Here is a 117,248-nt window from a genome sequence, read left to right as displayed (position 1 = left end):
TCAGGAATACGTAACTTAAAAGGTAAAAAACTTCTCCTGCCTTTTTAAGATGCTGTGCAAAAAAAGGTCAGCTGATCTTACATAGGAAGATCCTGCTTTAGTTAGTGGTGTTTAAAGTGCTTCATTGAAACAGACTGAAAAGTTCCTGCAGCACAGTCAGCAGCTGCAACAATCCTGATTTACACGGTGTAGGTACAAAACCTGCGACAGCTTCTCCTCCTCCAACACCGAGCTGCCCTGGTTATCCCTCATAGGTCAGTAACATCAGTTCAAATGTGTGTGAACATAAAGATCATATGGGCATGCAAACTAATGCAGATGGGCTGTATTTGATTAAGGCGAGCTTTGATTCCAGGCAGTGTTTATATAGAAATAAACAACTCCAGAGCACTGAGGAGCAACTGGCTGACTTGATTTGTTCAGCCAACTCAAAGGCAAACTGGGGGCGTTTGTAATTTTTGCTGTAGAAATCATTCTTCTTGGTCTTTTTTGTTTTACTTCTTACGGTGCAATACAGGTGATAACGTATTTAGAGCGCGGGCTGTAAAGAAGTACTGCATTTTATGAACTTCCACAATATTTCCCACCAATAAAACTGCAAACCAGAGACTGAAAGATGAGATGAAAGTGTGGAAAAAAATAAATCACTCAACACAATAAAGATCTCTGTAGGCTACAAATGTCATTTTTATTATTACTTTAAATAATGTCTAAATAAAGGGACTAAAGACATGCTCATGTGACTTCTTCCATTATCAAAAATATGGTGTGGGGTGATGTTTGCAGCAGAAATCTATCCAGGGAGGAAAGCGTGCATCACAATGTGAGACTGTGGTGGAGTCCACTGCACTTTAAAATGAGTCCCACCATCACCACGGACGGTGTCGGCTGTCAGAAATTGGGGGCAGTGATTTTATTGAAAACAAATGTGACACTCAGAAAAGAAAAGATGTTTTTGTTTCAAATAAACGGAAAGACCTGGATACATTTCTACTCCCCTCCCCCACCACCCATGTTTAACTACAGAAATTAAAAAGCAAAAGACATAAAGGAACACACAAAGGGGGCAAAAACAGCTATTTTAGAATCGACTCCCTTTGGTAAAAACGGTAATAAATGGTCTTGCATTTATCTTTTTCATATACATACTAACTTTAGCCATTTATCACTAAAGTCCACAGTAAGCTTGGAAAGTATTACTAGCACAACAACACAGATCTGTCATAAAAAAGTCTGAGACTATATACACAGTGTATTTACAACATGAGGGCATGAGCAAGATGTGCATGTGTGTTTGTGTGTTCGTATTTGAGTGTGTTAAAGCTGGTGTATTGGCGGAGGGCATCTTAAAAAGGTTGACTTCCAGGGCGGCGAGGATTGTGTGTGTTAATAGAACTATATATAATATATATACACAACACATACACTGGAATACATGTCAGTATCTGACATTCACGAGCTATACAATTTTACAGTCTGAGACCAAACAGTGTTGTGAGGCCCCCTTTTTTTTCCTTTTCTTTTTTTTTTTTTTTTTTAAAACATTAGATGTAACAGTGCTTTTTTCTACGTTAACCCGACAACGCGGTTTGGAGCTCAGGCACCGTTTCTAATAGTGCTGCCATGTGTTTTGGAAAAGAAACTGTAACCCTCTTTCCGTCTGCTTGATGAGACATGATTGTGATTTGGCCGTAACACAGGAATGTCTGAACCAGATCTCTCAGACTTTACTGAGCTCCCCCCAAACCTTCAATCTGGGAAACAAAATTTCTGAACCGTTTCCCCCCTTTTTTTCTAGATAAGTGCACTTGTCCATCATATTGTTCTCAGTGAATACTACAGAATAACACTTTCATAAATAAATCCCTGTGTATTTGATTTTGATGGAACTCGATTACTTGGATGGCTTCAGACTGAATTGAAGCTCAGCCGTGATAAAGTAAAAAAAAGCACCACACTCTCTTTTCTTATGTCGCTAAGCTCTGTCGTAAAGGCTCGAGGAAGTTTGTGACGTGGCTCCGAGTGCTGGTAAGAGCTCAGGTCTGCGACTGGAACATGACCATTCCTAAGTTTTGGCACCGAAGGCCCTGGGGAAAAATAAATTTAAATTAAAAAAAAAAAAAAAAAAAAAAAAAAAGAAAAAAAAAAGGGCCCAGCTAAAAACGCTGGTTTAAAAAGAAAAAAAAGAAAAGAAAAAAAAAAAAAAAAGATTTCAGATTTCCTGCCCACCCCGGTTTCAACACACACGGCAGCTAGCTTAATTGTGCTCCCATGTCCGCTTTAAAAACACATTGACGACCCTTCGTCTCTACCTCTATTCCTGTTTGATATCAGACCTAAACCCCCCAAAAGTCAGTCTGCTTCCGTTTGTCCTCGTGGGTCTGGCTGGCTACGGTGCCTTGCTAGGTGTGCTGTATTTCACACGATACTTGTTGATGTTCATGAAGTGAAGGACCTCTGGGTTACGGGTGGTGCTGCAGGGCAGTAGGCCTTCACGTCCCTCTCCCATCAGCCACTTGTTGGTCTCGGCGCTCATGTCGCGGGTGACGTGCTCTTTGACCCACGCCTCCACCCAGGCCTGGAAGCGCTTGTGTAGTCGCGTGCTCACCCTCTCGTGTGACTGAGGAAAAACAAGACTGATGTCACGAAACAGATTTTCTACTCACTGAACACAGAAACCTCAAACTAAGCCTAAGCCTTCCGCCCTCACTGACATCTTACAGAGCCGAGAGTTGAAACAGAATGAATGGGAGGTCAAAGGTCACTCACTTTCCTCCCTTATGATAAATACAGGAACGCTGTAACCAAGAAATATTTCTGGCATAACAGCTAAATAACAACACTAGCTGGTAAATACCTGGTGAGCTCGCAGCAGGGCAGTGCGTCGGTACATGTAATCCTCAGACTTAAAGACGTAGACCATCTTGTATGAGTTTAGTTTGAACATGCACTCCATTTTCTCCTTATCCAGCGATTTCTTGCCACCCTCGCAGGCCTCCTTGTCCAGCTGCTCTCGGCCCTTCTGGTACTTCCTGATCCGTCTCAGATTCCTGGTTTAGACAAACGTGATGAGAGTGACTCATGAAATCGAGCAGGAATATGTCAGGACAAGTCAATTAGGGTTGCTGTAATCAAAAGCCTCCTGTTTGAATTTTACAGGGCGTGGCCCATCAGAGAGCGATGAAATGTGGAAAACGCACCTGGGAAGAAAAACTGGCTTCTGAGCGAGGTGCTCCCTCAGCTCAGGAGTTGTGGAATCTGGGTTTAAGTAGCGTCCCACATAATCAGACCAACGCTGCAAACAGAAAACAAGCACAAAACCCAAGTTTAACACACACATGAGTGTGAAAACACGAGCACTGCGCCAGTATTACCACAAGTTTGGCAACAGGTTCTTACTAGTATTTCCACACACTGGTTATCTTGATTACAGGCCTTTAAATGACTAGTTTAAGTGAACTGAACTGTGTGTAATAAAATGCCACATTTCAGCAGTGTGGGAATAAAAGAAGAGCTGCTACTGCCATACAAATACTGTTATCAGTGTGAGTATTTAAACAACATTTGTGCAGCGTTGTTGCCATTTTACAGTTGATTAGACATCACAGAGCCTGTTTATTTAAAGGGGACCTATTAAACATATACACATCATTTATATAATAGCCATGTTTTGTTTTTTTAATCCTTAATGTGAACAAAAAAAACCCAAAAACCCAAAAGAGTAGATTGATTACTGGCTTAAAAATAGTTCCTGATGCTAATGGACCTTGACACTGGAGATTTACCGTTGTGTTTCTTACCTCGGCCTCCATGGGCTCGTCTGAGTTCTCTTCCTCTGTGTCGAGCAGCTCCACCGTGAGCTGCACTTGTCCTCGGTTTCTCAAAAACATCACCTGAGAAAGCAACAGGACGGACAGTTTAAGACACTTTTCAAACAAAAAATAAGGACTCAACACAGAGGGAACACCAATGATCCTCTTTAAACCAGCACTCTGTGACAGTGGAGAGAAACAAGAAGGCTAAGCAGCAAAGAGAAAGTAAGGACAGAAAAGAACATCGTCAGAAAGAGATGGGCTGATCCGATATTTGGATTTCGGCTAAAAACTGGCAAGTAGTTGGACTCAGAGTAGTGACAACAGACCATAAGTCTATGATATTCTCTATCCAAGAGTAAGAAATAATTTAATGTGTCAGATTAAAAAAAATACCCTGAGGGCTCAGATTACAGGAAATACTGCAACATTTTACTCTTTTATTCCAGTTTTTAGATTTACTGAGCTTCAGATTTTTGAACACATTATAAAAAGAGTGGAAATGGATGTGTTCAGTGGAAGTTTCCATCTCTCTTTCGTAACAAGTCAGTTTGCAGTCAAAGTAAACAGGATGAATGGGTTTTAGGTATTCAACTATAAAACCAGTTGGGTAATTTCTGTTTTTAACAAAATGGGATAAATATTTAATGTAAAGTGAAGCTTTAATGAAAGCGAAGCTGAAAGTAGGGCAAAAAGCAAATCTGCTCGCTGGTGACAGGTGGCTTTAGCAGCTTTAGTCAATGGAAGCAATAAGTGAGTGCAAATGGTGATCCTCGCTCCCCATTACTGCAACCATTTTAGAGGGTAGGAACTGGTTGGTGATTCACACCCTCTTATGTACTCTCAATGGAAAAACCCTACTACAGAGAAGTCATGCTGATTGCACGTGTCTGTCACAAACCTGGCTGCTGTGTAAATCTCACAGTCTTTGCCAAGGGAAAGACTGAACGATACTGCTTGTGTTTTAAAATGTGGAGATCGTTTATTGACAGTGAACGCACCCAAAACACATAAAAAAGGGAACTCTCCAGTTAGTAAAAGTAGGACGTTCTTCACAGCAACAAATTAAGTTTGACATCTGGACTGTGCAGGAACCAGTCCTGCAGCCTTGTGGAAAATTACTTTTAAGTACCTCTTCTAAACTTTAAATGAGCTAATTTCCATATTTCCAAAGCTTTAGCAAAAGGTTTAATCTGCCGTCATGCCATGGCTAGGTTTGAGAGCGAGCGACAACTTTATTTACCTTAAAGCAGTTCTCGTCAGACATGAGCTGCTCGGCTTTCCGCTGATAGATCGTCTCTGCGGAGCTCCTGGAGGACTGTGTGGACAAGCTTCCTCCAGTGGCTCCGCTGGCGCTCTCTGCCAGGTAGAGGTCTGTTACCTGGACGCAGATCTCATCACTCACAATGTGCTGGAGCTGAAGGAAAGAGAGTTAGTGACTGGCTGGTAAACAACTACAGCAGCTCTTTCCTTGAGAAAACAAGCCAATACCTGCCGGACGATGCTTTGGATGAGCTTGTCCATCGTGAACGCGATGTAAGCGTGAATGGTGAACATTTCCCTCAGAGAGTCCTCGTACTGAGATGCTTCCATGTTGCCATCCAGCAAATTCCGAACCATCTCCAAGAAAGCAGAGTAGTAATCTTCCACCTCAATGTCCACTGGAGAGAAGAAATATTTAATAAAAGCAGATCACTAAGTGGAACAGCATGAGGGGAAAAAACATTTCCACTTTTTGTTACAAAAACTACTGGTGAGTTTTTCCTCAATGTATCTACATGTTACTGGCTTTTTACTGTTCCTACAGTCACAGCACATTCGTTTAACAACTGATTTTAACATTTTACATGTTATATTTAAAGCTCTTCATGGCCTAGAGATATACTGGAAATGCAGTCCCTGCAACCAGAGCACAGCCTGCAGACTGTTTCCACCTCAAGCTAAAAGAAGTTGACCGAGAGATGCAGTCGTGGTCCGACTTGCCTGATAAATGGCAACTTGTGTCATCACTATCTTCTCTCAAATCACTTTTAAAGACTTCACGTCAAACTCTTGATACGACACTTAGGTCTTGTCATGCGTCTTCCATTTTAAAACATTATGCCAAGTGTTCTAAGACTTTACTTTGTGTTTGAACTATTATGTTTTTGTTGAATCTGGTTTTATCGTGTGCGCTGCGTTTAAGCACTTTACGAAGATAGCATTGATAGGACCTTTACAAACAGACATGGTACAAAAGTCAGAAAAGGAAAAGCAAACAAATGTAACACAAAATCTGGGTATATGGGGTTTATTGTTACTCACTGGGCTCCTTCAGTCTTAGCTGGATGGCTGGATTGTCATTTTTCTCCTTCTTGAGCCCCAGGACTTCCCTCTCCCAGTCCCGCTCTCTGACCTCTTCTTCGATCTGCCGCTCCGCCTGCTCGTACAGCCGCAGCAGACGTGAGCAGAGTGTCTGGTGAAGCCGCAGGAAGACATACCAGTTGTTGTTGACGAGGAAGAGGTTGTAGGCATCGTCGCAGCCGCGCAGCTTCTGCGCTGCCGTGTTGCTGAACAGCAGCTTGGACTTTGAGGGACTCCCGCTGCCCGGGACACCGTTGTGCTTTTTAGAAGCTCCTTCCTCCAGTTCCATCTCCTCTTCCTCCTCCTCCTCCTCCTCCACATCTGAAAGCTCGCCCCGCTGAGAAAACAGCATGTCAGGGATGAAGTGATAGATGATCTGTTTGATTTTGTATTTGTCCTCCTTCTGAATGCTGGTCTGCCGCTTCACATGGTGGATGATGAGGGCTGCTGCGTCCTCAAGGATTTGGCTGTCCTCGTAGGACAGTGTCAGGTGGGGGCCTGTGACTGGTGTGGTGGTCTCCTCAGAGCCCTGCTCCTGACGCTGCAGAGCAAAAAAACAAAACTTCAGTAAAAAAAATTTTCTAAAGCAGTGTATAGTCAACCTTTATGCTTGCCAAGTGCTGAAAATGATCACAGAAAGAAAGAAAATGACCTCATCATAGATGCTTTCGATTTCATTGAGCAAGGACTTCGATCGAAGCACTTTGGTGTCATTTTGCTTGAAGTTAATGCCTTGATGGTCGAGAGACTTAAGGTAATACTTCTCGTTCTGCTCCCTCCAGATCTTGTTGAAGCCTCGCTGGGCTTCCCGCCACTCTTCCTCTTTTGTCTTTAACCTGTTTGAAAAGAAAAGTAATGTAAGAACTCCAAATCTGAATGACAATTTAAACAACAATCTGCATCTTTCAGCGCGTGACACAGAGGGAGGTGCCAGATCATTCTGTTTCTCTTAATCCATTTTTGGATTAACCACTCCAACATGATATTTGTGCTCCCTTCCTTGTGTGGATTACTGCGTTTATAAATTGTGGGCCAACTCACAGAATGGATTCATGTTATTTTAATCTTCTAACCTCCACAGAGACCAAGCAACTGTGAGTTAAAGACATACAGTAAATGATTCGGCCCTTGATTCAAGCTGTACCTTTTCAAAACGATGGGGACAGAAACAGCAGGGTTTTTCTTCAAGCCGTCAATGATGTCGGGCGCTTTGTCTCCGTATATCCTCTGGATGGCCTTGCGGTGAATGACCTCTGAGGAGCCACCCAGCATGTTGTCCAAGCGGAACTTGGCCTGTTCCTCCGCGGACATGCGGGACAACTTCCGCTGCACCGTCTCCAGGACTCTGATGGTAGCCAGATTGGTCTCTAATACAACATCCAGCTGTTTGAGGACAAGAGAGATTTTTTCAGTATAGCCAGTCAGTCATTATTCCAATTTAACTTCAAAATTGGAAAATTTCTGGAAAGGCAAAATAGCATCTACCACAATGTTTTTCCCCCTTCAAGGATATCATCTTTTTGTTGTCATCATTAACACAAGTTACACGTATTAGCTCACCTCAAAACGTTCATCTTCACACCTGTAGATGTGCTCCTCATACTGAGTCTTCTTGGAGCTGACAAAAGTGGAGTCTTCAGACCAAGAGGGGAAGGAGACCCAAGTGTCGTTTAAGACCTGGACACAGCAGGAAAAAAAACAAAAATTAATACAGACGTCAACTCAAACTACATTCATGAGGATGGGGTTGACTGTTAGCATTAAGCAAAAACGGATCCAACAAACTACAAAAATATGAAATTAACTTTTTTTTTGCAAATCCAATTTTTTATATACAATCTTCCAATATCACTCTATAAAGTATTAAAAAGATTTTTTTCTTATTTTCTGACAGCGTTGCATATTATATTCATATACGTTATATCAACCAAGGAAAGAATTTTCAGCTCATGTACATAACTTGTACATGAGCTGAAAATTCTTTCCTTTAGGCTCACAGGGAAGTTACTTCCCGGTGAGCCTAAAGGCTAAAGTCAATGAGAGCAGAGAAGCTAAATAAGGGCTTTAATGCACACAGCTCAGGCTGTGAGTACAGAAGCCCCTCCCCTTCCTACTGTGCAAATCCTGTTTGCAAGTGCGAACCAATCAACCAGGAAGAAATGACAAGCGAGTTTCAACAGCTACTTTCAGAAATGATAAACAAGATAAATCTAAATCAAAGCAGAAAAAAGGACAACTGCTGTTAAAGAACAACACAGTAGCTTTATGAGCGCCTGGATGTCCACTCCTCTCTCACCTCTTTACAAAGTGGAGTTCTGCCTGTACACTTGGGCTGCTGGTAGCTTTTAGGCAGGGCTCTGTAACTGGAGCCTAGTCTCTTACAGGAAGCATAATCAATCTCCATGGCGATGCCCTCGGTAGCCCGCTCCTTGGGGTATGTTTCAATGTGGGACATTTCACGATACCCCAGGAAGTTTTTGAACCAGTTGAATAGCTCAGGGAATTTTCTGTTTAACAGAAAGATATATATAAAAAAAAAAAACAACCAAAAAATAAAATAAATAAATCTATCAAATTTACTGCAAAAGTTTTATTTTACGTGATCCGAGTTACTCACCCTAAAAACGGCAGTACCAGCTGCACCAGTTCAGCTCTGGAAATCACCTCCTGGTTAAAGATGACCAGACATCGCAAGAAGTTGTCGTAGGCCTCTGCACTTCGCAAGGCTTTGCGCACCTAAAATATAAAAATCTGCTGAAGTCTTGTGGCATAAGTCAAGTTTTTGAGAACAACAAGAACCACCAACACAAAGCCTGTGTTCTTCGGATAAACTAGCAAATAAAGTTAAGTTGCTCTGTGATTATGTTAAACATTGTTTGGACAGAGGAGTGCAGAGGGGGGATAGTGTATATATTGGAACAAAGGCTGGAGAATATGGAGCTAACATGCAGGAGGAAAAGAGGAAGAATATAGAGAAGAATCATGGATGTAGTGAAGGAGGACATGCAGTGGGTTCGTGTGACAAAAGAGGAAGCTAGGGACAGGGTGGGATGGAGGAAGACGATCCACTTTTTAATTCCCCTTTCCTCTTATTCAAACTAAAAAACAAAATACAAACTCACCTTCTCAAAGAACAGAGATTCTGTGCCGACTCCATGCTTGCTGGCCTCTGCCACTGAGGAATCCTTCAAGTTCAGTAACTTCGGCTTCTTCTGCAGCATTCCCAAAACGACATTCAAGACACAGGTTCAATAATTTAAAAACCAAAACTTTCAAACACTTCACATAAAGCAGGAACTCCAGCAACACTTGAGGGAAGATGAACAACTTTAATAATTGACCAATGCGTTTCGGCTTGTGCCCTTTATCAGGGTCATCAGGGTTGACCCTGATAAAGGGCACAAGCCAAAATGCGTTGTTCATCTTCCCTCAAGTGTTGCTGGAGTTCCTGCTTTGTGAATTCTTTCATCCTCTCCGTGCACCTTGGAAGCAGGTGAAGTTGTGCCAGAAAATTTTTGCTGCGAAACACTTCACATAAAACATGGAAATAAAACCAAATTGGGCTTAGCAGTATGAGACTGCATGTACCTTGATAGGGGGCGTGGCCCCTGGCGTGGGATGGCGACGGATCTGGCAGCCGTTCTGATTGGGCCTCTGCTTGTTGTTGAGCTGAAGCTTTTTGGCAGTGCCACCGTGGTCGTTTCGTACAGACTCGGCCTTCTCAGCAGTGGTCTTATTTAATAGCTACGACGAATACAAAACACAGATTAAGACACGAGCGCATCAACATGACAGTTCACAGACTACGGGGGGAACATTATTCTGAGAGGCTGATTTTAATGAATAAACTTTACCTTTGTGTTTAAGGTGTCTCTAATAAATCTGAACTCATGAGTAGAATACGGTACATTAAATACATGGATTTTCTCACCACTGAACTGTTGGCATCAGGGAGAAACTGCCCAAACTCAGAGAGTAGATCCTCCTGATTCTTGAAGAGCCTGGCCACCTGAGCATAAACCTCCTGTTCAGTCAGAGCTGGTGTGTAGTTTCCTCCAGCCTCCTTGGCATTACGCTGCTCCTTCTGTGGGTGGAGGAACAAACAAATTGAGTGATTAAAAGTCACTCTACTGGGCTTTTTTAATATTTTTCCTGTCATATATCTCATTACATGAATTGTGGCCGCTTCTGTGTAGTCCATAGTAGAAGCCAGGCTAAATGACCAAGAGCAGCACTAACAAAAAACAGTAGCTTTTCCATACATTTTGACACTGCATGCAGGAACAGTACAGGGCTACAGCAAAAACAGCTGGAAATCAGCATAAAAGGTCCTCTTTAAAAGCTAATTTTAATGTAAATTCAAAATTTAAGCTCAGAAACGCTTTAGAACTTCACTCTGGCTTTCATTTTGAGACACTGGCCTGGTAAGTATGGAGGATCTCCAGGAAGGCTTTGTAAATGTCGGGCTGGCCCTGGAAGCGGTTTTTGATCTTGTTGACGTAGTTGATGGCATGGTTGAATTCCACTGGCTGGTTGTTCTGCATGGGTGGGCCGGTGGGGGTCCCGCTGAGTGGTGGGTGGAGCTGCATAGGTGGCGAGCGGGGAGAGGTGTAGGCAGGGATGGACGGATTGCTCTGGCTGCTTGGTGTTAACGCCTGGGGCTGAGGAGGCTGAAACAGGAAAGATTTTAAGTGTACTGAAACACATGCTTCACAGTAAAAAAAAAAAAAAAATTAAAACCCCACACAATATTCAGTTTCTACTCCACCACATTTTATTCTCACCTTGCTGGTCTTGGCAGGCGTGGGCTGTGTTAGAAGGGGCGGAGCCGTGGTGGTTGCAGATGAGGGAAGCGGAGGCTGAGGTTGGGGAGCAGCTCCCGATATGGGGATGTTCTGGACTGAAATGCCATGTGGGGTGATGTGGTGGATTTGACCCGGTGTCGTCACATTGACTAAGTCGTTGGTCTGGACCTCGATCTTGTAGCCGGGAGGCAAGAAAGTGTTGAAGCCCATGATGAGGTCAGGGTGACCTTTGAAGAGTTGTGACACTCTGCTGATCACTCCGGGAGTGTCAATACTGGAAACGCAAAAGCAGAAAGAATTTGAAAATTCAGTTATACCTGGGGAGACATCTCGAGTACATTTAAAACCTGGCAACATCTCAGGCATCAAGAGCAGTGTGTACTCTTAGGACTTTAAATTAAACCATATAAATGCATCTCTGTAGGTGCTAACTGTACAAGACTTGTTGCTTGTGAAAAAAATGCCAGCTCGTTTTATGGAGATGGGAGAAAAAGTAAAATAAACGACTGGTCAAAAACGTTTAATGTCTAGGTCCACGTTAGTACCACGAATCATTTCGTCTACACAACATTTCATTGTTGTTGTTGTTGTTTACTTCGCTACGCGGCGGCCGCAGCAGCTAGCGAAAGTGCCAACCTAGCATGAAACAAGCTAACTCGAACAAAACTAAGCTAAGCTACGCTAAGCAGCAGACTCGGAGGTGCTTCACCCCTGAAATACCATTACCTTCTGTTTGTATGTTTGCAAAAGTGTTTGTTGCTTTTCTTCTACTTAACTGCAAACCGTGTCCAAACTCAAGTGACATGACTGAAAAGATCCGCTGACGCTTACTCGCTCAGGAACTTTCCCTCTCAATTTGTTCGCTCAGAGACGCAGTTTAGAAGCGAGAATGTCGCTGCTGTGGTTTAACACGTGTCGCGAAGCTTTTTATTGCAATTGTGCTAATATAAGGCGCCGTCCTCAGCTCGTTAAAACGTATTATCATAACTTCACTCCAGTGCGACCGTCCGCGAGGTTATTGGATTCAGTATGGAGCCGCTACCATTCACGATGAACCGAAAAAAACTAATGTAAATCAATTAGATAAATAACCCCAATACTTTTCCCCCACTGTATTTAACTGCTCACTTTAATTGTACGCTAATACGATTCAAGAAAAAAAAACCTGCATTATAACTTTCCTGCCATTGAATATTTATTTATTCGTCTGCTCCTGTAGGTAACACGATCAAATTTAAAATTTGCTCTAGAAAGTCAGTCAACTTTTAAGGGATCAATCTTTAATCAAAACCGTGGCCTCACCTTTGGGATTTGAACTCTTTCATTATGTCTAAAAAGTCGTTGTAGACCTGTGGCTGGTTGCCAAACTGCAGCTTCACTTGATCCAAGTAAGACAAAGCGTCTTCCACCTTAGGGAGAGCAAGAGAGAGAGAGGAAAGCCAGCTTTATGTGCCATGATTTTTTTCCCCCAAAACACTGGTACCTGCATCAGCTATAAACTGAACTGAATTTCACAACTGATGTGTGATCTGCCTAAAAAGGGCAGATTTTCTCTACTACCACACATTTTAAATGTTTCAGTCTAAGGCATAATGAACCATCACTATGAATGGATCTTATTTGTTTTTACAATCATGGTGCAAATTTAAATAAAAGCTGTGTCTAAGCTACCAAAAAACAACAAACTAAAAAGCAAATGACTTAAAAATAAACTCATTTCCAGAGAAGTTCTAATAATGTAGCTTTGTTAATTTCCCCAAACCTCTTTAGCATTTTCAACTGTAAAAGTAAAATTAGATTTACAGACCTTGAGTCTCTGGAACTGCTGCTGGCCCTGTGCAGAGGCCTGAGGAGCAACTGTATGGGTGTGCCCTGACATCACCGAGGGCCCGTGGGACTGCACTGCCGGGCTGTGGTGGTGGGAGCCCCCATGGACAGCTGGGCTTGGAGTGTGCCCATGCCCGCCACTGTTCTGGGCCACTGTGGGAACCTGGGAAATCAGAGAGGTTTTATTAAAAGTACAGCAAATAGTACCATGTGAAAGTGCCACATAGTCCCTTAATATTAGACTGAGTTTTATTTAGGTAGTGCCAAATCACAACAACAGTCCCCTCAAGGTGATATAAACTGAGACACATAGACAGAATGTGCACAGCTGACAGGTGGGGAAGCCTGGAGCATGAGTTGTGAGTGCTTAGTAAAGAAAAGTTGCTATGTCCTCACTAAATGATAACTCTTCAAACAAAACGATCAAATAAATCTTGAGCGGGCCAACGCTGTGTACCTGATATCCTTGTGGGACGGAGTACTGGACGCCTGCTGTGGGCTGCATGTTGTCAGACACGGCCTCGTACACAGCCGGAGCTGGAGCAGGGGCCAGGACACGATGCTGGAAAGCCTCCGCGTTGCCACCGAGGCGCCGCTGCGGGGACGCAAAAACCGTTTCCGGATCCTCCCCACGCCGCTTCATTATGTACGCATACTCGGGAGAGCTGCGAGATCTGTAAATACACAGCAACATATGGAGCCCATTTTCTCAGACCTCTGAGAAGTTATCTGAATCTATTACATCACACTAACAATTTCATTCAAGAATTTGTGGGAATATATATTTTTCCTTGTACTGTGAATTTATAGACACACAAACACACACACAGTGAACCACTTTTCTTGTTTGGCTGTGCCAGAAAATGATTGCATAACCATCTTCACAGTACGCAGATTTACTGAAACGTCTGATGCTTTCAGCACCAAAAAGAAGCCTCTACGTTTATCAAGGTCAATAAAATGTGACCATATTGATTCATTAACATGTGATTTGACTACTTTGACAGCATTTTTTTCTCATTAGAAACTATATCCAACTTTTATGCATGAATATGGAGCTTCCTGAACAGCTGTTCGGCCATGTGCACGTTTGGAGAATTCAAGAAAAGCTGGCAGGCAAAGGTGAACTACACACAGGATACAGCACCTGGGAGTCTTGAGTCCCCACTTCTTCTTTCTTTCTTTCTTTTTTTTTTTGGGGGGGGGTGTCTTTTTGTTGTTTTGCATTGTGCACTTCTGCACCAGTGTTATCTGTACCCTCCCTCTTGCCTGCTGCAGCAAGAATGCCACAAAGTTACGTTTACTGCAAAAGTTCCCATGTGAGGACGGGGCACATATTTTGTATTTAGTGAATTTTCTATTTTGATTTTATTATGTGTGGGGGAAGCCTGGTTGCTGTGTATGAATTTCCTTCTGATTAATAAGTTTTTTTTTCTTAAGTTAGTTTTACAAATATTCCTGTCCATATTTAGATTAAAAACATAAAACATTTTAGCCAGTATTTTTCAAAGGGAAGAAGACAACTGTACAGGAGTATGGTAAAAATGAAAAAATGGTGTTTACCACTCCAGCAGTGCACATAAAAAACTGGCTAAAACAAGGACTTGAATCACAAATAATGTAGCTGATGAAGCTACAAAATGTGTGTACCATAATAATTTAATCATGGGTAATTCACTACTTTCCAATACTGCTCCGTGTACTTGCACTTTATTTAAGTACTTGCATGTTTTTCTGCTTTCAGCTTCTACTTTAGTGTATTTTGGATGGAAATAATAAACTTTAATTTTCGTCAGAGTTCTAGTTTCTTATTATTTTGCAGTTTTCAAATGTATACATAATATACACAGGTAGTATTAGCTATAATAATACGGCAGTATACAGGCAATTAAATCAACTGCTACATTAAAGTAATAGCCACGTTAATGAATCGATGAATATGATTTAATTATACCCCCCCCCCCTCAGCTACACGCAGGCGTTACCGATACACGTTTGGTTGAGCCAAAGTGTATTGTGTATTTTTCTGTTATTTCTGGCTACGCCGCTGACAAAAATACCGGTTAAAATATTTCTACGACAACTTGTGGCTTGTCGCGGATCCCCTGTGCCTTGTCTTATCTGTCCCGTGTCTCTACGTGCTACATGGATGACAACGTTAGCATGAACTGAATGTACGACTCGCGCTCCGAGCAGCCAATGAGACAGACAGCCTACGTCACCGACAAACAGGTGCTGTGGGAACGTGGAAGTCGGTCTGCCATTCACAACTTCCTCAAGACGACGGCAACTCTCGGGCACTCGAAGGAATGGCGTACTTAAAAAAAAGATAAAAGCGCTAAAGTCAGGCAGCTAATAAAATTCTACACGCGTGTGTCGAGCAAAAGTAACACAATGATAAACTCGAGTGCTCGTGCGCTGCTGCTTCTGACGCTTCCTCTCTGCTCCCACCAGCAGCTGAGTTCCACCGTGCCAGCAAACGAGTCGTTCCGCACGGCCAAAGAAAGCCAGCCTGTGGTATTTACAGACAGAAGCGCAGTGTAGTAACGTTACAGTCCTCCAATATGAAAACGCGGTTGTGTCTATTACACGGTAACAGCCCCACAACCGCGGTTCTCCCGTCCCGTTTACAGGCCTTTACAAGCAGCGACCTCGAGTTACGCTTTCCCCACGCCCGCCATTTAGAGCGTGGCGCAGGAGTTCAGCGCGTTTACACTCCATTTTCCAGCAGGTAAGAGCCAAGAGCAACTCGTACGCAAGGCACCCTGCTGAACGGTCAGGCTAAAATAAATGTATACTGTTTATTTTAATTAACTTTGCTGGGAACTTGTTCTGTCGACGGGAGTTGTTTGCTGTCTGCTAGCAGCTAGCTAATGTAAACAACATGAGTAGCCTGACACCGATCGCTGTCCGGGGCTAGGAGAGGGAAGCACATGCAGCTAAGCCATTAGCGATCTGGTGGGCTCTCGCTGAAAAGGCGAATATTTGCTATTGATTTGCCACACTGATGGATTTAGATCAACTTATGAGTGAACGGCATACAAAGAAGCATCGATCATCTACGTGATCTTGTTAAAACGTCTTCTGACCGGAGGGAGTTAGCTTGCCAACACTAGCTTGCTGAATGAACTCACCCCTCTCTCCCAAATAGCAAGCAGAAGTTCGGTGATGATGGTACGATAATCCGTTCGCTCGTGGTGAAAGGCTACACCACTGACCGGAGAAGACAGGAACTCAGTGTATCTGCAAAAAGCAATTAATCGATGGCGTATTACTTGAAATAAACAATTCAAGCTACAAAGTGAGAATCTCCCCTACAAACGAAAACAATCTCCGTTCGGTTAGCTGGGGTGGGCGGGGTTTTCACCCTGGAGTGAAAAGCGGTCCTCCTTTTAGGAGCTATTGGTCAGTCTGTTCGAAGAACCCGGACAAGGGCGGGGCGACGTGTTCGGTTGTGAAATTGAACTGTCAATCAAAGATTTCTCGAGCAGTTACCAAGCACACCCTTTTGACTTGAAGCGCGATAATGCCAGCACAGAGCGGAGAGGCTCAGCTGCAGTATAAATGGGGAAAGCATAATAGCACCATGTTTAGAGACGAACGTAGAAAGCACAGCCCGTCCATTATTAAGGTATAACACGGTCACGGAGGTGTTAGATAAGGCGCCACATGAGTTTTATCAAGAAGAATAAGCATGTTACTGACCAGGGAAAAGTTTAAAGAGCATTTGAGTTTTTTCTCTTGCTTTGAAGATGAATTTGAACATTAATATACAGACGGCAGTTACTGGGTTTTAAATAGCATCCACTGGTGATGTCAAACATAAGCCGTGGAGGCCAGAATTGGCCCAGCCAAGACTCCAATCCTGCCCACTGGCCAGCTTTGAGTAGGAATGCATAGATTTTAAACTTTTAACTGTATTTTCATAAGTTTTACAGGTTTTCCAACTATGTTCCCCAGTTCCATTACTACTAAGCTAAAGTAATTAAATAATAGATAAACAGTTATATTACAGAAAAGTTCCAGTTTCTCCACTATGTACTATAACAATTCCGTGTTTTGTTTTGTTTTTTGGATTCTGTTACATTGAGTCCATGGGGGTACAAGTACATTTTCTGTGAATTCATGAAAACATATTTTATAATTACAGGTCAGTCTGGTCAATGAATTGGCAGAACCTTTTCTGTAGAATCTTTTCTGTATTTTATATAAAAAATGTTTTTACTCATCCCACCCACTTATGATCAAAGTATACAGTATGTTGTCTTCAGTGTAAAATGTGATTGACACCACTGGTTTAAATTGTAAGTCTTGGTCTTTTAACCTCAACAATCAACAACAGCAACACATCCACATATATTCCATGTCGTTTACTGCACAACTGATGGATGTTCAATAAATAATAACTACTTAATAAATAAAGCACAAGTGTGATTATTGATATTTCTTTGTTTTTTGACTCAATGGATATAGTAACAGAATGATTGGGGCTCTATGGTATGGCTCTTCTAAAATGAAGTTTAGTTCACAGCACACACTGGGCATCAGCATCACATCATACCACATTGCAGCTTTTCTACATGCAAGATAGTCTGCAGAATTTTAATGTAAAATATAATGCTTAGATGCAGAGTTCCTTTGGCGGTATTGTATAAGAGTAGATTTACAGTTCAACTTCCCACAAAAAATGTTTCAAGGAGTTGTTTTACAAAAAAAAAAAAGTTAGGACTTTTCTGCTGCAGTGGCTGCCATTGTCCAGGACCTATGCATTTAAAATGCTGTGATGGTTGGAGCTATAATATAAACATAAATAAATAAATATTTGGAATTTTCGGTCTTTCTGGTTTCTATTTTAAATTAGTTTTTGCATCTATGTATTAATTCTTTTTGTCTGCCCTGCTGTTTGCAATACTGCATTTTCCCTATTAACGTTCATTAAGTAATCTATCCATCCACCCAACCAATAGATCTCGAAAAACAATTAACTACTTCCTGGAGTTTTGCAGCACGTGACTTTTGTGGGCGGGCTGTGCCATTAAGGCTTGTGTCCCTCCCACAGTAAGGGGGCGGGGAAGTGGGAGGCACTGCAGCCAATCGCTGCACGGATCCCGCATTACAAATCCCCTAAAAAGGTGGAACTTCCGAAATAAACCCTCGCCCACGACAGGCGGAGCTGCAACAGCAGCCCGGGATTCCTCCCTCCAGCCCAGGCAGAGGATTCAGCTGCGACCGTCGGCTGCAGCACACACATACACACGCACAGCTTCACTATCCCGAGTTGGTTCCCCCCCGTTATAATTACACCCATCTCCACGAACGCTCCAAACCGAACAAAAAGCGTAACATTAAAGTGCTCCCCTTTAAGTTCCCATCTGGATGAAACGCGGAGACAGCCCCAGCACCGAGGCGCACAGCTAGCAGGACCAGCCAGCCCCTCTGCACCGCGCACTCGCTCGGTCGACGCTGGCTGCGGAGTCCACAAACAAAAGGGTTCGCGGCACTAAAACACTCACTCACCGCTCACTCGCGGTTTGTTTTACGCGAGTACCGGTGGACTGGGAGATTCAGTGGGGCCTCGGCGGCCAGCACGGCGGCTTTTACGGACAGAAAGAGCCGATCCGGTCGTCCTTACTAAACAATGCCAAAGTCAAACGAAACGAGAACTACGGCGGAGCTGTGTGGCAATACCGGAGCCACGCCATTCTCCGCTTCCCCCCCTCTCCCTCTCTCGGGTCCCGCAGACAGGACCACCGCGCGTATCGCAGCTCTTTGTTTACTTCACTAGTCTGGAGTAAAAATGTCTAACCTGTCTCACCACAACAACTACACCCCCTCCCCTCCTTCCCCCTGCCGATCCATTACACGCTCACACAACGCTGCAGACAAAAATGCTTCGACTCGCAGACAGAGGGGATGCCTCAGATGGTGTCCACACAGCCCCGGGAGGCTGTTTACTGGCCGACATAATGCCATCCCGCACATTTAAGCAGCCAACACCTTATGAAGCTGGCTATTCTGCTGCCGTTTACTCGCGAAACAAGAGCCTCGCAATTCATTTACGCGCACAAAATAATAAGAATGTTAAAAAAAAGCCACCACTGACACCAGACCGCCCTCAGATCCTTCGCAACAATCACACGCATCGTAACGCAGCGACACTCTTGATATTATTTAGTTTAAGCAGCCGTTACATACCCAGTAAAAAGACTCCTTACTCCGGATTCGTGTTTGTAACAAAATAGTTGGACACGCCCCCTCTCCACTGGCATTGGCGCAAACTGGAAGACACGTCACTCTGCGTTTGAATATGACCCGCTAAAAACCGAGGCAGCATCGCAGGGAAACAGCCTCCTCTCCAGCACGCGCAAAACCTGCAGTTCCGATACTGGTGGAGGATTACCGAGGGCGGCGGTGGGGGTGTCAAGCTCATTTTACACCGCGGGCCACACGAAGCTCTACCAGTGAAAGTCGGCTTTCTGTCAGTGTGAAGAACTGGACTTAATCACGGAGATATTTGAAGGAAGGAGGAAGAAATGCAGTGTCAACAATTCTCCTCTGGATTTCTGTAGGATAAAGAAATGATGCTTAAACTGTAAGAAATAAATGTGTGAAATTACTGAAAAGTTCTGTAATTGAGCTCATTGCGCAGACTGTTCTGTAATTAAAAAGGAAAAAAATTTTTTTTTGTTTTAATACTGTCTACAATCACAATGCCTTAGTAGACAGTGAAAACAGCAATCTTCCTCTTATTTAATAGTCTATAGCTATATAGTTATTTCTGCACTTTGTAAGCCCCGTATCAATGCTATATAAAGGAAGAGATCATATTGTCTCTACGATTGTATTTGTGGCGAGAAGCTACTTTTTTTTTTTAAAGCTATGTTTGCTATTAGTTATTACCAATAAATACGCAGGGAGAAAATCTGGGTCACTCTGAGGGATCGTTGCTATTTTTGGATAAAAAAAATAACTGTTCAATTGGGTAAAGATTTGGTCACTGCTTAATTCACATGATTTTTCATATAGACTTAATAGCCATTTTTTTTTTAGATACACTTGTTCAGAATCTGGTAAATCTCTATCAGCGAGTCATAGGGGCAGCTCAATGCGTTTAGACGTGGTCAAGTTCAAACTGACATAATGGGGAAGAGAAGTGATTTAAGTGACTTTGGACGTGTCATGGATGGGCTGGTCCCAGTATTTTAGAAACTGTGGATCTTCTGGGATTTTCTCCATACACATACTAGCAAAGTGTAACTTTATGAGCTTCTTCAATAATGTATTCAGATACTTGACTTGCTTTAAAAAAATAATTAAGAGTGCTTTTTGAAGCTTCTGATAAATTACAACCGAACTTAAATATCAGTTTGCTCAAGCTTGTGCGATTTGTTGCTTACAATGTAGAGGTCTCAAAAACTCGTGTCAAATGATACATTTGGTATCAGAGGATTATACCATTGATTTATTACAGCAAAATGCAGCTGGTGGTTCGAGGCTCATCACTCTCTACAAATATGAAACCAGAGAAGTTGGGTAGTGATGAAAAAAAAAAAAAAAAAAAAAAAATCCCCAGCGCTTACAGGTGGATGCAGGCATGGTGAAGAGGTTGAAACAACTTAAGCAGACCAAGAGATTGGAAGGGTTTTGGTGTGAATTGAGGAGAGTGAGGCATGCTGCTGTGCATGATGCAATGCAGGTTGAGTTTTCTGCTTAAACTAGCCTGCAGGTTTTGCTCCAGTTAATGTACAGCAATAACGTTTTTCCTCAAGAAGCTGAGCGCAGTGAACGGTAACCAAGTCAATAAAGTTGCTTTATGGGTTTGACAACAGCAGCATACCATTAAATCTGCTCTGCTGTGCAGCTTTCAAATCGTTATTTAAAATCAGAAAAACTGATTCATGCGCACGATGTAAGAGACATCTTTTATTCCTGGCTTTACTTTTATAATTGTCATGTTTTCATTTATGTCATTGCATTAAGTACAAGACTGAAGCTGCGTTTGTCGACACAATGATACCATATTCAGTGAAGAACAGTAAAAGTGCCGCTTTGAAAGCCAAGAAACACACCGCCTGTACAAAGACACAGGTTGGCATAGGTTTTATTTTATTTAATACAGTATAACTTTAATCACTAGTCATACGAATGATAAACAGGTTATAACAGAACAAATATAAAATTAATGTAGATAATTGTATAATCCTAGCTAATCGTATGAAAACAGCTGTTGAATAATAGAAAAATAAAATAGCGCACATTTGTGTTCATCATTGAAAGGAAAAGTCTACAAAAAAAAAAAAAAAAAAAAAAAAAAAAAAAAAAAAAAAATACACACAAGGATGGCAGACAGAAAAAAAACAAAACAAACTTCACTACAAGCAAATTCAATATGAATTCTGTAGCAAAGAACACCCCCCCCCCCCTTCCCTGGCCCCAACGCATAAACATAAGTTTTTGTACATGTACTCAATAATAATAATAATAATAATAATAATAATAATGGCAAGATACTGGGACCAAATGAAAGCACAGATTACATCCAGTCTGGAGAACTGAAAGCAACAATAATAATGAAAATTATATTTAAGTTTCTGATGCTCACATGGCCCAGAAGGACTTCATAAGGTGTAGGCACAGATTTGTGCTTGGTTCAACTATTCTACCCTCGCTGTCTGGTTTTCCCAGTAAAAATCAGCTCGGTTTGTCCCAGTAAAGCACTATGCAGATTTGTATTCATTTTACAGTAAATGGTTTATATTTAAGCGTCACTAAATTTACAATAACAATCAAGTTATCCCAGCATCACGTGTAGAGCAAAATAATTAAGTTTTTCCTCCTCCAATCCCATTGCCATAACGACCAATCTCAGAGCATGTTGGGAATAGTTATTTCAAAGTGCTAAGACATGTTTTTGTTTTTTTTAAAGAAAAAAGTATTGCACTACTCATGAGGTCTTAACTGATGTACAGATGCATGCTTAAATGGCATAGTAACTGCAGCATGGGCTGCTCTAAGCAAGTGTGTGAGGATGCATGTGGGGGGCTTAGGAATACATTCCCACAATAACGAAAGCTCAATGGCCCATCTCACTATAAGCGAAGCTGCCATGACTCCATATTTAGCAGAAAGGGTCCTTCTGCTAAATATCAAGGGGGGAAAAACAAGGGAAAAAAAAAAAAAAAAAAAAAAAAAAGGCACGATCATGGACTGAAATGAATGATGCCATTTGGGATTTGAGAGGATTCATTTTGGATGTGCTTTACTTATTCGGGCTGGAGGAGAATACATTGATGGAATGAAACTGACTGTGGTTTCACTTTGTGTTTGGTATGACACTCCTGAGACTATGCAAAAGTAGCTCGTACCATCCATTGCCGTTTTCACCTACGACGTCTGCAGCCAAATCGGTCATTAGTCGGTCTTCAGCCTGCCGGCTCCCAATTAGAAAGTCAGTGAAAAAGCATAATCAGTTTTCCCGCTGCATCTACCTAAAGCACGCTCTGCATGCCTAAACCGCAGTTCCAGTGGTATAAGCACCCCCCCCTCAGGTCTACACGTGAGAAAGGACAGTGGTGGAAAAATATCCCAATCTGACTCTCCCAAAGCTCAAACATTTATCACGACACACTGTTACTCAACATAGACACGCTTCCAAAGTGAACAGCCATGGTAATGGTTCAAGCAATTTTACCCCAATTTTTCCCAACCGCACTGAGAACAATTTGTCCAAGAACACATGAAACAAGATGGCAGCCACAGTTCCGTCTCATCCGAGGTGGCATTTATTATGGCAAAGAAACACTTATGAAACACTACAGCAGCAGTTAAGGAAAATGAAAGAGCAGTTTTTTGGACTGTGTGTCCATGTTAAAAGGTTCAATGGGATAAACTACTTTTGGGGAAAAAAAAGATTATCTTGGACCCGATCTCACGCACGTAACACCACTGTGCTGCGCTGAGCAGTTTCTCCACAATGACGTGCATTTTTGGAGACATGTTCAGCAAATAAACAAAAACGTCACATTGCCAGAAACGTCATCATTAAAAACACTATGTCAAGAATCAAGCCTTTTATCATCACAGTCTTGGTCTGCCAAAAAGCTATGGCCTAGTTTTTATTTTTATCTTTTGTAAAGACAGCATCTGTGAGGAAGTTACAGTTCCTGGGCTAACTGATCACAAAACATGGCTTGGAGCTAACAGACTTGACTGCAGGAATCACAGGGCTCATGGACTGGTTTGGAAGGTCATGGCTGAGGCTCACTGATTGGCTGGGATGAGGCCCTGTCTTTGGGCGTGTTCCAAAATGGCATTGTAGCAGAAGTAGTACTGGTCTGGGGTTTGAATGCTGAAGGCCCTCTGTGTTCTCATGCGGTGCACTGTCTGGCACACGTTAAGTGAGCCTACGTCCTGTAGCTGGGACAGACAGATGTCCAGGGCACAGAAGGTACCTGCCGACAACAGCGGGTTAGTGGCAACACTTTAAGATTACAGACAATGAAACGCTATCATGTTGGTTAAAAGCCTTATTCTCATACAGTCTGATAAACATACTCATTCAGGAAAACAGAATATTCAGGTTACTCTTTGCAGGATGTTGCTGTACCAAAAAACCTCCTTGTGATTCTTTTGGCTGCTAGCAGATTGCTGCAGCGACTCACAGTCTGCATCATCATGCAAACTTCTCTGAAAATACTTTGCAACTGCTTGCTCAGTGGTAAGAAATTTTGAAGCCATGCAACGCAAACTAGAAAGAGAAGGTTTCCCATCAGAGTAAAAGTTGTGGCTTAGCATTGGAGTCAACACCTTTCAAAAGGCATGACTTTTATTTTGGAGACAAACCCTCTCTGCATGAGTGTCTGCAGACAGGTAGTCAAATCAGGACCAACCGCAACAATCTGCTAGTTACCAAAGTAAGGAGAATTTTTGGTGCAGTACTCGCTGTGTGGCTAGTTCACATACTAATAGCCAGCAACCAGTCTCCAACCACTCAGGGAATATAGATTTTGTTTGCGCAACCTGTGGTTGGTGATGGGTTGCTAAGGCTGTGTGACTGAGGCCTTAAAGCACAAGCACACCCATCGTGTTGGTCACTTTACATGCATCTATTCATGCAAGCCATGAAGACACAGGTACCTGCTACAGTATTCTCACCACTAAAGCAATCTTGCATCTTTTCATTTGAAAAGATGCAAGATTGTTGCTCCATCTAGCTCTGTATAATCTGTGAACATGAGCTTCTGGATAACTACATCATTAAAATAGTGGTAAAAACTGACAGGAACAACACTTGTGTTCAACCCAGCTGCAGCGACAGCAGACGTGTTAGTTTGACATCAACTTCGCTGTTGGGTGCAGTTTGTGAGGCATTGCACGGTGGGTATAAAACGGCCCGAAGCCCTAGAAGAAGGTTTTTATCCCTGCATCTCACCTGTTCTCCCAATCCCTGCACTACAGTGGACCACCATTGGCGGTCCCAGCGGGTGGCCTGTCCACTGAGATCCCAGAGCCTTGACCATTTTTCTCTGTTGTCTCTTCACAGCTCCCAGGAAGTCAATCAGAGTCACTGCTGAGGTGGGGACGCCATAGTCGGGCCAGCTGAGGTACTGGAAATGACTCACTTGTCTCTGTTCACATGTCTGAAAACAAATAAAATTTTACAGGTTATATGCTTTATGATAGAAAATATGTACGACAGAAAATGCATTCTGCTTGTTGAAAACTGTTCAACAGGGAGTGGAGTACTTTGAACATTTTGGGGAATGCAAAGAATATGATGAGGATATCAATCCCACTCTATTACTGGTGCTTTTCAGGCAATGCCAGATTTTTTGGCTGCAACATTAAGCAAAATGTTTTTTCTCACCTCAGTGTTGTGCAGTTCAAGAGTGGTGTGGTTGTAGTGGCTGTGGCGGTCCACCCTCTGGTTCACTACTGCTATATGGCCATAGACCTCCTGTCCACCTTCCTCCAGAGGCCAGTACTGCCCACACTTTCTCCGACTGCCTTCGTCGGTCCTGCGACAGAGGGTCAGGACGTATTTGACAAAATTAACACCGATTCAACTTCTAAAAATCAAAACAGATACTTGTAGTTCATCAACTCCATTACCTGGTTGTCATGACAATAACAAGGACATTTTGTTCCCAAACCATCCTCCAGAAATCACCGTAGGTCCTGTCTAGTGGTCCTGCACAATACAAACACCAAAGTCGAAGCAAATCAAAATTACAGTGAGTAAAAATAAATAAAATTAAAATCTGATCCCAGCGTAATGAGTCATACTCATTTAACTGCATCGAGTAGCTCCTTAATGAGATACATTAACCCACAATAAAGACAAACATTCAGCTCATTATGTAAGACTGCCAAATAATTTTGGTGGTCTTAGCAGTCGTTTCTGAATCATTGAATTACAGCAGTGAAATGTCATCAGAAATCAGGATGACATGATCATTTCTGAAAATAAACAGATTAACCTTGGGCATTTATACAAATCAGTTTCATGTCGCTTCATTTTTTTTTTTTTTTTTTTTTTTTTTTTAAAAGAGTCTAATTCAGGTTATTCCAAAGAACTGGTCTTCATACAGTCAGCAACTGTTAGTCCCAGAAGTGAGCAAAGGTTTTCCCAGCATTCTCAGAGGTGACGGCGTATTTATGGACACAAGCTTAAGTAAAATACCACAGATGTCTTCAGGTGCACGGTCATTAGTGTTACTGTTCTTCCCACTGATCTTACAAATGTTCCTAGAAGCCTAGGGATTCCTGTAGTGAGAGAAGAAATGTTGCACTGCAAGTAAAGTTTTGTGCAAGATTGGGTGGTGAGCGCGTCAGAAACTGGTCGTATCAGTGCATGAGTGATTATTCTCACTCCCGGCTGTTCAAATACAAGTCTACCTGAACTACAGTGTTAAAAAGAAATTAAGAAAGGAGGAACACACTGAAAACACATGAGATCTTAATGTGGGGAAAAAAAACAACAACTCTGTACTGTGTTAGGAATGAAAGGGTGCTACATCATTGGCTGGAAATGATAATCAATCTACAGAGGGCTGAATTCTAAGAAACCCTGGAGAGAAAAAAAGAAAACAAAAAAACCCCAAACAAAAAAAAGTGATAGTTTTTGATACAGCAGCTCAAGAGTACTCAGTAGTTTGTATGGCCTCCATGTGATTCTATGCATGCCTGATGACATCAGGTACTCACCACCAAACCAGTCACGGTGAACGATATTACAGGCAGCGCAACATTCTCCCATTCTCCACACCCTTTCATGTTTGTCACATGTGTTCAGGGTGAACATGCCTTGATCTGTAAAAAGCATGGGGTGTGATGGACCTGCCAATTCTGGTATTCTGTGGTAAATGCCAATCGGGTTCCACGGTGCTATGCACCTGTCAGGCTCTTATAGCGCCCTCATGATGTCTGTTTCTGATTGTTTGGTCAGACATGTTCACACCAGTGGCCTACGTGAGGTCATTTTTTAATCACCAAGGGGCAGATACCAGTTCTGATGGGTTAAAGGCCTTCTTCAGCCCTGTCCAGCTCTCCTAGAGTATCTAGCCGTCTCCTGGAATCATCTCCGTGCTATGGAGACTGTGCTGGGGGACACAAACCTTCTGGCAATGGCACACATTGATGTGGAATCCTGGAGGAGCTGGACTACCTGCGCAACCTCTAGCAGTGACACTGACAATGCTTTGAGCAGTGTACATACCTCCTAGTAACATTTTTCTCCTTGTACTTTTAAGTGTTTATATAAAACCTTACTCCAGAAGAGTTCAATTAATCAGAAATCTGCAGTAACTTACTGTAGAGTAATTAGAAATACACCTTTGAAAGTATTAACTTCTGTTATTATAATATTTATTTTATTGGGCAACAAACTGTCCACCTCAGCTTACTGCCACTGTCCACTTATATGCTTCAGTTACATTTATTGCCATTTATGACACAGCAGTGGTAGTAACAGTGCCCACTTAGGCTGATGACCAAATGTCCTCATTTAAAAAGGTTCCCTTGTAGTCACACACTTATTTGGCTGTAGGGTCCACTTAACATTACTGATGATATCAGTTTGGCTCATTAACAGGACTGCAGTGTTATGCCACTGGCATAACACTGCAAAACAGTCCTTTTAAATAAATTAACTTGTCGTACCTTGAGTACCAATGTAGGCATTCTTCTGTTTGTAGCCGTCCATGAAACTCGCATTGATGTAGTCTGATCTCTGTGAGAGCAACAAAACTCTGTCACAAAAGGTCAACAGAATGCCAAACACATCATGTCAGTTCAATTGTTGGAGCATTAGAGACTTTAGAGGAGAAAATCCAACAGTTTGGTTACACGTTTGCTTTATAAGCTAGGTGGTAGGTGTCCAGCTGAGTACTGGGAGTGCAGTAGCCAGTTAGAAGTTTTAAGCTTGACAGCTAAGAGTGACCATGAATGGAACTGATCAAATGAAATGCACATTTTTTAAAACAGCATTTACCTCATTCTTTCTGGGTTTCAAACGAACTCTCGTCTGATCAAGGCACAACACGTCGCCGTAGCGATTCTTCTCCTGATTGTAGGCTGCTCTGTAGACAAAACAAAGGTTTACTGCTGCCGCCCAATGCGGTTTACAATTACAATAACAGTCGACACACACTGAACTAAAGTTTTGCTTTTCTGGTCATGTGCTACTTAGTTACATGTGACATTGAAGTGAGGTCTATAATTTATAGAAGACTTGAAGAATTTATAGAAAACTAGAGGCTAAGTATGCAAAATGAGGAAAAAGATGCAGTCACCAAGCACAGCTATACATTCCACTTTATAAATGGCAATAAGGAACAAAACACATTCTGAAAATATTAGAAAGGTCATCTATTGAAGTCTGGGTTAAAGGACATGCTGTGGAATAGATTACATTACAATGCTACTAATTTTTGTCCTTCCCAGAATGCACGCTGCACCTACGCATAAAAAGATTACAGGTATTAATAAACTAATCTTTCTGGCAGCTCTGCTCAGCCACACAGAATCAGATTTTAAAGTGAGCACTGAATGTGCACCTGCTGCTCTAAACTCACTGTGCACAGTGGAAGGTTCCGGGTGGTGCTTCTTTGCGTAGCTCCTCATACTCCTGATGGATGCCCGAGCGCTGTAGCCTGCCAAGGTGCGTCAGCAGCTCTTGCGGGCGCATGGACTCTGGTCCGGGGACGTGAATGGAGGCATCTTCAAAGGGGATGCCCACCAATTCATCCACAGGGTCTATTCTGCCATTCTGGCCCGCCAGTAGCTGCTGGTTCCAGCTGTACGCGTCCAGAGGCAGCAGGCCACCAAGGTGCTGAGGCAGACAGTCTCTGGGGAGGTGCTGGCGCAGCTCGGCCATTTTTACCATCTGAACCTGGAGTTAGGAGAGACATATACTGAGATGGATTTGTTTTTACCTGCAAAGAAAACGGCATGAAAGGTCAAAGGCACTCTGCCCGTGAGTTTAACCTGTTAGCATTACCATATCTTGAAGGCAGACTACAATAACTGGATCTCATATAGGGTTTTGCGCACTTTACATAAATGTGAAAATGCTGCAGTCTTTCTACAGCTGGCATGCAAATACTTGTGTCATCTCACTCAGTTAGGAACCTGCGTATAGGGCTGGGTATCGTCACTGATTTCTAGAATCGATTTGATTCACAAGGTCCTGAATCGATTCGATCCACGATTCGATTTGAATCTGGGAAATTTTGCCTCAGACAGTCAGAAATATTATAATTCAGATCAGTACATTTACATATTTTTGTATCTATAAAAAGGAAGCTGACACTCGCAAGACTTTATCAAAGGTGTGAGCATCACAGCAGAAGCCTTTGTGTCAAAGTAGCTGAAGATAAAACACAGCTGATTTCCTGGCCTGGGATTTTATAAAAATATTCTGCAGTAGATCAAAAACCATTAATCAACATATGAACATTACCTCTGAAGTTACAGAGGTTTTATTAGAGACACAGCTGAGCGTTTTGCATTTCGTATAATTTTAAAACGTTTAAATTTGTTCAACATTAGACTTGTGCGTAACAAGCAAGTGAATAATGTAGGGATAGACGGGAAACTGTTCTTGAAGGGGGGGGGGGGGGGGGGGGAGATGAGGTGGAAGCAAAACAGCAAAAGTCAGAGGGAATTCATGACGATGGTGATGTCAAGAGACATCTCACCGATTCTGATCCGCGCAGTGCGTTTACGTCTTTGTGCAGAAGCCGTGTACCTGCTCTCATTTACTGTTTTAAATGTTTGGTGGTTGTCAAAATTTTGTGATGTTTCACCTGAGATTCTGGAATTTTGGGCAAAATACATTTATATAAAAAAAACGATTCATGATTTTAATGAATCTATATCACGTTATCCAAGCCAGAATCGATTTTAATTGATGAATTGATTATTAAAACCCACCCCTACCTGCGTATGTAAAATTGACTTCATGATATGGAACCAATTTAAAAAAAAAAAAAAAAGCAACAGGATACCATTTGTTTTAAGCCTGCTTTATCTTAAATATCAGTTTTTCTCCTACTCTTGGCATAAAAATAAATACATCCCGTGCACAGTGGCTCTTAAGAAATCCATGCTAATAAAATAATGACTGGTAATAATGTGGGAGGTATCCTGACTCCAGTGATTCAACATCTCAGGCATGTGTGAGGCAGGAGGATAAGCAGTTAAAGAATCTCATAATCACAGAGCACAGTTGGTACACCGAATCACTCACTGCCTGCCATTTGAGGAGGAGGGGAAAAAAAAAAAAAAAAAAAAAAAAAAAAAAAAAAAGGAAGCTTTTGCCCTTCCCTTACTTAATAAATTATCATAAAAATGAAGCTGAAGAGCTACTTTGAGAAGTAGTCAAAACATTTACCCTCTCCCTCAGTTTCTCCTTGAGAAGCAGGCTGAGCAGATTGTAGGGCACTCGAAACCACACCGGGGCACCTACGATCAGCACCTTCTTCAGCCTGGCAGGGAACGCCCCCTGGTGGACAAAGATGGTAAATTACAGTAAACCAAATTCTTTGTTTAGAACTCACATTTTAAATTTTATGATTTATTAATATATTGTATTATTATTATTCATGTAAATTAAGGGGCAACCTCTCCTGTGTTTAGAGTGTAAACACAGGAGATAGTGCCAAGTTTATCTTATGGTACTTGTGCATCTAGGTATTAAGTACACAGTATGTGTACTGTATGTGACTGAGGACGACAGCTGCTCCAGAGAGATCAATATGTGGGCACAGAATACATCCCGCTGCTGCTGATGTGACCACATAATAGTCCGTGTTATTGACTCCAGCGGACATACTGCTACATGTTTAAAGTGTAACTCACTTAAATGCAGGCAATTGCAAAAATAAGTACCACTGCCACTGCATATGGATTAAGTAATACTTTAAAGGCTATCAACTCACACAGTGAGCCACTCATTTGCCTTTTTGGACATTTACTTAAATCCTGTAGGACAAAACATCCATAAATAAATCAGATTACTACTTTCTAAGATGGAAATAAATGTGCAGTTAGCCGTTACTCTAGCCCTGGAAAGGAATGAAGACTTTCAGCTCCTTTAGATCAATGAAAGTACTGTTTACATCTGGTCCTGTGAATAATCTGAGCATGTGCATCTCATTTTTGATGTTTACAGCACCTATTCACTATACTGCAGTGAAATCCCAAACCTTGAGCAAGTTGAGAATCTTCTTGCTGAGGTCCAGCTCAAAGTTTGTGTAGTTGGAGCCTGCCATGTCATAGATGAACACTAAGCCATTCCTCTGAGTCTCGAAGCTGTGACACAAAAACAAAAAGGAAAAAATCCAGTTTTTGATATCTTCATTAGGTCATTTAACTACTATCCTGTGCTGTCAAGTGGAACTTATTCCCCACACGGCAGATAAACGTCATTTTGGGGAAGACTTAAACAAGTTCCAGTAAGACTGTCTTTTCATGTACAAAATTTGATTCATAGGATTCCTTCAAAGAAAAGAAACTTTCACTGAAATAAAGCGAGTGATGTGTTTAGTAAGACGTTTAAAGGCTACAATGCCACACTATGCAGTATTTCAAGGAAAAACAAATACCCAGTACTTTAGCCGACACTCTCACCAAAAATTAAAAACAAAATGTGACCGTTTTGTTGCAGCTTCATTCACTGAAATCCACGTTCCTCACCTTTCCACAGCCCGATCCAGGAGGTAGAAGAGGGCCTGAAGCACCACATGGTTGCCTGTCTTGTTGGGGTGATGCAGTTTGGCTGTGTACAAGGCGATGGAGGCCCCTGAAGGGTCTCGTACACTCTGAAAATACACAAGCACACAATACTGGCAGGTTATCATTCAGCAGAGCAAAAGCAGTTTGTCACAATTTTCCAGGCAACTGCTGTCCCCACCCCCCCACCCTGTACTGAATTGGGGATTGTTTATTAGTACTGGGTTCATTCTGTATTGTTTATTGTGGAGTTATGAGCAAGGCGGCAGAAAATAAGCAAGATGGACACACACACATAGAAGCACCAGCCTTATTCTGAATATCTTTATATCTAGCATTCAAGTGTCTCAAATGCATGAATTATGATGCCATTCTTAGAAACCGTGTGGTTTCCGAAGGAGTTTACTAGAGCTAAGTGTGACAACAACACCCAAACAGAAGTGCAAAAATAAAGAATGGAAAAAGAAAAATGACCACAGGGGGGCACTTTGGTTCACATGCTGGCTGGTTGCCAGCTCAGAGAAAGGGCTGTCAACAGTTCAACAGAATGAACAATTGTTGTCATTACTGATGCCGCGGGTCTTGGATCTCTTCATTTTCTTCCTGGGGTAGAGACAGAATGCATTTTCTGAGCCAAAGCTGAACTGTGCTGAGAATGGGGGTGCCCGGGGAACAGAGGCTCTTCACTCGAGTGGAGCTGGTGACCAGAGATCCACCGGAAAAAGCTCCTTTGTAAGTAAATAAGCCTGTATTCTCTGGCACGAGGGCTAAAAATACACCAGACAGGATGTGAAGCCCGCTGCCGAGGCTGGAGAACTCCGACGTCAGGCGAGAGGATGTGCAGCATCAATGCCACTGTGGCACGTCAGCGGGGAAGGAAAAAAGGGAAATGCGGGAAAATGGGAATGTGTGTGTGCGCGCGCGTGATTGCATGTGTGTGCGGTGGAAGTCGGCATCTTTAACGGTCACAATTTGGCTGACAAAAGGCCAGATTTATCTCGCACAGGAAACACACTTGGAACGTCAACAAATAGCCTGCACCCCAAAAAGCACATCAGGATGAGGGCTTAGTTTTTGAACATTCAATCTAAGGAATGAAGTAAAGTCATTGTTATTGCTGTTAACGCAGCAGCATTAGAAACCTGATGAAAAGACACACACATACACACTAAACGTCACTGGAATCACTGGGATGAGGTACGTTGTAGAAATTGACAAAACATATACACGCACAATATTAATACACAACATTTCCATGTGGGCACGTTACACATTACACCTTGAATGAATCTAAAAATGTGGAGGATATTTCAGGAACGCACTTACCAACACAGTGAACTTTCCACTGAGCAGCTCGGACCGCAGAGGCTCCTCCTGAGGCTGAAGTCTGACAATTCCTTCTTTAAGACGCGTTTCCTGAAGAAAACAGATCACAGCAGGTGAAGGCAAGCTGTGGGGCAGCTCTAACAGGCCGTCACTTTGAGGTGAATTCCTTTCTGAACAATAGTGAATCACCTGGCTGGCTTTCCTGCCGGGAGGATTCCTCTCTGCTAGCCACCCCCCCTCCCTTCCACTTTCTGTGGAAAGTCTTAAACTTCAGCTTAGGCGTGTCTTTTCAATTATAGTTGATCTTACAGACTTATTGTGAACAATATTAAACTAGAGATACTTTGAGTTCCCGCTGTTGAAATTGGCCAAATTAAAACGCCTCCTTTAGTTTTAAATGAAGCTTTTCTACAGATTGACGGGAACTGCTGCAGCTCACCGATTTCTCTGCAACCCTTTTATTCCTTTTAAGACTGTAAGCACTCGGGTCTTAATGGTAACGGATGTACAGATTCAGACTTCACTAGACTGCCATTACTCCATGAAATACGTCAGAAGGAAACTGTAGAGTTACATATTAGAACACTCCCTTTCCACAAAAAGCATTCTTGGTTAAACCGTACAGCTTTCCTGAAGTGCTTACTTGCCACTCTAAAGACGATTGAAGATTTATTTATAATTATTTATATAGCACCAACAACAACAGTTGCTTCATGGGCTTTATACTTTAAGGTAAACACTTTAATTATACAGAGAAAATCCCAACAATCAGACAAACCCCTATGAGCAAGCACTTGGCAACAGTGGGAAGGAAAAACTCCATTTTAACAGAAGAAACCTCCAACAGAAACAGACTCAGGGAGGGGCGGCCATCTGCCACGACTTGATCCAGCTCCAACTATATAATTTATCAAAAGGGAAAGTTTTAAAGCCTAATCTTAAAAGTAGAGAGAGTCTCTTCCCCAAATGGGTCTGAAATCTGCAGGCTCTGCATCCCAGTCTACTTTTAAATATTCCAGGGACCACAAGTAAACCTGCAGGGTGAGAATGAAGTGCTCTATCGGGGTGATATGGTGCTACGATGTCTTTAAGATAAGATGGGGCCTGATTATTCAAAACCTTGCATGTGAGAAGGTTTTTGTTTTGTTTTTTTAATTTCAATGAGCCATTGAAGAGAAGCTAATATGGGAGAAATACACTCTCTCTGCTCCCTGTCAGTGCTCCCACTACAGCATTTTGGATCAAATGAAGGCTTTTTAGGACATCCTGATAAAATGAATTATAATAGTTAAAGTGAAGCGAAGTCCTGTTTAAAAATGGCAGTATAGTATACTCACATGTCCACATACAATAACTATAGCTGCCAATGTTTCTTTCTGAACATTGCCCTTAGAAATAAAGTAACAGCTATTCCAATAATTTAAAAGGGACATGAAACACTACACATGGCTAATATGCACCATTGAGCCTTGCTCTCAAAAACTGACATAGAAGTAACACTGTAAAGCTGGATTTAAGAAATAAGTGCGTAAAGTCCTAAAAACATGTTTAGCGCCATCTTCTGTCAGTACCGAACGTGACGCCATGTGGTTGGTTGGGTCTAATAGATTTAGCTAACATAAACTAATGTTAGCCAACTAGTGGCAGCATTAAGAAAATAATGACACTAAAACTAAAAATCATCCTAAGGGGGATCACTTTTATTCTGTTCCTGGCTAAGACAATGATTGGCTGTTCGGCTAGCTGTTAGTCGTAATGTTACCGTTTTTAAATGAGGACTGTGTGGAGGAGAGCCTTCTCTGTGGTTTCACGATTTTTTCATGTTTTATCAAGGACGTGGAGTAACCTGAGATGCTCTGATATTCTGAATGAATCCCGTCACACGTCGTGACAAAACTGATGCTCACCAGCCTCCTTAATGTAACACTTGGCTAGCTTATCTCAATCTGGTCTACTTGTGGTTAAATAGCTTTTAGTAAAAATTGATACGCATGTTTCTTTAAGAGAATATCGTACCAATTTTGCACTCCGTCTTATAACAATCTGTGGCCTCAGACCGTAAACACAGGGGGTGATCTGCGAGGCGATTTGTTTTTTTAAAACCGGATGCTACATTTTCTATGACCCACAACTATTAAAGTTTATAGATAGTAACCCTGACAGCAAAAAGACTTCGGAAAATTTGTCGTGTCCCCATAATTAAACCCCGGCTCATAACCCCCTGCACACTGCAATGCATTTCCTGTTTATTATTTAACATCATCACAGGGAAAAACATGTTTTTGTGCATTTTAAAACCTCACAGTAGCATCTCATTGTAAAATAGGAAATGAACAAGTAGCAAATTGATCCTTGAGGTTTATCATTTGCCACATTCGCGGCACTAAACCAGGTTCGATTCTTCATTTTATGGCAACACTTAAAGCCGACCTCTCATTTCTCTAACCCTCCAAACAAACAGCGCACTGGAAACTTTCCCTCCAAGCCCCCTCCCTTCCCCCATTCTCCTAACGAATGACTTGTCCCCAGCCTCGTCCTGGTGCTGACGCAGCATTAAGCTGTGTTAAATGAGCTGCAGCGTGGTAGGGGAGACCAATCCTTCTTAAAGTCACACCGAAGGCAGTCATGAGCGAGCCAGCTACTCACTGGTGAAAGCTACCTTGATGACTGAAATGACTTTACAAGAAAAGGACGGTGCCACAACTACAATCATGAAGAAGTTAGAATTTGTGTGAAACTTGCCTGGCAACTTTTTGTTTGTTGATTTGATAAATGCCATTCTGAATGTTCATATTTGGAGCAGTATTGACATTTAGAGGGTAAAAACCCCCAAAAAACAAAACCTGCAGTAGGACCTGATGCCCTGAAAGTTTCACCTTTCTGGCTTGATAGTCATTTCACCAGATGTCCTTTCTGTGACACGTAGTGTCAGGTGAGTCCTCAGATTCACCTAATCCTTTTCTCATTTTGACTCTTTGGTGATCTCTCGATATCCCCGCACCAGAAGATTATACAGCCAGCATGCTACAGATATACAGTATATTTTTAAACTTTTTTCACTGCATTTCTCCCCAGGGAGGTGGCTAAGAGCGCAACAAGCAAACAGGAAGCAAAAAAGGAGAAGATCAGCCATGTCTATTTGACATGAATAGCTGTCATTTGCCTGTTATGCTTCAAAAAGGCTCCAAAATACAAAAGACAAGATCACCCCCACCCCACCCCCACAAAGTAAACTTAAAAAAAGTCACGTGCCATCTAGTTCACTTGACCTCTAACACAAAGTAGTTACATCCAGCACTATTTTTGTGTTAACATGGTTTAGCATGCACGCCCAACATGTGAAACTTCATGTTCCTCCTTTAGACAGACTTCATAACCTCAGCTGACCAAACCAGCCCCTATTTTGATTTGCAACAAGCTTTCTGGAAAGCTTGAAAAGCCTGAATACCGCTTCTTGAAATATCCCCCGATGTAAAATTAAAAAAATTAAAAAATAAAATAAGTGCGTGAGTTGGTGTGTGTGTCAGGCCCCGAGGTTTGTGATGCATCTGCTCAGGCCATCTCTTGCTTGGCAACAGCCTCTGAGGAAATATGCTCAATGAAAAAGGGCCTTGTGCTGCCATTTCTGGGCACAGTGAAGACACCCCACATTCGTCAACCAAGAGGGACGCTTGTTGTCAACTGCAGCAGATTTTATAAAAACTACACAGAAACCCAGAATATAGCACTAAGTGTACATTTTCTTTGGAACAAGTCAGTAAACTGTAGTTATACATCAGAAGCAACGTGTTACAGATTCATAACAGTCTGCTGCTCTCAGTTAGAAATCCAAATTTAGAGCAGCTATTAACTGGAAACCATCTTTTCACCAAAACAACTGCAATAAGCTTGAGATGAGTCAGGGCTTCAATTTTTTTCCCCTCCTTTAAAGGAGCTAAACCCAACCTAACGCAGGGGGCTTGTTTGGTTGCAGTTTGACCCTGGCTGACGGAGGCGCAGCGTCACATATCACATCATTGTCACTAAGGTGTTCTTTCACCTGCTTGTGACCTTAAGCAAAGCAGAGGAGCAGCCTTATAAAAACAGCACCCATCTGCACAGCCCACAGTGACAACACTAATCCAATCTCTGCCTTTAGCTGATCTCACCATAAGGATGTGTGCCCCCCCTTCAAATGTGGGATAAATTAGTTTCAGGATTTTTCTTTCTTTATTTTTATTTTATTTTTTTAAAATATACCCACACTTTGAGATTTTGGAGTAGTCAAAGTGCAAATTAAAACTTGCCAACCACTTAAATTGTGTTTAGTTTGCCCGGCGTTTTCAGTTTCTCTTAGATTGAAAACTATTTTGTTCTAAACCTGAAAAAAAAAAACAAAAAAAAAAAAACCCCACTGATTCTGAAATTTATTTATAAAATTTCAGGTGAGATCTGGGGAAGTTTTTTTTTTTTTTTTATATTGCTGGGAGGGAGAGAAAAATGGGAAAAAAGAAAAAAAAAAACCCCCCAAAAAAAAAAAAAAAAAAAAAAAAAAAAAAAAACTACTTACACTGAATGTTATCTATTGCGTTTAGGTGTTTCGAGCTCTAGCCACTCCCGTGTGTGTGACACAGCAAATCCAGGTGAAATGAAAGATAACATTGTTCGGTTATGTAAATGAAATCAAAACCTTGCCAGGACAAAGCCAAGAACAGCCTTGTGTCAATGCACCCGTTTAACAAGCTTAAACATACATGGCAGGTATGTTTTACACAACCGTAGCACTGTTGATACTGAACTGTATGTAGGACCTGTTTAAATACTATGTACTAAAAAACAAACAAACAAACAAAAAAAAAAAAACCCCAAAACTTCCAGCTTCATATTCAGTGTATCCTCAGATTTAATGGGGACTTGTAAACTTAGCTGTAGGCTGAAATGACAGTAAACTCCTTTAACTGAAGGTGATGAATCCACAGCAGCAGAGGGAGGACAGAGGAAAGGGCTGATAATGACTGATGTGAGTTTTTCCATTGTATTCTTATGTCAGCATTATCATTTTATTATCTAAGTTTTTAAAAAAAGTGTTCCACTGGGATGTTACAGACTTTAAACAGTAACTCTGTGGCGATGAAACTGTATTCCAATTCTGTAATCTTGGGGGGGAAAAAACAAAACAATTTCCATTTGGATTATGGGAAAATTAGAAAGCAGAATAGAAATTTAAAGATCATATGCATACTTCCACATTTGTGTGATCATTGTAATATTAGCACGCATGGCAGATTTTCCCTCGTGTTGTGGAAGCTTGGGAAAAAAAAAAAAAAAAAAAAAAAAAAAAAAAGCCAGGATACGCCGCAAGGATGGAAAACTGCCGTTTTAGGTCGCTGAGCTGTTGACCTTGAATATTTGTATTTGTTCCAGAGTGCTGCAGCAGCATCGTCGTCGTCTCCTGACGCCCTTACCCTGTAACTGTGGAACAGCTCGATGGCTCGGAGGACGTCAAACTTGCGAGCCATGAGGAACTTGACGGCCAATTCCCTGGACAGCGGAGACACTCCATGCTGACTGGTCCACTTGTTGATTTCCTCCAGAAACTGCCTGGTAGCCTGAAACACACACAGATGTTGTCAGAAAACTCTGCTGTCCCAAAATCTGAGGGTCAAGCAGGAAGGAAGTGAAACTGGGGGTTTGAACTTGATACATCCTCAAAGGAAGTGCTATCTACGGCCCCAGAGATTATTTGATGCAATGTTATGGCCTGCTGCAGTGGGGGATATGCTGCTGTATATCCTTGAGAATGAAGTAAAGAATGTAGCAACAAGCAGAAAGAAGATGAAGTAAACATTTACACCAAAATGAACACAAAAGTGGAGTGACACATGCAAATGGACACGTGTACATTACGGGGAGACATTTGTTGCTCGAAATAAAACTCGCAGCCTGAAGCATGAGCGGGGGAAGATAACCGAATCCTGCAAACTGGTGTTTATGACATGAAGCTGCTTTAATGACAAGGCTGCACAGACTTTTAATAGTACTTGGCAGTGAAATTACTTGTCTAGCTGTGGAGCACCAGCTTTTTAAAAAACAAACAAAAAAAAAACAAAAAAAAAAACAAAACACAACAACCAAAAAACCCCACACAACACGGGTAAAGTCATGTGTCCTGAGCTTGCTCGAACTGAAAGGTGTGTTTGCCTTGTTCAAAGAAATGGAACTGCGTGTCAGCATTATTCTTTCAAGAGAAGATGATTAATTGGCCATCAAACTCTGCATCTGAGGTGAAGATGATAATTGGTTTCTTAGGAAATCTGGCTGAAACTACAGGAAAGAATCTCTAATGGACCGAAACAGAATGGCAAGAAGCGTGAAAACAGCAACTGATGTTATGATTACTGGGGGTTATCTGGCATTAATGCCCAATATTTGCTCCCCTTTTGTGGTCTCTGCTAACAGTAAGGGAAACATCTGGCTCTTTAGCTCCCAAACACTCCATATTTTCATTAGCCTTTTGTTAACTTTGTCTATGTGCCACATGGTGCTGAGCAGGTACAGCCAGCTGAAAACTGCTGCAGCCAAAAATGACACCATGAGTGATGAAAATGAGCCAAAACACGAACGCTGCATGCGCCAACTCCATAAAGCTCTGCACAGCTGCAGGGAACTGCAAACTCACGGCACTCCTCTGTGGGATCGTCACATGTGATACCTATAAATATGTTTTTATAACTTTCTTAAGTAACAAAGTTCTCTCCCTTTTAAAAAGTGTGCTTCCAGCATTGTGATACCTTTAATGTCTTGCTGACTTCATGCTGCACTTGTAATTTAGAAAAATGTGTTTAACTTCGAGGCCTTCAGCTCATCTTGGAAGTAACTTCTGCATTTAGCCTGCAGTCATTCAGGGGCTTCCTGCCTCTCCCCTCTTATTATATACACTCCCTCAGCCCCCCCTCCCACTCTCTGCGTTAGCGAGTCAGCACCAAGTGAATCTTTTAAAAAGGCGACAGGAGGAGGCAATGAAAGCTCACGCTTTCAGAAAACACAGGGTTCCGCTTCTCTGCTCAGGCACGGCAGCAGTGGGGCACGCTCAGGAGACAGGAAGTCAAGTTCAGGGAATCCGCGGCTCTTCAGGAATACAGAACGATCCCTGATGAGTGCCGAGCCTGAAGACAGGATGCCACTGTCTCCCCTCGGCAGAGCTAGTGCTTTCAAAAGCAGGAGGGCCTGCAGCTTTTGCTCTGTTCAAGAGGCCTTAGCATGCAAGGGATGAGGGATGATTGCACCTGACAGGGCTGAGGCCTGTTGACATCCGATTCTCATGGGAAAAAAATGTGGAAGGGAAGCGGGGGAGGGTATAATGAGTTATGAGGTTTTCACTGTAGAGAAGATACAATGTGTCATAAAATGTGGGAATGGCCAACAGAGAAGAGCAAGGAAAATAAAAATCCTGGAATGAGCCATTAAGACACACCTGCTGCGATACTTCAGAATGTATGTGCTTCATGGTACTTTCTTCTGAGCAGCTGAGGAAAAGCTGCCGACACAAAATTACTGCAAACTCATTAATGTATCCTACACAGACATGCAAACAAAAAGGGGCCATTAAGGGTACATTCCTCTAAATGTTTGCCCCGCCACATGCCTGCCTGGAATTCCTGCCACGGAAAAGTGACAACCTGCAGATTTCTCTTGTGAATCCAGTATGCCAGATTCCAAACAACAGGGTCTAGGGTTTAGAGAGATGGGGAAAAAAAAAAAAAAAAAAAAAAAAAAAAAAAAAAGAAATTGTCCATTATTGGTCCAACAACCAGAAACACAAGCAAAACCAATAAGGTCCTGTTTTGGACCACGGAGCTAGGTCCAGTTTACCCAGCGCCCTTCGCAGATCTGTGTGATACACAAGCAGTGGACTTCGGACTAGTTTGTTTTGTTAGATATACCTCCATTAAAATATATTGGAAATATTGGCAGGGAAAACTGTGATAAATCTACTCAGCGATAACAAGAAAAAAAAAAAAATACAATCTAACATACATGCAATGCGCAAGTGGGCTTGACAAGCGAAGTCCTCAGTCAAAGCAAACGCATTTGACGCAACTCGCAACTTTAAAGAAAATGATCCAAATTCATAACATTTATTGGCTTCTTCCTCTGGCCTCCACCTCTCCAGCACATTTCATGACATTCAACGTGGGATGTTTCCTTTGCTTTGGCTCCGAGTACAGCTATTTCCTAATATTACAAAATTCTAGTCTACAAATCTAAAAGTACAACAGGTATTTAATATGGGCCTTGTGCTCTTTGTTGTTGCTGCAACGTTAAGCGTTTGCGCTCTTTTGTTGGCCAAAGACAGCTTCCTGTCAGGTTACCTTCAGGTACACTCAGGTTTCCAAAAACTTCAGTGGTCTGACAGCTGCTCATAGCCTTTTAAGGACAGCCTGCCAACTCCAGGTGGTGACCCTGTGTTCCAGTAGAAGGCAGTCTTGTTTGGCTTTTCTGCACTGGGGCCATATCTGCCAAGAGTGGAATGTGAGGATGAACCAGTTTGTTTTCATGATAGCGCACCGGATTGCTGTGGAAGACTCACTGCAGAGGAGTGACTTATTCAATTCCTGGAGGATGCATAAATATTTGGCTGACTTGCCCCACTTTTGAAATAACTGGAGATTTTCTTTTTTCCTTGAAGTTCAATTACGTAAAAAACAACAACAAAAAAACAAACAAAAAACAAAAAACAAAAAACACACCACTTGATTCAAGCTTATGTGTCCTGCCATAGCCAGAGGGGTTTCTGTGAGCACAGAATGAGTTTGTATCTAGTCACAAGTCATCCTGACTGCAGAGAGAAACATTTTCTGGCCTGACATTACATAATCCTGTTTTTGTTGTGAGTGTTGTTCGCTGGTTGTGGCGGACGATGACAGACAATAACTAATTGATCAGATTTGCTGTGGTTGCGACCTCCTGTGTTGGGAGTTAACTGATGAAGTTGTGATTGATTATTAGCGCTAAAAGCAAAGATCCAGTTGTACAAACATGTTACAACACCCCACCCTAAAGGGGTCACTGCTACAGGAAATCACTACAGGAAGATGTCTGCTATAAGGAGAAAGGGGCTATAATCAGCAGCAGTCAGGAGTTAACAGATTCAAGAAACTAATGAACCATGATATCACTTTCACACCTTTATAATGCTGCACTTTGCATTGTGGAAATCATTACTGATAGCAGCATACTGGCAATGCATTCATTTAGTCATTATTTCCACTTTGACAACTGAAAGTTGATTAACATACATTATCCTCTACACTCCTATTTTCTGTGTGATCCAAATGTCATGCCACTTGACTATTATTATAGTACATTCCCCTACATTCATTGACAACCTTTATTCTATGCTGCTTCAACCCACGTTCTTCTAAGCCTAATGCTCCTGCCACAACTGCCCACCATGCTACTAGCATGCATGTTGGAAAAGTAGTTTCCAACAATAATGACTAAATAATCTTGCAATTTGTCTCCAAGGAACAACGTCGTGGTAAGCTGCAATTACCATCCAATACTGCTATACTTTTTATGTCAAGGTAACTCCCGGGTGACTATTTTGAGCAACAATGCTGCCAATCAGTTATCGTGATTACTTTCTATTCATTTTTGTGAATAAAACATCTCAGTCACATCTTCCTTGTGTCTGAGTTAAGATCCATGTGCAAAGGTTTTGTTCTGTCCAGTCATCAGTAGAAAAACTGTATTTAGTAAACCAGGATCAAAAACTCTTAACTGGACAGAAAAACAAAGCACTGTTTGCATAAACTTTGCCTGATGAGGGTCTGAGGCCCAACATGTTATAAGTAAAACAAGTCAATTCTTTCTGTGCATGTTTACTTAAAATACGCTTACAGTAAACAATAATATTCGCTCCATATTGATATAATGGCATCAGAAAGTTGCTGCAGATTTGTCGACTGCACGACCATTATGTGAAGGTGCTCTATTGGATTGAGATCTGGCGATTGTGGAGGTCACCTGAGTTCAGTGTCACATTCAACATCCAAGTTTTGTGACATGCTCTGTTATCCTGCTGAAAGCAGCCATCAGGAGACGGGGATGGACATGGTCAGCAACAAAATCTAGGTAACTTCAGGTGTCTAAAGGATGCTCAGTTGCCATTAAGAGACTTAAGTGTGTCAGGAAAATATCCCTCACACTATTATACAACCAGCCTGAAACGGTAATACAAGGGAGATGGCTCCATTTTTTCATATTCTTTATGCAAAGTTTTTTCCAATTTTTTTTATTTTCTGATTTTGGTGAACAAGTATCATCTACTTCAAAGTTTAACATGTTGTGGGTTCAGAGATGCTGTTCTGCACACCATGGATGTAACAAGTGGTTATCAGACAAGCCAGCTCACCCTCACCTCAAATTTCTTCTGTTGTCCAATTAGCCTCAATTTCCCCTTTCTTAACTGACAGTTGTGACACCCACGTGGTCCCCTGCCACTGTAGGCCATCTGCTCCAACGTTCAATATGTTGTGGCTTCGGAGATGCTCTTCTGCACACCTCTTGTTGTAACAAGTGGATATTGAGTCACTGTCGCCTTCCCATCAGCTTAATGTTTTCAGACCAGTCTCTGTATCCCCCCCACTTCTCTTCCACATCCTGATGCTCACTTTGAACTGCAACAGGTTCTTATTGATCAGTTCTTCATGCCTAAAATGCACCGAGTTGCTGCTATATGGCTGATTAGAAACTCTCATTAACCAGCAGTTGAATGGTACATAATGAAGCACCTGATTAATGTGCAAACTGGAATTTTCACATGTACCACAATGCTTGGTTATAAGAACTGGTCCTGAATGTCTCAGTACTGACATCAATAATCAGTCCACTGTATTTATAATCCGAGAAGGATTCGTGGTGACTGTATCAGTGTGTCAGCTTATATTTTATGGAAGGATTACTGAAAACAGTGCTGCAGGGGTGTCTGCAGTGTCATGCCTACACTTTGATCTTAGGAAGAAGGCTGATGCATTTCTTCATCATCCCCCCCCCCGCCCGCCCGGGATTCATGGCTGCCCTTCACATGGTTTTTCCAGCATTTATTTGATTACAGATGCCATGCTAATCTATTTACAAATGTAGGACTGCTGTTGCCAAGCGCCTTCGATTCACTTCACTGAGTCCCATTTGGCACGAGTCAATACCAAAACAGGAAGTCAATAACGTCACTATCTCCCTATTCCCACTTTCCCTCACTCTGCTGCTTCCGGGGAGTAGACTCTACTCAACACACACACACACACACACACACACACACACACACACACTCTGTAACTCATAAAGTCCCCCCACCCAGAGTCTAGTGGAAATACTTTTAACAGCTGCCTTTAGAATGAAGTACCACTACACCAGTGTATACTCCCAAGAGAACACACACACACACACAGACACACACGGCTGCAGATGTAATGAGGGCGTCTGGTACCCTAGCAGGGGCCCTGGCTCACACAGGAAATGGAGCAGGCAGATAAGGAGCTTTCTGCTGGCCAGATGATGAGGAGTCGGTGGAAAGAGAAAGCACGAGCATGACTGGCACCGAGAAGTAGTATATATGAGAAGTCGAGCTTCTGCAAAGTCATAGTTATTCCACCACAGTAACTGCACTGCTCTGCTGACGCTGGATTTCGAAATAATTGGGTAAGCTTAACAGCGAGATAACTTCAACTGGTTATGTTTAAACCAGAAGCTGATGAAATCTTACATAATCTAATACGACAGCCATACATAAACCCCTACCTTCATGAATGAGTTAGACTGCTGTTGATTCAACTTGAATTTATTTTTAGAGGCAGCAGTCTGGTGCTTTTTTTTTTTTTTTTTTTTTTTTTTAAACTGAATTATATTGAGAAATGTCCTCTACTATCTCGAGTATCATCAGTGACATCAATGAGGTGGAAAAAAAATACCAGAAACTGTACGACAACCCATAGAGGGATCAAACACTGATTTCTGAGAACAGATGGTTATGCTAACTTTACATTTAACACCCCCCCCCCAAAAAAACCCCCCCAAAAAAACCCCAACTAATCTTTAAAATGTAAATAAATGTGGAATGCATTTGTTTGCAAATCATATAAACTCTGTATTAGGGCTGGGCTATATCATACCGTTCACGGTAATACCGGTGTAATTTTGGGCAACGATAAGAAAATGAAATATCGCGATAGAATATGGGTAAAACGCGCATGCGCAGTGCCTTTGTTTACATAGGCACATGGCGGCGACACAGAATGAGAAGAGCGAAAGTGGATCGTTGAATGAAACAGATTAACCAGAACTGGTTTGTAAAAATGCTGCAACTTCAGTGGTGTGGAACTGGTTTAGCTTTCATCCGTCAGATACACAACAAAGCACTATTTATGGTAGAGCATGCTAGCGGACCGTCGTTATTACCGTGTTGTTTGGAAAATACGGCACACTTAAAATCAATCCTTTGATTTTTCTGAAAATCGACAGTGCCCCTTATAATCCCGTGTGCCTTATGTATGAATTCTGGTTGCGTTTACTGACCTCGAAACGAAAATCTGTCAAATGTTTCAGTACAACTTTGCTAAGCTACGAACCCGCACCGCTTGATGGATTGTCGGATCATTACGGCTATTGTAGGCAGGCGCCTCGCGGAGTGATACGTACTGTGCTTCAACATAATATTACCGTATTGTGTGTGTATAACCTCTTTTTAAGTTTTGTGGATATTATACATGGTTATGCTGAGGATATGTCGGCCAGTTTCCACTGGAAATGCCTTTTGGTTAAACTGTCAGCAAGGAATTTGCATTTGCACTGTTACATTTTTATATAACTTTAATGCACTTAAAAACAGCTGCTTGTTTAAGTGAAAATACATTGATGGGTTTTTTGCACTAATAAAATTGTGGAGTTGTAAAGTATTTTGTCTAGTGTCAATTATATCGTCAGTTATATCGTTATCGCAAATTTTCAAATGTATATCGTGATAAATATTTTTGGTCATATCGCCCTGCTCTACTCTATATGTAATTGAGAAAAACAAAGATAGTTTTGGGTCTTTGCATTTCATGATGCATGACCTATCTGGACTGCAGGCAGGCCACCTTAGCAGCTGGTCTTACTACTCAACCATACTGCTACAATATGTGCAGAATGTGAATGACATTACAGTTCTTGAGTAAACAAAGCCGTCCCAGAAAGAAGGGAAAACCTGTGTGGCAGTAAATGCTTAAAAACCTGTTTATAACATTCATGTCGCCTTCACTGATCTCCAAGTTACCAATGTCAGTGGTCATTGCAGGCTGTATGTTGACAAATTATCCAGATAGCAGCATTGCAGCATCCATGACTTCCAAATCAAAATTCCAAGTTTTCATTCATCCACGACAGTTTTTCCACTTTGACCTCAGTCCATCTTTTATGAGCTGGGATCCTGAGAAGCTGATAGCATTTCTGGATCTCTCACATTGTGTTTTAACTCACATTTGTGAATGCAGTTTTTGGTACGTCTCCGATTTTTTTTTTCTTTTTTTTTTTTTAAACTCTGAAGAGCATTTGATTTTAAATGCAGAGCCGCCCCAGGGCCCAAAAAAGAAAAATCAGGGCCGATAAATATTGGTTTTTGGCCTCGTGTGCAGGGATTTCTCTGGATTCTCTGAATCTGTTAATGATACCATGTACTACAGATAATGAGAAGCCTAAACTTTTACTTTGAGAAACATCCTAGTTAAACTGTTGCCCATGCGGTCTTTTGCAGAGCGCTGAGCCTCTTCCCATCTTCTGACTGAAAAACCTCACAGGGATGTTCTTTTTATACCCAATCATATTACAAACTAACCTAATTATTTCTGAGATGTTCTGCCAGATTCCTCCCTTCCTCCCCCCACAGTACACAGACTTTACAGTCTTTCGTGGCCCCAGTCTCAGTTTATCTGATCATTCATCTCGGTGCTATTTTCAATTACATTTCTATTTACATTTTTACACACAAGCTATTTTTTCCTGGAAACAGCCAATACCGAATAGCACATCACAAACACTTTAGTTATCAAATCTGAGTCAGAGGCTCACTCATGTTTCAAAATAAGTTAAATAACAGTTTGCGAGGAGAAAGAAGAAACATGCACGACACTGGTTCAGTCTCTTAACCACATAGAGGAAGTCAACCAAATCATCAAGCACTTAAAGCAACATTTTTCAATACAGAAAGTGGAAAATCCTTTCTGTAAGCTACAGCATATAGTCAGGACTGGATCATGTGACCCTGAATCCTCCCTTTGTTACGCTGCAATAGGTGTAGGCTGCTGGGGATTCCCATGATGCATTGAGTATTTCTTCTTCAGTCACCTTTCTTCCACACTGTGTTAATAGACCTCTCTGCATTGAATCATTACTGTTATTAATCTCTGGCTCCCTTCCACAGCATGTATTTTGTCCCATCTTCCTCCCCTCACCCCAGCTGGTCGCGGCAGATAGCCTCCCTTCTCAGAGCCTGGTTCTGCTCGAGGTTTCTTCCTTCCCACTGTCACCAAAGTGCTTGCTCATAGGGAGTCATGAATGTTGTAGGGGCTACCTCACAATATAAAGTATGCACAAAGCTTCCATTAAATGCACGTAAAATTATCCATCCATTCTCTTTCACTTATACTTATTAGGGTTGTGGGGAGGCTGGAGTCTATCCCAGCTGCCATAGGGCGAGAGGTGGGCTACACCCTGGACAGGTTGCGAGACGGTCACATGACTAACACAGACAGACAACCATTCAGACCTATGAGCAGTTAAGAATCACCACTTAACATAACCCCACTGACTGCATGTGTTTACAGTGTGGGAGGAAGCCAGAGTACCTGGAGAGAACCCACCTAGACACTGAGTGAGCAAAAAAAAAAAAAAAAAATCATTATCAGAGAATATGGGCAAAACGGAAGCAACACTTCCTTTATAATTTTGTTGACCTTGACTACAGGTTCACTCTTGCCCGTTTGTTTTCCTCTCTCTGCCGTCTTCATTGTGCTTGCTTCTGTTCTCTCCGACTTTGTGCCATTACCCAAAAGTTCAACTGTAACAGCGAAGCAGAACTTACAAACCAATGAAAGGCATAAACTGCTCCTCATTTATAACAATATTCAGACTGACTACAGGCTGCTACTGGACGTAAACTTCCTTTCGACTTGCTCCCACCTGGATCAGGAGCTGTACTGCAGACAAACAATGAAGTGCAGAACCGGAATAGAAATCTTTAACAAACTAAAAAGTGCGCAAATAAAGTACATCAGCTCTTTTGCTGGTATATCACTAGTTGCCAGCAGACTAGTGGCTTGAAAAGCTAAAATTAGCAAATAATCTCTGGTGATTTAGGCTACATTAGCTAAGCTAATCACTGATTTGTGTCATGAAATTACCCCTGCATATTCTTTCTGGTGCAGCAACTCAAGTCTTATCTAGAGTATTAATGGCAAACCACACTGCTGAAGAAGCAACGCCTCTGTGAGAGACTGAATCATCATAGCACCAAGAACACCGGGCAGTTTTCTTTAGAAGTGGTGTGATGAAATTTAGGGACGCTTGAGCACCCCTAAGAAGAGTCTGAACTCGCCTATGTAAGATAGCGATGAGGCATCGGCACCATCGATATTTCGATCTGCCCGCCTCTACCATTCATGCATAACTCTACTACTACACTCTGTTTTATAGCTAGGTCTGTAAAAGATTTCCATCCTCATATGATTAAATACTTGAAATCGCAGGAATATTCAACTCAAAAATCACAAGTCAAAAAAGAGCAAACAAGCAAATCTTTACACTTGAGGACCTGTTCAGACATTACCTCAAACAAACAAAAACAAAGGCTGGCTGCTTATCTGTCCATCATCTAAGGGATTTATCAAGCAAATCCTTCTGCTCCATTAATCAAGAGTCTCATCATTCCTAGAATAAACGCTCCGTTCTTCGGGCTCAGAGTTCTTGAAGCCTAGAATGAGCCAATAGGCCAATTCCTGTTCTTGGAATAGTTTTCTCAGAATTCTCCCACTTCTCACTACTTCCAAGCCTCGAAGTAGAAAAACAGGCCAATAATGTCGAAAACGATATGATGACTTAAAGCTGGTGTTTAAGAGTGTGGGGACAGAGTTTGCACGGCTATTTTTACTTAAAGCAAACAACAAAGTACTCAAATATTTGAGAGAAACGCACTTCCTCCATCCTTAACTTAGAAAGTGCGGCGATATGTGCGTTAAAATGTGCTCGGATGGCACGGCATGAGCATGCATGACTCTTTACGCTGAGCCAAGTTTCTACTGTGTACATTTTGTCAAAGACCGGCCAGCGTTTCCGACTCTCGCGGCCAAGCAGTTTCCCGTCAATACACCGTGTTTAACTACGACACACGAAACAAACATGCCCCCCTTCCCTTCCATTTTCTAGGGGGGCGATAAAGACGAGCTCGGCCTGTGCTGCAGCCCATCAGCTCAGCCGCTGACAGTGATGCAAAGAGAGCAGTAATGCGCCAGAAATCGATACAATATTTCCGCTCCGCATTCAGGACCGTTTCGGAGCACAGCCACCATTTGCGCACTCGCAGTACACAGGGCAAAAAAAAGCCTCCAGGTAGAGTCTCGAGACTGAAAGATTTTTATTTATTTATTTATTGTTAGCCAACATAACCCAGAAACGAAGAAGTGTAAAAGACACGGACTCTCAGGGCCTACCTGCTCTTCCTCCGCTGATAAAGTAGCTGCCATGATTCCCGTCAAATCTTTGACCACTTCTTTTTTTTGTTTCCTTCCCGACACTGGTCCGTTTCATACAGCAGAGGATGGCGGTGATGTCGGTGTGTCTGTCCCTCGTGTGAAAAAACGGGGTTTGGAGGAGGAGGTGGAAGAGGGGGGGGGGTTGTCCCTCTCGCTCACAAACTTGAAGGCATCTAAAAACGCCACAGTTTTCAGCCGTGTGTTCGCTCCTGATACCGCCTGCGATCGCGAAGCACGCGGGCCAATTAGCATAAATCTACCAGTCTACAAACTCGAGCGAGCCGCTGATGTGTCAGATTTCACCGAGAAGGAAATTAGAAATGGAAAAGGGAAGGAGGGGGGGAAAAAGCACGGCGCTCGGAACAACCTAGACGAGGACTCGCTTCATTCAGCTCGGGTTCAGCACACGTCGGACTGCGGCTGCCCGCTGCCTCCTCCATGCCATGTATCGCAAGTTTTGAAGCTGTGAACCTCGCCTTTATGCTGTGAGACGGTGACACGCGCACGACCCTGAGCACCGCGAGAGACGGCAGGCTTTTCTCTCTGCGTATTGCTGCGCCCCCCCCTAGTGGATAAGTCGAGAACATGACGAAAGCACACTGACCTCCGCCTTCATTCATAAAAATAGAAAACTAACAGGGGAAAAACGTCACTCTTAGCATCGGTTAAACATAAAAGGATGCTTTACTTGAAAAAGAACACGTGAAAAGTGCGTTCAGTGATATGCATTATTATAATATGTTTCCTGTAAGTACAAAATTTGAACTCTGTTAATCTCAATTTAGCTAATTAAGTGAGTAGTTTTGACTAGGGAGGCTATATTTCAAGTGAAATTTATAGTTTTTCAGCATTTATCCTAAAGCACCTGGAACGTTTTATTTTTATATTACTACTACTAATTCTAGCAAGTTTGAATGAACATTTAATGTTTACTAGAGTTGGGCGGATCAATCCAAATATTTATAGTATCAATAGCAATGCTGGCTTTACTTTTTCTATCCTCCAAGTTGGGTATGGAGCCCACTGGTAAATTATTCTTTTGGAAATGGAAAAAAATAAACCTCAAACATGCACTATGGTACATTTAAACCACATAAGTTTACCCAAAGTGCATCAGAGACCTGTCTCTGTCACAGTTATGAACATGCATGAACAGGTTGAATGTGTGTTTTGTTGTATTAACTAAATATCGTGGAAAGTAATCACAACCCGTAAATAAGCTGCGTTTTTAGGTTAAATGTGTTTTGGTATCAGCGAGTCTGGCCCTGTATTTACTTACTTTCTAATATTTCTAAGGTAATGTAGGTAAAGAAGCAAAAGGTGTAAACGTCTAGCAGCAAGGCACTAGCTGACTGAAAATATATCTTTGCATGCTAGCTATATTTTCAGGTGAGGATGTAGGGCTATTTTTAAACATGTTAACTAAAAAATAGAATCTTAGTAACACACCTTGTTGAGTGTGAGGAGTTAGCTAAAACTGATGGCTATTTTATGTAAGAGCTAGTGCAATTAAATTGTTAGCTTAGCATATTTTAGCGTACAAGGTAGAGATTTGTTAGCCCATCTTCTCTCCTATGGTAAGAAAAAACAATAATTTGAAAGTCTGGAGGCACTGCTCATTTCTTTATATTTTGCTTCCAAGGGTGCACATTTTCTTTTCTTTTTTTTGTTGTTGTTGTTATTTTTTTTTAAGTAGTATTGAGCAATAGTTATCCAGGCTGCCAAGTGTTTCTTTGGACATTGGCTGGTTTCTCATTCATTTTCAGTCCAGTCATGCTGTTCATACATGTAACAGACAACTTAGCAAAGAATCAATTTTAATTTCCTTCTCAAGCCACTTTGTTACAAGCATCCTGTTGCAAAACCATACCAGTTGAGGTACCAGAGGACATAAGAAGAAATAGTTCACCCCCCCCCCCCCCCCCAAAACAAACAAAAAAACCTATCCATTTTCTATTTCCATTTCTATAGACATTTGTGAAACACGGTGGAGGCGCTCTCTTAGTTTGATGCTGCATTTTAGCCAGTGGTGTTGGACATCTTGTCAAAACTGATAGAATTATAAACTCAGAACAGTACTGTCAGATTGCAGTGCCATCTGGAAACCATATGATGGGCATCAGCTTCATTTTTCAACATGAAAACGATCCCAAACACACTGTAAAAACATATCTGGATATTAAAAAACAAATGCACAAAAGAATGGAATGCCATCAGTCATGGATTGGCCTCCCCAGAGCCTCGACCACAACATTATTGAAGCAGTGTGTGATCATCTTAACAGAAAACAGAACAACAGACAGCCAATATCCAAAGAAGAGCTTTGAATGTCCGTCAAGGAGCCTGGAGAACTATTCCTGAAGACCTTAAAGAAATGACAAGAAAGCTGCCTCAGAGAGTTTAAGCTGTGTTGAGGATAAAGGTGGCCATACCAAATATTGACCCTCAAGCGTGTTAGAATTGTACTTACTTTATATACCTTATAAATTCCTCATATTCTGTGGATGTTCGCACATAATTCAATAAACTGCTCCACCTATTCCCCATTTTTCTTGCAAATTATAAAGAAATAAGGGGTGGCTCAAGAGTTTTGCACAGTGCTGCAGCTAATTTGTTTGTTGGACCCCAAGCTTTATTCCTGATTCAAGAACTTTAAATCCTATTAATGAAGGGTTAACATTCCTTTTATTCTTTCCGCCATTGAGCTGGCACTGCGGCCTCAAACAGCTTTTTCTCAGTTAAAAACACAATTAATCCAATGAACACCAGAATCACTATTAGCCAGTAAGCGCCATAGGTAGGACTAACAGCAATGTCATGGTGTTTGTTGAGGTTGTCAAGCTGTGCATTGCAACTTTCTTAAAGGTACATGCAATTTGAAGCACAATGTTATTGTAATTTTCAGCCACTGTAATCTGCATTCATAGTGTGCAGCTTTGTGCACATTTTTCATCAGCTATGAGTCTACATCACAGCTGCACTCCCCAAACCAGCAGTTCGCATTATTAATGCATTACATAAAGTGGGAAGACACAAATAATAATATGAGCAGGCCCATCCATAATAGTTGGTTGCACTTATAGCAGTTTAATTAGTCAAACTCTCAACTCTTGCTTCCTCCTTGCTACATTATAATCTAGTAGAGTTTACAGGAAATGCATGACATCATAAGAATTAGAAAATACCCAAGAGCACGATAAAGTCACTGTAACATGAGCCACAGACACAATACAGGTCTCCCTTGGAATATTATGGGCTGCTCATATAGTTCAGCAGGGAGGTTATTTCGAGCGCAGCCAGGAGATTGCATATACCACAAAGCTATTGAAGGCAATCATTTCACACCTTTGGGTGTTTTAATGAGACCGCAAAGGTAAAATGATGCAAAACAAAGTGAGAGGCCGGGCTTATCTCAACATAGGTAGATAGAGAAGGAAGGGAAGATGGCAGTGTTTGTCAACGTGCTTCTGTAGGCCATCAAATATAGGAACACTGAAAAGCACGATTATTCCCCCCCACAATAAGCAAACCTTAAATATTGAAGCGTGAGAAAGTCTGACTTGAAAACCAAAGGGAAAAGGGAGTGGACAACAATAGACTTCCTGTGAAACCAGCTGACATCATCCTTTGGGAAAATGTGATTGGTAAACCTTTAGCCCTTCCCCCTCATAGTGTCAATCTGACTAAAAGGAAGAAAAAAAAGGACGCAGTAAACCTGTGACAAATGAAGATTTCAATAGTTGATAAAAATCAACTCAAATCAATAAAAGCTAGAGAGGAAGATGAGGTTCTCTACAGTTGTTGAAAAAAAAAAATCAGTTCGCTACAAGATTGAAGTTGTTTTACGTAATGCGGGTTAATGACACTTCAGGCTTTATACATCAAGTCTAAAATGGGTGCTAAATGGATTTCGCAAACACACAAACACACTTAGCCAAACTCCGTGAACCCAGTGCTGCATGAAGCTGTATGATGTTAGTGCTATGCGTGCTAACTGAGGAGATTTAATGACCTGAAGAGCAGTTTACACTCTTTTACTAACGTGGCACACAGATGAAGTTTGCTCTCACTGATATTACTGTCAGACGTGCACAGAGAGAGAGATGTGCAGAAGAAACACAAATCTGCTTCACTCCTTAAACGTCTTGTAACAAGGTTTTCGTAAAGATCAGAGCATTTGTGTGTGTGTGTGTGTGTGGAGGGGGGGGCTGACAGCACTATGAAAAGTGTATCTGTGAATTGGCAGGTGCTCGGTTCCTGGAAAGTACTGCTGAGTCATATCGGAATTCTTGCAGTAACCACACATCTCGCTTTGCTCTGTTTGACATGTCTCTCAGTACAGAGGTGAAAGAGGAAGTATCTGACTGTACTCGATGAACTGCATTTGTCAATTTGCTCTGGATTACACAAGGCGTATTCTTTAGATTTTTGCAGAAACCTTTAACCGCAGATGCAAGAAAACTGGGGAATTAACTCTGCAAACACTTGCAGAAACATTGCTTTTTTGCAGATTTTCCAAATTATGATTCATTAAAGAAAAAAAAATTAACTGATTCATCGTCACAAACCACATCATGCTTTCCAGGACTTAGCGTGTGTAAATGTGGTATGCTGAACTTCTTTCAGCTGCATTGTACACTTAGTGATCTACGTTTCCCAGAATCAGTCTACCCCAGAGAAGTGTTGAAACGTGTTGTTTTCACCTGTCAATGTTCCACGTAGGTGGCGAGAACAATAGTGATACCGCTGTAAGAGCAAGACAAGGAGAAAATTATGTTCTTTTTCCAGGTATAGAAAATGTGAGTGTTGATACAAATACATGACAGTTATGCTGGTCTATGGAGGCAAGAAAGGGTGGATATAAAAGTGCCATTTTTATAAGATAATTCAAAAAAACAAAACTATAACATGCTGTTTAAAAAAAAAAAGATTAGCATGCCCTGTTTCAAAGTCTATTTTTGTTACCAAAGTTTTATGCCCCAGTATCCTGTCCCCCTCCAGTTTAACGCTCACTTATCATGCATCATCTCTCCTATTATTTGGGTCAACCCACATCACTATGCCAATACAGAGCTGCAGGACATCTTTTTCAGGTTATGTTTTTCAGGCTGGGTAACACAGGATGGTAGAACTTTTAGAACATCTATAGTAACACAGGACCTTGAAAAGTAAGAGCTGGGGCGCAAAGAACTCTGGGTAGAAACATATGGCACAGGACCATTTTTCATGTCTCAGTGTTGCATCAGGAAGGGCATCCAATGAAAAAACTTGGCCAAAATCAAAAATGAAGACATTTTTGGAGGCTTGAGTCCTGTTTACAATTGACATATAATTAATAGCATTTGATAAAAAGAACATCAAACCAAGAGTCAAGCATAGTAGTGGTAGTGTGATGATTTGGGTCTGCTTTGCTGCTTCAGGACCTGGATGGCTTGCCAGGTTATCTTTGTCTAATATTAACATTTCCTTGATGTTCTTTGATCCGAAGCATGTAAGTGTGACAAATATGGGAAAAAAGAAAGCGGGAAGTGAGGCAAATAGATTTTTCACAGCACTGAACGTGAGGCTGGACACAAAAGGCCGGGTCGAGAGATCGAGTTGAAAAGGACGTGCAAGAAGGCTAGAGTAGTTTAAGGACAGAAACTGAAATTCACTAACAAGTGAAGTTACCGTGTTGGGAAGATGGAGTACTTTGAGGAACCGATAAGTGTAGAAAATGGGAGTCTGAGAAAGACGGATGGAGGACAGTTAGTAGATGATGAAGTGTAGAGGATTAGTGAATGAAAACGTGAGGGCAGCTACAAAGAGGATGAAGTGGTGAAGTGAAGACATGAGGAAGAGAGTGCAGGCAGGATGTGGTGGGTGTAGACGAGTGTCAGGGGTGATTTTTGACAGGAGGATACAGTGAAAGGAAAGGTTTACAAAGGGGTAACGAAACTTGTTATGATGTGTGGTTTGGACACAAACTGACAAAAAAAAAAGAAGAAAAAACAGAAGGCCGAGCTGAGTTGAAGAGTTGACCACTGAGACGATTCATGTAGGTAGTAAAGGAGGACATGCGAAGGGTTGGTATGTCAGAAAAGGAGGCTGGAGATAGGGAGAGATCTGCTGTGGCAACCTCTAAAAGAAGCAGCCAAAAAAAGATTAAATAATAATAGAGTTTACATTTTTGTTTAAACATTTGACCCAAAATATGAACATTAATGTAGGCCTATAGTAACAGTCAGCAGAACGGCTGTGTGTTTAGAAACCACAACTTGGAGATGGTTACAGTCTATGAAAAATGATCTGCCCATCAAGGAAGTGTAGCAGTATTTCATGGGCTAAGTCTTTTTTTCGCTGGTGGAAACAGAGAAAAGGTCAGGGCATTACTAAAGTATACATGCCCCACCCTCACTGAATCATGACTGTGGATGACTACTAATTAAGCAACCTTAAATTTAATTTACAGAGAAATTACAGACGAATAATTGAAAACAGAATCGAGGTACTTAAAAAAATACTATGGGAGCAAAGGGTGAAAGGTATTCTTTCTTAGAAAGACACTATCAACATCAGACAGCCTAGATGTGGTAACCTCAGGCAATCGTCTGTGGCGTGCCTGCTCAGAGGATGTGCTGGCACAGGTTGCTGAAACATAACCCCAACAGACACTTTCACGTCTTTTCCTGTTGACAGTTTCCACCCTCCTCTTCACGGTTACGCAAATGGCTCAGTAAACCAAATGTGGCTCAGCTCACAGGAGATGCTCATGAAACTGCTAATGAGTGCTCTCATTATTACGAGTCATACACTGAAACATCACCTACTCAACACCTATACTGACAGAGCAATCAAGTCTGAACTGTCTACCTAGGGCTTTTAAACACAACACATTTTATGTATCCACATTAACATGTATGTATATTTTTTAAGGTTATCAATGATGCCAGCTTTTCAGTGAAGGACTTATATTACAATGAAATATGTCATGTTTAACTTGCACGAATATTTTGACAAAATGTCTCAAATCAAACTGATTTAGTCTTTTAACAAAACTGCAAAAATCCAGCAGTCTGTGGTAACAAAGTGAATAGCAAAGCAAAGGCCGATAAAAAAACATTTATTTAGAATACACACAGTTTAAAACATTTCCTAAGCAATTTCAAATTCAACATTACATCGTAAAAACCCATGTCCCTGTTGCTGATAAGCACTAACTAACAGGATGTGACCAGTCAGCATTACCGCGCCTTCCAAATTGCTGAGTGTTCATTCTGCAGACTCTGTAGCGTTTGCTCAGCTAATGAGCGAACTGCTCCAAAAAATTTCTGCAATAAACCTGCATAAACTGACAACAGTAATGATGAGATGCTTCTTTTGCAAGACCCTGCTCAAGTGAAAAAAAGGGTAGATCACAACCTTCACTGTGCTGCACTTTGGCCATTTATGCCAACACGTTTCTCATTCTATTCTAACTGCAGCTGCAGACGTATGATGTTAGGAATATGCATGTGGTGAAATACTGTGTGAGGAAAGTCTTTTCAAGCTTTGCAATTGGTCAGATCTGCAGAACCATTCAGAAGAAATTCTAAAGAACCATATATGGGCTTTCACCACCATTTAGAATTTGCATCTCGTTAAGCCTCCCACTCAGATCTCCATATATGCTTCTCGTATTGGCGTCTGTTTGAAAGAGTTCAGAGTGTCCTCACTGCCCTGGTTTGGAGTGGACAGGTACTCCAACTCATAACCTCCGCTTCTGTTGGCCGGGCGGACTTCACTTGATGTTTTCTTATGTTCCAGGATCTGCTGTAGCTGATGGCTGGCATATTCCGGCTTCTTGGTGAGAGGTCCTGCAGGAACTTCTATACCCAGGATGTCAGTGACCATGTAAGGGCGAAGCCAGCCGACCAGAGGGGTGCTGCCAGGGGTGTAGTGGGTCTGCCGATGGTAGAAGAGGAGACCATCCACCTGCAACCGGAAAACCAGAATTAAGGCAAACATGAAACACTGTTTGCATTTAAAGAATAACTGGAGATAAATAATTCACAGTCTGCTCTTACACTGAAGCTGTACTCTGCTGCCAGGGCTGCCTTTATTGATTCTGCTGTGCAGTCTGTGCTCTGGAGCCCCATAAACCGGAACTGTGGGACCAAACAAAAATCAGAGAACCACACTGCTAGCTCACAACACAATTTGCCCTCTTGTCACATGTGAGAATTTGCCTTCCAGTGACGAATCTACTCAGTAAGCACTGAACCTGACTTAGCAGATTTGGCAGTTCCACACAAACACTTAAGAATGAATAGATGGACCTTGAACTCAAGCTCTCTCAGGCCTCCACAAACATCCATAACCTTAAAGATGTGTCACTTTAGGGCGCATTTAATACAAAAAATTGGGGGACTGATTTTCTTTTTTCTCCTTGGCCTGAGGAGTTCCACGTTTAAGTTTGGGATTTTATTAAAACCATATGTGGAAATAATCAGCAAGGCACAACAAACACAATGCAGACAATGTGTGACTGTGTAAACACGTTGCAGTGTCCCAATTAACAAACAATAAACTTGGACTTTAAAAAAATGGAGGCACAAGGAAAAAGGCTTTGATTTGTGTTGCTGGTACACACAGGGTTGCGTTTGGTGATCTCTGATAGGCTGTCGGTCTCCTGGACTTTGGACTGGAGCCAAAAGAAACGGAACTCGGTCTGTTGACGAGAAACCAAGCAGTGAAAACAAAAAACTGCTTTTCACCTTCTGAGCCAATGAACTGGACAACATGGCAACACAACCCCCCCAACATAAGGCACATCTGTGTCCCAGACTCTGCTACTTATGCAATTAGACAAGCATTCCTGGATTGCTGCAAGATTAGAAGACAATCTTACTGGGCAGTCGTAGACTGGGTGGCCTCTCCAGCACATGACGTCCAGAATGTAGTAAGTTCTGTCCACCTCGCTGTAAATGCAGTCCAAGATTGTGTAGTCTGCATGCAGCACATTAAAAAAAGAAGCTTTAAACTCTTATTACAACTTCATTCTCAATGAATAAAATCAAATAAGGTATAACTTCATATTACAAAGGACCAGATATTCACTGCTGTGAAAAAGTAGTTACTCTTTTCTTGATTTCTTGTTGATTATTTTGCATATTTGACAGACTTACATGCTTCAGATCATCAAACAAAATATAATATCAGATAAAGATAACCTGAATAAATACAAAATGCAGCTTTTAAATAATGATTTCATTTATTAAGGAATTTAAGTTATCCAACCTACCTGACCATCTGTGACCCAGTAATTACCTCCTAATCCTAACAGCTTGTGCAACAACTGCAGCCAACTGTTTGCAATAACTCATAATAATAATTTTGTCTCACTCTTCAAAATTGTTTTCATTCAGTCACACTGGGGGTTTATAAGCATGAATGGTCTGTAAAGTCATGCCAAATCCATTCCAGACTTTGACTAGGCCACTCCAAAACTTTCATTCAGTTTGTTATTCAGCCAGTCAGAGGTGGATTTGCTGGTGTATGGATCATTGTACAGCTGCATAATCCAACGATTTTTTAGACTCCACTAACTACAGCAAGTTGTTCAGGTCCTGAAGCAGCAAAGCAGCCCCAGAAGATCACACTACCACCACCATGTTTGAGTGTTGGTCTGATGTTCTCTTTATGAAATCCAGTGTTAGTTTTACACCAGATGTAACAGGACTCAAACCTTCAAAAAAGTTCAACTTTCATTCTGTCAGCCCACTGAATGTTTTCCCAAAGGTCTTGGGGGAATCACAAAGATGTTTTGGTCAGCAGTGGTTTTCTCCTTTGAACTGTTTGCTCTGGCTCTTTGTTACTGCTTTGTCAGGTTTTTAAACTTGTCTCTTTTCTGTAAATGCCCACTTGAAATCAGGTTTTCTCAGTAATTTCCGCTTTGGTAGTTTTAATCTGAGTAAAAATCTCTTCACAAGAAATGCAGTGCTGCCTAAACTAACGGAAATATCTGAAACTCACATTCCATAGTTTTCTTTTCTTAAATGATAACATCGTCTAATCAAATGGAAATCATCTGCACTTGTACTTCATACACAAAACTCCAGCCTGTCAACTACTTGCCTAATCCCATGTAGTGAGCTGTACCGATTGTCCCACTAATATAGGTGGAGTTGAAAAGGATGTGAAAAAGCTTTGTGATTATCACATATAAAAAGCGCCTGGAAGCTGTTTCGATGTGGCTGAAATGAAATAAACTCACAGGTGAATGGGAGAACCCGCTGTTTGCGGATCACTTCCTCGTGTTGTTAAAATGCCTAAGTGGCCCATTATAGAGATCCAAATACACAGTCGGGCCCACCTACCTTTTCCCATAGCAGAGTTGTGTCTGTTCCCACCAGGCAGCAGGGAGGGGAAACGGTTCACACAATAGCCACTTTTGGTGTACGCTGCAGTGGAACCCTTTAGAAGAAAACCAGAAACAATACAGGAGGGAAGAAACCAGTGTTATCATTTCATTTACATGTCTCCACAATTCTGTCAATGTGAGCATTAAAGAGCAGGAGTTAGAAACGGCTTTAACAATGTTTATGTTCAACTGTTAAAAGGGAGAAAAATAACTAGAATGTATTTTCCCCTCATGGTTGTCCTTATTTTCTCCATACATCAAAGGCAGCTATCAGACAAGTGCAGTGCATTTAGAGCTCCGCATGTAAGGTCGGCTCATTGAAATCTAATCATAGGAGATAATTTACATTCACTGGCCACTTTATTAGGTTTACACTGAGCACAGCTACACTGCTTCAATCTGACTGGAAGGGAACAATAGCTCAAATTATGACTCGCTACAACCAAAATATGCAGAAGAGCATCTCTACCGGTCAGCATGACGCTGAGCCTTGAAGCAGAAGGGCTACAGCAGCAGAAGAAGTGTGATGAATCTCAATTTGTGCTGTCACATTCAGTCGATGGTGTAAGCACGAAAGCACAGATCCATCCTGTCTTGTATCAAGGGCTCAGGCTGCTGATGGTGGTGTAATAGTGTGGGGGATATTTGTGGCATCTGAGCATTGTTTGAGACACCACAGTTGACCCTTTATAACTACAGCGTAAAGGCAGGTCTGGCGGAAGTAGCAAGGTGACGTAAAAAAGCAGCGAGTGTATCATCACTAAATGTGTCACAATATTGCATTTCCTTGCAAAATGCCTATGATCAAATTAACTGCTCGCCTCTGTGCAATAAATGAGGCAAAGCTCTTCACATAAGTGGAGCAAGAACTTTTATGACTCATGTTGTCAGTTTTTAAATTGTAATGTAGTTGTAATCAGTCATTTAACGCACAGAGAGGTAATCATATAGAGAAGGAGCTCAGTTTTCACAGCACAGTTTCACCAACAGTATGAGGACCACAGTCTTAATCAAGCGTGAATACTTAGTCTCATTCACCCTTCCTCGGGACATGGAAAACATCTTCATCTTAATCTCGTAACCTTTTTTTTGTTTGTTTTTGGTGCTGATTCAGGGAATTCATTGACAGCGAGCTCGAGCCGTGATATAATGAACAAGGAACCAGATGACTGTAGATGCACAGTCATTATGATTTTCCTCCATGGTTGCATCAGAGGGTGTGTGGTTTCAGTAACACTAGTACAACACCAGCTTCTGGGTGCAGTAAGAGGGAAAATGGGTGCAGTTCAGTTTCCTTGACATGACTACAATTTCAAGGAATCTCATCCAAGCATTTGACAGCCTTGCCATTACTCATGAACATCAACATCATCAGGTAAATTGCATATTTAAGGCTAAATCACATAAACAGCTGAGGAAAAAAAAAAAAAACCTCAAGTGCACTTTTTCACAAGAGGCAACGATAGCTGCTTTCACTTCCCTAAATTGATGTCTTGGTGACGATATTGAAATTTCTACAGAGGATATAAGATCTTAAAGGGTTTGTCTGCGGTTGGGTTTTTGACTTTCTCGTTTCTCATGAATCAACAGAAGTCGTCCTGAGGATCACCGCTCCCCCTGCCTCCACGCAACTCGACTCCAATTTTACTCGTCAATTTGGAGTTCTGTCACAGCACGGTTCATTCTCGGAACACCTTCTATTCGACATACTTTTCCTCACTGCTGGTTAATGAACTGCATCTTATTTCAGATGATCTTTGCAAAACAAAATAATAAAGATGAAACACTTAGTGTGCTGTAATCACGCTCCTGATTTTTTTCTTTTGTTTTAAAATCCTTAGTTGGTACAGCAGTGCACTCCTGCTCCCTCTTTAAAGCTCAAACTCACTATTTATTTGAGCTCTGACTAAATCATGCTGGTCGTCAACAAGACTTATCTAAAGGAAGAAAGAGGTGCAAAAAGGCATCCACAGGTGAACCTGCAACCTGCACTTCTCACTGCTCCTTTTTAGGGTTAAAAAGGCACATTTTAAAGTTCAGTTGCCAAGTTTTCTAAACTTATTGAGCAATAGTTTTAATGTATATTGGTGATCTCAATATATACCACACTAATATTGTTTATGACTTCTGCTCTCCTTCTCCAATTTTTTACAGCCTTGGTACAGCCAGGATTATATGCACAGCAGCAAAAGAACACAAGGGAAGAAAGAAGGGACAGAAAGGAAAACTTTGGATATTAATAATGAATATCAGGTATTTTATCTCCTCTGCACCTCTGAAGCTCCCGCTTTCAAACTCGCCCTGCTTTTTTGTTATTGGCAATAAGGATTGGACTTGATAAGAACTCAGTGATTCCAATTCTCTTATCGCTTCTCATTGGCTCGGTTTTGGCAGTCCCCACCATCGGTGAGCAGCATAAAGAAATTACATTCATGCAAATTAATTGCATGCTGTGGGTCAAATGTTTGTGCATGTTTGTTAAAGATATTTCCCCTCTTTGGTGTGATCAGTGTTGGAGTCATTGCTCAAAAAAGTCATCATTAAACATATAACACAGAACGCCTTTCTTAAAAGTAGTCCAGTACATTATTTAACTACTCCCAGGAAAAACTAATTTATTATACTGCAGGTTGCATTACTTTCATGCTACTCTGTAAAATAGCTGAAACACTGTTTCATGATCATTATTTAACAATATAAACCTGAGGCTACAACCACACACACACCAACACAAATCCCTAATGAGGACACATCTCTAAGATCTTTCTCTTAGTACAATACAAAGCTGACCACACAGAGCGAAGATGAAGAAAAAAGACATCGCTACAGTGACTTTGCTTTAGAAATGGGAACAGGTAGCAAGAGAGGCTGCAGCCTGACTGCTCATCTGCTCGTTACCTGTTGAAGTTCAGGGTCTGGCTGCTGGGGTCGGCATTCGCTCAGCTTTCACTCTGGGTTCTTGGCTAGCTTAGCGTTAGCATGCTGTCTGTGCAGATGCTTGCAAAGAACCGAAGTTGTGTAAGCAACATAATGCAGTTGTTTCTATCCTTGGTGCAGTTTGCACCTTTATCTTGTCCTTTTGTGCAATAAAAATAATATGTCTATATCCATGCCATGGACTGCGTTGCTATTTCCCTCTGACACATGAACTGAAATCAGCTGTGAGTGCAAGAACTGATAAGCAGGATCGATATGCAGACAAACAATTCCAAGGAATTGGACTACTGGGAAAGGGTTCTACAAGAATTGGTTCTTGATTCCCATCCCTAGTTGGCAAGTTAAATGAATGGCAATGCAAACACAACACAGTCAGCTCAACTTGCAAATTTGGTGATGATGGATGGATGACCTGTGCCGATGACCTACTTGAGCTCAAAATCAGCACGCTGCCACAAGTTTAAAGAGGAAAACCACCAAAAAACGCTCAAGAAGATCCCTTCTGATTATTTTGTAGGTATTTTTTTTTTAGCTTTTAAACCAAATTCTTCGCTTTATTTTTTCACTTTCTAAATGGAGAAAAGTGGTATAAGCATGACACATATTAAAAACCTCCGTGTTGCTTTTTTAATCATTTCTGGAGCACACAGTCATCTTTCTAATTTAATCTACTGATTCTAATCTATTGACTGTGACTCTTTATCGCAGCTCGAGGAAAATTCTCTCAAACTGTTTGCCCACATTATTAAGATATTGGGCAGCGTAGCTCTGACAAGGTGGCTCATTTCAAACACAGACACAATCCACATCGTCCTCTGCAATACCACGAAGGCAGCGTTGAAATAAAAAGCAACAGATGCAAAGTACAACAATCCTCTCCAAACACACTCACTTTAGCACTGCACTCAAACTGCAGGAAATACTGACTGCTGTTTTTCAAAGACTGATACGACTTTTGATCAGGACTGGAAGATGACAATCTGATGATTCAAAAATTCAGAAATCAGTAAGCCTTCTGTTTCAGTCATCGCTGTGAATAGTGACTACAAAAAAGGAATGTTTGAAGAGATGACTTTAAAGTTACTCGCTAGATTCTGAAATTCAGAAACAGGCATCAACATGGAGGCAAAGAAAAGAGGAACGGCTCCTACCTTAGAGGCAACAATCAGAGATCTTTTGCCCACAGGAGAGACCACCATCAGCCAATCAGTGTCCAGCTCTGATGGTATATCCACTAGCCACTCTGATAGCATGAGCTGAGGAGGAAAAGGGACATGTCACCTTCATCAAAACTTTATTTAAGCCTACAAGAATGACAATGACAATGAACACAACAGTGTGAGTTATTACAGAGTTTCATGTTTGGTGACCAGGAGCCCCACTTTATAACAGACTGTCATGCCACATTTTAGCTATCTTTAGTATTCAGAAGTTAGTACACCAAAAAAGACACTTTTCTTTCAGACTCAGAAACAAAAACTTCCCCACACAAACAAACTCTTTGTTCCATGCTTTGTTTGTTGGGATCTACCTGCTCTATTCTCCAGACCAGAGTTGTAACTTTAGGACTCAAGCGCCCTCTGCTGGAAAAGACAGGAATACAACAAAACTTCACACAGCAATGTCCATGCATCAAACACTGACCTGGTTTGCATAATGTTTTGGCAGCTTCCTCCTCTCGATCTCCATCTCCTCCTCTTCTGTGTTGCCATCTTGTGCTCGTTCTCCCTCCTCCTGTTTCTCCATATCTTCCTCCCCATCACTGTCTGCCCCCGTCCAATCCCCATCAGCCAGACGCCGTGCATGGTTGACATAGTTTAACCTTTTACTAAAATAAGAAATGGAAAAAGAGTCACTGAGATGCTTTTGCATGGCGCAGTGTAAACATATAGTGTTTTACACCTGTTTAAGCTTATCTCCACTGGTTGCCAGTGAGGATGTGAATGGAGTTCAAGAAAAGCCGTTCATGGTTTGGCTCTTTCCTACATCTCTGACCTCTTACAACCCTATTCAGCTTCCAGGTCCCTCTGGTGAGCTGATCAGATGCTTCGAAGTGTCCCACACTTCACATTTACCAAAACAAGCTTTATAAATAAATCTGAGTTGAGTTGGGGCTGTGATGGTATGGGGGATATTTGTTGACACGCTCCTTCCCCCTTAGTGCCAACTGATGCATGTAAAACGCCACAGCTTGCCTGAGTGTTCTTGATGAATATGTTCATCCCTTTATGGCCACAGTTTACTCATTTTCTGATGACACAGTGCAAGGTAACACATCATGTCATAAAGAATCATCTCAAACTGGTTTCTTGAGCATGACGAGTTCACTGTACTCAAATGACCTTCACAGTGGTGAAGAGGATTTGTCTCCTGGACAAAGCAGACACATCTGGAGCAACTGTGTGACACAATCATGTTAGTGTGGAGCAAAATCTCTGAGGACTGTTTGCAGTACCGTGTTGAATCTGTGCCATGAGGAATTAAACCAGTTCGGAATATTAAAGAGGGTCCAGGAAATATGTACCTAATAAACTGTCAGGTAAGACTATGTAGATGTTAAATAATGAGCTGGATGATTACCTTTTTTGCCAATCAAGAAAACGCTGCCGTCGCTCACTCTGCTCCAGCACACTGTACTTGCTTTTGTACTGGGCCAGCCGAGGGTGGGGGCAGGCTGTACTGTTGGGCTCCTTGGACACAGCAAAGCTGGCCGAGAGGGCTTGGGTCAGGTCATCCATGAGGGCACTGAAAATCAACACCCCAGTACTTATTTTATATTACAAGGAAGAGTGGTTATTAGGTCTGAGAAGTAAGACTACAGGCAACCCAGTGGTTTATCTGTTTTTGTGTGCTAGAGCTCTTGTACAGGTTAGTTTGAAAGATTAACAATATGTACTTCAACGTAGTCATTATATTCTAATGCTCAGTGTTTGTTGAGATGCACCAGTGTTTATGTGCTTTTAATTTACTGCAGATATCTTCTGACAGTTTGGTTGCGCATTTAAATTTAAGCCATATTGAATGATTCAGGCCTATCAGCATGTGTTCAAAGATAGTGTGATAAAGAGCGGAAAGAGTTTCGATGTCTCGATTTCCCTTGAAATAGGGACACATCTACCTATCTCTGAATGTTCATTTAAATTACAATGTTGGATTGTAGCAACTTATTAAAACTATATGAAATAATATGACTAGTGTCCCACTTTCGATTTATGGTCACGGTTGTTTTGCATTTGGCACGTTATTTGGCCTCAACATAAAAGTAAAGTTAAAGTAAATTAAAACATTTTTCTATAGCACCTTTCAAGGCAAATATCAAAAAGTGCTTCATAACAAAATGCCAAAAATATAACAACATAAAGTTACCCATAAGCAAGTTTGTAAAGACGAATTTGTAGCTGCTTTTTAAAAATATCACCAGACCACAGATCTCAGTCCAACTCCCCACCACACAGTGGCAGATTTAGTTGACTTCACACATAACACTATATTTTTAACGTATTTATAATTAAAGTTTGAGGATTTCGTTTCTAAATTAAACTCTTATTTTTCCAAAGCCCATGGGTAATCGTTTTACATATTCATGATCTTAATAATGACGTGACTACTTATGAATACTTCTTCATAATCTGTACATCCTTAATAATTCATCAGCTAATTTCTACAGTAATTAAGTATGTCATGGCCGATTATTTGACCTTCATAAACCAGCTTTAGTAGCAATGTTAACATCTAGTCCAATTTGCCCCCCACGATCACCGAGAGCTTAGGATCATCCTGTACGTACTCTAAATCAAATACAGTCTATAGAAAGTGCGGGTACAAGTACACTTTGCTTGTACATCATTTACACACTAAACTAGGACAAACATGTGCTGATTGACGGGATTTTTTTATTTTAAGCTTAATATTGCACAGGTAATACCAATATAATCAAGCACCAAACGCCCTGGTCTAGTGGGGCATCTGTCTAGATTGTACTTCGCGGAAAAAGGCCAGAAAAGCCTCCTATTACGGACTACTACAACTGGCCAGTCACATAGCTTAGCTGCTAGCATTGCATCGCGCTAAACCTGCTAGCACGCTGTGGTTGCTAACTATGCAACCAGTTAGGAACTTTGACCCTAGCGCGTTTTGCAACAAAAACGTACTTTCGTACAAACTATACACAAATACTGGACTCAAACGCTATGCAGTAAACTTTATGAGATGTTAGTTTTCACAAAGCTAGCGTAAACAGATACCTTGGACATTCAGGGAGGGTGCTGCCGAAACGTCACGCTGTCATCATTTTTGCCGGGTGGCGTTTTTCAGTTGGCCGACAAAAATGCTCAACCTAACCCGGAGTTTGTTTTTTCACACGATAGAAATGATATCGGTCACTTATGTGGAACTATTACAAAAAACAAAACACTCTCAAAGTTATCCTAGCAAATTTGACGGTGCTAAACGTGTTAAATAAATAAAGTAGGGTTAAAAACAACAACGTTTAAATGTAGAGGAGTTAAAAAGTATAAAGGAGGCCACATAAACATGTACTGTATATAAATTCAGTTTAAACGCAGCACTTAAATGAGACTATTACGGCTACATTGTTGCTCGGTTGGATAGTCTAACACCTTATGTCTAAGAATTTGTTGAAGCTTTGAAATATATATCATATCAGCGTTATTGTGGTAGCCAATAGGAAGTAAGTTTCCTAAATTATAAAGACTATATTTAATAGTAGTAAGCATCACTGCAATAACAATAATACACTAAATCGTAATTATCGCCAACATTAAGCTTAACTATAGTGTAAAGTATAATTTATTATTCTTTTTTATACTTTTTAAAATTTAAGTTGGCTTTCTGAGTTAATAGTTTTTCTTTCATTATTTTCAGAAACCTGGTATTTATTTTCATTATTCAAGACAAAATATACAAGAATAAACAAAACAAACAAACTAAACTCGAAAATACAAAACTATAATATGCCTGGTAACCCACGACATAAATTGTGCTTGGATGTTGTAATCTTCAGTGTATGTAATGCTCCTTCCCTCCTGGAGGGGGCGGCATCGAGCCTGTTCCGCCTCTTCCAAACAATATAAAGGAGCTGATGAAAAAAAAAGGCGAAGTTGCCTTCAATTGTCTGACCGCACGTCATGGAAAGAGTTACTTTGTTGCCGCTCGCAAAGGAATAAACTCCAAGAAATAGCAGCGGCTCGTGGCGTGTGCTGATACTTCGTGGGCGCGGATTGTTTTTGGCCGTTTTCTGCTTTGTTGCTTTTGCTGAATCCAAAAAGGATCGACTGAAGATGCGCAGGAACCTGTTTACAAGGAACACGCAGCAAGTTTCAGTGTGAGGGAATGCGGCGTTTAAAAATGCACAGGGATACCATTACTCATCCATCTGTTTTTCCTTCACACCGGGCCACTTTATCCTGGAAGTAGTCCCATCACGGATGGTTTTAAAGCTCGGTAATGAGACACAATTGTACAATAAGTTAACAGCGAGGCTGAAGCCCACTTTGAGAGGATTTTAAAACGACCGTCGGCGCTTTTGGAGGAGCTCTTCGGTGAAAACACTTTTGGTTTTGAACCTGTTGTGTTTGTGATGAGAAAGGAGACACGGGGTCCTTCTGTATTGGGAGGCCTATTGTGTTACAGATCTTTTGTAGGTTAAAGTTCTTGTTAGACCTGCTAGTATAATGCAATAATAGATCAACAGCCTCAATGGGCTGAGTATACTAATTGTTACCCTAGGCCTGTTTCAGACTTTTTATTTTTGGCAGATAGAAGTAATAGTTTTATGTAACTTTTGACAAGCTCTGTGTTTATCTAGTGTCAGATCATTAAATTTACATAGGTCATATTGTGCTGTGGCACACACGATCGAACAGCTGCGATGCCATTTGATATGAGTTTAAATATTACAGTGAGCTAGTGTCAAATGTTTCCAATGTGGCATGCACCGAGACAGCAGCATCGATATAATCTAAGCACTATGTGCATGTAGAATTCTCTGGTTTCGCAGCCACGGGAGTAATCAAAGATGTCAGTGAAAGCCAAAGCCCTCTATACTTTTTTAAGCGAAAACAATGGGGAGATTAGCATCCAGGAGAATGAGGAACTGATTATCTTTGACGAGAACTCAGTGGACGGCTGGTTTCAGGGGGAGAACAGCCAAGGAGAGAGGGGTATCTTCCCTGCATCTTATGTGGAAATTATACGCAGTCGCTCCAACTCTAATGTTACCGACTGCTCCATAAGCCCAGCGGGCTCTTTAGGAAAGGACTTCTCCACTCCAAACACCTCGCTCCATTATCCACAGAATGATTATGATGATGACGATTATGACGACTGGGATGACTGGGATGACAGGTCCACTGTTGTGGATGATGCTGATCACACCAGGAATCCTGGAGCCAATGGACATGCCCCTGAGAACCCGATGACCAACAATCCCAATGTGCACTACCGACCCAAGCCGGCATCCAGACAAGATAGCATCACCAGTTCTAGGAAGGGCAGTATGGTGGGCAGGAACTTGAACAGATTTTCCAGCTTTGTCCGCTCAGGGGTAGAGGCATTTGTGTTGGGTGATGTCCCAATGATGGCAAAGATAGCTGAGACTTACTCCATTGACATGGGTCCCCTAGGGCCCCGGTGGAAGGAGAATCCAAAGCCTTTCTCCTGCTCCATTGAGGATCCCACCAAACAGACAAAGTTCAAGGGCATCAAGACCTACATTTCGTACCGGGTGACACCAAGTCATACAGGGCGTCCCGTCTACAGACGTTACAAACACTTTGACTGGCTGTACAACCGCCTGCTTCACAAGTTCACTGTGATCTCTGTGCCTCACCTGCCCGAGAAGCAGGCCACGGGGCGATTCGAGGAAGACTTCATTGAGAAGCGCAAGAGGCGACTGATACTGTGGATGAACCACATGACCAGTCACCCAGTCCTTTCCCAATATGAAGGCTTTGAGCACTTTCTCATGTGTGCCGATGACAAGCAGTGGAAATTGGGCAAGAGAAGGGCGGAGAAGGACGAGATGGTGGGTGCGCATTTCATGCTAACCCTTCAAATCCCCAAAGAGCACCAGGACCTTCAGGACGTCGAGGAACGAGTCGACAACTTCAAGGCCTTTGCCAGGAAGATGGACGACAGCGTTATGCAGCTGACACACGTCGCCTCGGAGCTGGTGCGCAAACACCTGGGTGGATTCAGGAAAGAGTTCCAGCGTCTTGGAAATGCCTTCCAGTCTATCAGCCACGCATTCACGTTGGACCCTCCCTATAGGTCAGATGGACTCAACAATGCCATCTCCCATACTGGCCGCACCTATGAGAACATTGGAGAGATGTTTGCAGAGCAACCTAAGTATGACCTCTTCCACATGCTGGATAAGTTGTCGCTCTATCAAGGCCTGCTCGCCAACTTCCCCGACATCATTCATCTACAGAAAGGTGAGCCTGAGAAATTTAAACGTGTCAGAGAATTTTCTGATGAATCTGTGCACGAAAAAAAAGCAAAACAAATGCCACAGGAGTCAGAAATCGTAACGATAATTGCATCCATATGCTGGATGCAATTATTAATACGGTTGTTCAAACAAACAAAGCCACACACTGGGCCACATAATCAGCTTTTCTGACATGTCATTTACAATTTGAATTCATCAGAAAGCTGTGCTGAAGGGTAAAGGATTAATTGGTTCAAGATGTCATTTTGTTAACCTAAATTTTGTGACTTATCCATCAGTAATCAGAGAGCCAGCATCAGCTGCAACAAGAAAGAGTTTCATTTTGCTAACTGTTAGGAATAATAAACAGTGTCTGCTAATAGGAACATGGTGAGCTGATAGCTCACAATCATGTTTTGTTGCTCAAGTCGTGCAGTTTATTTTGTTATGGATGGCAGACGAGGGCAGGCCTTCCATAGCTCCCCTCCCCTCATGATAGACACAGACACGCAGATACACAATACCTGAGCCCAAGATTAAATCATAGTGTTAGCCTGTTATATTTTTCACTTTTTTGACGGATGCAGTACTAAGAATCGTTTTAGTAATTTTATGTGGAAAAATGCCAGATATTCTTTAGTTTGAGTTTCTTAATTGAGATGATTTACTGCTTTTTTTTTTTTTTTCATCAGTGAAAAAATAAAAACAACAGATTAGTGTAATACTTTAATGGTACAACAGTCAGCCATGTTTACTTGGTTGTCATTGACAAGAAGTGGTCTTTGTAGTCACTATAAGAGGCATGTTTATGGTAGGTTGTCAAGCTAGTATTACAGTATTTTGGTTCGTTCTCCAGGTTTTAACTAACAAATTAGTGCTGACACACACACACACACACACACGCTTTTTTTTATCTCTTAGTTAAGACATTGAATTGATATAACACTTTCCCTAGCCTACCCTAACCATCAAAAATGAACGCCTAACCCTCAACCTTCGTTGTAATTTACCAGTCTTCAAGAATCGTTCTCCAGACTTCTTGAAGCATATTCAAAACATTTCTTTGCATGTTGCCTACCTTTTGCTCTCAAACTACTTCAGTATAGCTGAGGTGTGTTTAGTGTGTTTGGGATTGTTGACATGCTGAAAAATGAATTAATTGCTAATTAGATGCTTTTAAATGGCGACTCAAACTCTAATGGTCCTTTGGTGTGTTTGCATTTCCTTTGGTTTTGACAAGATACCTAACACCACTGGCTGAAACACGGCTACAAACCATTACAGAGCCTCTGCCGTGTTTTACAGATGGCTCTCTATTATCTCTCTCTCTTTAATCAGAGATTTCAAATCTGGTTTCATCCCTCCATAAAACCTGTTCCCACGGACTTTCAGTTCAGTTCTAATTTGGCATACCTTTGCTTTTTCTCTGTGTTCCTTCCTTAAAAATGGTTGGTGCACATACTATATTTTTTCACAGTACTGTATGCACTAGTATATAGTTTTTAGTATATTATTGCTTCTGTTGAAAATGTGAAATACACATTACCCTTTGCACAAGTTTTCAAAAACGATGCAGTTGGATATTAGCATAGAAGTGTGCAACGAGTACATTTATTGACCTGAAATCATGAAACGCACCATTGTTTTGTAACTGTGCTGCTCCTTATTTGCATATGCAATTTTCTGTTTGTGATGCCTAATTTTCTTAATCCTACATGGAGTTCTGGTAAACTTGGAGCTTGTAAAGTTTTACGCCCGAGCAGAGCACAGATAAATCAGCATTCTGTGTCAGCTCTCAAATAAACAACACATCAACCGATTGGAGTTTGTTCAGAAGGAAGGAAGGGGCTGCTGCCAGTGAGGAAGGAGGAACGCTGTTGGTAAATGTTATTATCTCCCTTCAAACAGCTGGTGCGTATTATCGCAGAGGTCATTTGTGTTACAATACAGCTAGTTACACGAAAGCACTCCACCCAGGAACAAAAGAGAAAATGTGAGCCATCTGATTGAAATTAAAGGGCCAGTCCACAAAGACCCCCCCCAAAAAACAAACAAACAAACAAACAAAAAAACCACGGGGAATCTTTCAACCTCAGAGTATCAGGTCATGCAGATGGTTTCAGTGTTATGTATCGAGATTGGTCGGCCTCTGATATTGAAATTTATAATCCATTCACCTCCACTATATGACATTATAGTAAACAGAATAAATAGAAGATAACTGTGTTTACCCCAAAGAATCAAAGTTGTTAGGCCTGGCGTTCATTTGCTCTTTTGATACTATAAGTTCATGTGTAATACCTGAATGGGGGTGATTGACCATTTCAGGTAAGATGTTTTTGTTTAGCACTCAACATTAAGCCTGGATTATTTAAACCACACTATTTCCAACAGATTCAGATTTTATTTGTGTTTGTGGCATCCGTGCATACCCATGTGTGTTCATCTACGTATGTACAGCTCCTGCAGGGTGAAGGCTTGCCTAAGTTTTTAAATAATACCTTTTGAAAAGGCAAATAATATCACTAAACGCTACATGACAATAATGAAACAATATAATGCTGCTTCTTTAGTGAGACTCTTGCGGAACAAATGCCAGTGTTACCATCCTGTTCTACAGCTGTAGATGCAGTAGTAAGTAGTACAGTAGTTCCTCTACTCTTTTGCAGGATCACTGAGCTCGTGTAGCAGCACATGTGCCAGTTCCCTAATGGGTAAAGTTCCTCTCCAGCTTTCAGCAGACCTTCGACTACCAGACATCTGAGTGTGCACACTCAGGGGATAGGATCCTCTCTGTAGAAGAAGCTAATTTATAACATGACCACTACAACAGAAACCTGGCAACCAGCTTGCCTGTAGGCCGGGGCTAGCTGGTCAGCAGCGACTAACCTTTCAAAATAAAAGCGAGGAGCCTGTCGACTCGCAAATGGATTGTGGGTAGGTGTCGCTGACAAACAAAATTATATGTTAAAATTATTTGCCTTGTATCCTTGGGCTGCTGCTGCTGATATAACTGGGCTGCCCACCCCAGTAAAGTCTGCGTGTGAGGAAACACTGATGTAATAAAAGCATGATGTTGGAATCTACATAAAAAGTTTGATTTGGCAGCAGTGTCTACAAATAGTTCTCACCCCAACCAGGAGGTGATAAATACTGTAGGAAACTGTATTTTGTTCAGGCAGAGACCCTTTTCCCTCTGCTGAGTCTTCCCTGTCGGTCCACATAACTCCCCTTGATATGACTTGTGTTCTGCTGAACCAGATACAGCTGTGGCAACAGTCGGAACACAGAGATCTGAGGTCGACCTTTTCCGGTACACTCCTCCTTCATCCCTTATGGCTTTTTCTTTATTCCCTGCCTGTCTTCGCTGAGGTCTACAGGAGCTGATTTTTAACTGTGATCCATGTCAGGATGTGAACTCCAGGAATTTTAACTGGTGGTGGGCAAGCGAGCCACGCAGGTTGTGTGAGGTTTTGGGCAGTGTCAGGAAAATCTGAGGGTGTGCTCCATTTGTGTTTTCATCCAAATTGAACAGACATTCACTTTTGGTTTCTGCCTTGAAATCAGTCTGCAGCCAAAGCTGCCGCACATGCTTCAACTATGTTTCGCTATTCTCTTTACATCTTTTTCTCCTTGTCCCACATCTGCCCATATCAGAACTCTTTGACTGGGAAGTTTCCTTGGCTTAGATACAAGAGAAGGTAAATCTATCCTGGTTTCAAATGCTTGATCTCCTAACGGTGCATACGCTGTGCTTTGAACATCTGCCAAAACAAATCCCTTAGTTAGACCTTGATCTCATTTGAATACAATTGAAAGTCTTGATGTGAAGAGTAAATAACATTGCATTGTTGGACAATAAAGACCTTCTGAGGGTTTTGTGTGAGGCGGATCTAAGCACTCCCAGCTACAGTTGGGATGCCTTTTACAACCACTTGTTTGTTAGTCATCCTGGCCTCTGAAATTCACTTCGCTCCTTCACTTTGAATGATTGGAGTCATTGCGCTCCCTCAACGTTCATCAGGTCTTAAATATTACATGTGTGATTTATTTATTTAGTTTTTTGTCCAGTGTCTGTGAGAATTTGGGTAGAGATCATGTTCTGTAGATTCTGTACCTGGCGACAATCGCTGCACTGATCTTACACAAAAGCCAGCTCTTCAGGGGTTGAATACGTATAAAAAGAAAACACAATAGAGTGAAACCAACGCGCTCCACAGCGAGGGTATCGGACCAGATGATCTGGTCACATGTTGTGTAAGATGAGATCAGGGGTGTTGGCTCTGCATGAAATCGGGATCTGCATCACCCGAGAATGACATGTAGAGCAAAGTAAGGCCACGATCACCGTTTAGTTGTAAAACTAAGCTGTTCAGTTTGTATTTTTATTTATTTATTTATTTTTTAAAGGAGTGGACTTTTTGCTACTTTAGCAGCTGCTTGTAGTTGGATAAAACCTGCTGTGATCCACACCACATCATTATGCAGTTTGAGAATGAACTAGCTACCCTGGGACACCTTTAGCAGGCCAGACTTTTAATATGGACAAGAGGTTAGTTGTCCTCCATATGGCAACGCATAACAAAACCACATGCAGGCTCTTGCATGTGCATTTTTGAATAAAAAGATATTTTGCTTTCCAGCTCCGGGGAAATGTGTGTGCCAAATGCCCTGTTGATTTGAGCAGATAACACACAGCCATCTAACTTTTAGTTCTAGTACTTATAAGACAACCACACAGCTCTTTGGTTAATTTCCAAAGACTTGACCAGGAGCGCGTATGGCGTTAATATGATCTGACAAATCTGTCGAGGATTAACATTCCATATGTTGGTGAAAGTCCAAAGCCAAAGGCAGCGTTTTCTGCAGGTGCACAAACAGCAGTCTGTGCAATTAGCCTTGCATTTCGTTAGCATAGAGTGGACAAGTTATGGCAGTTTTAATTTGGCTGATTATAGTTCCCCTTTCTGACTGTAGTGACTCTGGAGAGCAAAGGTGTTTTGCTGCTGTTGGCTCACTCATAAATCTTGACAAAGGCTAGCGCCTTGGCTTCACACACAGCTTATCCACATGCTTCTGCATTCCTGTCTGTGCTGGCCCAGTGCAATGTTGTTTCACACTAAAGGAGATCACAGATGTCTCAGAGTCCTCAGTTTTTACCAGTGCCGCCTCCTTTCTTCTCTCAGAGAAGCACAAATTCTGTAGCCTTAGTCTAAAAAAAAAAAAGGCACGAGTTACAAGTAAAATGAGCTTATATGGAAAAAATTGGCACAGTGTTTAACAGTACATAGCGTGACCGCTAACCGTGAGCGTAATGGCAATAAAGTTTGAGACCTCTCTGTCAAAAAGTGATAATTATGCTTTAAAGATATTCCATAATTCAGAATACCAAAGAGGGTGTGCTAGCGAGGCTGGCTTCTCAAGTTTAAACTTGGCGTGTTAGTGTGTAGCTACAAAGGCTGAGTCTTCTGCTTCGGCACATTGATCAGCATAAGGTTACTGCAAATGTGCCATAATCAAGTTTCAACTTGGCAGGCAGACACTAGTGTTAGAGTTATAAATTTAGAGTAAATGTTAATTACGACTGATCTAGAAATTGCACCAGTCGAATATCCCAGTAAGACTGGCCAGTGTCCCAGCGTGCACTCTACCAAGACACTGAAATGCTCACCTAGATGCAACCATTTTATTGGCATCTGTACTTTTCCTGCTGTGGCACATGGAAAACGACACAACTGGTCACACTGTGAAGCATGGGTAAGAGCCGATTGAATTGTAGAGCTATAACATATGTGCAGTGTTTTCTGTTTTAATTTATTTATTTATTTTAAAGTCTGGTAAACTGTTGATGGTGCTGGGCAAGTTGCACAGGAACTGTAACAATACTTTCCCCCCCTCCTTAGTCGTAAGTTTTAATATTTGCTTATTGCTCTGTTTATGACCAGTTCCACTTCACTGGAGTAATAATTTACCCCACAAGCGGAGTCAACTTTTAGTCAAACTTCCACCCTTTAGACCTGACAGGCAGAAAAACTTCCTCATATCTACTTCACTTAATTTTAGTTAAGTGAATTTAGTTCCCGTTGCTTAGCCAGAGTGCGCACATTGGTGGTAGCCTCACTATTAGCCTGTGTTGTTTATAACTTACTGCTGCTCTGCCATATCAGAGAGAGATAAATTATTTTTAAATGTTTTATTATTGCAACAGCTTAAACTTGAAAATAGGATGACAGTGTTCTTTATAGGGTTTCAACCTGGAAACAACCCATATGGAAAAGAAATAGTAAAAACTTATGATTTACTCATGAAAGTGGCCACTTTCTCATTACTTTCATATATTGTTTTAGTAAGTATCCAAAGTTTCATTATATCATTTTTCAAGGGATCTTATATGTGTTTTCACTCTTGTATGCTTTTCATACAAGTTTCACACAAGACAGATACAAACTTTATAAGATTTATATATATATTTTCCATATGGGAAGGGGTGGCCCACTGTTATGTTGGCTAGTGTGAAATTGGCTTACTGTTCCCATTTACTATTTTTAATAAACTAAGAACAAGACGAAGGTTTTTATTTAATACTGGGGCTTTTCCATAGCATATTGTCAAGGATAACTGGTATACATTTTACTGTCATGTCACTGTATAGCTGTTTTTTTTTAATTAAAAAAATACAAAAAATTATGCAAGCCCAGAAATGTTTGACATTGAGAGCTGTGTGTCATCCTCCAATAATGATTTAGTAAAACTGGAACTACTTCAACAATCTCCAGCACATCGCAATGCTTTCCAAAATATGCAAGAAAACTGTCCCCGCTAAAGATGGAAATACCAAACATGTTTAACCGCTTGAGTCATAAACATATTGTAGAGTACAATGAGGCTTTGATGGAAGAGTTGCTAGCAGTTAAGATGTATGACCCAAAAGCACACAAGTAACTCAACCGACATTGGCTGAAAGACTAGCTAGAGCAGCGGTCCCCAACCTTTTTTGCGCCACGGACCGGTTTATGCCCGACAATATTTTCACGGACCGGCCTTTAAGGTGTCGCGGATAAATACAACAAAATAAAACTAGTACCAGTACTGAAAAAAAGAAGATTTATTCATAACACACGTGAAAAGACCCAGGAAAACCGAGTTAACGATAAAAACGATAACAAAATAACGCTGAAAACCGATAAAAACCCTGAAAACCACACATTTCATACCTGAGCCTCAACTCTCGCGGCCCGGTACCAACCGACTCACGGACCGGTACCGGTCCGAGGCCCGGGGGTTGGGGACCGCTGAGCTAGAGTACTAGCTACAGCACTAGCTAGTACTTTTGCTGTCAGCTAATGATGTATGACCCAGACGCATACAAATAACTCAACCGAGCATGGCTGAAAGACTAGCTAGTACTCTAGCTAGTACTGTTGCTAGCAGCTAATGATATATGACCGAAAAGCACACAAATAACAACCAAGCTTGGCTGAAAGACTAGCTAGAGCACTAGCTAGTTGCTCTCCAAATAAGATAAGATAAGATAGAACTTTATTAATCCCTCGGGGGGGTTCCTCTGGGAAATTCGATTTCCAAAAAGCACAGCACCGACAGAAGTTACAGAGTTACAGAATATTATATATATATACATACATACATACATACATACATACATACATACATACATACATACATACATACATACATACATACATACATACAGAGACAAATATAAATAAAATATACGAAGGGGATAAATAGGAATAAAAATAGAATAGAATAAAAAAAAATAGAAGAGCAAATAGTGTATTGTGTGTAATATTGTTTAATATTTAATGTGTAATATTGGGTGTCAGAAATATCATTATCACACATTTCTGTGATATTTTTTTTTTAGGCTTCTACCCGGTGCTGTTTTTACCTGTTCATCTGATATCACCTATGTCCATAAATCTAGTTGGGCTGAGTCATTGTTTGCACTGCTGTATCTGAAGCAGGCTAAACATGATTCGGTGCTCCCACTGGCAAATATAACCAATACTTTCTCTTCATGCTGGAAGTGCCCAATCACTCTCTGTGTCTCCTTCCTCTCCCTTTCTTTTTGCAGAGTTACCCATTTGTGAATTTATCAAGCACTGCTATTCTGTTTGTACCACTGCCTAACCAGTGGTTACATTACAGAGGAGAGAGCACGCTACAACTCGAGTGGAACATGCAACTGTACAAAAATCTAAATTATACTATATCTTTTTCCAAATTGTAACTTTTTTCCAAAAACTCCTGAAAATTAGAGCTACTTGGTAGCAACGATCCTTTAATCAAAGCCTTGAGTGCTCACTACTCTAAGCGAGCACTTAAGGCACTTTTTAATAAAAGTCATTCTCCCAGTCACACACACATTCATACGGTGCTTCATTCTTTGACTTTGTGAACTTCCTAACTGTTATGGACACATTCCACTATGATGGATATCTCAGAGACATTTTAGGGTTCAGTATCTTGCCCAAGGTCGCTTTGACATGGAGACCTTAGGAGCTGGGGATTGAAATGCGGATTAGATGGCCTGCTCTGCCTCTGCCTGCCTGTCCTGGCTGCTTGGGTGGCTCACCTTGCCCTCTAAAAGCTCTGGTCTGTCTGTGTCTCTATCTCGGTATGTAAAATTAATCTGAAATAATAAATGTGATGTTTTAGGGTCTCTATGTGTTCGCAACAAACTCTTACTCAGTGTAGGTTGCATTCTGCTTTCTTGCCTTTATTTTGCTTGCATTGTCATGAATAAATGGAAACTAAAAGCCATTGCCATCTGTATTTGTTCATAGTTTGGCTGTTCTTGGAATAAGATACATCAGTTAGCTTGGAGAATGGTGTTTTTTGCCCCGTCTATAAAGCTGCATTACAATATCTACATCCAATCCAGCTAAAGTACAGCTGACGTGCCACTAACTAACATGTATAAAAGACAGAAAGATAAAGAAGAAAGAGGATTACAAGTTTTTAGTTCAAAGGTGTCATCCTTCATATAAGTCTCTTAATTTTCTGCTCCACTAATAGAGATCGGAAATTCCGTCAGCCCAAGTTAACTCGTCTAGATCTAGGTATTGGTTTGCCAATGTATTTTAGTAGCCTACTGTTACTGTTTCAGTATACTCCACTTGGGAGAAAAACGAAAGGAAAAATGATTGACAAATGTTATAGCTTTATACTGTTTTACCTGATATCCTTCTACTTATGTGCACTAATTATGGATGACAGTAGGCTTCATTCTTTGATGATTTGGTCATTCTCTTACAGGCTGTCAAGTGGGAGATAAACTCCCTTTGTCTGTCTATTTCTCTGTTGTGACTCGTTGTGTTTGCAGAGACACACCTAGGCCAACGCACATCTATGGCGCTAACACGTCTTGAGTGCACAGTCTTGCTGTGCGTTACATTTCACAACAGACACCTGCTTTGACCTCATTCTCCAAATATCAGCCAAAGTTCATGTGTGAAATCTACTACTGCATGTATGACAACAAAAGTATACAATCTGTGGCTTATTATATTGATTTCTTTTTCACATTCTGCAACTGATTACAACTTCGGGTGCTGGGGTGGCTGCAGCTCAGGAGGTAGAGCAGGTTGGTGGTTCAGGCTACGTCCATCGTTTTCTCTCCGTTTTGGCCTCCCATCCACACTGAGATGGCGTTTTTCCCAAGGGAAAACGCAGTGTTTTTCAAATTCAAATTCAAATTCAAATTTTATTTGTCACGTACACAGTCATACACAGTACGATATGTAGTGAAATGCTTGGACAACTGCTCGTGACCTAAAGAAAACAAAAAAGGAAAAGGCTATGAATAGGATAGGAAATAAATATGAAAAATTAAAAAGGGTAAATTTAACTAGGAAGGAATAAAATATAAATTAAGGTTAAAAATGAAATAACTGTACAACACAAATTAGAATGAAGGGTAAATTTAACTGGGAAAGAATAAGATAAAATATATAAATTAAAGTTGAAAATAAAATAACTGTACAACAAAATACACAATATAGAACTATATAAGAATGTATGAAGAAATATAAATAAATATATACACAATAACAGCAGCATATACACAATAACAGCAGCATGATTTAAGTAATGAAGTGAAAACAATGTCCAGAAAGTCCAGTGTGTGTGTGTAAGAACTGTATGTGTGGGTCAGTACTGTGTGGTGGTGTGATTGAGAGACCGTATCGCCTGCGGGAAGAAGCTCCTCCTCAGTCTCTCTGTGTTGGTCTTCAGGGAGCGGAATCGCTTTCCTGACCTCAACAGAGAGAACAGTCTGTTGTTGGGATGGCTGAGGTTTTGAAAACACTCTCGAAAATGCATACATTTCAAAACAGAGCTTTCCCGTCGCAGTGTGGACACTCGAAAACGCAGACTTTCGAAAACGCATTTTAGTCATGTGATGCAGTCATGTGACCAATTAAAGATAGCGGGGGGCATTACACAGCAGTTGTTTTGTTTGCTCTCAATTTTGACAGCCCTATTACAGATTAATATCAGTTTAGTACATGCTCCAGATAGCTTTTCTTCAAATTATTTAATTCTCACTTGCTTTTGCAACTTTGTACTTTTGTGTTACTCGCAGCAACAACTCCACCTCATTGTTAGTCCATTTAAAAAAACTCGGTGCTTTTCTTCGACCTTTTGCCGCCACGTTTCAATGAGTAAAGTAAATAAAGTAAATTTCGGCCGATTCAATGTGGATGCACAACTCTGTGAAAACGACTGAAAACGCTAGTGTGGTGGACGCAGAGGGTTTTCAGACTAAAATGCCGTTTTCAAATCTATCCAGGCTAGTGTGGACGTAGTCACAGTCACTGGCTCTCTGATACATCTATCAGAGTGTGAACATGCGTGAATGTTTGCCATAAATAGGGCTGCCACGATTAGTCGACTAGTCACGATTACGTCGACTATCAAAATCGTTTGAAGCTTTGTAAGATCCCAAAACACGCAGGAATAAGTAGTAGGATTTAAGAGTGTAATAACGGACTGAAACAGAAGATGGCAGCACTGCATGTACAAGGATGCCAGCTGCCGTTAAACCCCGAAGAAGAAGGAACAGTGTCCGGTATCGTAGCTGTGTCCAAATTCAGGAACCGCATCCTCCTGTGCCCGCATTTGTAGACTCCGACAAATGCGGCCCACAAATGCGTCCTTCATTTCCCCAGATTTGAAGGATGGGTCGGGTGTATACTTCGTGGCCCAACCCATCCCAGAATTCATAGCGCAGCCCTGCTCTGTTTCCAACAATGGCGGCAGCTAGTTAGTTTTAATATTACTCTTATTATTCTTTCTGGGTCACAAAATAAACGTTTAACATATTTTCAGGCGAGAATGTTGCTGTGTAAACTTGCTCGATAGCGAGGTTCAAGGCTCACTAGAGCCCGTGAGAACACCAGACTCCCGACAAATCGTTTTCAAACCCACCGCCGTCTTTCGCTACTCAGGTTAAACATACATAAGTCACTTAGATAACTTAAAAATGTTATTGTTTGGCTTTTTTCAGTATTTTATTTGTTCCTGAGTAAATCGGTTCGGCTGAGATTAAAGTTATAGTTTTTACACAGCTGAATAAACGTCAAGCAGACAACTGATTATCAGAAGTGTGAGATGCTCGAGAATATACTCCAGTGTCCTGTTATATTTTAGATAGCAAGGAGCAGACTGCTCAGTTTATTAAACTCCACCGAAACAATCTGCAAATTTCATTAAAATTTAATAAACTATCATCTTGTCTTTTTTTTAGTTAGCACATACCTTAAACACTTAAAGCTGTAAGGTAATGATAGTTATATAAGAGCAGATGCATGCTGGTGCAATAAGCTGTACGTTTTACGTCCAATGGATGCATGATCTGATTAGTCGACTAATCGCAAAAATAATCGGTGACTAGTCGACTATCAAAATAATCGTTTGTGGCAGCCCTAGCTGGAAACACAGAAAACTTAAGCATAGAAAAAAGTGCTTGTATGGCTGGGTGAACGAGGAATGGTGTAAAGCGCAGACAGATTGTCAGCATGTTGCCGTCAGTCTGAATGAGTCTGTATCAATGTCGAGCAAAACCTGAGGGGGCTTGACTCAACTTGAACAGTATGCTGGTTATAACTCTATAGAGCTGGGGGGTTGATGAGCAGTAATGTGATAATTAAGTATGAATTTATGTTTAAGAGCAACAGATATGTGATTTTTGACCATTTATCACAGTTAATTGCTCAATTATAAGAAACAGATGGCAGATTGCAGACTGACTCCATCTTATCTCATTTTGCAGGAGAATAAATAAATAACTGAAGTAAGATAACTTTGTCTTATTGGATAAAAGGACTGAACAGCTGTTGACAGCTTTTAACTTTGACATAATTTGCTTTTGAGGTGATAAAAAGCAATATATGATTTTTATGATATTACAATACTCAACACGTCACAAAATGTGCAATTAACAAAAAGTATTGCAATATCATTGTATCGTGGGCTGTCTGATGATTCTCACCCAATAACTACCATAATCTGCTAGTTGATATTTTACTTAGTGTGACCTAAAACTATCAACTGAGCCCCTGAAGTCATCAAGAAAGTGTTCGCTAAGGTCCCAAAGATGCCAAAGTTTGAGGGCCATTTGAAGCCTGAGGAGCTGACCCCTACTATCCTTTAAAAATAATTTAGTTTTAAGACATTTCCAAAGTTAACAATGGACTGTGGTGGTTTCCAGGTTTTTGTTTTGTTACTATGTCTAAGCTTTAATTGGTGCTGACTAAGGTAGGCAGTCCACAAAGCAGGGATGAATTTATTTTGACCACGGGAACGACCTTAAAGTCATACTAGCCAAACATTCTTCATCAGAACTGCATGTCTTACTTTTTCTTTCTTTCTTGTAAATTTCAGCTGCCTCTGCCATTGCAACACTTCCAATTAGACAAAAGTAAACACTCCATTTATTCCACAGAAGAAGAGCTGACACTATTATATATGAATTTGATGTCACAACCAGAAACGCAACAGAATGCCTTAAAACCCAGAGGGATTTCAAGGCAACCCGACTCGTCTCACAAATCTTAGTAATAAATAGTTATACAAAGGAGCCGTGATGTCACAGTTAATGCTAACTGCTCATTAGTTTTGCATGATATGCGATGACAGCACTGATGCTGTTGTTGTCTGAACTTTTGTGAGGTAGTTTGAACAGCTAAGTTGTAACAAGGCCAGACATTTTGCTCCAGTTGGCAACTGGAAATGCCAAATATTTTCATCCTCGTCCAGTCCAACTTTTGATTTCATGTCGACATACAGATGTCGGAAACCCGACTTGAAAAGAATTGAAATAAATCCCTTTGAAGGGGAGCGTTGTGACTTAACACCCCACCCCCACCCAGCGAGAAGCATAAGTGTACATATCTTTCTTAATAAACGAGTACATCATGCTAGCATAAATGTTTGGCACGAGGGTGAATTTATAACTCTGTCTGTGTAAATATGAAATATATATAGTCGTTTAAGATTAGAGTCTCTCTAAACATTAAAAAGAAGAACAGCTGTTGAACACATCAGGGCATGGCTTCAATTAAGAGATTCAGTTTGTGCTTTGGAGCTGTTGGAAGTCTTTTGTTGTAGTTCTGCGAGTGTAAGTGTTGTTGTCATGGTTGAAAACTTATTATCCAGGGTGCAGAGGAATTTTGGACTATTACTCATTCTGTTTTATTTTAAAATTGTTCCTCCTCCTCAAAGTACTGAAAAATTCGAGACGTTTGCTTTTTGTGTCTGTGTCCATGCATTGCATTGACTTTAAAGATAACATTTCTGAGATGGATAAAAGTTGGTTGTGAGTGCATTCCAGCTAAGGTCATTAACTCCAGCTCCGTTTTATCTGTGTATCTGATTGGCTGCTGTAAACACTATTACATTTCCTGCTAACTCAGCAGAGGTTTTTTCTTCATGTTTGTCTATCCTCGAGGCTTTTAAGGCCAACTTTAAACGCCGGCAGATATCGCAGAGTCCTTTTGACCCCGTCAGGCATTCTTGAAGAAATGTCTCTTCTCTTTTTCTTCTCTATTTTCAGCTTTTCTGCACATGATGTTCCCTTCCTTTCCTGTTTTTTTTTCCCTCCCCCTCTGTTCCTGTACTCTCCTCCATTAAGATTAAATGTCAGTGTTTATCTTTGTCTTCAGATTTCTGTGCTTTATTACCTTCTTTGAATAAAAATCATAAGTGCTTCTACAGGCATGTTCTGGACTGAATCAGCTTAAAGGCTTTTAATAGCAACAGACTTGGAGCTGAATAGATAATAGTTGTTTTTTGTGATGTCATTGAAATATAGAGTTATGGTAAAACACGTGAGCATAAGTATTAGTAGTAATTTGAGTCTGTATCCAGTTTTCTGTAATGCATCCATGATGAAACAAAATACAGCCCTGATAGCAAAGTATTAGGGGGGAAAAGAAAATGGCACAGTATACAGGAAGTGGCCCTAGCATATTGAAGACTTGCTAGCGCGCTAGGTTTTAGGTTGCTGAGCAGTTAACCAACTAGACACTTTCAGGTGTAACTATAGATGGTAAAAAACATGGACATAGCTTCCTGGTTAGAAAAAAAAAAGCTAATGTGAAAGTGCCTTTTGACCTCCAGATGGCGATAGCTATGGTGACAAAAAGGCTTCCACATATATAGAAGTCTATGGGGAAATAGCTTTCTGTTTTGAACTTTGTAAACACTTAATGGGTTGGTGGTCACATTAAGTTTTATTTTATAAACTTTGGTCATATATTTCAAAATGGAGGATTACCTGTGGTATGCTGATTGGTGAAGGCATTTGTTAGCCAATGACTATGTGATTTTACAGTACAGCATTATATTGCGTTTTTGTTGTTGTTTTTTTAAAACAAGATGGCGACGGTAAAAATGCTAATCTCTCAAGGCTGCACTATCAATGGGCTAACGACTAACTAACAAACAAAGCTAACAAAGAGAGCAACTGTATTGATAGACATGGTGGAGGCTAGCATAGCTCGCAGCAACTAGTAGAACACATAAACATTAAAGAAACTAAAACATAGTACACAGTACTACTGGTATATTTTCTTTTTTTCCAGGCAGTATGAAGACGGACGTGTAGCTTCCAGTTCTGAAAAGTGAGATCAGTGAGGGAACGTCTTAACGTCTGCATTCTAGTTAATGGCCACCAGAGGGCTGATCTTTGCGCTTGTAAAGAGACTTCTGGTGTCCTCGGCTCCTGATGACTTTATTGATTTATTGAGTATATTTTTAAAAAAGTCCAAGAGTCACTTGTCACATGTGGTTTCAAAACCCATGGGTGGCAACCACAACGCAACTTTACAAATGAAAGGTGGCATGATTATATAAAAGAAAGGCCCCATCCTTCTATTCTAACATCTGTGGCCGTTCCTCGTCACAAGCATGTGATGACACTGTTTGTGTAATTACACAAGTTCCACAGTGCACTTTGTTTTTTCTTTTTTTGCCGTTTACATTCTCAAAGCTGAGAGGCCAACAAAGAACAAATATGTCATGAGTTCACTGCGGTGCTTGACACAGACGTCAGCCCTTTCACACTCTCTCTCTCACACACACACACACACACACACACACACACACACACACACACACACACACACAGCCCATTATTAATGGTCAGTGTTTTGTGGCGACAAGCCTCACTTGTCCTCAGTTTAGAAATATTTCTGTTTACCTCTGTCCAGTATGAATAACACAGACTAATCTTATTCAGGCACGTTAGTCCTTCCGGTGTTTGAAATCTTTGAAACAGTATTTCCAGATTTGTTTGTTTTACTGTTCGCCGAAGATTCATTTTGATTACGCAGACTCAGAATGGCTTTCTTGTTGGTATTTAAACTTTTAAGGCTTATAGACGACTACTCTAGTACCACATACAGTGTTATACAAGTCCGTCAGTTCAGCGACTGCAGCACATTTTTATGGATTTTAAAATGTCATGTCGTCACCTGCAAGATATTTTTCCTTTTGCTTTTCAGAGAGAGAGAGTAATTTACCAATTCTGAGTCCTAAAGGGAAAGTGGGGGTATTGTGTGTTTTGTGGTTTTCATTGCAGTAGTGATGTCATTACATACTGGAGACTGCACATTTCACATATTAGCCCAGTACAGTTTAACTAACACACACGCACACATGCACACGCACACATGCACACGCACACACGCACACAGCTCTAGAGAACTGCAAAGAATTTCTTTAAAAAGGCGAGGTCAAATTAAACCTTACTTTTAATAGTTCTTGAGGAAGTGTTGATTTTGTAATAACAGGGTCATTTTTGTTCAGCTCACTGCTGCTCAACTTAGTGCTGGTAGGGTGGGGGAAAAAAAAGCTAATTATTGTTTTAGAAAAGTGTTCACAACTCCATCAACTAGCTGCAAAAGCTGGCTATTCCACTGGTTTTCACACCCCACCTCTTATTCCTCTCCAGTGACTGCATAGTTACTTGGTGACTATTCAAGTGTTTGAAAATCATGGTCATCCAACATGGGTTAGGGCTGTTCGATATAACGATATATATCGGATGACGATATAAAAACGTCTATCGTTTCATTTTACGCTATCGTTTGTTTCGTAGTGTCGCAAAATAAACTGTTTACGGCAATATTTTTTCATCGTTTTGATGGACACTGTAGTGGCTATATTAATTTCTTAAAGTTCTCTCTTTCTCTTATATTTAATATAACCACACTACGGACGGACAAGCGCCAGTTTTTATGCGTTGTGGTTAGCAACAACGACGGTAAAACCATCGCGTGTCCGCTTGTTTATGTTCCAAATAAACCTTTCACAATAAAGCTCAAGATCCTGTTGAGACTTTTCAAAATAAACTGAATCACGTGAAAGAGCAGATTATTTACGGATGAGAAGTACAAAAGAGCCGCCAGGTGCTAATAAATAAACCTTAGACTCAAACGTTAGAACAGGCTTTTCCCCGCAGCATGCCGTGTAATAAATACTCTCAAAGAAAACGGCGGCCGTTACAACTTATGTCTAAAAATGTATAGTTTCATACATCGGTTAAAACACTCGACTCCATGCCTGATGGAGTGCCTGATCCCATCTGCCGGTGGATCACTGACTTCCTGACGGACAGGAAGCAGCATGTGAGGCTGGGAAAGAATGTCTCGGACTCCCGGACCATCAGCACCGGCTCCCCTCAGGGCTGTGTTCTTTCTCCTCTGCTCTTCTCCCTGTACACCAACTGCTGCACCTCCACCCACCAGTCTGTCAAGCTAATCAAGTTTGCAGATGACACCACCGTTATCGGACTCATCTCGGACGGGGATGAGTCTGCCTACAGGAGGGAGGTTGAACGTCTGGTGTCCTGGTGCAGCCACAACAACCTGGTGCTGAATACCCAGAAGACAGTGGAGATTACTGTGGACTTCAGGAAGCACACAGCTCCACTCCCCCCCATCATCCTGACTGACACCCCCATCACCTCTGTGGACTCGTTCCGCTTCCTGGGTACCACCATCACCCAGGACCTGAAGTGGGAGCCCACCATCACTTCCGTCATTAAAAAAGCCCAGCAGAGGATGTACTTCCTGAGGCAGCTGAAGAAATTCAACCTGCCAACACGGACGATGATGCAGTTCTACACTGCAATCATCGAGTCCATCCTCACCTCCTCCATCACTGTGTGGTACGCTGGAGCCACTATCAGGGACAAACAGAGACTGCAGCGTGTTGTGCGCTCTGCTGAGAAGGTGATTGGCTGCAGACTCCCATCTCTGCAGGACCTGTACACCTCCAGGACACTGCGGCGTGCAGCTCGGATCTCAGCTGACCCTTCTCACCCTGGACACAGTCTGTTTGACCTGCTCCCCTCAGGCAGGAGGCTCCGGTCCATTCGCACCAGAACCTCTCGCCATAAGAACAGTTTCTTCCCCTCTGCTGTCGGACACATGAACAATAACCACATGACTGTTCCCACCACTAACACATGACCCTACGCTGTGTTCACTGCATCATTCCATGTTTGGCACTGATCACCACCTGCACTCATGTATATATCATGTATATATCTATCCACTTAGCACTTTTAATTCTTATTCTTATTTTTATATTTTTATGACAGTATGTTGCACTGAAGCACCGCAGCAATTTCCTAATGTTGTAAACCTCCTCAACATCTGGCAATAAACCCTTTCTGATTCTGATTCTGATTCTGATTCCAGCTATGATGCGCAGCTGAAAACACTTCCTGCAAGTCGAGATTCACAGAATTTACAGAAAATGTTACATTTTTGTGATTTATATCGTTATCGGGACGATAGAATTCTTATATTGGGATGTGAGATTTTGGTCGTATCGCACAGCCCTAACATGGGTCACACGTTAGTGCACTGCTTAGTATTGGCGACAGGCCAAGTGTCACCTCTGTGTCACTCTGGATTCCTCTCACAGTCCAAAGACATGCATGTCAGGTTACCCAGCTATAGGTTTGAATATAAATGTGAATGGCTGCTTATCTCTATGTGTTATCCCTGTGATATAGCAACGTGTCCAGGGTGCACCCTGCCTTTTGCTCTGTGACATAGGGATGGGCCCCTTTCATCACTATTGTACAGTCGAATGTTAATAATATAAAGCTTTGTATACTATTCCAAGAGTCACATACCTTTTATATAAAGCTTTTCTACTCAACTTGAGCACTCAAAGCGCTTTATACAACAAGCCTCATTCACCCATTCATGCACACGTTCACACAAACACTTTTTCCTGGTCAAAGTTCTTTCTGTCTGATATTTACATGCATTGACACTCTGGTGAATGCGTTGGGAGCAACTTGGGATTCAGTATGTAGTTCAAGAATAGTTTGGTATGGAGACTGGAGCAGCTAGTGATCAAAACACCAACCTTTCAATTGCTACATGACCTGAGGTACTGAGCTACACCCTAAAGATAATGAATTCTCAGGTCTAGTGTTGGTCCTGTGACGTGTGTTTGTGGCAGTAGTGAGAATGACTTCATTCCTAACTAGGGATACACCAACTCAGCTATTTCCACTTCCAATCCAACACCATTACCCTGGCTGTGGGTAAGTATCTCCCAGTACTGAGGTTGTTGCTGTGGTGTGGCTAAGTAAACACGGAGCAGCATAGAACTGAACTGAATGAATCAGCTTATTGTCACCGATTGCATCGCTTATTGTGTCCGATCCAACTTTTTGGGTCAGTATTGGAACGATATCTGATCCATTATCAGACTGATGCATCCCTACTTGTATTTTATCCCAAACCAAAATCTCTTCCCAAATCAAAACAAGTTGTTTTGATGCGTAAACCGAACCCTAACCAAAGAGGGTGTAAGTAGCTGGTTTCTCATGCTTTCTTTAAAATGTGTTTAATGCATCTGTTAGAATTTTATAAAAGCCATTCACATAGTATTTAGAGATCACAGTTACGATTCATGTGCAACAATTTACATAGTATAGTTCTACATTTCTCGCTACCCAGACAAGCTGATTCATTCTATATATGACCAACACGTAGTGCAGCTGTGCAGCAAACCAATAAACTTTGTCTTTAGATTTATACACACTATCCATATCTAAAGAGGCTCCACTTCAGTTTAAAGATGACTACACTTCAGGATTTAACAGTAGGGCTGATTTAAATCTAATGTGACCGGAATCCAGATGACACAGAGTTAAAATTAGACACACTTGCCTAAAAAGTGCTGCGTTATAATGTCTGGATCATAAAGAAATCTGCAGTCTCTGGAGAAAAATACCAATGACAGTGCTTAATAAGGACACAGTAATAGTGAAGTATACAATCAAAACATGCTGTAAACACGGACTTTCCGCTCTCAGTGAAGACGTGCGTTTCCCGAATTTGCCCTGCAGTGACCCCAGGCTAAGTGAGAGGCTGTGGGAATGAGGAATGTAGCAATGTCTATTATCTCAACTGTCTTCACTTATTTCCTCTTCATTTTAAACCTCAAATGTATAATTGCATTTATCAAAAACTGTGCGACCTGACCGCACAGGCATTCAGGCTATAAAATATTTTCCAAGACAATAGAAGTAGCGTGATGGCAGCAGCAGTGGATCACAGCAGGAGGTTGCATAATCCTTTTTACTTGTGGCGATTCAGTCAAAGCTGTTGGAAGTGCTGCTACAATATGGACGACAAGCATTTAATCGCTTACATGAACGCAAACAAACCAACTATCTTCAGCTAGTTATTCTATTCACCCAACTCCTTTTGCTAAGGAAGAATGATTTTTATGCTGCTGAATTTAAGTTTTCTTGTTGTCAGCTGCCTCTCGTTTTTGTTTCCTCCTCCTTTCTTTCACTCACTCTGTGTCCAAAGCCTTCTCCAACCCCTTGTGGAGCTCTAATATCTCTCCAACACACGCCCATTAATCTGTCACATGTGAAACACTGTGGTAGCTGGTCTGGTTAGGCAAGATAAACAAATCTAGCAACTTTCCACACCACTGATTGTGTATCATAAGATAAGATAAGATAGAACTTTATTAATCCCTCGGGTGGGTTCCTCTGGGAAATTTGGTTTCCAAAAGCACAGCACCGACAGAATTTTACAGTACAGAATGCATATATATAATATTGTATGTATATGTATATATATATATATTATATATATACATACACACACACACCCACACACACCACACACACACACACACACACACACACACACACACACACACACAATCACACACACACACACACACACACACACACACACAGACATATATAAATAGAATATACGAAGGGGATAAATAGGAATAAAAATACAATTGAATTGCACATTTCAAGTATTGAGGTCTATTGCACCATTGACTATTTACAAAAGTATTGCACAAAGGTATTGCACAGTGAAGTGAAGAGGCACTACAGCTTAGTTGTTCCCCCCTCCTTTGTCCTCCTGTTTCCCCTCCCTCTCCCCTCCAGAGAGGAGTTAAACAGTTTGATGGCGTGTGGGACAAAGGAGTTTTTAAGTCTGTTAGTTCTTGTCTTGGGGAGAATCAGTGAGCATATGTAAAATAGGGAAACAGTACGACACTTGGAAACGAATTCAGTTTTACTTCTAGCCTGATGCACTTCTTTTTCATTTTGTTTGTGGATTTCGTGGCTTTAAATATTCTTGTGTTTAGCTGTAAGCAAGATCCTCTTTGTGCATCAGCTGTGCCAAGAATTTCAAGAGAGGAATTGTTTTTTGTTGCTTTGGAAAGCTAAGCAGCAGAATTTTACTATATAGTTTTGCATGAAGTCAGAGAGGACGTTTAGCTGCAAGGAAGAGCACGTCAAGCTGTTGTGGGATTCTTTATGATTTCAGTCTCACTCACACACACGCACACAGAGCTATGAGTGCCTTTCCTTTATGTCCCGCAGACATGCTTTCTTGTGCTGCACATTTTCCTCTCATGTGGAAAACAGAATACATAAATGTAGGTCAGAGCTTCAGACTGCAGTCCACATGCCTCTTCTGCTGGAACCGGCTCCAGCTGCTATTCATGCTTTCCCACACTTCTGCCAGGAGTTTCGAATGAAATGCCGTGTAGCATGACCTCAGATTTACAGTTAATGGATGAGTGTCAGGCAAGTACTTACAAAGCAGAACACCTAGCTTGTCCAGACTAGTCCTGCTTCCTGATTTTGAGCTCAGGCTTTTTGAGGCTGACGGTCTGATGGGAAATGCAGAAATGGCGACGTGCCATCCGACTGCCATGTTCGGCAATTGGAAAGTTACTTCATAGCAGTCTGGGTGAATGTGGTCCCGACTAGCAGTAGGCACACTGAAATTAGACATTTGGTATGCAGTGAAACAAGAAGTGATTGTGTGGTTTCCTCGGTGCGCTACCCTGTAAAGTGTATAGCTTACAGTAGTTAATGTCTGGGGAGAAGGTTCCAATGTTTATCTTGAGATATTAAAATCAGCATAGCGATATAGCATGTTGTACTATAATGGCGAGTAATAAAAGTCTGTGACTGTTTCTGTATTTATCTTTTATTACAGCATATGGGTTTTTTTTGGTTTAAAAAAAAGACCGCAGACAATTTAATTGGGAGGTGAAAGGGGTTGGCATTTAAGGATTAGATTTAGCAAATTAGACAAAAACATGGTGTTTAGCATGCAGTAGTGTTCTTTTATTTGCTTGGTTTATCATTTTAGATTTCTGCATCCACCCAAAAACAATAGAGGTACTCGGAAATATGTTGCTTGTTTTAAATAAGTCACTCTGTATAATTCTAGTAGCACTTTCACGTTTCACCCAGAGCTATAAAGTGATTCCTAAGAAACTGAGCTGTTTTCTGCAGACTCTCCAGAGCAACCAGAGCTTAATTGTCTTACTATAATGATTTTAGTGTATATGTGTGTATATATGTCTGCATGTTGTGCACCAAAAACTGTAATTCTTCACCCTCAATATACATAAAGCAATCATTTTGAGTAGAACGCAACTAAAATAAAAAACAAAACAAAAGCCAAAAGGTTTATTTTATCCAACTCTGCTTAGCCAACTCAGGGTATCATTTTACATTGTACTTGTGCAACAAAATTACAAATTTACATGTAACTAATTCAGTTAAAGTCAGTATTTTTTTTTTTTTTTTTTTTTTTTTTTGAGACATCGTCACACATACAGCAATTATTAATATCTCTGTGTGTGTTTGTGTGGTGTTTTTTTTTTTTTCCATTTAAAATAAGATTTATTATAAATCCCCATTTTGATTGATCAGCCATATTGATCATCGCTCTAAATTGAATGTCAAGTTCAGCGTAATGAAAGCTTGTTATGTGGCAGTCACCAAAATTTCTCTCTTTAATGGAGTTTTGTTGGAGACACTATTAAATACAGAGTAAAACATTTGAAAGCGTGTTGCAAGCCTGGCAAAAAAAATGCCCACAGGGCATCATCTTTGAGGTTTTTGTGTCATTCGCTATTACGTCTGAATAAAAAATGCAGTTCTCAGAAGCTCGGATAGTAAAATCAAAACAAACGTGCATTGCCCCACACGCCACAGAGTTAATGAGAACCTATTGGCATTTTTTTTTTCTTGACACAGGTGCCTTTGCCAAGGTGAAGGAGAGCCAGCGGATGAGTGACGAAGGGAAAATGGACCAGGATGAGGCTGACGGCATTAGGAAACGCTGCCGGACTGTGGGCTTTGCCCTCCAAGCGGAAATGAGCCACTTCCATCAGCGACGAGAGGTGGACTTCAAAGACATGATGCAGGCCTACCTCAGGGAGCAGATAGCCTTTTACCAGCGTGTTGTCCAGCAACTGGAGCGCACCCTGCGCATGTACGACTGTCTGTAAAGACACCGGACTGCTTTCTGGGTCAGGATGTCAAGAGAGAAAAGGGAATGCGCACACACAGAGTGGAAAAAGGAAAGGGAGATTCAAGTCTTGACTCTTTCATCAATGGTTCAGTTAAAAAAAAAAAAAAAAACAACAACAAAAAAAAACATTTGCAGATGAATGAAGCGTGGGTTTACTGGAAAGACATGCAAAGCCAGTCACTCTTTCACTTTGATAGATTCAAAGTTTATGTTTTATTATTATTTTTTTGTGTGTGTTTTTTTTTTCTTTTTAAGACCTACTGTATCTTTTATTTCTGAAATACACAGCACACAACATATTGTTTATTTGACATAATTTAAGGTGTTGGTTACATTAAAGTAAGAGTATAGGTTTCATATTCATAGTGGATCTATAGTAGAAACGGGTTCTGTTTTTAAAGTCGTCCCTTTTCTCTTGAGTGTTGTGTAGCGTGGCCTCCACCGGTGATTGATTGAAGTCACATCCAGTGTAAAATGTTTAAACTTTTAGCTGAACTTTCAACAACTTTCATTAAACTATCCAGAATGTCCTCATCAGTACTTCCTGGCCAAAGAAGTGCACTGTACGCTCAAGAGGAATTAGCCTTGTCGATTGCTCGCATGGCTCAGGCGTTTCATACTTCACGTTAGTTACTTTAACGAAAAAGACAAATGGCTGTCTAAACTTTGCACCATGTGAAAAATGTACTGATAACGTGTAATTTTGTGAGTCCTTTTTTTGTTTTCTCCGTGACGTTTGTGCCTTTAAGGGGGACCGTTGTCTGTCGTCTGCAGTGTGGCTTGTGTTTTATGGGGCGAATTGTTGGAATGAGCTCAGTTACGAGACGAGTTTGCACATGTTCCTTTTTTTTATTATACTGTTAGGTCATCCTGGGTGTGTATGTGTTGTGTGGGTTAAGGAATGTAACGCTGTGCAGATCAATTCCCTTGTCCTTGATGGACAAAACAATGTTTCTTTATATGTAGCAGCAGGTGTATCTGTAAGTTTCATATGAAAAGTGTTCAGGTAGTTTAAGTGGAGCAACTTGTAATCATATAGTTAAAACGAGACCACATTCCTCCCATTGTATTACCAGAGTCTTGTGTTCATATTAAGCATTTTACAACACTGAATGCTCACAAAATAATACTTAGTCTCTTTCCTAAAGCCATAGCAAAGAAATGCATTAATTCACTTCCTTGGCATTAGTTGGATGAGGAGATTATTAGCACACTGGGCCTTACTGCACTCCCTCAGTTAAGAAATATGCAGTTTTAGCTTCTAAGCAAACTTCCAGCTGATTGGCTGTCCCTAATAAACAAGATTTTACCAGCAGGTGGGCGGGGCTTCTACACTCATAGACAATTAGTAGTGTGATACTTTTTTGGTGTCAATCTGATAGAAGAAAATACAGGACCAATATATTTCCGATACCAAATTCCTTTAACCCATAAAGGCATGAATTTGCAAATTTTGAATACATTTTAATTACCACTACCACTACTCTGATTACTGTGATTGTAACTACTTTCCACAGTAATTACTTGATACAACAAAACACATCCCTCATCCTTTCATGTATTTTGAAACTTTTTTTTGAGACCTGAAATGTTAATGTTCCTGTCTCTAAAGCACTTTCGGGTCAACATCTGTTGTTTAAATGTGCTTTAGGCTATAAATAAAATAATCGGGAGCCTGGTTCTGTCCCATTGATGATTAAAATGGATGTCTACATTCCCATAAATTAAAACTGTTGAAAAACTGATGTGGAAACACTCTAGTTACTGATTTTATTAGTTGTTTTGTTGTTACCCCTTGAACAGGTAGCCCATCAAATTGCCTCCTGTAAAACCAACTTGTCCTTAACCCTTGTTTTTGTACTTATTAAGCAAACCAGATGCAATGTGCTGAATATAGATTATCGCAGTGCTGGCAGATTTTCTTTTCTTTAGTCATAGCTAGGCTAGCTGTTTTCCTTCTTTTCCAGTCTTTGTGCTAAGCTAAACCAGGTGCCAGCTAGAGCTTCTCACGTAACTGACTTGACCAGAGAGTGGAACTGATCCTCTCATTCAACTTACAAATCAAATACTTGTTTCTTATTTTCCCAACATAAAACCGTTACTTTAACAGCAAGTGGCTGTGAGGGCTAGAGGTCCACTTACTCATCTGGTTTAACAAGAGAACATTTTCATGGCAACTTGCTGGTTTAGACAAGACTATCTTTAGCATTACCTCGAGGGAATGTTTTCTGACTCTGCTTTGGGATTGAACAGGGGTCGATCTAGCGGTGGCGTGTTTGGGTGACAAGTGGAATGAATTCATTTTTCGTGAAAATCTGCTGCAAATTTCAGTCTTTTAGAATCTTATTATGAGTGTCCTGTAACAAAAACAAAAAAACATGCTGACTCGGCATGCAGGTTTCCCGGCAAACGAATGCTCTGGTGTGTGTGTGTGTGTGTGTGACTCAGATACCGGTACTTTTCAGTCCACAACTGCAGTCTTCGACTGCCTGTTGTTGTCTAATTTTGAACAAACTTTTGCGTTTCATACGTAAATTGTATTTTCTTTTCTTTATTTTATTTTATTTTTTTTTAAATTTCTGTCAGAATCTACACTCATGACAGACCAAAGATGTGTTAGATTTTTCTACTGGGGCACTCGGTTTTGTTGTGAAATGATAAATGCTCTCTGGTTTTCTTATTCAGTCTGTTTCAAATATTTGGAAAGACCAAAAAAAAAAACAAAAAAAAAAAACAAAGCAAAAGAGAAACATTCCACAAAGAAATGATCATGGACACCAAAAGGTTGGTGCAGGATTTGGGGAATACAAAGACATGCAAGGCAAAAAAAAGAAGACCTCTTTATGTTCCAAAGCTGGACGATAAGTTAAGTGAAAGACATTTCGCACAGATGACTGTTTCTTAATACGGATGTTTGACTTTGTGAGTTGTAGGAGCTCTGTGCTTTAGCTTCTTCCTCTGAAATACCAGATGGTGATTTTTCAGTAAGGAATGTGTCACTTGATTAAGGGGAAGAGGACGTATAAATCTTAATAAAAAGTCATGATGGTAATTGCTGTCTTGTTTTTGTCGTCCATTCAGAAGTCACACCCTGCACTAACATTATTCCGCACGTATTTCATCTCCACTATTTAGCTGTTGTGTTTCTATTTATTCACAATGACCTCCTTTTTAAAGAAGCTGATAACTAAAGCCTGCATTGCTTGTCCTGTCTTCCTCCTCTCAGCCCCCAACCGGATGGCCGCCCCTCCCTGAGCCTGGTTCTGCTGGAGGCTTCTTCCTGTTAAAAGGGTGTTTTTCTTTCCCACTGTTGCCAAGTGCTTGCTCATAGGGTGTGTTTTGATTGTTGGGATTTTTTCCATATTTTTATAGGCTCTTTTTTTTATTGTGTCCACCCTGTGCGTCAGGATATTGGTGATAACAGGATATTATAACACATGCAAACAGTTTTCCCCCCTAAAGTAACCAAAACAAGCACTGCCGGGAGCTGTTATCCCAATTTTCCAGTTTGCGTAAACATACATAGACAGTGAGATGATAACAAAATAAATAAGACTCAAAGAAATGTATGAACATCCTGGCTAACCATGTGAAAAACTGGGGTTGGGGAATCTTTTGATTCAACAGCTGCTGAAGGTCTACTTACGGTGGGGATCCCCTTAACCTTTTGCATTTACACACATTCTGATGAACATTTTATGGAAAGTTTTCTTTAAAGAATGAGGCTGTCCCGTGGAGTTGATTCTCTGAGACATAGTAAATGCCAAACTATCGCCTAAAGAAGTATTACAATATGTTCAAGTGAACCCGGGCTTTTCTCTTTAATGTGTTCCAGATGTTTCGGAAGCGAGCATTTCATTTGGACAGCTCAAATCAACATGTTGGGTTGTTAAAGTGAAGGAGTTGTTGGCATTAATCTTAACAATCGTAAGCTCCCTCTTCTGTTTTAACCCCAACGGCAGGTGTCTTAATGACACTACTTTGTTAACCTTTAAGTTCCTCCGTGATGACGTCCTGCAGAGTGATGCTAACAGATTGCAGATACACCTCTGGCTGTCAAAAGCAGAAAAAAAAAATCCAGATGTTAAACCCAGCGCATGGCTTGGAGGCTAGTGTTTCAGGCTTGTGGGATGATGTCACCGTCATGATACGTACCAGGAATAGACATCACCCAAGTTCACTGAGAAACCTAAGACTGACAGAAGGATGAAAACCTAAGCGCAAGGCATTAATCACTGCTCTATAATTCAAGTCGTGAAAGTAAAAGCATCTTCAGAACAGTTGAGTGCATCTTCCACACTCCTGATGGTTACCGCAACGCATTAGCGAAGCAAAAAGGCCTCAATGGCAGTAAAATGACACCGTGGAAAAAGTTCCAAACCCTATTGCCAGAGCAGTGCTAACAGTGCACTTCTCCAACGTGACTCAGTTTATGTGAGTTAGGAAGTGGGGTGAAGGGGAGAGGAGGGGGTGAAAACAAATTCAACTTTGCTCTCTTTGAGGTTTTTTCCGTCAGATGCAGCTGAAGCCTGGATGAAGCCTGGATGAGCTAACCACCTCTTTCCAAGGAGAAGGAAACAGTCGAAGTAGATCCAGCTTTTTTTTTTATCATAAAAATCTTAAAATGGTTGCAAACATAGCAGTGTTTCATTTTTCACATACCTATTTCTACAGGTACATGCTTTTGGAATCATCAAGTCACCTTTACATTACGGCTCATACGTTTTTTTCTCTTCTTTCTCTTAAAAATCCCAAAGCAGCTCGCTTTGCTCATCATTGGGAAAAGATTGGACCTCTTTAAGGTCCAGAGTGGTGCTGCAGGGGCACATGGTAAAAACGTTATGGCTTAAAGTGCCAGCAGATGTCTATTAAAAAAAGGAAAAAGAAAAAAAAAAGGGGGGGATGCTGAGTGAAGGAAAGGTTTCAGCGTGCAGAGTCTGGGGAAGAAAACTTCTCCTCCAGCCCCACAGACAGCATACCTCAGAGGACACTGCATGCCCAGAGTTCTCATTTGTTTCCCTTAATGAAAAAATCAGTCAGAGCTGCAGAGCACAGAAGCTAATGTGTTTTATGTCCCAGCAGCAGCACAACCAAACGTATATCACACGTTTAATAAAAAATAATAAAATAAATAAATAAAATCCGAGGTCTCGCAGTGAGCCGGGAGTGAGTTTCCCTGGAGCCTGCAATCGTGTGCGCAGCGCATTTCAAAGGGATACACTGAGGATGCTGCTGCTTTTGTGAATGAGCTGTTTGGCTTCTGCAGCCACTGCGATGACATGGACTTGACCTCTACGGTGCACAAGGATTACAGCGTTCTCCTCCTCCTCGAGCATCTGAAGGAAACAAAGGCAACAGATGGTCGAATCAAAACACATGGTGGGTCTGGTAATCCCTCTTCCGGCTCCTCCCGCTTGCTGCTGGGGCCAACGTCACAACTGGGCCAAGAAAAAAAAGAAGAAGCCAACTTTAAAGGCAGATTTGTGGCTCCATGTATTTTCGTTTTGGGAGGCAAATCCTGGATTACAGATTTAACTTTATAGCCAGATAAGTTTGCTCACATTCAGTTCTGGAATTCAAATATAGAGACTTTTTTTCTGCTCAGACTGATTGATTTTAATGCAAAAATCTTTTTTTAAAAATTTAATATTGACAGTTAAATTGATACCTTAGGATCTCTTTAGGGTTGTCCCAAACCCCTACAGTAGGACCCAGCAGCTTAGCACTGCTGAGGATTTCAGTGTGTTTAACACAGCCACCTAAAATGTGGAATCACATCTTTAACAAGTTGGTTCGAAACGGCTCCAGAAACTATATTTGTAAACTGACACATGCGTTTGGGAGCCATGCTTCTCAGCAAATGATGACTTATGTATCGCGAGACTAAACAGTGTACAGATGTAGTCAGCAAAACTCGCCGTTTAAAGTCCTCCAGTGTTTGACGCGTCAGCTAATAGTTTCATTAAGAGATGACGGTGAGATGTGTGCAGAGGCAGGTGTGGGTTGAGGCTGATGAAAAAATGGACACTGTAGTGTTTCTGAAACATATGGGAATTATTTTTGAAGTACTCGTCTTCTGGGAAATTCTCAGGATGAGTCATGATAAAAGAAAAGGAAAACAAAAAAGGGCCTTACAGGGTCACTCCACTGATTTTACACAATCATTTCTGCTACTGTGGAACATAAGAGGGAACTTTATTTGTTCATTAGTGAGCATAAAAGTATCAATTCATCAATTAATGTAACAAAATGTTAATTACCTGCACTTACATATACTCACCGGACACTTTATTAGGTATACCTGTTCAACTGCACATTAACGCTAATATCTAATCAGCCAATCATATGGCAGCAACTTTAAGCATGTAGACAGGGTGGAGATGACCTGCTGAACTCTTCAAAGACAGCATCAAATTGGGGCAGAAAAGTGATCTAACTAATGTGGTTATTGCTGGTGCCAGACTGGCTGGTCTGACTGTTTCAGAAACTGCTGAGATGGAATTTTGAGACGGGATCTGCTGGGAGTTTCTCACACAATCCCATCTCTAGGGTCTGAAAAAGAAAAAAAAATCCAGTGAGTGACAGTTTTCTGGTTGAAAATGCCTTGTTGATGTCAGAGGTCAGAGGAGAATGCAGAGACTGCTTTAAACTAATAGGAAGGCGACAGTAACTCAAATAGCGACTCGTTTCAACCAAGATGTGCAGCAGAGCGTCTCTGGTCACACACTGTGTCAAACCTGTTAAAACTTGTTAAAACTCTGGCTGGTCTGACGAGCCATGATTTCTGCTATGACCATCTACATGGTGGGGTCAGAGTTTGGCATATAATACATGAAAAAAACTACTTTGTATCAAACATTCAGGCCGCTGGTGGTGGTGGACGGTTAACCACCACAGCCTACCTGAGAAGTGTTGCTGACCATGTCCGCCCCTCTATGACCACAGGGTACTTATCATCTGATGCCTGCTTCCAGCAGGACAACACACTGTGTCACAATATTAAAATCATCTCAAACTGGTTTCTTGAACACCACAATGGACCTCCACTGGGCTCCACAGTCTCCAGATCTCAAAGATTTGCATCATGGCAATCGGCAGCAACTGTGCAACACTATCAGGTTAATATGGACCAAAATCTCTGTGGAATTTCAGCATTTTGTTGAATCTATGCAATGAAAGCCTAAATAAAGGGTGTCCAACTTGGTACTGGCAAAGCGTACATAATAAAGTGTCTGCTGTGTTTAGTTCATAGCATGGCTCTTTCTCAGGCTTAATCTTTACCTCTTTGTGCTAAATCTCTGTTTGCCTTTGGCTGCTGTTCTGTCTAGACCTTTGTCTTATTATGTCTCTCTGTCTGCCCTCCTTCATCCCTCTGTCTTCTTGCCCTCCACTCAAATACTGATAAGGGGGTGGGGTGACCTAGACTTCAGCCTGACTGATTCCAGATGCATCACTGTGAGAAATCAAAGTGTTTTTCAGATGGTGAACGCGCTTTCTTCTACCTGGTAGGCCCTGCAGATTAGACGTGTAGCTTTGCCACCTATAACAGATGTCAAGTCTCCTCAAGCCAGTAGAAATCGAAGTCTTTGTCTCTGTTGCTGCACAGAACGTCGGCCTTCAAAACTCCAGTTTGCTCCCCCCCCACCCCCCACCCCCGCCTCTCTCTCACACACACATTAAAGATACCAACACTGAGATTAGAGGTCACGTCTCCATGGGCTTCCACATTTACTCTTCTGGTCCTTTTTTTAATACTTCTTACTAAAACAGCATAGACTAAAGGCTGGTTGAGAAAGGACATTCCAGTGGGCTGGACTCAAAAAGCTTCTACATTCTTCTGGAAAGTCCCATTAAAATCTTTTGCCTTGGTTTATTTTTTTCTTCTTTTTTTCTATGTGTGTTTTTGGTAAGCCATCTGACCAGTCAACACAGCCTTACCCTCGGTGTGACAGCGGTAATGTCCCAAAAGACGGGGTTTATCATCCAAACCCAGTATCTTTTCTTACTGACAGACACTTTAATATCTGACTTACTTGTTAGTCCACTCAGCAGTGATACACATGAACAGTACGCTGGCAAAAAAATGGAAAACCAGAAATCCAACGAGTCAGACTGACGTACAGCCTGGAGCAACTACACAAAGAAGAAGCGATTCTGCGAGCCAGCATCATATTTCATCTGTACTAATGGTCTGTAAATGTGTGCTAATGTGACATCAGAATGCAGTTTGTGACTGGGTTTTGGCTTCTGAAAGACACGTGTAGTAAATACTCATTGCCATGTACGTCTCAGTACTGTCACATTAAGCTTTATACACTGTGTAACATCTATTTGCTTTCATTTGTAGATGGGAGAAAAAAATGTCATTGACTAATCTTGTTAATTGAAATGTTTAATTGAGCTGTTTGTGTGTGCTGCAGCTTTAAAATGATAAGAACCTTGTTCCTTTCCACAAGCCCAAATAAGTAACACTTGCTTTAATGGCGTCACATGGGAAAGACCTGTTTCTCAAGACATGACAAAAGATCCAAAGATCATTAGATAGCAAGCGAGTCGGGCATGAGGTAGTTCAGGAAACCAGAGGGACTGCTCGGGAAACGACAACTCAGGCTTAGTTCAGACAAATACAGGGCAAGTAAAATGTTCTGAGATCTGGCAAAAAGACGCTGTTGCATCCAGACTGCTCTCTCTCTAATTCGAACAAAATGTAGACACAGGACTGCTGTGTCATCACATGGAAACTGCAGTGATGGTAGTTCTAATTTGGGTACTTCTGTATCTGTTTAAACCTTAACTCGCTATTTTAAATCCAGCACCAGATATTTCCCTGAGCTCTAATTTAGAATTTGGCCTGTTATTCAAGTTCATGTGAAATGTGCAGCAGTTTCTTACTGCCAGAGAGCTAAACTGCTAAACTTCAAGCAACAGTAGTTTGTAATAGTGAAATAAAAACAACAGCAGTTTTTTAGGTATCGTTGACTTGTGACTGTTTTGTCTTGTTGACTCAATCTTGGCCGTGTGGTTTCCTAATGCACTCTTTGGTTTTAATGAGTGCTTTAAGTTGAGGTAGGTAGACTATTTTTTTTGGTCAGACTCAACTCCAGGGGCAGGCCTAAAGGGAGGGCCACGGGTGGCCCTGTCCCACATGAAATTTGATTGGCTCATGTTGCCCCTCCTTTTAGTGACGTTGTCATGACAGTGAGGAGATTAGACATGGGTTCTTGTTCATGCCCCCCTTGATGTAGTGTTTAATAATGTTACACGTGGTAAAAGCCTTTGTTTAACTGTAGTTGGAAATGAAAGCATTTGTGTGAGACACCCTTTCCTTTTTTGTTTTTACTTTATTTGTTATCTACTCCATCCATCCATTTTTTTCTCTTGCTTATCTGACTCAACATTGACAGAGTTGGAGCTTATACCAGCTGTCACATATAGCTAGGTTGCCAGCCTGTTGCAGGTTTAACACTCAAACACGCTCAAAAGCAAAAGACGTTCCATCAGAGAAAACTGAACAAAGCAACACAATATTGGTGCTCTTTATTTGGTGACTTTGTTGACTTGATTGCTCTCTTGAAACTGCCTGGAGTTCTTTAACTTGAACAATGTGTTTGGACCTTTCCCACACTTTTCGATATCTAGAGTGGGATGCATTTACTGGAGCTATATGGAAGCACATTTGTGTTTGGAGGATTTCATCTTGTGGAAAATTATCCTCATCACCTTCAACCTGAAGGCTTCTGAACAGCTGCAAGAGATTGCCCATCTAACGAGCTGTCAAAGCGATAAAAAGTTTCAGGATCCTGCATGAGTGCCAGACTGATTTTTAAAATAATATTCAATTCAAAAAGTATGTTTAAAAAATGACTTCTTGTCAGCTTGAAAGTCATAGTTGCCTGATGAGGCCCCAGTGTAGGTGTTTGATCACATGCAACAGGGCAGTGTTTCTTATAGCAGTAATAGCATAGTGGTTTGGTGGTTAGCACTGTCACCTCACAGCAAGAAGGTCCTGGGTTGGAATCCAGGGTGTAATTCGGGTTCTCTTTAAATGATAATAATCCCATATAGAGCTATTCAAAACTATGTTTCTCACTGCCATTGTTTGTATTGACAACACATATCAATAAGGGGAATGGCATATGGGGATTCCCAAATATCATAATATTTTATGACTTTGTTATGTACATTACACCAGCAGCTGATAACTATTTAAATACATACAGTAACAATAACATATACTGTAGCCAGATAAATACAAAAACAACAAATGTGCAAAGAATTAAAACATTAAAATTGATCCCACTGACAGGCAACAAGCTATAAAGGATTTGGATATTTTAGGCACCATAGTTTGCACCTAATGAGCCTCAGAAAAACTGAAATCAGTGCTGCTCATTAAGAATAATTTTCTATCCACTTATTCTTCTCTGCACTCTATAAGAATGATCTAAAGGAAAAATTGAGTTAACCAGCCGCCGCTTTCTTCTATCCGCAAACCCCCTCTGACTCAACGTCAGGTTAAAGAGAATTATGTGTTTCCATCAAACAGGATGAAACACCCAGCCTACAGTTTAGCAATCTATAACTCTGTGTGGGCAGAAAAGCAAATAATCAACTCTTGTTTTCTGTACTTACACAAAACCAAACCTCTCTCTCGTCATACTGAAAAATGGCACAACTCACTGGGCTGTTACCACTCTTTGTTTTCAATTTCAAGGAGAGAAATTAAACAAAATGCCAAGTCACCTAATAATGGGGATGCCATTAAATCTGAGATTGTATTCCTTTTCCTAGGAAACCTTTGAATGTGCCATTAAAGTCTCTCCCTGTCAACCTTTCTCCCTCTGGATTTCCAGTCAGCCGGTAGAAGTTCCCTCTGGAGACAACAGCCATTTCCTCAGAACAGCCTGCATTCCTGAAACACTGCCCAATCCCTGTAAACAACATTCCTGTTATGGGAAACAAAAACCACAAAAAAAACATTATCTCATTGTCTGAACTAAGACTTCAACCATCCTCTTTTATTCTACAGATTATCTTATACACTAATCAGTTGCCCGTGCTTTTGCCAACATTCTCCTGAAGTTATCAGACAAGTTAGAGTGCAAAGACTGAAGTGATGTGCACACCACGTTTAGCACAGATTCTCATAGAACTTCATTTTAAACATTAGATGACTAAACTGACAAAACTCCCACCATGGCAACAGAAATAAGTAGGCTAAAGGACACACTTAGTCTTTCCTGAAACTGTTGCAAGTTATCCTCAGTCTGAGCATTGGTGTTGCCGTTGATGAAAACTGAGTGCATTTTAGCGTAAAATGTTTTGAAATTCAGAAATTTCCTAATGATCTTGTTGCCTGTGATGCTTATCTAGCATTTCTATAAACTAATTTGAAAGTTAGCCACAGCTTTCCAGAGAATTTGTGATTACACAGTGGACAGATGTGGGCAGACATTAATGTCTGCACCCACTGTATTTACAGGCGAGGGGAAACAAAGAGAGCGGCCTGGAAGAAAATGGAACGATTAGCTGGAATTCATGGCGAGACTGAGCCGACACACACACGCAAATAAGCAAACAGACTTCACACAGGAGACATGTTGAGTGTGTATGAATTGCCGAGTCTGTATTACTGCATGCCTGATGTTTCTGGCGTATAAAAGTAATTGCACTAACCTGACAGTGTCAAATTCACCAAAAAGCTTCTTTTTGCATATGAACACATTTGAAACCTGCAGAAACTACTGAAGGTAGGTCCTGAGAGGAATGTCTGTCTCTTCAGCTGCTGAGGGCTCCCAGAATAACTAGTCCCTACAGTTTCACACTAGAAATGAAATATATTTAGAATGGTTTTGATACTTTTGGACCATATGGAGTTAATACAGATCATAAATCCTGGTTTAAATGCTTTGACTGTTTGTCCCTGTCCACCTGTGGCTGAGCCGGTACTGTGCAGCAGTTCTTATTTTCCAAAAATGACACAAAGTGAGAGGGAGTGAGAGCGCACACATTTTGATGGAACATGCTGGAAATTATTAAACATAATTTTCTGACTCATTTTGGGCCATTTTATTGCCAGGACAAACAGTCTTATATTACAGACATCCCCTCTCCAAGATATTTGTGCAACAATGGTGTAAAACAAAAGAGAAAATTATTAACTCGTAGATCATTACACAGCTGTTAGAAAGCAATACAAATATCAGAAAATCTTCCAAACATTTTGAAACAAAGAATTGAAAAACACTTGAAACGTATTTCCTTATATGACTTGATACAGACTTAGGTTTGAATTGTCTGATGTCATGTTTTATTCATTCTCATGTTGTAAGACGCTGCTGTCATTCTGTTTAAAACTTTCCAAAACAGTTCTGCTGTGCTGTAAAACAGAGGTGCACATTGTATTTTAAAAACACACTTTTGGTTTTTTGGTGCCCACAGGAGCCCTGCATCTTGCCGTGTTCAATTCAATCCAGTTCTACTTATACTGTGCCAAATCAAAACAACAGTTTGCCTTAAGGTGGTCTATATTGTAATGTAATGAACCTAGAACACTACAGAGAATGCCCTGACAATTAGATGACCCCCTATAATCAAGCATTTGGCTACAGCAGGAAGGAAAAATCCCCTTTTAACAGGAAGAAAGCTCCTGCAGAACCAGAATCAGGGAGGGGTGGCCATCTGCCACGACTAGTTGAGGTGATGGGGTTGTCACTGTCAGGCGCAGTGGCCCGTGGACATGGGATGGACTCAAGTGCAGATTCAAAACCGGAGGCTAGGGACGAAAAGAGATTTTATTTTACAATGCTCAGAGGCTAACAGAAAGTGCAGACTAGAATCAATGAACATAAACTAGATGTCTGAGGCGAGAGAAAAATACTGTGGTGATAACTAGATGGCAGGGATAACTGGGTGCAGGTACTGGGCAGGGGAAACTGTGGGGCGGCCAGGGCACTGAAAGAGGACAGAGCAGTCAGGGGAATCCCACAAGGTTTGCGAGTGAATCTATACGGATAGTACACTGAGCTGTCTTACAAGCTTGCAGGTGGGGGTTGCGTGGAGGGGGGAGGCAGGAGAGGTCCAGGTGGGTGCTGCATGCAGCAGGGAGGCAGGCAGCAAACTGGTATCCAGGAGAGCTTGGTAGGTGGGTTTCAGAGGCTGACGAGAAAAACAGAGATTCGGTTAATACACACGATTAGTCACCAAGGAACGGACGTGAGGCCGAGAACTGACTAAAGTTGGCAGATAATCTGGCGAAGACCAGTTGAGTGCGCCGGTCATAAATACTGCTGGTACGATTGCCATCAGGTGAGGAGCAACAAAGACTCCACCCAGTGGGGAGGAGCTGATGCTGTGGAAAACCACCCAGACCACGACAGTCACATAATGTTGGCCAGAGTGATATATTATATTGTATTGTCCAAGATCAGATTTTGATCTGGAATGCGAGCTGTGGATCTCTGCTTTTTCCTCTTCTTTTCATACTTTTAAGATATCCCACCACTGGCTTGCCCTGTCTTTTTGCTTTGTTTTTTGGGATTGCACAGACTTTGTGCAATTTTATATTTAGGACCACATTTCAACTTGCTCCTACACTTGGAAGTGGTGGTTGGACAGAAATGTGATACTTTCCCAAACACTCTGATTGGTTGGCATCATTTAAGTTCACATGTACTGGCTTAAAAAAACTTTCTGTTGCCCTGGGGCAGTGCTGTGCTGTACAGGGTTAAAGTTTAAGGCTATGGCGTAACAATAGCCCTATTTCACAGTATTGAGATTTCCTGCAGCAGGACAAGCCAAGGTGGGGCAAATGATTATGCAAGTCCACTCAGCAGCTTTCTCAGTGAATCATAATAATCTAACAGACTCTGCATTACAAAATGGGATAGTCATTTAAATGTTAGCGATTGATCCACAGCTACGCTTTTTCTTCTAAGCTAGACATGACTGCAGAAAAATATCAGACCAAGGAAGCTGCAGTTTTTGAATGCAGCTGATGAATTACACATTACTGTATTCAGTTTCATAGATATTGAAACTTCAAAGGTACAGTGTGTAAAATCTCACCACTACATGTCACTAGATTGTCGATTGCAGTAAACTGTTTTCTTACCTCTCTCAGTTCAAGTGCATAACTCTAGCTACGTTAGCTGCTGTAGGGCAAACAAGTCTGGCCACTGTTCTTCTTTGAGTATATTTTTGTTATATGAGTATATTTGATTATTTTTTTGAGTATATCTTGAACGTGTCTGCAGGTAAGTGCTGCGGTTTTCGCCCCTGTTAGCTGCTGTTAGCCTCAATTTGGTGCTTTTAGCTAACATTAAAAAAACTTTCTTGGAAGTGGATTTAACATTGTTGTACTCAGAAACTATTTAGAAAGTGTGATTTTTAGGACGCTTGAGCCTAACATTAGCTGGTGTAATTTTAACTTATAACCACATGTTGTTGTTGTTTAACTGGCTCACTGTCAGCTGTCCAGAGACAGGTTTGCATGTGTAATCTAGTGACAATAAGTAATTACAATAATATCTGGAATAAATGAGCATGTTTATGCATGTTTTCTCCTGGAGAGACCTATTTGTGGAATACGGTGAGCAGTGCTTTGTGTTTGTGTATCACTAACATTATTCTTGTGTTTTCGACTGTGTATCATTCACTGTAAATAAACTCACCAAACTGAACCTTCAGTGAGTCCACGTATCTGGTGGTTTCCATGACAGTGAATATTCTACCTTCTCTGTTTTTTGATTTTATCTTATAAATAAAAAAAATAAAGGCATAGACCTCCATGAAAGTAAATGTCACTGCATGTAAATAAATATGAAAATACAATCCCCTCCCAAAAGACAAGCAAACAAGAAGACAGGATGCTACAATGTGGCTGTGCAAACACAACTGACTGCTGATAACTACTTCAAGGGAATGAGAGGCAGGTGTGCTTGCAGGTGAGGCTCAAGTGACTGCAGACGAGACCTTCATCGCATAGCAGGGATGGCGGCATGGACTCGTTTTTTTAATGATCTCATATAAGCCTAATGACAACAGGCATTATTAATGTAGCAACTTTATCTCTGTACAACTAATGGGCTAGTACCAACAGATCTGACTGCACTGAATCACAATGGTATGTGCTTGATCGTAACACTGAGTTCTGTAACTTTGAGTACTGTATGTATTTCAAATAGAGTGCAGGAAAGAAAAAAATGTTGATATCTAGAGGTTTAAGAACGGGCCAAAAGAAGAATTCAATTCAGTTTTATTTATAAAGCACCAAATCTCAACAACAGTCACCTCAAGGTGCTTTATAGATACAACCCCCCCCCCAAAAAAAAAAAACATTAAAAAAATCATATGACCCCCTATGAGCAAGCACTTTGGTGACAGTGGGAAGGAAAAACTCCCTTTTAAAAGGAAGAAATCTCCAGCGGATTCAGGCTCGGCGATGGGTGGCCATCTGCCGAGAATGATAATAACAATAAATAAATCTATCCAGTTATCGATAATGAATCAAATCCTGCAGATATATTTTTGAGGCCCAAACCACTTAAGAATCTTGCCTTCACTTTCATTTTGAGTGTAAGATGAAAAACAAAACAAAACAAAGAACCACAGGCTTCTTTTAGACAGGCACTGGAATGATGATTTTAACAGTGACAGTCATCTATACACACACTTTAGCAAAGCTATCTCATACCAAACTTGCTCCTCGCTGGTCTCCCTCGGGACAGATAATCTGTTTGAGAAACAGAGCAAACGTCAACACTGAAAAACTAACACTAGGCTGTAGAAATGATACAGCCAAGCGTAACTAAAAGGTTTTATTCCAACAACACAGACGTCCACGCTTTGTGATTCACTGCTCTCTGATGTACAGTACTCATTGCTTGATGTTTCCACTTTAGTGTTATTGACCACACTGTTTTGGGAAGAGTGTTACTCAGTTGCTTGTTTTTAATGGTGAATATGTATTGTTGGAATGAAACACTGGAATGTTTTCATAGTCAACCCCTCCATCATTGAACACAAACTCTGAGAATGAAATACATCCAACTGGGACTGCTTAACTGGTATGAAAAAGTTTTGGGCATGAGTTTTTTCCCCCCTGTTTTCTTAAATATTGCCGAGGGACAAGAAACACAATAGAGTGTTAGTATCTGAGACTTAATCTCCACCAAGGAGGTTATTTGTCTGGTTGCCTGTTTGCTAGAAGCAACCCTCAAAAACATTATGGATGAACTGGCATGAACGTTGTTAATGAAGGCGGGACTTTATTTTTAAATGAGCTTTTGATCTGGATCCCAGAATCTTTTAAGGACTCATTCGCGCTGTGAGATTTGACATTTTGCAGCATAGCTTCACAAATATCCTGTAGATGATATTGAACATTGTGTGAGGACTTGATCCTTTGGGGTGTGGTGTGTGGTGGTCCCTGTACAAGTGTAGGAAGAGCCTGGCTCACATTCTCAGAAGTAATCCAGAATTATTCTTCTCAGACAGAGGCTACGTCCACACTAGCCCTGATAGATTTGAAAACGGCGTTTTCTCTGCGTCCAAACTAACGTTTTTTTAGTCGTTTTCACAGAGTTGCGCGTCCACATTGAAATGGCTGAAAACGCTTATGTTCCAGTACTGCGCATGCGTGAAACACAAGAAGATTCGACCTGCCTCATTTAGTCTGCCACTTATTTACTCCGCTATCTTAGTTTAATTGGTCACATGACTGCATCATATGACTAACATACGTCATCGTTTTAGTCTGCGTTTTCGCTGTCCACACTGCGACGTGACAGCACCGTTTTCAAATGTATGCGTTTTCGAGAGCGTTTTGAAAACGCTGCGTTTTCCATGAGCGATTAGTGTGGACGGGAGGCCAAAACGGAGAGAAAATGCATTAGTGCGGACGTAGCCAGAGTTTGTGGGGGCTGCCAAGTGCAGAGGGTCTGCTTTTTGCAAATACTGTGTTTTTGCTGGCTTCACCGAGTGATGACCTCCCGCTTGCACACTCTGCAAGTGTGAAACAGCTGGGATGAAAACTTAACACCACCTGAAGTTTTCTCTGCTGGAAAACCCCACTATGGGTTAGGAGTAGTAATGAGTTGTGCCCCAAGTGGAGGAGTTTACATAATTTTAAATCCTTGAAATCCTCACCTTAGGACACAGCTCATTTTTACGTATGAGGAAAGAAGGGAGTGCGAGATTAACAGACAGATTGATGCATAGTTTTAAGTAATGTGGACAGTGTACTATTCTGCTGTTGTGAAGCAAGAGCAAAGCTGTCTGTCTACCCACCTCACCCCTACGGCCATGAGGTCTTAGTAGTGACTGAAAGAAAAATACAGCATGAAAAGCACAGACAGTGACTGCCTGGACAGTGACTGTTATAACTTCGTTCCTCTCCAGGGTGACGAACCAACAAGAACACAACCAAAAGTGCCCCAGAGACCAGTTGTATGACATACTTTGCACTGCTTCCACCTGAAAACAGAGCTTACTGCAGGTAGATGGGCCATCCCCAGACAGCCAGCAGACTGCAAACACACTCTGCATGAATTCTGCTTTAGATTTCGGTTAAGTTAAGGAGCTCTGTCAGTTGGGAGGGGCTCAGAGTAGAGCTGTTCCTTCTTCACATCAAAACAAGTAAATTGAGGTGGCTTGGGCATCTGACTGCCTCCTGGATGTCTCCTAGGTGACATGTTTCGAGCATGTCCGACTGAGGAAGAGACCCTAGAACAGGTTGAGCATACGGTGGACAGATAATGTCTCCTGGTTGGTTTGGGACACCTTGGTGTCCCCCTAGAAGAGCAGGAAGAGGTGCCTCAGGGAAAGGAAGGTCTAGAGGTCTATGTTTAGAGTGCTGACCACATAACCCAGAGCAGGAATAGCGACAGAAAATGGAATAAAATGTTCACAAATAAATATCACATTCCCAAAGCATGATCACAGACTTATCCTGATCCTTCTGGATTCACAGACTTAATACTCAATGGTAAACGGGGAAATTTCAGCTTCGGAGAAGATATGTTGCCTTGAACGGTTTATACTAGTGATCCCACTTTGAGTTCTTAAAAAGAATAAAAGTAAGAAAACGAACAAAAAGACCTCAGTAACTGCGACACTATCTAAGGACTTAACAGGACACTTAATAGTAGTTCGCCGTAGACCTCTAGTCCCTCAGTATCCGTTCAGTGTAACAGGCAGACTTTATAAAGTTTCTCATTTACTCTTTAGAGGTGAAATTCAAAGTGGGAAAATACAAATCCCAGATAGCCTTATCAAAGAGTCTACATTAAGAGTGTGACCTACAACACAGGAGTGAATGAGCTGAGCCTGGTTATCTGGTAACCTCACGCTCTGTGCAAATGCTGGAGTTTAAGAATGGACCAAAGGGAAGACGATAAGAGGGGGAAAAAAGAGACAAAAACGCTAAATGTACCCTGGTTGCTCAGCCATGGAAGCATGCCAAGTTTGTTTTCCTGTAATGTTTGCAGCCCGTGATTTTTGTTGTCTTTGTCCTCCTCCGACTCAAGCATTCCTCAATGGTTTGAGACTAAACTGTGAACAGATAGTGCCAGAAATTAGCCATATCCCAGCAAACCTTCCTCACCAGCAATGAAAACACCCACTCACTTTGTAAACAAGTCACATTCCTGGTGTCTAAACTGTCAAGTGAGCTCACAGGAGATGTGTTAGTATGATTCAGGCCTGTGCAAAGTGCACATTGTTTCCCTGTGCCAAAACAAAAACAACGCCACGGTAGAAGCGAGGACAGTACTGTTATGTATGCATTCATATTAGAGTGTAGGACACTGCATAGCTGTCATTGACTTTTTCTTGACATAGTCAAACAAGAAAAATGTTTGATCTTCTTTAAATCAAGTAAAGCTGCTGCACACGTACAACACCGCAAAGAAAATGCACTTTTTAAAAGCATTTATTCTTCAGTGGATGATATAAGTGCACCCTTGGTCTCAGAAACCAGGATTGCCCCCTGCAATTGAAATCATTTCACCTTTTCTGTTGCAAGTCGAGGTGACCAGGGAATTTCACAAGCTTTCGTTTCTTCTTTTTGAGCCATTACATTAGGGATTTTGCTACTGCTCACAATATGGCTTGAAGGTCGATGTTTGCTTCAACTGGTTTCACATCACCTTCACATCATCTGAGAGAATGGCATTAAAAAAAGTTATCCGTAAACGTTTCTCACATTCAAATGGAAAAAAACATGAACTACTAGTAGGGATGGGTATTGATAAGATTTTCACGATTCCGATTCCATTTTCGATTCTGTTTAATGATTCGATTCTTTATCGATTCTCTTATCGATTCTTTTTAAAAAAGGAGAACACTAAGGTCGATTAGCTTAGAACTTTGTTTTATATCTTCTCTTTGAACAAGATAGAAATTTAGGAGTAACATGGCCTTACAAACCCAACAGTGAGATCTTAAGAGATCCCCAGCCTACGGCTCTTCAATGGGATGTCACAGGGTCCCCAGGAAAAAAAAAAGTAAATGTAAAATAATAAAATAAATATTCTCCTGTAGCAATAACAAAGTATAACATAAATTATTCTGTAGCAATTGCACAAGAATATCCAGTAATGTCCCTGCCTACAATTAAACACATTCACTTACTGAAAATCGGGGCATCTGCTGTGGCAAATGGGTGCAAGCCTTTGACCACAAACTTAGTCACTGCTCGGTGACATTCGTCTATCCTGGCCTGAAAGGAAACGCTACCGGTAGACTGCAGCGAGAACTGCCAGCATCTGAGCCAGACTCTGTCTGTCTCTCTCATCATGGTCACCTAAATGCACAGTAATGGCAGGTTTTGTAATAAGGCAGATCGCGCTAACATAATATGCACTGTTAGTTGATTATTTACCTGCCGCATTAACGGGAGAGGACGTGCAAACGTTACCGCTGCTGCTGGGTTGAGATTCACGAGTCCGGAGCGGAATTAAAAACACGACATTCATTTAAGGTTATCGTGTGTTTTGTGAGCAAATGCTTTTGCACATTCGTAGTGTTTCTTCCCTTAAATGAAATATCTACTTTGCAAGTATTGCAAGTTGCCCTGTTGTCATCCGTTCTCGTAAAGTATAACCAAACTTTTGAGCGTTTGAGCCGCCATGTTTCCTGCCAGGTAAATGACGCTCTGCAACGTGGTGATGTCATTCGGGGCGACTGGAATCGATAAGGGAATCGTTTGCAAAAATGGCAAACAATTCCAAGGAATTGAAACAGTGGGAACCGGTTCTCAACAAGAACCGGCTTTCGATACCCATCCCTAACTACTAGGCTGCACATTTAAAAGTTTGTTAAAGGGTTTTTTTCCAAGGCACACCTACAATACTGTCATGATCACTTGATCTGTTCTCAGACTTGTCAAAGCTGGAGCTAAAAAACAACATTTTACAGCTGTTTTCACAGGAGAACTCCCCTTGAAAACCTTTTATATTTTGCACTGGTTGCAAACATAAAGCTCATTGTTTGGCAAACAGATATTCAGTCCACACTCTCGACTGCTTTAGAATTTGATTAAAGAGCAAAGTTTTTCCACCCACTGGATGGTTCACATTGTTACGTGGTGGCCTGCGGAGCGACGCCGGTGATGAACAGCAGTGGAAGCAGACATTGCTGTTGAATTTCCAGAAGGGTTCTTGCTTAAAATAACTTCTCACTTGGGTCCTGCATACCACGTCTGGGCCTCCACCCTGCTCCTGCACCTTCAGGTCCACCTCAGGACCGCACTTCCTCGGGTTGAGTTACAGATTGGCGCGTTTCATTTCCAAAATCGACACAGAGTTTGCACAATATTTCTCTTCTACAAACCCACCTTTGACTCAGAAGCAAACCGTAAAAATTCGTAGAACAACATCAGGTAAAAAAATTTTTTTTTGTTCTCTGGTGAGGTAAACCCCCCCAAAATTGTTTTCCATTTTATTTTAATGAGTGTGTCTTCAAACTGATGCAATTTGTTTTTCTTGCTCCATGCAGTGACACAATAAACCCTGGAGGGAGAGCTCCACCCCACCCCAACAATCACACAACCCAAATCAGATAACCTGAGTGACTGGGAGCCACCCCGATGATTCCCTGTTGGGGTTTTGGCCTCTGTTCGTGATTTCTGGGGTGGGACGAGGAGGTGAGGTGGACTGAAGATAAAAGGAGGCTTGGTTGCAGCTCTCTAGTCTATCCCACTCCACTGTGGGGTATTACACACACATGTGCACACTCTCACACACAAAACAAAACAGAGATTTCCATGACAATAGTGTTCCAGCCAAAGGGAGTAACAAAGCAGGACGACCACAGTGCCTTTCTCACAGGCCAGGGTACTTGCTCAGTCCTGGCTTGGAGGAATCATCTGTTTTTCTGGTCAGGCCATAAACCAGAGAAGCCATCTGAATGACTTCAGAGGGAAGCTGCCCTGCTGGTGGGGCTGTGTAGTCAGCTGAGGAATGAACTGTATGGGATTAGAAAAGACTGGAGGTCAGTTGCTAAAAACATGTTTGCAATATAGAGTAGGTTGTCCTTCCTGTTATTAACTTATTAACTACATTATATCCAATAAGCTAACTGCTAATGTCTTGGAGCTAAAAAGATACTGAGCAACAAAAGGTAGAATTATTCTGTTTACATGGACAGTCAGGGATTATGAATTACAGCGGCTTTGCCAACACAACTGGACAATTCCAATGTGCTGTTCCCAGTTATTCCCAAATTTTGACAGTGAGTCCAAGGATTAATCCTTGGATGAAATTTCTTATAGCGGTCAGGGTGCTGTTGCCTAGCCTGTGGAGGTCTGTGTGGCCCTGCATGGAAAAGCCTCCCCAAACCACCTACTGGTCTTTATGAACAATGTTCCAGGCAACATAATGTTCTCCAGCTTCTCCTGACACATGCAAATTTCAAATTTCAAATTCAAATTCAAATTTTATTTGTCACGTACACAGTCATACACAGTACGATATGTAGTGAAATGCTTGGACAACTGCTCGTGACCTAAAGAAAACAAAAAAGGAAAAGGCTATGAATAAGATAGGAAATAAATATGAAAAATTAAAAAGGGTAAATTTAACTAGGAAGGAATAAAATATAAATTAAGGTTAAAAATGAAATAACTGTACAACACAAATTAGAATGAAGGGTAAATTTAACTGGGAGAATAAGATAAAATATATAAATTAAAGTTGAAAATAAAATAACTGTACAACAAAATACACAATATAGAACTATATAAGAATGTATGAAGAAATATAAATAAATATATACACAATAACAGCAGCATATACACAATAACAGCAGCGTGATTTAAGTAATGAAGTGAAAACAATGTCCAGAATGTCCAGTGTGTGTGTAAGAACTGTATGTGTGGGTCAGTACTGTGTGGTGGTGTGATTGAGAGACCGTATCGCCTGCGGGAAGAAGCTCCTCCTCAGTCTCTCTGTGTTGGTCTTCAGGGAGCGGAATCGCTTTCCTGACCTCAACAGAGAGAACAGTCTGTTGTTGGGATGGCTGAGGTCCTTCACGATCTTCCTGGCCTTGGTCCAGCACCGCCTGCTGTAGATTGAGTGCAGGTCAGGGAGCTCGGAGCGGATGGTGCGCTCAGCTGACCGCACAACCCTCTGTAGAGCTCGTCTGTCCTGCATGGTGCTGTTCCCGAACCAGGTTAAGATGTTTCCCGTCAGGATGCTCTCTATGGTGCACGGGTAAAAATTCCTGAGCACCTTGGAGGGCAGTTGGAAGTCTCTCAAGCGTCTGAGGTGGTAGAGATGCTGACGGGCCTTTTTCACCACGGTGTTGATGTGACAGGACCATGACAGGTCCTGCGTGATGTGAACTCCGAGGTATTTGAAGCTGTCCACTCTCTCCACTGCGCACTCGTTGATGACGGGGGTCTGGTAGTTCCTCTCCTGCTTAGTGCTGAAGTCCACTATCAGCTCCTTTGTCTTACTGACGTTTAGAAGGAGGTTGTTCCTCTGGCACCAGTTCTCCAGATTCCTAATCTCCTTCAGGTAGGCCGTCTCGTTGTTATCAGAGATCAGGCCCACCACGACGGTGTCGTCAGCAAACTTGATGATGGTGGTGGAGCTGGTATCTGTCTCATGTGCTCAGCATGAACCTGCTCTCATCTATGAAAAGCACAGGGCACCAGTGGTGAACTTGCCAGTTATGGTATTCTTTGGGAAATGCCAATGCCAGTGTTCATCCTTGCAAAAAGGAAGAGATCCTGGTCCTGCTGATGGGTTAAAGACCTTCTACAGCCCTGTCCAGCTCTATTGGCATAATTGCCTGTCTCCTGGAATCTCCTGTGCTGTGCTACTGTGCTGGGAGATACAGCAAACCTTCTGGCAATGGCATGTATTGATGTGTCATGCTGGAGGATTTGGACTACCCGTGTAACCTCAGTAGGGTTCAGGTGTTACCTCACGCTATCAGTCGTGACACCGATCCTTTGTAAATGTAAAACCAGTGAAAAAGAGACAGAAAAGATGAGCAGGGAAAAATGTCATTCCTGTTTTGCTGCCCCTCTAGTTCACCCATTCTGAATTTTAACTAACCAGATCGATATCCCAGAAGTTAAAGTGATTTGATGCTTTACTGTGATTAAAAGTGTTCCTTTACTATTTTTGAACACAATATTAAATCTGTTACTATCTCCAAAATCTAACCTTTGCATGTTTTCTTGGGCAGGTCTGTCTTGAAATAGAGATTCTAACCTCAGTGATTTTTATTAAACCTGGATAAATAAACCACAATTAATAAAATAAATAATAAGTATATAATTAACAGACCAGGCTGTAGCTAAAACTAGGGAATTATCATCATAGCAGAATGAGTGCCAATTTCTAATTGATATCATCCGCACTGTTTATTGTCACACACTGGGCAGCACTAAGCAACATAAAACTATCATCTGTTATCTACCAGCTGTTTGTGTGTGAATGAAAGGCCTTTCTACTCTCAGGACCAACTGCTACAACAGGGTTGT

The 117,248-nt window shown here is 41.3% G+C and overlaps 4 protein-coding genes across 7 annotated transcripts; 1 reads left to right on the top strand and 3 right to left on the bottom strand.

The window, feature by feature from the left end:
• Positions 1-663: 663 nt before the first annotated feature.
• sin3aa (SIN3 transcription regulator family member Aa) lies at positions 664-19,051 on the bottom strand. Of its 3 annotated transcripts, none has more exons than XM_040026303.1 (21): positions 18,983-19,051; positions 13,245-13,461; positions 12,768-12,950; positions 12,263-12,369; positions 10,940-11,234; positions 10,577-10,825; positions 10,087-10,239; positions 9,744-9,899; positions 9,278-9,367; positions 8,773-8,891; positions 8,452-8,662; positions 7,716-7,832; positions 7,300-7,538; positions 6,808-6,991; positions 6,117-6,696; positions 5,304-5,473; positions 5,056-5,229; positions 3,801-3,893; positions 3,201-3,295; positions 2,858-3,050; positions 664-2,620 (listed from the first exon to the last, which is right to left on the bottom strand). In XM_040026303.1, the coding sequence occupies exons 2-21, from the start codon at positions 13,428-13,430 to the stop codon at positions 2,390-2,392; spliced, it is 3,825 nt and encodes a 1,274-aa protein (XP_039882237.1). In that variant the 5' UTR covers positions 13,431-13,461; positions 18,983-19,051; the 3' UTR covers positions 664-2,389. The 3 variants fall into 3 exon arrangements, with proteins under 3 accessions (XP_039882237.1, XP_039882238.1, XP_039882239.1); XM_040026304.1 differs by lacking the exon at positions 18,983-19,051 and adding an exon at positions 15,922-18,942 and having other exon boundaries at positions 2,390-2,620; XM_040026305.1 differs by lacking the exons at positions 12,263-12,369; positions 12,768-12,950; positions 13,245-13,461; positions 18,983-19,051 and adding an exon at positions 11,737-12,222 and having other exon boundaries at positions 2,390-2,620.
• Positions 19,052-21,701: 2,650 nt separating this feature from the next.
• ptpn9a (protein tyrosine phosphatase non-receptor type 9a) lies at positions 21,702-49,616 on the bottom strand. Its single transcript, XM_040026306.1, has 13 exons — positions 49,069-49,616; positions 37,792-37,935; positions 32,348-32,437; positions 30,986-31,110; positions 30,496-30,601; positions 29,682-29,792; positions 27,862-28,178; positions 27,279-27,366; positions 26,948-27,017; positions 24,899-24,977; positions 24,654-24,804; positions 24,219-24,426; positions 21,702-23,238 (listed from the first exon to the last, which is right to left on the bottom strand). The coding sequence occupies exons 1-13, from the start codon at positions 49,099-49,101 to the stop codon at positions 23,048-23,050; spliced, it is 1,713 nt and encodes a 570-aa protein (XP_039882240.1). The 5' UTR covers positions 49,102-49,616; the 3' UTR covers positions 21,702-23,047.
• Positions 49,617-56,196: 6,580 nt separating this feature from the next.
• On the bottom strand, positions 56,197-66,810 carry snupn (snurportin 1). The gene is made up of 9 exons (XM_040026302.1): positions 66,673-66,810; positions 65,009-65,173; positions 64,073-64,256; positions 63,580-63,684; positions 59,448-59,544; positions 57,980-58,077; positions 57,722-57,799; positions 57,156-57,236; positions 56,197-57,063 (listed from the first exon to the last, which is right to left on the bottom strand). The coding sequence occupies exons 2-9, from the start codon at positions 65,164-65,166 to the stop codon at positions 56,743-56,745; spliced, it is 1,122 nt and encodes a 373-aa protein (XP_039882236.1). The 5' UTR covers positions 65,167-65,173; positions 66,673-66,810; the 3' UTR covers positions 56,197-56,742.
• A 722-nt stretch (positions 66,811-67,532) lies between these two features.
• Positions 67,533-96,305, top strand: snx33 (sorting nexin 33). Of its 2 annotated transcripts, none has more exons than XM_040026301.1 (2): positions 67,533-69,885; positions 72,551-72,805. In XM_040026301.1, exons 1-2 carry the CDS (start codon positions 68,466-68,468, stop codon positions 72,643-72,645), a joined length of 1,515 nt encoding a protein of 504 aa, XP_039882235.1. In that variant the 5' UTR covers positions 67,533-68,465; the 3' UTR covers positions 72,646-72,805. The 2 variants fall into 2 exon arrangements, with proteins under 2 accessions (XP_039882235.1, XP_039882234.1); XM_040026300.1 differs by lacking the exon at positions 72,551-72,805 and adding an exon at positions 92,977-96,305 and having other exon boundaries at positions 67,534-69,885.
• The last annotated feature ends 20,943 nt before the right edge of the window (positions 96,306-117,248 follow it).

Source organism: Simochromis diagramma, unplaced genomic scaffold, assembly GCF_900408965.1.
Source record: "Simochromis diagramma unplaced genomic scaffold, fSimDia1.1 OVJJ01000293.1, whole genome shotgun sequence".
Lineage (NCBI taxonomy): Eukaryota > Metazoa > Chordata > Actinopteri > Cichliformes > Cichlidae > Simochromis > Simochromis diagramma.
Note: the sequence above shows the minus strand (reverse complement) of the source record. Positions and strands in the feature narration are given on the sequence as shown.

Bases quoted from the DNA above. Each gene is read 5' to 3' on its own strand.
- sin3aa (XM_040026303.1), bottom strand. From the start codon at position 13,430: ATGAAGCGGCGTGGGGAGGATCCGGAAACGGTTTTTGCGTCCCCGCAG. The intron at 9,368-9,743 runs GTACATGCAGTC...GGAATGCTGCAG, and splicing joins GGGCCACGCCCCCTATCAAG to AAGAAGCCGAAGTTACTGAA. The intron at 5,474-6,116 runs GTGAGTAACAAT...TCTTCTCTCCAG, and splicing joins GCTAAGACTGAAGGAGCCCA to TGGACATTGAGGTGGAAGAT.
- ptpn9a (XM_040026306.1), bottom strand. From the start codon at position 49,101: ATGGCAGCTACTTTATCAGCGGAGGAAGAGCAG. The intron at 29,793-30,495 runs GTTTGGGATTTC...TTTGTCCACCAG, and splicing joins AGATTCTCAACTTGCTCAAG to GGGGCGTTCCCTGCCAGGCT. The intron at 24,427-24,653 runs GTGAGAAAAAAC...ATTTGTTTTCAG, and splicing joins TTGAACTGCACAACACTGAG to ACATGTGAACAGAGACAAGT.
- snupn (XM_040026302.1), bottom strand. From the start codon at position 65,166: ATGGATGACCTGACCCAAGCCCTCTCGGCCAGCTTTGCTGTGTCCAAG. The intron at 58,078-59,447 runs GTAGGTGGGCCC...TGCTGCATGCAG, and splicing joins CAACTCTGCTATGGGAAAAG to ACTACACAATCTTGGACTGC. The intron at 57,800-57,979 runs GTAAGATTGTCT...TCTCGTCAACAG, and splicing joins ACCCAGTCTACGACTGCCCA to ACCGAGTTCCGTTTCTTTTG.
- snx33 (XM_040026300.1), top strand. From the start codon at position 68,466: ATGTCAGTGAAAGCCAAAGCCCTCTATACTTTTTTAAGCGAAAACAAT. The intron at 69,886-92,976 runs GTGAGCCTGAGA...TTCTTGACACAG, and splicing joins CATCATTCATCTACAGAAAG to GTGCCTTTGCCAAGGTGAAG.